General features: G+C 41.4%; 2 protein-coding genes across 2 annotated transcripts; both read left to right on the top strand.

Moving 5' to 3' along the window:
• The first annotated feature begins 53 nt into the window (after window positions 1–53).
• LOC124261740 (nephrin-like) lies at window positions 54–54,151 on the top strand. The gene is made up of 4 exons (XM_046696091.1): window positions 54–291; window positions 51,496–51,783; window positions 52,825–53,115; window positions 53,693–54,151. Exons 1-4 carry the CDS (start codon window positions 54–56, stop codon window positions 54,067–54,069), a joined length of 1,194 nt encoding a protein of 397 aa, XP_046552047.1. The 3' UTR covers window positions 54,070–54,151.
• Window positions 54,152–69,473: 15,322 nt separating this feature from the next.
• On the top strand, window positions 69,474–123,136 carry LOC124261739 (multidrug resistance-associated protein 1-like). The gene is made up of 30 exons (XM_046696090.1): window positions 69,474–69,518; window positions 71,316–71,495; window positions 72,019–72,141; window positions 73,197–73,325; window positions 81,530–81,655; window positions 82,718–82,779; window positions 84,194–84,340; window positions 85,440–85,661; window positions 85,943–86,123; window positions 87,887–88,207; window positions 89,505–89,642; window positions 89,991–90,137; window positions 93,091–93,175; window positions 93,854–93,923; window positions 94,407–94,533; window positions 95,368–95,544; window positions 96,021–96,188; window positions 96,505–96,694; window positions 97,443–97,521; window positions 98,662–98,776; window positions 99,921–100,152; window positions 112,577–112,887; window positions 113,201–113,400; window positions 115,021–115,144; window positions 116,295–116,396; window positions 120,748–120,894; window positions 121,016–121,174; window positions 121,332–121,498; window positions 121,807–122,001; window positions 122,434–123,136. The coding sequence occupies exons 1-30, from the start codon at window positions 69,474–69,476 to the stop codon at window positions 122,543–122,545; spliced, it is 4,581 nt and encodes a 1,526-aa protein (XP_046552046.1). The 3' UTR covers window positions 122,546–123,136.
• Window positions 123,137–134,204: the final 11,068 nt, after the last annotated feature.

The following is a 134,204-nucleotide window of genomic DNA, read 5'->3' as shown; positions in this document are numbered from 1 at the left end:
CCACGACCAAGCCAAGCCCGGAACGCCACAGACAGGAAGGAACACAGGAAGGAATGGAAGGCACACGCCAGCACACCGGAAGAACACAAGCCTCACGTGGCCCACATCTCAAGCCGGAGCACAGAGCCAAGGAAGCCTGCCAATGTCAGCCGAATGGACCCATGGACCGAACAGGAAGACCGACCAAGGAAGAAGACATGGAACGGCTTGGAATGGAAGAAGACCATCGAGATCATCGAATCGACCAAACAGGCCAGGGCCTCGTGAGAACAAACGGCCAATGGCCCGCGGGTGGAACAGCCATTCCGAAGCCTGAAGAAGAATCGACAATCGAACCCTTTCATCGAACCGAATCGAATCCATTCATCATCGATCATCATCATCATCATCATCGTCATCATCGTCATCATCATCATTGATGATTCAGCCATACTGCGCATAATCATCGTCGCATCATCTGTTCCACCCATTGCCAATACCCATATCCGTTACCGCCGCAGTACCGCGGTTATCGACCATACCGTCGCGCGCCATCGTTGTCAATACCGCCGTACTCATCACCCGATAACCGTCATCCATCGCCGTAATGCGCAGCCTGGTCACCATAACCGCCGCCACCTACTATTCATATCCGTCACGTCGCGTACCGACCATCAACGTTGCCACCGCGTCAATTCGATGTTCAGCCATAATCGTCGCGTTACCCGGTCATCGTCGCGCGCTACCGCGCTGTCACCATCACCTCAAACCGCCATCGTCGTACACACCATCCGTCACGCACATCGTTACCGACCATATCCGCCATCATACCATCAATTGTTGTTCGTCATCATCGTGCCACCGCGTTCCGTCACCCGTCGTCGGCATCACCAAACCGCCATCACCCACTGCCGCAATCGCCGACCATGACCGCCAATCGCCGCGCGCATCGCGCACCACCACCGTCAATCGCCGCATCGCGCATCATCGCCCATCGTTGTTCACGTCGCGCACCACCCGGTTGCCGTCGCGTTACCGCGCCACCACCACGTCACGTCGCACCACCGGCAATCGTCGTCAGCCACCCGTCCGTTTCATCATCAACTACGTCGTCGCGCGTTACCGCATTTCACCACCCGATGGGTCCGCCGTTCATCGTTTACCGGCGCAACTGGCGACTGTCATTCGTCGTCGCGCAACGCGGCTTCACCAACCCATCGCTACCGGTCGCGTATCGTCACCGATGAACCGTTCAACGTCGTCAGCACCGCGTACCGGTCATCGATAATCCGCCGTCATCAATCTCGTCATCACATCCGGTTAACCCGTCATCATCGTCGGTATCGCTGCTCATTCACCACCGCCGATTCGTCGTCGCGTATTACCGTACATCACACCATTATCCTGCCGGCCCGTCGCGGCACACCACACCGTCAAGACCGTCATGACATCGCTCAATCTCAACCCATCGCCGCGTACCGCGCACCATCAACCTCAACCGCCAACCATCGTCGCGGTAATACCGGCGTTCACCACCACACCGTCGATCGTCGCGCAGCGGCATCACCGCGTTCTTCACCACCGTCATCGTCGTCATCACATCATCTCGAACTGTCATCCGTCGCGAACATCGCGCACCGCACCGTCAATCCGTCGTCGTGCAGCGATCGACTTCAACCCGTTCATCGTCGCGCGTTACCGCACCATCAACTACACCGCCGTCGCGCAGCGTACACGCGCCCGGCTCCACTATCCTGTCGGCACGACTATCCGAACCGTCATTCACCCAACTGACCGTCGTTACCGCGCTGACCGCGCCACCCATCCTCACGACACGTCGCGAAACGCGCCGAATCCTCACGTCAACGACCGCAAAATACCACCACTACGACCGTCAACCATCGTCAAAATCGCTACTCACCATACATCCTGTTCATCGTCGCGCCACCAACCGGTTACCACCTCATCCGTCAATCAGCCGTGCGGGCGATATCAGGCCCATCATCTTCATGGTCCGCCAAACAGCCAGCAGCCACGTAATTCATACCGCCGTTCATCGTTGTACAGTACTATCAATTCATAACCGTTATCATCGTCATCGTTTCGGTCGACCATATCCGCCATCATCGTCGTACAGTTGTCGCTGATCTGATACGTCACCCGACAAGCGACGCATCATCGCCATTGAGCGACCGTACCGGCACCGGGTCATCTGATAACCAGCCATCATTGCGTAGTTATCAGCCATAACCGGCCATCGTTGTCAGTGCGGGCAACACCGTCTGTTATTCATCGTTGCGTGAAGACGTATTCATATGTTACCGGTGTTTCACCATATCCATCATTGCCGCGCCATCAATCTGTTTATCCGTTACGATCGTTGTACATCGGTGCAATACCACCTTTAACCGCCACCGTTACCATCACCAACCGTCAATACGTATAAGCATCGCGCATTCATCATCTGAGCGACCCGTCATCACAAACGTGGAAGAAAACCGCGCCCATCGCATCTGGTTATCGCCGTCATCAGCCGTAATGGTCGCGATTTATCAATTCGGTTATCCGTCAACAGCCGTAAGGGTTATCGTACCGTCTGCGCTGAAGTCATCATTGGCATATTCACCTGTTGAACACTGCGTACTACCACCTGTTGTTCCGTTATCACCGTTCGTTACCGTTATCACGTCATCTGGTTATCCGCATCATCGCGCCTGGTCACCTTGTTCATTGCCGTATTACTGCGTTTGTCATCTTACCCGTGCCATAATCGCGTATATCAGCCTGACCGGCCTTTCGAGAACCGTTACCGTTGCGTAAGAAGCATTGCGCATTACCGGCCTGAACAGCCATCAATGTCAAAAACAGCCTACCGATTCATACATAAACACCGTTGCGTGGAAGGGCAATTGCGTACTATACCATCTTTACAGCCGTCATTGTGTACACTGCGTAATACCCATTCGGCATCGACAAAAGGTTGAGTACTATTTCATCTTCGGTTCGTTGGCGATCGTTGCTCGGTGCAGTCTGATTCGTGTCATCATTGTTGTAGCATTGCGTACTACCACCATATTCGGTCATAATCGCGCGTTATCACCTGAGCATTCGCCGTCGAGCCATTGCGTATCAACGCCAGCCGTAGCATGTCGTTTGTCGGCTCATCCAGTCATCACAGCCGTAAAGCATTGGTGTTTCGTCAATTCGTTGCCTGTTGTGAAGCATTGCGCCTACCACCTGATGACCGTTAACTGTTGCGTAAGGGGCATTGCGCATTATTCACCCGGTTACCCGCCATAATTGTTGCGTGGAAGTGTTATCAGGTAGCCTACCGGTCTGAGCACCCAGCCATACCGTTGCGTGTTGCGTATTTCATCTATAGCCCGTTAACAGCCAGCCAGGTGGCATTGCACCGTTGCCATCGTTGCGTAAGGAATTGCGAGCTTCACTGGCCTGAGCGACCGCCAATATTGCGCCGTACATTGCGTATTAATATGTAATCGTTATCTATCGCAGCGGTTATCGTTTACCGCCATAACCGTTGAACACAGCCGTAAAGGATATCAGCAGCTTTATTCATCTTCATATTCAGCCATTCATTGTTGCAGTCACTCCATAACCGTTGCTCCATCGTGCCGTTACTGCGCATTACCTGTTAATCAAAGCCGGTCTGAGCCGTTGCGTAGGTACATCGCGTATTTGTCGGCCTTTGAAGCGTAACCCGCCGCTTCCACAGCCAGCCTGCGCCATCGGCCTTGAGCGCCGGTCATTGCCGCAAGGTTACCGCGCATTCGTCATCTTCGACAGTCATAACGTTGCGTATGCTACTGCGCATTAATATTCATCTTCAGCCGATCGTTGCGGGTATGTTACTGGTTTCAATCTGATATCCGGCCATCGACAGTCAGTAAGGAAGTACGTGCATTGTCATTCACAAATATGACTGCCGTAAAGGGGTTATCAGCCATACCGGCCCGGCTGATCCGGCCATAATCGGTTGTGTGTTATCGCGTACTCACCACCAGTTGTCGTCGTCGCGTATATCGCGCAATTTCATCATCTGGAGATCTCGCCGGTCTGTCGTCGTTACTTCATCGGTCTGGAGCGAATCGTCATCGTTGCGTACCGGTCGAAAATCGTTACGATCGCGCTACCGCGCACACGACCGGTCGATTCGTCATGTAACCGTGTCAGCGTTATCGCGCTCGATCAATCTCGATGAGTCTCGTTCGTCGTCGGCATTGTTCATGCCGTCATGATCGCCGCAAAGCGTGCCACTCATCACCGCCGATCCGTCAGCGACCGTCGCGTAAAGTCGCGCAGCCATCGATCTCGGTCGCTTCCACAGCAAGCAATTGCGCCTACTGGATCTTGTTGATCCGCCATCATTGCCGTACCGGTGCATTTACCGCTGAAATATACGTACCACTGCGGGTATCGCGTGCTGACCGTTCAATATCCGCCGCGTAACTGTTGCGCTGATTGCGCATTTCCATCATTCCATACCGCCGGTCGTCAGTGTAAATGCGTACACCCGAGCGACCGTTCATCACGTAGTTACTGCGTATTTGGTCACCTGATAACCGTTGTTCACGCCGTAAATAATAATTCATCAATTGGTATCAGCCAGGCGTGCAGGCACTACAGAATACCGGGCAATAGTCGATCCAGCCGGTTCACGCTAACGTTAATTCGAAATACCACCCACTTCACAACATACGATGCGCGCGTTAACTAACATCGTCACCGTTATCGCCACAAAGAAAGTCGCACCATACTAAAGCATCAAATCATCGCCCGTTATCGCGCAGCCATCACCTTGTCGAGTCAGTTATCGCGTATCGCCTTTCAACACGCCAGTAAGCAATTGCGTCTGAGGCGATCCGTTGTTCAAATAGTGCAGTAAGTTACTGCGTACTATGTTCACGTTGAAGCGTAGCCCGGCCAGCGGTTACCGAGCACTTCATTTCACCATATATCCGGCCGGTCATCGTCGTACATCGTTACGTAACCGGTGCCGATAATCTCCGTGACGCCAATTCGAAATATAATCGTTGCGTAGTTACTGCGCAGCTTCACCACTCCGTTGATTCAAATAATTGCGCTATCATTGATCGCAGGCGGTTATCGCGCATTGTTCACATTCAATATTGCGTAAGGATATTCAAGGCGGGTCAATGTGTAAAGGCTGACTGCGCAGCTCATCTTCATATCCGTTTATTCACGTTGTACGGTGCTTCATCGGCCTTCATAACCGTTATCGACAGCCGTAGTCATAATATCAATCTGAATCGAAGTCAAGTTCGTCGTCAGGCAAGCACGCTTCATCACCCGATATCCCGTTATCGTCGGGTAAGTATCATCACTAAAACTGTTGCGCACTGGAGTCAGGCGCTATCGCTCATCGCTATACGTTGGCGACTGCGCCGTATATTGCGCTTATCACTATACCGTTATCGAGTCAGGCGTAGTTATCGCGTACACTGTGATCGTTGAAGTCAGGCAATCTCGATCCGGCCGCGACCGTTGCGGGCAATTGCGTCGATCATCTTCGACCAGCCATCATCGTTTCAGTAAAGGATTGCGTACAACACCATAACCGTCATCATCGTTAGTTATCGCGCTCGTCATCATAATGTCGCAAGCATCAAAACATCAACCATACGTCATGATCGGGCTACTGCGCAATTACCACAATAACCGTCATAATCGTCGCGCAGCGTTACTCACCGGACCATATCGTCAGATCTCGTTACCGTTCATCGTCGCGAGCGCCATCGCGTTTCACCGTCTCGTTAACCGTCATCCATCGTTTACGCAGCGCCATCGAAGTGAATATCACTACATCATCGTCAGGTTATCGGGTACGATCGTTCGATCGACGTCATCGTTATCGGTGCCATCGACCATGACCGTTACTGACGCATCTGAACGCCAAACACCGCGTAGCATCATGGCCTACCGCCCGCGATCCGCCGTATGGACCGTCGTTCATCTCGACATCCAACATCATCGTTAATCTCGGATATTCCGTCATCATCAGCGATCGCGTACCACCGTTCAGGTCCCGTTCATCGTCGAATATCAATTGTCACCTGCAATATCCTCATCACCGTCATCCGTCAACGTCGAGCACGTAACTCGGCCGGATCTCGTCGTCGGCTACCGCAGCTCACCGAATCGTCGCGACGGCGTCATCATCATCCCAAAGTCAAAGGTGATACCACCGCACCATTAAATGTCATCATCGCCGCGTATTACCGTTACCGATCCGCCAGCCGCCATCGTTTCAATGCGTAGCGTATAATTATCAACTATACGTTCGCCCATCGTCGTACCGCGCACCAACAACCGATCCGTCGCCCATCGTCGCGTGAAATATCGCGCGACCGGTCAACCACGACCGTCGTCGTCGTCGCAACAAAACGTCCCACCATCGTCGCGCTGGCATCGCGCACTACCACGTCGGTTACCCGTCACGATCGTCGCGTTTGATCGCGTTCGGTCAACCAGCGCGCGCAAAATACCGTCAGTCGCAACTTCCATCAAATAATCGCTCACCATCCGCGATCCGTCATTCATCGTCGCGGATACCGCGCATATTCCACCGGTCATTCAGCCATCAATACGCTAATTCATAACCGTCATCAGCCAGTCGTTATCGTAATCTCGATATCCGTCATCATCGTCACATCGATACTGGACACCATCCGTTACGACCGGGTATCGTGGTTAACAGCACCACCGGCCTGTCATCGCAGCGTTATCGTTAATGCCTGTTATCCGGCCATCGACTGGCAGATCATATCTGTCGTCATAGTTATCGCGTATTGTCGTCTTTATGCCAGCCAGGGTACGCGAGCTGGTATCCTCGACGTAACCGCCATCATCGTGGGCGGGCAATGGTTTGCTCATCTGAAATTCAGCCATCATCGTTGCGTACAGTTGACCGGCCTTACACGGTATTGCGCATCCATAGCCGTTACGCGGAGTTACCGAGCCTGGTCATCGTTTCGTAAGCACTGGCTTCGAGACGTCTGACCGCCGGTTCATCGTTGCGTAGGGCTTCACCTGACAGCCATCATTAAAACAGGCGATTGCGTAACACGCCAGCCCATCGTCGTAATAAAACAGCCATCAATCTTTGTTCAGCCATAATAGCCGTGGAAGGGCCAAGTCGACAGCCAGGTAATACATTGAGCAGTCATCTTTGAGAAGTCAGCCAGCCAGTAGCGAGGTTATTGCGTATATCGTCTTACGGTCCAAAGTCATAATCAAGTCAGAAGGGTTATGTTATCGCGCATTTGGTCACCCTGATCAAGTCATTCGTTGCGATTGCGCTTATCGCCCGAGCGATCCAAAGTCATTGCCGTAGATACCGTATTCAGCAGTCCGGTATCATTGCAGGTGAAGATACCGCCTGATGTTACAAAAGGGCATACGCGCAGCTTGCTCATCTATAATCGCTGGTTCATTGCCGCGTAGTTTGCGTATCATGTTCTCCGTTGATTCGTTATCGACAAAGTCAGTTATCATTTACCACCCATATCTCGCCATATCACCGTAGAACTGCGCCTGGCCTGCAAGCACTTCACCAATCTTCATAATCAGCATTGCGTATCTTTATATCCGTTGGTTCAGCCGCCGTGATCACTACCGGCTGAATATCCGGGCTGGCGACCGTTGAAGATTGCGTATTTTGTCACCCACAGCCATCAGCGTATCAGGCCATTCATATCCGTTATCGACAGCCAGGGTTATCAGTACTACTGGCCCGAGCACAGCCATCACGATTGCGTACTACCGAATATGTTCGTTGCGCGGTGTTGATTGCGGCCTGGTCATCTGAGCGTTCAAAGCCACCAGCCGTATAAGCATTTATCGCTTCCGCGACAAACATCATTGCGCCGCGTATATCGAGTACGCACCATGTGTTTGGTCGTTCCTGATCATCAGCCGGTCAGGGTATACTGCGCATTCGGTCGTATCTGCAGCCGGTGGTCAGCAGTGGTCGCCTGTTAATCAGCCGTCATTGGTACAAAGGGGTTACCGCGCATTGCCAATCTGGTTATTGCAGGTATGTTGCGTAGACACGTCTGGTTGCCGATCATCAGCCAGTGCAGTATCGCGCAGCTTCATTACCATACTCGGTACCGTAAGGCATTGCGTTTGTCGTTCGATCACCGCCGTCTATTGCGTATTTTACCGTCTGTTATCCGTTGTTAATTCAGCCAGTTAATGCGCATTACCGGTCTGGCGAGCGTTGGTCGACAGCCAGGCATGTATACCGAGCATCGGTCTTCAGCAATTTCGTTGGTCAATGATGGTTATCACCTGGCGGTCCAGCCGAGTAATCAGCCAGAAGGGTTACCGCTATCGAATTCATTGTTGCGTGTTAATAATATCTCATCGTCGTAAACAAAATTATCGCATTAACATATCCGTCATAACTGCCGTACTGCGTAACACGTCTGGCGTAAATCGTTGGTCAGTATGTTATCATCATCTTTTCGAGCAACCGTTAACACGTCGCGTAAATAGTCGCGCCATCGCATCTCGAAAGAACCAGCCGGTTCGTCAGCCGTATGGTATCGCGCAGCCATCGTATCGAGCATCTGCCGGCGACCGTCAGCGATCGCGCATTATCATCTATCGAAACATTCATTGCGTTGTGCGGGGAATATCGAGCAGTCAATTCGATAACCGCCATCAATAGCCAGCGGTCGTCTGTCATCGCGTCGAACGTCAAGTCAGTACAACATCGAAAACATCAATCTGAGTCATTCATCGTTAAAGAATCGCGCATACCACCATAATCCGCCGCCACGCCATCGTCTGGAAGTAACCCAAAGCCGTTCATCGTTGCGCATGCGTCGGTCGTCATTCATCGTCGTGCACACAGCCACCACCTTTGAATTCAGCCATCATCAGTGCAAGGAAGTTACCGGCGAGCGCATCCGTTCATGTACCAGCCAGCTGATTGCGCATTGTTGTTCAGTCATCATCGTCAGTAATATCGAGCATATCGCCCACATGGTCCCGTCAGCCGTGCGGGTGTCATGGTCGCCCGTGCCAATTGTCGCGTACATTATCGTCTGGCGATTCAACATCGAGCCGTAAAGACCGGTGTTTCGATCGCCTTTGATTCATCGCCGTTCACTGCGTACATCGCGCATTGGTCGGACGTTCGCGGGCGGCATTGCATACTGACCATATGCCGTCATCGTTGCGTAATGGTTATCAATTCATACGCCGGTCACGTTGCAGCGTATTATCACTAATGCCCGAGCGGGTCCCGCCATAACTGTTATAAGTTATCGCATTGTCGATCTGAAAGGAACAGCCATCAATAAGTCAGGGTAGTTAATGAGCCATTATTCTCGTTACCGTTGCGGGCGCATTGCGCATTTCGCCATTCGCGGTCTATCGGCGATTGCGTACTACCCGATGTAATCGCCATGCGGCACATGTCAATACCATCCGCCGAACACGTTTATTGCGTACAGCCATCGTTGCCGCGATACCGAGCAGCCACACCCGATAGCCACCGTTGCGTACGTATTTTACCGTAATCTGAACCGTTATAAAGAATATCATTGCTAACCTAATCGTCGTCAGTGGGCATATCGACCATTCCATCGCGTATCATCACAACATGAAACCAGTCAAATGCGTAAATATCGCGCATTGACCACCCGATATCCGGTTGGTTCAGCCAGCGAAGACTAATGTCTGGCGTCCCGCATCGTCAGTAGGTTATTGCCATCCGTTATCACGTGTTACTGCGTACTACCGATTGGCGATTCGTGCTGGCGGCCCTCAGCCAAGTATCGGCAGCTGGTCGATCTGGTTGATTCGTTGCGTAAAGAGCACCATAACCGTTATCGTTACTGCGTAGCCCATCGTTCGGTTCATCGTAGTGTCGGCCTGAGCAGTTCAGCCATCACCGCGTAATGACGTCTGACCGTCATCATCGCTGGCTACTGCAGCCAGTCGCATCTGTTACGTTGCGGTTCGTTGCGTAGCGACACCGTGCCGGCGACAGCCGTGTAACACCTTCATCAGCCGGTCACTGTTGCGTTACCATCGCCCAGCGAATCATCTGGTCGTCGTATGGGTGAGCGATTGCGCATTATCAATCTCGATGTCTCGGTCTCCGCGTGGGCAGTTATCGTCTCGGTTAAATGGCGACCGTACTGCGTAAATACCGGTCTTTGCCAGCCATTATCGCCGTGGCGCAATATACCGCCGCCGATTCATTCGTCGTTACTGTGCAATTATCGTCGCAACCGGCATCGTCGCGTAAAATACCGCGTACCATCACATTGGTACACCGGCTGGTCATCGTGCCGTACCACCGCATTCGAGTTGTTCGGTCATTCATCGGTTATCGCGCATACCGGCCTCGATGTCGTCATCATCGTGCGGCGGCATTGCGCCACCGCATCTCAGATTCGTCGCATCATCGCGTAGCGGTTAACATCCAGTCATCGTCAGCGTTGATTGCGCCCGTTCATTCGACATCTCGAAGTCATCGTTGCGTGGTGCAACGTACCGTTATCGTCGCGGCTACCGCGTACACGGTTATCGAAAGGAACCGTCATGATCGTTTGCGGCAGCGCATCGCGCATTTGTCACCAGCGTTCATCGTTGTATAACCGCCCATCATCGTCAGCTACCGCGTGCGTCATCCGTTGTCGTTCATCACGTACCGGTCCGTCGGTCTATCGTCGCGTACGTTACCGCGCATCTACCGTCCATATCGTCGTCGCGTACCGCGCGCCTGGTCATCTCGTCGTCGGTCGTCGCCATCGGTTGCTCGGTCATCTCGGTTAACCGTCGTAATCAAATGCGCATAATCGCGCATTGTCCGCGTATCGTCCACGTCGCGTCGCGCGCTCATCCGGCAACCGTCGTATCGTCGTATCGCGGCAATGGTTATCGCGCCTGGCTCCGTCCAGCGCAACCCGTCAATTCATCGTCGCGCACGCTACCACCACCGACGAACCCGTCGTCATCGTCGCGTACATACCGCGCACAGTTGCGTTTCATCCATCGCTCGCGCATCGAGCAGCCTGGTCGCAGCTAACCGTCGCTGACCGTCAGTACATCGCGCGCTCAACGTCTCGTCCGTCGTCGTAATGAGCCCGCACCAACCCAAAGTCATCCATCGTCGCGTATGCCGTCACGCCCGACCAACGTTACGATCGTCGCGTATTACCACCGACCATAACCGTCAATTCGTCGCAATACCGCGTAATTGTCGCCCGGTCCGGTCGCGTCGTCCATCGTCGCGTAACAGTACCAACTATAATCCGGGTCAATCGTCGGGTGGCCACTGCGCACCATCAACTATTGTTGCCGTCATTCATCGGGCAGCATCGGCGACACCGTTCAAAACATCATCGTCACCGCGTACCACCATAACCCAGCCATAATCAATTTATAGAGGCATTGTTATCCGTCATCGTCGCGTACGCAGCATCAACGCCCGAGCATCCATCGAGTCAGCAGATCGCGTATCATCGGCCCGTCATGTTAATCGGTACTAATCGCCCGCCATCAGTACTACCACCATAACCGTCATCCATCGTCGGTAGATGCGCTCATCATCTGATATCAGCCGGCGATTGCCGTATACATTGAGCATCTGAATCGTTGGCATCAGCGGGGAACCGCGCCGGCGGGTCTGTTGCGCTACCGCGGTCAATACCCAGCACCGTAATCATCGTTGCGGTACATTGCGTATTGTCACCTTTACAGCACCGTTATCATCGATTGCGTACTGGTCGGCCAGCATCTGCCGCGACCGCCGTAATGTCATCACCATAGCCGTCTATTGTTGCGTACATTGCGGCTTCGGTTTGATGGTCCGTCATCACGTAGTTAATATCAAACAGGCCTGGCCATCATTGTTACAAGAATTGCGTACTAATTGAATACACCGTTGGTACCGCTACCTGAGCGATTCAGTTATCACAGCTGTGTATTGCGATATAACCTTAACCGTTATCATTGTTGCCATTGTGTAATTGGTCATCTTTATACCAGCTGGTCACAGTATAATGAGTACTGACCATATCCGTTATAATTGTTGTTGATTGCGTATTTTACCGGCCTGAAGCTGAAGCCGTCATTGTGTGGTTATCGTTTTGAACACTGGTCATTGCATCTATATTCGTTACCGTTGCGTATCGCGCCTACCGCATCTACAAGCCGGTTGCGTAGTCGAGCAGCTTTCTACCACCATGTTCGCCGCACTGAAGCCGGCCTTCACCCATACCCAGCCATAACGTTGCGTAAAGCAAGGTTGCGCCTGTCGGCCCAGCAGCCCGCCAAGCCCATCAGCCGTAAGAACATCGTTCATCAATGTTATCATCGTTGTACATTCAGCCATAATTGTTGCGTAAGGAGTACATTGCGTACCACCGTCTGGTTATCGTTGGCTCCATTGCGTAGTTATCGAGTTTCACATTCGTTGTTCGTTGTACATTGCGTATTCTCCTTACCCATTTCATTGTCATTGTTGGCATTGCGCATTTTATCAATTCACCCGCCATCATCGTATACATCGCTATCACCATAATGTCACGTTGCGTATAAGACAATATCACCCATATCCGTTCGTTGCGCAGTTACTGCGTACTGGTCATTCATGTTCATCATCGTCGCGTTACCGTTGGCTTCACCGTCTGTTCAGCGTATACCGCGCGCCATCAGCCCGAGCACCGTCGTCATCGTTGCGTACTACCGACCAGCACCGTCATACCGTCGCGTAAAGCGTTACCGCGCCTACCTCATATTCGCCCATTGTCGCGCGAAGCGCTTCGTCACCGCCATCCGTCAGCGATCGTCGCGCATAATGCTTCGTCACCAACCGTCGTCAATGTTGCGTTACCGCGCATTGCTCATCTTCAACCGTCATCGTCGTATCGCGTACTAATGCCCATAATTCACAAAATGTATCGTCAAAGGTCGCGCTTCGTCACCAAACGTCGGTTTTCCATCGTAAGATTGCGCGTTATCGTTCATAACCGTCAATTCACGCCGTACATCGCGCATTGTCACCCGGTCATCCGTCATGGTCGTCAGTATACTGCGTTGTTATCCGTCATGGAATCGTCGCGTACGTTATCGCGCCGGTCACTACACCGTCAATTCACGTCAGTATCGCGCAGCTCATCACAACGCAACCGCCATCATCAGTAAAATAGTAATATCGCGTACTACCGGGCTGTCATATCCGTCATCATCGTCGTGTACTGCGCATTCATAACCGCCATTCATCGTCGTAGCGTTACCGCGCAGCTTCATCAACACGTCAGTGCGTTGTTTCACCATAACCGTTACCGTCGTGCGGGCAGTTATCGTTTCCATCAACAGTTCGCGTATATCGTACCACCGCGAAGACCGTACTACTGGCTCGATATCCGCCGCGACCGTCATACCGTCATGATCGTCGGGGCAATAAAATCAATCGGTCCGCCATCCGAAAGTCAACCGTCGCGTAAAGCGTTATCGCCATCACATATCATACCGTCATCGTCGCGTACATCAGCACACCAATCTTCATAACCGTCATCACTGCGTTCACTGACCGCCGCGCATCGTCGCAGCGTTACCGTGCCATCATCTGGTTGTTCCGTCATGATCGTCGCGTACCGAATCTTCATCGTCAGTACATCAGCTCAACGCCGAATCATCAGTCGCGGGCAAATATCGCGTACTACCACCCGATTCAAGTCAATGTAGTTACCGAAAGAATATCGATCTGACGCCGTTGCGTAATATCGTGCATTACCGCCCATCGATCGTCATCGTCGTTCAGCGTACTATCGTAATTGAGCGATCCGTCATCGTTGCGTGTTAATTGCGTATTTGAACGTCTTCGAATCGCCCATCGTTGCGGTTGCGCAATATCTGTTATCCGCCGCGACCGTCAGTATACTGCGTACTAACACCAGCCACCGTTGTATTAATGTATCTGATCATCTGCCGATATCATCGTCACTGCGTACCACGTCTGAGCAACCGTCAATAGCCGTATAGGTTGATCGTGCGTTATCAATTCATATCCGTTGGTATCCCGTGTAAATTGTCGCCGGACCGTTGGTGGTTACTGTGCAATACCGGTTCATTGGCAACCGGCCGTGCGGGCACGTTCATCGATCCGTCGACGTCAGTACAATACGTTCAAAACCGTCATCTATCACGGTATGGACGCTGGATCATCATACCAGCCATCGTTGCACAGCGTCATCTCGAGCACCAAACATCATCGTCGTACATCGCGTACTATCGTCGTCGCGCAATACCGCGTACTGGTCATCCATTCATCGTTATCGCGCATTATCCGCCGAAATATCGCCGTATAAATTGCGTACCACCGGCCTTATTGACCGTCATCCATCGTCGTACATCGCGTACCATACAAACGAACGTCATCAGTAGCGAAGGTCAAACAACATCCCATGTCGCGATATTCCGCAGCGACATCGCGTACCGATATCCGTTCATCGTCGCGTAATATCAGTATTCGTCTCGATAACCGCCCGTTCATCGTCAGTACCGTATCATCTCGACATCCGTCGTTCATGTCGTTCATCGTCAAAGGAATCGTAAGTACCACCATAACCCGTCATCGTCGCGCAGGTTACCGCGCATTCATTCCATCGTCGGGTACCGAAGTTACCATCAATCCGTATCCGTCATAACCGCGGCTACCGTATACCACCGCATCTCGGCGATCCGTGTCGATCGTCGTCGCGCGCATCGCGCATCATCGGTCGTCGTGGCATCATCGCGCACCGACCATCCATCGTCGTGCGGCGATAATTGCGCATCATTCGATCGTCGTCAGCGCGTTATCATGCGCACACCGGTCCATAACCGCTCGATTCATCGTCAAATAAAAGTACCACGACCAGGACCAAATGATCGTCGTCGTGTTGCTACCAATCTGAAGCGCGACCGTTAAATGCTGACGACCACAACCGTGCCGGTTCATCGTCGCGTAAGCACGAGCATTCATCTTCAACCCAGCCAACGTCGTCGTGATCGTCGTGCAGTTACTGACACCCCGTTCGTCGTCGTACATCGAGCAGCTCCGCCAGCGTCGTTGCGGCAGTACATCGCGTACACGTTCGATCGTGAAATACCGTGTCAGGTCGCGCATTACTATGTCCGCCGACCGGTTGTCAGTACCGCATTGACGCCCATCCACCGTCATCTATCGTCGTAGCCATTGGTTCCGTCGTGTTACCGCGCATTTCACCGCCCATACCGTCATCGTCGTCGCGTATTACCGGTACACCGAATTCGAGCTGAATCCGCTCGGTTCATCGTCGCGTAAACTGGTTAACCGTTAATTCATCGTCGAAGGGTGCATACTTTATCAATCTCGTCAGCGCAATCTTCATTGTCATCCGTCATAACGCATATCACTAAAATGCATGTTACCGGGCGTTCGACCGTCTCGGTCGTCCGCGTATTACCGGTGCAATACCGATCAAAGTCCCGTCATAGCATTACCGGCCATCATATCCGAAGCCGTCAATAATGCGCATTCACCGACCATATCCGTTATCAATGCGTACATCGCGTACACCACATCCGCCAACAGCAAGCGTACATCGTGCATTCACCGCCCATACCGTTCATCATCGTAGCTGCATTATCATCCGCATGTCATCGCCAGCCAGTGCGGAAGGAATAAGTTCCACCGGTCTCGTTACCCGTCAATCGACAAACAGTATACGATTGCGCAGCTCACAACGTGCGTCCCAGCCAACGAGTCGTTTGCGCGTAATATCGCAGCATTCATCGTTCGCCGGTTGATCAATGTACAGACTGCGTACTACCACCTTGCCGTCATTATCGTGCACTGTCAACCATAACCCGTTCATCAGTCAGTCGGTCGCATCTCACACCGGGCCATGCGGTACGACCGTAACTGCCGACCAAACAACACAGCCGCGTAGTTGCGCCCGGTTCTCGATAACCGAAACACCGAAATGTGCGGCGGGTTACCGCGCCATTCACCGTCGGTCGACAGTCAGTACGTTACCGAGTACTCACCGCATCCGGAGCACCAACATGAATCATGCGCGAATGCGGTTACCACCATATCCGTCATCCACGTCAAGACAGCAACACGTCTCGACATCCAAAGTCATCACCGTCGACGCTCGGTTCACCCAACTGCGGTCGTCGTCGCGTACATCGCGCTCACCGCCCAACCGTTCATCGCCGCGGTCATGCTTCATCAATTCATAACCGCCAGTTCATCGTCGCGGCAGCCACCGCGCATTCGTCATCTTCATATCCAGTCATCTGTCGTCGCGTATCGAAAGGCCACCGTCGCGTACCACCATCATACCGTCATCAAAATCGAAGCATCACCATAATGTTTATCATAAGCATTGCGTATTGTCGTCTTTGTTCATCGTCATCGTCGTAATATCGTCATCAATTCATACCGTCATCATCGTTGCGTATACACGTTCATCGTTCATTGTCGCATTATCACCATATCCACCGTAAGCATTGCGCATTATCACCCATATCCGTCAATATATCGATTGATCTGATCAGATTGATCGATATCATCGACCATTCATCAATTCATCCGTTACCGTTGCGTAAGCAATACCGGGTATTTCATCGTTCAATCGTCATCATCGTTAATCATCATCAAGTTATCATCTACATCATCGAGACCGTGATTATCACTATCATAATCGTTACTATCATTCATAACGTAATCATCGTCAATTCATATTCAGTCATCATCGTATCATCGTATCATCATTGAATATAGCCATAATCAGGTTATCATCCGATGATTCGCCGAAACATCGTCAGTAATATCGCGCATTGATCATTCATGATTGGTCATATTCAAACATTGCCGTAATATTGCGGGATTTATCGAGACCAGCCGTTAATCAGTACTGCGGTATTTGTTCGGTCTGGCCATCATTGCGTATGAAGAACAGGCATTATCGATCTGTAATCAAAGTTGTCATTGCTTCATTGTTGTCATCGTTGTTAATTGTCGTTGCGGAAGACGCGCATTCATCATCTGATATCCGGCCGTCATCATCAGCCACGTTCATCATCGCCGTAAGGTCGTCATGGCCACCGGTCTGAAAAGATCGCCGGCGCGGACCAGCCAGGTATACTGGTGTTGAGGCACAGCCGGTCCTTGATGAAGTACGCAGCTTGGTCGGTCTACATCCAGCCATAATCGCCGTGGCACTTCGGCCTGATATCTGCCGCGACCGCCGTAATAATACCTGATATCGACAGCCGTACCAATTGATCGCCATCATCGTTGCGGTATGATCATTGCGCAATTAGCATCCGGTTCACGCATCAGCCAGTTGCGTTTGTCATCTTTGAATAACCGGTCAATAAGCGCCAGATCGTCGGCGTAATTGGTGTAAAGACGCGGTCCGGTTACCCGGTTGATAAATATCGTCGTGTAATGGCATTGCGCCAACGAATAAAACCGTTATCGTTACATTGCGTACTACCGCTGATTGGTATCGTGATTGCAATGGCCTCGATTCGCCATCATTGCCGTGATTGCAGCCGTTAACCGTCATCATCGTTGCATAATATGGACCGGTCGCCGATATCAGCCGGTTACACCACCTGCCATCCAGCCGTCATTGTTGCGTATTACTGCGCTAATATCTGAGGTGCCTGCGCCAGTATTTACGTCTGAAGCATTCAAACATCACGGTGTAAAGCGATTGAGCAGTTTATCATCTACATCAAAGCCGTGACCAACACTTGAATAAGCTGATCATTGCCAGGTGATAATTGCGGCCTGCGCGTCATCATTGCCGTGTAAAATGTATTCGTATCTGTCGTGTATTGGTTTCGCTCATAACCGGCCATCACAGTTGTATAAAGGGCCGCGCATTGGTAATGCCACCAGTCAGCAGCATCAGCCAGTAATTGTTAGCCGTATCACCATCAGCCATCATCGTTGCGTAGCGTATACTGAAAGCCATCATTCAGCACCGTTGAAACAGCCAGCCGCATATTATCATCTGATCACGCCATCATTGTGTATATCAGCCATCATCTGGTGATTCGGCCCATTGTTGGGTGTTACTGCGCATTACCACCACCGGCCAAACGTACCATCGCACTATCACCGGTTGCGTAGAATGTTATCAATACCGCTATCGAGCAGCCATCACCACACCGCCGGTCACGTTGCGCGAAGGTGTCTGGATAATCGCCGGGCGCTATCACCATAGTACACTGCGCATCATTGCCAGATTGGTCACCATAACCGGCATCATTGAAGACGCATTATCTGGTAACCGCCATCATGCCAAAGGTACGTTTATTACCCAGCACCGTGCCATCACGTTGCGTAGCAGCTGGTCATCTGATACTCAGCCATCATTGCCGGAATATTTGGCGAGCCATCCAGCGTAATCGCATTATCACCATATCCGCCATCACTACCGACCAGCAATCAAAATCATCGTCGCGCTAACAGCCACCACCCAGCGCTGTTCGTTAACACAATAAAGGTGATCATCGCGTACTAATAAATATCATCCGCCATGTAAAATACTGCGCATTATCACCTTCACATTCAGCCGCCGTGTACAGTCATCATCAGCCGCGTGCGGTCACTGTCACCCAGCATCCGTCATCATCGTTGCGTATGCTATCGTCATCATCTCGTCATAATCGTACCGCGTATGCTACCGGTACCATCATCTCATACCGTTATCGTCGTTGCAGGTTATCGCGCATTTCCACGTAATTCATAATCGTCATCATCAGCCGCGTACAGCACTGCGCAATACCATGGTTCCGTCAATGCGTGAAGGTTTCACGACCATGGTCGCCGCGCAAGCATATCGTTACCGGCCCATAACCGTCATCGCCGTGAATATCGCACGCTCATAACCGCCAAAAAGGGCTACCATCACCATAACCGTCAACACGTCGCGTTACCGTTCGTCACCATATCAGCCATACCGAGTATCACATATTCGTTACACCGCATGGGAATCGTACATTACCAGCCCGTGCCGTACATCGCGTATTTCATCACCTGATGCACCGCAATCGTCGTTGCAAATGTTTCATCAATCTTGGTTGTTGCGCGGGTACTTCCGTCACGCCGGTGGTCAATAGTATATCGCGCACATCATCTTCATACCGTCATTGCCGTAGCTCATTCATAACAACAGCCGTAAGATTGTGCAGCTTCATTCCGTTGTTCGTTGTTGCGTATAAGATCGTCGACATCCGCCGGCGGACCGCCGTAAGCGGCTGGACTGCGCATATCAATTGAGCATCAGCCATCATCGTTGCAATACCCACGTAATCGTTGCCCACTGTTACATCACTGATCATCTTCGATAATTCAAAGTCATCGTCAGCCAGTACCGAGCACACCACCGTCATAATCGTCGCATGCGTTACCGTGCCGTCACCATACCGTTCATCGTCGCGTAAAGAGTCATCAATGCCCGTTCACGCCGAACATCGTTGCGTAAAGTCGCGGCCTGGTCATCTGATGTTCAAATATATCAGCCGTTACTGCGTATCGCTCATCTGCGCCATCCGTTACCAGGCCTTCACCCAGCGACCAGCCATCAGCCGCAAGCATCAGGCATCTCGGTTGATCTCTGACGCCAGTGTAGCAACAGGCACCACCATATTCGTCATCACAAACAGCAATATCGGTGTACCACACCACATCCTCCATCATCGAGTCAGCATTGCGCAGCCTGATCACCCATAATCGTTGATCATTGCCGCATCATGCGCTTCATCACCCGATACATGTCATAATCAGCCGCAAGCACAGGTACCATCTGCGCCGTTGTCAGAAATGTCGTAGGCGCTACTGATCAATTCGTTACCGTCATGGACCGCCGCGTAAAGCGCTGAACCGTCGTCCATCGTGCATTTACCGGACCATATCCGTCAGTCAATGCGTAGGCATCGCGCATTGTTCCACTTTCGATATCGTCATTCAGCCGCGGCATCGCATTACCGCCGACCGTCAGCGTAAGCCTGGTCGGTCTGAGCGGTCCGCCGTCACGTCGTGCAGCGGTTACCTGGTCGCCCATCACCGTCAGCAAAATCGCGCATCAATCTGTTATCCGGCCATCGTCGTCGTGCAATAACATTTCCGTCAATCTCAAACGTCGAAACATCGTCGTGCACATCGTTAATCACTACGACCACCAAATGCGCAGCTCATCCGTCAACTGTCAGCACCGTGTCGCGAAGCTGCGCCGGTCACCACGTCCGCTCAATCGTCGCGCGTGTCGCGCTGGGTCCCAACTCATCCGGTTCGTCGCGTTGACAACGTCCCGTTCATCCACGAAGTTACCGCGCATCAACCACGTTCCGAACATCGTCGTGCAAGAACATCGCGCACTGGTCAATCTGTTAATGTCGCGGTACCGTCGACCACAACTGCCGGTTCATCGTTCGCGTAGTTGATCGCGTCACCAACCCAAAGTCATCCACGTCGACACCGCGCCCATCAATCTCGAGAGCCGCCCATCGTCGCAATACCGTTACCGTCAATCCGACCGTCATGACTGCTGCGCAGTTACCGCGCAATATGCTCGGTCTTTAAATCGTTATCACAAAACAGGGCATTTTCACTTTACAGCCCAGCCATTGTTGTGGGTGAAATACTGTGGTTTGTCGCCAGGTCTGTTGGAGCCAGGGCGGCATTACCTTGGGGTCCAGCGACATGTCAGGCACCATAGCCCAAAGGACATGCCAAAATGGAAGATTGCGGGCTTATGCCTTCCATGATAACAGATATAAGGTTAGTAAATACGCAATGCCCCCTTACACAACAATGATAACAGATATAAGGGTAGCAAATACACAATGCCCCCTTACACAACAATGATAGCAGATATAAGGTAGTAAATACACAATGTCCCCTTACACAACAATGATAACAGATATAAGGTAGTAAATACACAATGCCCCCTTACACAACAATGATAACAGTTTAAAGGTAGTAAATACACAATGCCCCCTTACACAACAATGATAACAGATATAAGGCAGTAAATACACAATGCCCCCTTACACAACAATGATAACAGATGTAAGGTAGTAAATACACAATGTCCCCTTACACAACAATGATAACAGATATAAGGTAGTAAATACACAATGCCCCCTTACACAACAATGATAACAGATATAAGGTAGTAAATACACAATGCCCCCTTACACAACAATGATAACAGATATAAGGCAGTAAATACACAATGTCCCCTTACACAACAATGATAACAGTTTAAAGGTAGTAAATACACAATGCCCCCTTACACAACAATGATAACAGATATAAGGCAGTAAATACACAATGTCCCCTTACACAACAATGATAACAGATATAAGGTAGTAAATACACAATGCCCCCTTACACAACAATGATAACAGTTTAAAGGTAGTAAATACACAATGCCCCCTTACACAACAATCATAACAGTTATAAGGTAGCAAATGCACAATGCCCCCTTACACAACAATGATAGCAGATATAAGGTAGTAAATACACAATGTCCCCTTACACAACAATGATAACAGTTTAAAGGTAGTAAATACACAATGCCCCCTTACACAACAATGATAACAGATATAAGGTAGCAAATACACAATGCCCCCTTACACAACAATGATAACAGATATAAGGTAGTAAATACACAATGTCCCCTTACACAACAATGATAACAGATATAAGGTAGTAAATACACAATGCCCACTAACACAACAATGATAACAGTTTTGATGTAGTAAATACACAATGCCCCCTTACACAACAATGATAACAGATGTAAGGTAGTAAGTACACAATGCCCCCTTACACAACAATTATAACAGATATAAGTTAGTAAATACACAATGCCCCCTTACACAACAATTATAACAGATGTAAGGTAGTAAATACACAATGCCCCTTACACAACAATGATAACAGATATAAGGTAGTAAATACACAATGCCCCCTTACACAACAATGATAACAGTTTAAAGGTAGTAAATACACAATGCCCCCTTACACAACAATGATAACAGATATAAGGTAGTAAATACACAATGCCCCCTTACACAACAATGATAACAGTGATAAGGCAGTAAATACACAATGCCCCCTTACACAACAATGATAACAGTTATAAGGTAGTAAATACACAATGCCCCCTTACACAACAATTATAACAGATGTAAGGTAGTAAATACACAATGCCCACTTACACAACAATGATAACAGATATAAGGTAGTAAATACACAATGCCCCCTTACACAACAATTATAACAGATATAAGGTAGTAAATACACAAATGCCCCCTTACACAACAATGATAACAGATATAAGGTAGTAAATACACAATGCCCCCTTACACAACAATTATAACAGATATAAGGTAGTAAATACTCAATGCCCCCTTACACAACAATGATAACAGATATAAGGTAGTAAATACACAATGCCCCCTTATACAAACAATTATAACATATATAAGGTGAGTAAATACACAATGCCCCCTTACACAACAATGATAACAGTTATAAGGTGAGTAAATACACAATGCCCCTTACACAACAATGATAAGAGATGTAAGGTAGTAAATACACAATGCCCCCTTACACAACAATGATAACAGATATAAGGTAGGAAATACACAATGCCCCCTTACACAACAATGATAAGAGATGTAAGGTAGTAAATACACAATGCCCCCTTACACAACAATGATAACAGATATAAGGTAGGAAATACACAATGCCCCCTTACACAATAAGGATAACAGATATAAGGTAGTAAATACACAATGCCCACTTACACAACAATTATAACAGATATAAGGTAGTAAATACACAATGACCCCTTACACAACAATGATAACAGTGATAAGGCAGTAAATACACAATGGCCCCTTACACAACAATGATAACAGATATAAGGTAGTAAATACACAATGCCCCCTTACACAACAATTATAACAGATATGAGGTAGTAAATACTCAATGCCCCCTTACACAACAATGATAACAGATATAAGGTAGTAAATACACAATGCCCCCTTACACAACAATGATAACAGTTATAAGGTAGTAAATACACAATGCCCCCTTACACAACAATGATAACAGATATAAGGTAGTAAATACACAATGCCCCTTACACAACAATTATAACAGATATAATGTAGTAAATACACAATGCCCCTTACACAACAATGATAACAGATATAAGGTGAGTAAATACACAATGCCCCCTTACACAACAATGATAACAGTTATAAGGTAGTAAATACACAATGCCCCCTTACACAACAATGATAACAGATATAAGGTAGTAAATACACAATGCCCCCTTACACAACAATTATAACAGATATAAGGTAGTAAATACACAATGCCCCCTTACACAACAATGATAACAGATATAAGGTAGTAAATACACAATGCCCCCTTACACAACAATGATTACAGTTATAAGGTAGTAAATACACAATGCCCCTTACACAACAATTATAACAGATATAAGGTAGTAAATACACAATTCCCCCTTACACAACAATTATAACAGATATAAGGTAGTAAATACTCAATGCCCCCTTACACAACAATGATAACAGATATAAGGTAGTAAATACACAATGCCCCCTTACACAACAATGATAACAGTTATAAGGTAGTAAATACACAATGCCCCTTACACAACAATGATAACAGTTATAAGGCAGTAAATACACAATGGCCCCTTACACAACAATGATAACAGATATAAGGTAGTAAATACACAATGCCCCCTTACACAACAATGATAACAGATATAAGGTAGTAAATACACAATGCCCCTTACACAACAATGATAACAGATATAAGGTAGTAAATACACAATGCCCCCTTACACAACAATGATAACAGTTATAAGGTAGTAAATACACAATGCCCCCTTACACAACAATGATAACAGATATAAGGTAGTAAATACACAATGCCCCCTTACACAACAATTATAACAGATATAATGTAGTAAATACACAATGCCCCCTTACACAACAATGATAACAGATATAAGGTAGTAAATACACAATGCCCCCTTACACAACAATGATAACAGTTATAAGGTAGTAAATACACAATGCCCCTTACACAACAATGATAACAGATATAAGGTAGTAAATACACAATGGCCCCTTACACAACAATGATAACAGATATAAGGTAGTAAATACACAATGTCCCCTTACACAACAATGATAACAGATATAAGGTAGTAAATACACAATGCCCCCTTACACAACAATGATTACAGTTATAAGGTAGTAAATACACAATGCCCCTTACACAACAATGATAACAGATATAAGGTAGTAAATACACAATGCCCCTTACACAACAATTATAACACAGATATAAAGGTAGTAAATACTCAATGCCCCCTACACAACAATGATAACAGATATAAGGTAGTAAATACACAATGCCCCCTTACACAACAATGATAACAGTTATAAGGTAGTAAATACGCAATACCCCTTACACAACAATGATAACAGTTATAAGGCAGTAAATACACAATGCCCCCTTACACAACAATGATAACAGATATAAGGTAGTAAATACACAATGTCCCCTTACACAACAATGATAACAGATATAAGACAGTAAATACACAATGCCCCCTTACACAACAATGATAACAGATATAAGGTAGTAAATACACAATGCCCTCTTACACAACAATGATAACAGTTATAAGGCAGTAAATACACAATGCCCCCTTACACAACAATGATAACAGATATAAGGTAGTAAATACACAATGCCCCCTTACACAACAATGATAACAGATATAAGGTAGTAAATACACAATGCCCCCTTACACAACAATTATAACAGATATAAGGTAGTAAATACACAATGCCCCCTTACACAACAATGATAACAGTGATAAGGCAGTAAATACACAATGCCCCCTTACACAACAATGATAACAGATATAAGGTAGTAAATACACAATGCCCCCTTACACAACAATGATAACAGTGATAAGGCAGTAAATACACAATGCCCCCTTACACAACAATGATAACAGTTATAAGGTAGTAAATACTCAATGCCCCCTTACACAACAATGATAACAGATATAAGGTAGTAAATACACAATGCCCCCTTACACAACAATTATAACAGATATAAGGTAGTAAATACTCAATGCCCCCTTACACAACAATGATAACAGATATAAGGTAGTAAATACACAATGCCCCCTTACACAACAATGATAACAGTTATAAGGTAGTAAATACGCAATACCCCTTACACAACAATGATAACAGTTATAAGGCAGTAAATACACAATGCCCCCTTACACAACAATGATACCAGATATAAGGTAGTAAATACACAATGTCCCCTTACACAACAATGATAACAGATATAAGGTAGTAAATACACAATGCCCCCTTACACAACAATGATAACAGATATAAGGTAGTAAATACACAATGCCCCCTTACACAACAATTATAACAGATATAAGGTAGTAAATACTCAATGCCCCCTTACACAACAATGATAACAGATATAAGGTAGTAAATACACAATGCCCCCTTACACAACAATGATAACAGTTATAAGGTAGTAAATACACAATGCCCCCTTACACAACAATGATAACAGATGTAAGGTAGTATGTACACAATGCCCCCTTACACAACAATGATAACAGATATAAGGTAGTAATTACGCAATGCCCCCTTACACAACAATGATGACAGTTATAAGGTAGCAAATACACAATGCCCCCTTACACAACAATGATAGCAGATATAAGGTAGTAAATACACAATGTCCCCTTACACAACAATCATAACAGATATAATGTAGTAAATACACAATGCCCACTTACACAACAATGATAACAGTTTTGATGTTGTAAATACACAATGCCCCCTTACACAACAATGATAACAGATGTAAGGTAGTAAGTACACAATGCCCCCTTACACAACAATTATAACAGATATAAGGTAGTAATTACACAATGCCCCCTTACACAACAATGATGACAGTTATAAGGTAGTAAATACACAATGCCCCCTTACACAACAATTATGACAGATATAAGGTAGTAAATACACAATGACCCCTTACACAACAATGATAACAGTGATAAGGCAGTAAATACACAATGGCCCCTTACACAACAATGATAACAGATATAAGGTAGTAAATACACAATGCCCCCTTACACAACAATTATAACAGATATAAGGTAGGAAATACACAATGCCCCCTTACACAACAATTATAACAGATATAAGGTAGTAAATACTCAATGCCCCCTTACACAATAAGGATAACAGATATAAGGTAGTAAATACACAATGCCCACTTACACAACAATTATAACAGATATAAGGTAGTAAATACACAATGACCCCTTACACAACAATGATAACAGTGATAAGGCAGTAAATACACAATGGCCCCTTACACAACAATGATAACAGATATAAGGTAGTAAATACACAATGCCCCTTACACAACAATTATAACAGATATGAGGGGTAGTAAATACTCAATGCCCCTTACACAACAATGATAACAGATATAAGGTAGTAAATACACAATGCCCCTTACACAACAATGATAACAGTTATAAGGTAGTAAATACACAATGCCCCTTACACAACAATGATAACAGATATAAGGTAGTAAATACACAATGCCCCCTTACACAACAATTATAACAGATATAATGTAGTAAATACACAATGCCCCCTTACACAACAATGATAACAGATATAAGGTAGTAAATACACAATGCCCCCTTACACAACAATGATAACAGTTATAAGGTAGTAAATACACAATGCCCCCTTACACAACAATGATAACAGATATAAGGTAGTAAATACACAATGCCCCCTTACACAACAATTATAACAGATATAATGTAGTAAATACACAATGTCCCCTTACACAACAATGATAACAGATATAAGGTAGTAAATACACAATGCCCCCTTACACAACAATGATTACAGTTATAAGGTAGTAAATACACAATGCCCCTTACACAACAATTATAACAGATATAAGGTAGTAAATACACAATTCCCCCTTACACAACAATTATAACAGATATAAGGTAGTAAATACTCAATGCCCCCTTACACAACAATGATAACAGATATAAGGTAGTAAATACACAATGCCCCCTTACACAACAATGATAACAGTTATAAGGTAGTAAATACGCAATACCCCTTACACAACAATGATAACAGTTATAAGGCAGTAAATACACAATGCCCCCTTACACAACAATGATACCAGATATAAGGTAGTAAATACACAATGTCCCCTTACACAACAATGATAACAGATATAAGACAGTAAATACACAATGCCCCCTTACACAACAATGATAACAGATATAAGGTAGTAAATACACAATGCCCTCTTATACAACAATTATAACAGTTATAAGGCAGTAAATACACAATGCCCCCTTACACAACAATGATAACAGATATAAGGTAGTAAATACTCAATGCCCCCTTACACAACAATGATAACAGATATAAGGTAGTAAATACACAATGCCCCCTTACACAACAATTATAACAGATATAAGGTAGTAAATACACAATGCCCCCTTACACAACAATGATAACAGTGATAAGGCAGTAAATACACAATGCCCCCTTACACAACAATGATAACAGATATAAGGTAGTAAATACACAATGCCCCCTTACACAACAATGATAACAGTGATAAGGCAGTAAATACACAATGCCCCCTTACACAACAATGATAACAGTTATAAGGTAGTAAATACACAATGCCCCCTTACACAACAATGATAACAGATATAAGGTAGTAAATACACAATGCCCCCTTACACAACAATTATAACAGATATAAGGTAGTAAATACACAATGCCCCCTTACACAACAATGATAACAGATATAAGGTAGTAAATACACAATGCCCCTTACACAACAATGATAACAGTTATAAGGTAGTAAATACACAATGCCCCTTACACAACAATGATAACAGTTATAAGGCAGTAAATACACAATGCCCCTTACACAACAATGATAACAGATATAAGGTAGTAAAATACACAATGTCCCCTTACACAACAATGATAACAGATATAAGGCAGTAAATACACAATGCCCCCTTACACAACAATGATAACAGATATAAGGTAGTAAATACACAATGCCCCCTTACACAACAATTATAACAGATATAAGGTAGTAAATACACAATGCCCCCTTACACAACAATGATAACAGATATAAGGTAGTAAATACACAATGCCCCTTACACAACAATGATAACAGTTATAAGGTAGTAAATACACAATGCCCCCTTACACAACAATGATAACAGATGTAAGGTAGTAAATACACAATGCCCCCTTACACAACAATGATAACAGATATAAGGTAGTAAATACACAATGCCCCCTTACACAACAATGATGACAGTTATAAGGTAGCAAATACACAATGCCCCCTTACACAACAATGATAGCAGATATAAGGTAGTAAATACACAATGTCCCCTTACACAACAATCATAACAGATATAATGTAGTAAATACACAATGCCCACTTACACAACAATGATAACAGTTTTGATGTTGTAAATACACAATGCCCCCTTACACAACAATGATAACAGATGTAAGGTAGTAAATACACAATGCCCCCTTACACAACAATGATAACAGATGTAAGGTAGTAAATACACAATGCCCCCTTACACAACAATGATGACAGATATAAGGTAGTAAATACACAATGCCCCCTTACACAACAATGATAACAGATATAAGGTAGTAAATACACAATGCCCCCTTACACAACAATGATAACAGATATAAGGTAGTAAATACACAATGCCCCCTTACACAACAATGATAACAGATATAATGTAGTAAATACACAATGCCCACTTACACAACAATGATAACAGTTTTGATGTAGTAAATACACAATGCCCCCTTACACAACAATGATAACAGATGTAAGGTAGTAAGTACACAATGCCCCCTTACACAACAGTTATAACAGATATAAGGTAGTAAATACACAATGCCCCCTTACACAACAATTATAACAGATATAAGGTAGTAAATACACAATGCCCCCTTACAAAAGAATTATAACAGATATAAGGTAGTAAATACACAATGCCCTCTTATACAACAATGATAACAGTTATAAGGCAGTAAATACACAATGCCCCCTTACACAACAATGATAACAGATATAAGGTAGTAAATACTCAATGCCCCCTTACACAACAATGATAACAGATATAAGGTAGTAAATACACAATGCCCCCTTACACAACAATTATAACAGATATAAGGTAGTAAATACACAATGCCCCCTTACACAACAATGATAACAGTGATAAGGCAGTAAATACACAATGCCCCTTACACAACAATGATAACAGATATAAGGTAGTAAATACACAATGCCCCTACACAACAATGATAACAGTGATAAGGCAGTAAATACACAATGCCCCCTTACACAACAATGATAACAGATATAAGGTAGTAAATACACAATGCCCCCTTACACAACAATGATAACAGATATAAGGTAGTAAATACACAATGCCCCCTTACACAACAATGATAACAGTGATAAGGCAGTAAATACACAATGCCCCCTTACACAACAATGATAACAGTTATAAGGTAGTAAATACTCAATGCCCCTTACACAACAATGATAACAGATATAAGGTAGTAAATACACAATGCCCCTTACACAACAATTATAACAGATATAAGGTAGTAAATACTCAATGCCCCTTACACAACAATGATAACAGATATAAGGTAGTAAATACACAATGCCCCCTTACACAACAATGATAACAGTTATAAGGTAGTAAATACGCAATACCCCTTACACAACAATGATAACAGTTATAAGGCAGTAAATACACAATGCCCCCTTACACAACAATGATACCAGATATAAGGTAGTAAATACACAATGTCCCCTTACACAACAATGATAACAGATATAAGGCAGTAAATACACAATGCCCCCTTACACAACAATGATAACAGATATAAGGTAGTAAATATACAATGCCCCCTTACACAACAATTATAACAGATATAAGGTAGTAAATACTCAATGCCCCCTTACACAACAATGATAACAGATATAAGGTAGTAAATACACAATGCCCCCTTACACAACAATGATAACAGTTATAAGGTAGTAAATACACAATGCCCCCTTACACAACAATGATAACAGATGTAAGGTGGTAAATACACAATGCCCCCTTACACACAACAATGATAACAGATATAAGGTAGTAAATACGCAATGCCCCCTTACACAACAATGATGACAGTTATAAGGTAGTAAATACACAATGCCCCCTTACACAACAATGATAGCAGATATAAGGTAGTAAATACACAATGTCCCCTTACACAAGAATCATAACAGATATAATGTAGTGTATACACAATGCCCACTTACACAACAATGATAACAGTTTTGATGTTGTAAATACACAATGCCCCCTTACACAACAATGATAACAGATGTAAGGTAGTAAGTACACAATGCCCCCTTACACAACAATGATAACAGATGTAAGGTAGTAAATACACAATGCCCCCTTACACAACAATGATAACAGATATAAGGTAGTAAATACACAATGCCCCCTTACACAACAATGATAACAGATATAAGGTAGTAAATACACAATGCCCCCTTACACAACAATGATAACAGATATAAGGTAGTAAATACACAATGCCCCCTTACACAACAATGATAACAGATATAATGTAGTAAATACACAATGCCCACTTACACAACAATGATAACAGTTTTGATGTAGTAAATACACAATGCCCCCTTACACAACAATGATAACAGATGTAAGGTAGTAAGTACACAATGCCCCCTTACACAACAGTTATAACAGATATAAGGTAGTAAATACACAATGCCCCCTTACACAACAATTATAACAGATGTAAGGTAGTAAGTACACAATGCCCCCTTACACAAGAATTATAACAGATATAAGGTAGTAAATACACAATGCCCTCTTACACAACAATGATAACAGTTATAAGGCAGTAAATACACAATGCCCCCTTACACAACAATGATAACAGATATAAGGTAGTAAATACTCAATGCCCCCTTACACAACAATGATAACAGATATAAGGTAGTAAATACACAATGCCCCCTTACACAACAATTATAACAGATATAAGGTAGTAAATACACAATGCCCCCTTACACAACAATGATAACAGTGATAAGGCAGTAAATACACAATGCCCCCTTACACAACAATGATAACAGATATAAGGTAGTAAATACACAATGCCCCCTTACACAACAATGATAACAGTGATAAGGCAGTAAATACACAATGCCCCCTTACACAACAATGATAACAGTGATAAGGTAGTAAATACTCAATGCCCCCTTACACAACAATGATAACAGATATAAGGTAGTAAATACACAATGCCCCCTTACACAACAATGATAACAGTGATAAGGCAGTAAATACACAATGCCCCCTTACACAACAATGATAACAGTTATAAGGTAGTAAATACTCAATGCCCCCTTACACAACAATCATAACAGATATAAGGTAGTAAATACACAATGCCCCCTTACACAACAATTATAACAGATGTAAGGTAGTAAATACACAATGCCCCCTTACACAACAATGATAACAGTTATAAGGTAGTTAATACACAATGTCCCCTTACACAACAATGATAACAGATATAATGTAGTAAATACACAATGCCCCCTTACACAACAATTATAACAGATGTAAGGTAGTGAATACACAATGCCCCCTTACACAACAATCATAACAGATATAATGTAGTAAATACACAATGCCCCCTTACACAACAATTATAACAGATATAAGATAGTAAATACACAATGCCCCCTTACACAACAATTATAACAGATATAAGGTAGTAAATACACAATGCCCCCTTACACAACAATGATAACAGATATAAGGTAGTAAATACACAATGCTTATTACACAACAATGATAACAGTTATAAGGTAGTAAATACACAATGCCCCTTACACAACAATGATAACAGTGGTATAAGGTAGTAAATACACAATGCCCCCTTACACAACAATGATAACAGTTATAAGGTAGTAAATACACAATGCCCCCTACACAACAATGATAACAGATATAATGTAGTAAATACACAATGCCCACTAACACAACAATGATAACAGATAACCGGATTTGATGTAGTAAATACACAATGCCCCCTTACACAACAATGATAACAGATGTAAGGTGGTTAATACACAATGCCCCTTACACAACAATTATAACAGATATAAGGTAGTAAATACACAATGCCCCCTTACACAACAATTATAACAGATGTAAGGTGAGTAAATACACAATGCCCCTTACACAACAATGATAACAGATATAAGGTAGTAAATACACAATGCCCCTTACACAACAATGATATAACAGTTTAAAGGTAGTAAATACACAATGCCCCCTTACACAACAATTATAACAGATATAAGGTAGTAAATACACAATGCCCCCTTACACAACAATGATAACAGTTTAAAGGTAGTAAATACACAATGCCCCCTTACACAACAATGATAACAGTTATAAGGTAGTAAATACACAATGCCCCCTTACACAACAATTATAACAGATGTAAGGTAGTAAATACACAATGCCCCCTTACACAACAATGATAACAGATATAAGGTAGTAAATACACAATGCCCCTTACACAACAATGATAACAGATATAAGGTAGTAAATACACAATGCTTATACACAACAATGATAACAGATATAAGGTAGTAAATACACAATGCCCCCTTACACAACAATTATAACAGATATAAGGTAGTAAATACACAATGCCCCCTTACACAACAATGATAACAGATATAAGGTAGTAAATACACAATGCCCCCTTACACAACAATGATAACAGATATAAGGTAGTAAATACACAATGCCCCCTTACACAACAATGATAACAGTTATAAGGTAGTAAATACACAATGCCCCCTTACACAACAATGATAACAGATGTAAGGTAGTAAATACACAATGCCCCCTTACACAACAATGATAACAAATATAAGGTAGGAAATACACAATGCCCCCTTACACAACAATTATAACAGATATAAGGTAGTAAATACTCAATGCCCCCTTACACAATAAGGATAACAGATATAAGGTAGTAAGTACACAATGCCTCCTTACACAACAATTATAACAGATATAAGGTAGTAAATACACAATGACCCCTTACACACAACAATGATAACAGTGATATAAGGCAGTAAATACACAATGCCCCTTACACAACAATGATAACAGATATAAGGTAGTAAATACACAATGCCCCTTACACAACAATTATAACAGATATAAGGTAGGAAATACACAATGCCCCCTACACAACAATTATAACAGATATAAGGTAGTAAATACTCAATGCCCCCTTACACACAATGATAATGATAACAGATATAAGGTAGTAAATACACAATGCCCCCTTACACAACAATTATAACAGATATAAGGTGAGTAAATACACAATGACCCCTTACACAACAATGATAACAGTGATAAGGCAGTAAATACACAATGGCCCCCTATACACAACAATGATAACAGATATAAGATTAGTAAAATACACAATGCCCCTTACACAAACAATGATAACAGATATGAGGTAGTAAATACTCAATGCCCTTACACAACAATGATAACAGATATAAGGTAGTAAATACACAATGCCCCCTACACAACAATGATAACAGATATAAGGTTGTAAATACACAATGCCCCCTTACACAACAATGATAACAGATATAAGGTGAGTAAATACACAATGCCCCCTTACACAACAATTATAACAGATATAATGTAGTAAATGCACAATGCCCCTTACACAACAATGATAACAGATATAAGGTTAGTAAATACACATGCCCCTTACACAACAATGATAACAGTTATAAGGTAGTAAATACACAATGCCCCCTTACACAACAATGATAACAGATATAAGGTAGTAAATACACAATGCCCCCTTACACAACAATGATAACAGATATAATGTAGTAAATACACAATGTCCCCTTACACAACAATGATAACAGATATAAGGTAGTAAATACACAATGCCCCCTTACACAACAATGATAACAGTTATAAGGTAGTAAATACACAATGCCCCCACAAACAATGATAACAGATATAAGGGTAGTAAATACACAATGCCCCTATACACAACAATGATAACAGATATAAGGTAGTAAATACACAATGCCCCTTACACAACAATGATAACAGATATAAGGTAGTAAATACACAATGCCCCTTACACAACCCTTACACAACAATGATAACAGTTATAAGGTAGGTAAATACACAATGCCCCCTTACACAACAATGATAACAGATATAAGGCAGTAAATACACAATGCCCCTTACACAACAATGATAACAGATATAAGGTAGTAAATACACAATGTCCCCTTACACAACAATGATAACAGATATAAGGCAGTAAATACACAATGCCCCTTACACACAATGATAACAGATATAAGGTAGTAAATACACAATGCCCTCTTATACAACAATTATAACAGTTATAAGGCAGTAAATACACAATGCCCCTACACACAACAATGATAACAGATATAAGGTAGTAAATACACAATGCCCCTTACACAACAATGATAACAGATATAAGGTAGTAAATACACAATGCCCCTTACACAACAATTATAACAGATATAAGGTAGTAAATACACAATGTATACACAACAATGATAACAGTGATAAGGCAGTAAATACACAATGCCCCTTACACAACAATGATAACAGATATAAGGTGGTAAATACACAATGCCCCCTTACACAACAATGATAACAGTGATAAGGCAGTAAATACACAATGCCCCCCTTACACAACAATGATAACAGTTATAAGGTAGTAAATACACAATGCCCCTTACACAACAATGATAACAGATATAAGGTATTAAATACACAATGCCCCTTACACAACAATTATAACAGATATAAGGTAGTAAATACTCAATGCCCCTTACACAACAATGATAACAGATATAAGGTAAAGAGTAAATACACAATGCCCCAGTTATACACAAATGCCCTTACACAACAATGATAACAGTTATAAGGTAGTAAATACACAATGCCCCCTTACACAACAATGATAACAGTTATAAGGCAGTAAATACACAATGCCCCCTTACACAACAATGATAACAGATATAAGGTAGTAAATACACAATGCCCCTTACACAACAATGATAACAGATATAAGGCAGTAAATACACAATGCCCCCTTACACAACAATGATAACAGATATAAGGTAGTAAATACACAATGCCCCTTACACAACAATGATAACAGATATAAGGTAGTAAATACTCAATGCCCCTTACACAACAATGATAACAGATATAAGGTAGTAAATACACAATGCCCCTTACACAACAATGATAACAGTTATAAGGTAGTAAATACACAATGCCCCTTACACAACAATGATAACAGATGTAAGGTAGTAAATACACAATGCCCCTTACACAACAATGATAACAGATATAAGGTAGTAAATACACAATGCCCCCTTACACAACAATGATAACAGTTATAAGGTAGTAAATACACAATGCCCCTTACACAACAATGATAACAGATATAAGGTAGTAAATACACAATGCCCCCTTACACAACAATGATAACAGATATAATGTAGTAAATACACAATGCCCACTTACACAACAATGATAACAGTTTTGATGTAGTAAATACACAATGCCCCCTATACACAACAATGATAACAGATGTAAGGTAGTAAATACACAATGCCCCCTTACACAACAATGATAACAGATATAAGGTAGTAAATACACAATGCCCCCTTACACAACAATGATGACAGATATAAGGTAGTAAATACACAATGCCCCCTTACACAACAATGATAACAGATATAAGGTAGTAAATACACAATGCCCCTTACACAACAATGATAACAGATATAAGGTAGTAAATACACAATGCCCCCTTACACAACAATGATAACAGATATAAGGTAGTAAATACACAATGCCCACTTACACAACAATGATAACAGTTATAATGTAGTAAATACACAATGCCCCCTTACACAACAATGATAACAGATGTAAGGTAGTAAATACACAATGCCCCCTTACACAACAATGATAACAGATATAAGGTAGTAAATACACAATGCCCCTTACACAACAATGATAACAGATGTAAGGTAGTAAGTACACAATGCCCCCTACACAACAATTATAACAGATATAAGGTGAGTAAATACACAATGCCCTCTTATGCAACAATGATAACAGTTATAAGGCAGTAAATACACAATGCCCCCTTACACAACAATGATAACAGATATAAGGTAGTAAATACACAATGCCCCTTACACAACAATGATAACAGATATAAGGTAGTAAATACACAATGCCCCCTTACACAACAATGATGATAAACAGATATAAGGTAGTAAATACACAATGCCCCTTACACAACAATGATAACAGTGATAAGGCAGTAAATACACAATGCCCCTTACACAACAATGATAACAGATATAAGGTAGTAAATACACAATGCCCCTTACACAACAATGATAACAGATATAAGGCAGTAAATACACAATGCCCCCTACACAACAATGATAACAGTTATAAGGTGAGTAAATACACAATGCCCCTACACAACAATGATAACAGATATAAGGTAGTAAATACACAATGCCCCTTACACACAACAATGATAACAGATATAAGGTAGTAAATACACAATGCCCCCTTACACAACAATGATAACAGATATAAGGTAGTAAATACACAATGCCCCTTACACAACAATGATAACAGTTATAAGGTAGTAAATACACAATGCCCCTTACACAACAATGATAACAGATATAAGGTAGTAAATACACAATGCCCCCTTACACAACAATGATAACAGATATAATGTAGTAAATACACAATGCCCCCTTACACAACAATGATAACAGATATAAGGTAGTAAATACACAATGCCCCTTACACAACAATGATTAGAGTTAACAGATATAAGGTGGTAAATGCACATGCCCCTTACACAACAATGATAACAGATATAAGGTAGTAAATACACAATGCCCCCTTACACAACAATGATAACAGATATAAGGTAGTAAATACACAATGCCCCCTTACACAACAATGATAACAGATATAAGGTAGTAAATACACAATGCCCCCTTACACAACAATGATAACAGTTATAAGGTAGTAAATACACAATGCCCCTTACACAACAATGATAACAGTTATAAGGCAGTAAATACACAATGCCCCCTTACACAACAATGATAACAGATATAAGGTAGTAAATACACAATGTCCCCTTACACAACAATGATAACAGATATAAGGCAGTAAATACACAATGCCCCCTTACACAACAATGATAACAGATATAAGGTAGTAAATACACAATGCCCTCTTACACAACAATGATAACAGTTATAAGGCAGTAAATACACAATGCCCCCTTACACAACAATGATAACAGATATAAGGTAGTAAATACTCAATGCCCCCTTACACAACAATGATAACAGATATAAGGTAGTAAATACACAATGCCCCCTTACACAACAATTATAACAGATATAAGGTAGTAAATACACAATGCCCCCTTACACAACAATGATAACAGATATAAGGCAGTAAATACACAATGCCCCCTTACACAACAATGATAACAGATATAAGGTAGTAAATACACAATGCCCCTTATACACAACAATGATAACAGATATAAGGCAGTAAATACACAATGCCCCTTACACAAACAATGATAACAGATATAAGGTAGTAAATACACAATGCCCCTTACACAACAATGATAACAGATATAAGGTAGTAAATACACAATGCCCCCTTACACAACAATGATAACAGATATAAGGGGTAGTAAATACACAATGCCCCTTACACAACAATGATAACAGATATAAGGTAGTAAATACACAATGCCCCCTTACACAACAATGATAACAGATATAAGGTAGTAAATACACAATGCCCCTTACACAACAATGATAACAGTTATAAGGCAGTAAATACACAATGCCCCCTTACACAACAATGATAACAGATATAAGGTAGTAAATACACAATGCCCCTTTACACAACAATGATAACAGATATAAGGTAGTAAATACACAATGCCCCTTACACAACAATGATAACAGATATAAGGTAGTAAATACACAATGCCCCTTACACAACAATGATAACAGTTATAAGGTAGTAAATACACAATGCCCCTTACACAACAATGATAACAGATATAAGGTAGTAAATACACAATGCCCCCTTACACAACAATGATAACAGATATAAGGTAGTAAATACACAATGCCCCTTACACAACAATGATAACAGATATAAGGTAGTAAATACACAATGCCCCCTACACAACAATGATAACAGTTATAAGGTAGTAAATACACAATGCCCCCTTACACAACAATGATAACAGTTATAAGGCAGTAAATACACAATGCCCCTTACACAACAATGATAACAGATATAAGGCAGTAAATACACAATGCCCCTTACACAACAATGATAACAGATATAAGGCAGTAAATACACAATGCCCCTTACACAACAATGATAACAGTTATAAGGTAGTAAATACACAATGCCCCTTACACAACAATGATAACAGATATAAGGTGGTAAATACACAATGCCCCCTACACAACAATGATAACAGATATAAGGTAGTAAATACACAATGCCCCCTTACACAACAATGATAACAGATATAAGGTAGTAAATACACAATGCCCCCTTACACAACAATGATAACAGATATAAGGTGAGTAAATACACAATGCCCCCTTACACAACAATGATAACAGTGATAAAGGCAGTAAATACACAATGCCCCTTACACAACAATGATAACAGATATAAGGTAGTAAATACACAATGTCCCCCTTACACAACAATGATAACAGATATAAGGTAGTAAATACACAATGCCCCTTACACAACAATGATAACAGATATAAGGGTAGTAAATACACAATGCCCCTTACACAACAATGATAACAGTTATAAGGCAGTAAATACACAATGCCCCTTACACAACAATGATAACAGATATAAGGTAGTAAATACACAATGCCCCCTTACACAACAATGATAACAGATATAAGGCAGTAAATACACAATGCCCCCTTACACAACAATGATAACAGATATAAGGATAAGGCAGTAAATACACAATGCCCCCTTACACAACAATGATAACAGATATAAGGTAGTAAATACACAATGCCCCCTTACACAACAATGATAACAGATATAAGGTAGTAAATACACAATGCCCCCTTACACAACAATGATAACAGATATAAGGTAGTAAATACACAATGTCCCCTTACACAACAATGATAACAGATATAAGGTAGTAAATACACAATGCCCCCTTACACAACAATGATAACAGATATAAGGTAGTAAATACACAATGCCCCTTACACAACAATGATAACAGATATAAGGTAGTAAATACACAATGCCCCCTTACACAACAATGATAACAGATATAAGGTAGTAAATACACAATGTCCCCTTACACAACAATGATAACAGATATAAGGTAGTAAATACACAATGCCCCCTTACACAACAATGATAACAGTTATAAGGTAGTAAATACACAATGCCCCCTTACACAACAATGATAACAGATATAAGGTAGTAAATACACAATGCCCCCTTACACAACAATGATAACAGATATAAGGTAGTAAATACACAATGCCCCCTTACACAACAATGATAACAGATATAAGGTAGTAAATACACAATGCCCCCTTACACAACAATGATAACAGTTATAAGGTAGTAAATACACAATGCCCCTTACACAACAATGATAACAGATATAAGGCAGTAAATACACAATGCCCCCTTACACAACAATGATAACAGATATAAGGTAGTAAATACACAATGTCCCCTTACACAACAATGATAACAGATATAAGGCAGTAAATACACAATGCCCCCTTACACAACAATGATAACAGATATAAGGTAGTAAATACACAATGCCCTCTTACACAACAATGATAACAGTTATAAGGCAGTAAATACACAATGCCCCCTTACACAACAATGATAACAGATATAAGGTAGTAAATACACAATGCCCCCTTACACAACAATGATAACAGATATAAGGTAGTAAATACACAATGCCCCTTACACACAACAATGATAACAGATATAAGGTAGTAAATACACAATGCCCCTTACACAACAATGATAACAGTGATAAGGCAGTAAATACACAATGCCCCCTTACACAACAATGATAACAGATATAAGGTAGTAAATACACAATGCCCCCTTACACAACAATGATAACAGTGATAAGGCAGTAAATACACAATGCCCCTTACACAACAATGATAACAGTTATAAGGTAGTAAATACACAATGCCCCTTACACAACAATGATAACAGATATAAGGTAGTAAATACACAATGCCCCTTACACAACAATGATAACAGATATAAGGTAGTAAATACACAATGCCCCTTACACAACAATGATAACAGATATAAGGTAGTAAATACACAATGCCCCTTACACAACAATGATAACAGTTATAAGGTAGTAAATACACAATGCCCCCTTACACAACAATGATAACAGTTATAAGGCAGTAAATACACAATGCCCCTTACACAACAATGATAACAGATATAAGGTAGTAAATACACAATGCCCCCTTACACAACAATGATAACAGATATAAGGCAGTAAATACACAATGCCCCCTTACACAACAATGATAACAGATATAAGGTAGTAAATACACAATGCCCCTTACACAACAATGATAACAGATATAAGGTAGTAAATACACAATGCCCCTTACACAACAATGATAACAGATATAAGGCAGTAAATACACAATGCCCCCTTACACAACAATGATAACAGATATAAGGTAGTAAATACACAATGCCCCCTTACACAACAATGATAACAGATATAAGGTAGTAAATACACAATGCCCCTTACACAACAATGATAACAGATATAAGGTAGTAAATACACAATGCCCCTTACACAACAATGATAACAGTTATAAGGTAGTAAATACACAATGCCCCTTACACAACAATGATAACAGATATAAGGTAGTAAATACACAATGCCCCCTTACACAACAATGATAACAGATATAAGGTAGTAAATACACAATGCCCACTTACACAACAATGATAACAGTTATAAGGTTGTAAATACACAATGCCCCCTTACACAACAATGATAACAGATATAAGGTAGTAAATACACAATGCCCCCTTACACAACAATGATAACAGATATAAGGTAGTAAATACACAATGCCCCCTTACACAACAATGATAACAGATATAAGGTAGTAAATACACAATGCCCCCTTACACAACAATGATAACAGATATAAGGTAGTAAATACACAATGCCCCTTACACAACAATGATAACAGATATAAGGTAGTAAATACACAATGCCCCCTTACACAACAATGATAACAGATATAAGGTAGTAAATACACAATGCCCCTTACACAACAATGATAACAGAACAGATATAAGGTAGTAAATACACAATGCCCCTTACACAACAATGATAACAGATATAAGGTAGTAAATACACAATGCCCCCTTACACAACAATGATAACAGATATAAGGTAGTAAATACACAATGCCCCCTTACACAACAATGATAACAGATGTAAGGTAGTAAATACACAATGCCCCCTTACACAACAATGATAACAGATATAAGGTAGTAAATACACAATGCCCCCTTACACAACAATGATAACAGTTATAAGGCAGTAAATACACAATGCCCCCTTACACAACAATGATAACAGATATAAGGTAGTAAATACACAATGCCCCCTTACACAACAATGATAACAGATATAAGGTAGTAAATACACAATGCCCCTTACACAACAATGATAACAGATATAAGGTAGTAAATACACAATGCCCCTTACACAACAATGATAACAGTGATAAGGCAGTAAATACACAATGCCCCCTTACACAACAATGATAACAGATATAAGGTAGTAAATACACAATGCCCCCTTACACAACAATGATAACAGTGATAAGGCAGTAAATACACAATGCCCCCTTACACAACAATGATAACAGTTATAAGGTAGTAAATACACAATGCCCCTTACACAACAATGATAACAGATATAAGGTAGTAAATACACAATGCCCCCTTACACAACAATGATAACAGATATAAGGTAGTAAATACACAATGCCCCTTACACAACAATGATAACAGATATAAGGTAGTAAATACACAATGCCCCTTACACAACAACAATGATAACAGATGTAAGGTAGTAAATACACAATGCCCCCTTACACAACAATGATAACAGATATAAGGTAGTAAATACACAATGCCCCTTACACAACAATGATAACAGATATAAGGCAGTAAAATACACAATGCCCCCTTACACAACAATGATAACAGTTATAAGGTAGTAAATACACAATGCCCCTTACACAACAATGATAACAGATATAAGGTAGTAAATACACAATGCCCCCTTACACAACAATGATAACAGATATAAGGTAGTAAATACACAATGCCCCCTTACACAACAATGATAACAGATATAAGGTAGTAAATACACAATGCCCCTTACACAACAATGATAACAGATATAAGGTAGTAAATACACAATGCCCCTTACACACAACAATGATAACAGATATAAGGTAGTAAATACACAATGCCCCTTACACAACAATGATAACAGATATAAGGTAGTAAATACACAATGCCCCCTTACACAACAATGATAACAGTTATAAGGTAGTAAATACACAATGCCCCCTTACACAACAATGATAACAGTTATAAGGTAGTAAATACACAATGCCCCTTACACAACAATGATAACAGATATAAGGTAGTAAATACACAATGCCCCTTACACAACAATGATAACAGATATAAGGTAGTAAATACACAATGCCCCCTACACAACAATGATAACAGATATAGGGTAGTAGTAAATACACAATGCCCCCTTACACAACAATGATAACAGATATAAGGTAGTAAATACACAATGCCCCCTTACACAACAATGATAACAGATATAAGGATGGTAGTAAATACACAATGCCCCCTTACACAACAATGATAACAGATATAAGGTAGTAAATACACAATGCCCCTTACACAACAATGATAACAGATATAAGGTGAAGTAAATACACAATGCCCCCTTACACAACAATGATAACAGATATAAGGTAGTAAATACACAATGCCCCCTTACACAACAATGATAACAGATATAAGGTAGTAAATACACAATGCCCCTTACACAACAATGATAACAGATATAAGGTAGTAAATACACAATGCCCCCTTACACAACAATGATAACAGATATAAGGTAGTAAATACACAATGCCCCTTACACAACAATGATAACAGATATAAGGTGGTAAATACACAATGCCCCCTTACACAACAATGATAACAGATATAAGGTAGTAAATACACAATGCCCCTATACACAACAATGATAACAGATATAAGGTGGTAAATACACAATGCCCCTTACACAACAATGATAACAGATATAAGGCAGTAAATACACAATGCCCCTTACACAACAATGATAACAGTTATAAGGTAGTAAATACACAATGCCCCTTACACAACAATGATAACAGATATAAGGTAGTAAATACACAATGCCCCTTACACAACAATGATAACAGATATATAAGGTGGTAAAATACACAATGCCCCCTTACACAACAATGATAACAGATATAAGGTAGTAAATACACAATGCCCCTTACACAACAATGATAACAGATATAAGGTAGTAAATACACAATGCCCCCTTACACAACAATGATAACAGATATAAGGCAGTAAATACACAATGCCCCCTTACACAACAATGATAACAGATATAAGGTAGTAAATACACAATGCCCCTACACAACAATGATAACAGATATAAGGTAGTAAATACACAATGCCCCTTACACAACAATGATAACAGATATAAGGTAGTAAATACACAATGCCCCTTACACAACAATGATAACAGATATAAGGTAGTAAATACACAATGCCCCTTACACAACAATGATAACAGATATAAGGTAGTAAATACACAATGCCCCTTACACAACAATGATAACAGATATAAGGTAGTAAATACACACAATGCCCCTTACACAACAATGATAACAGATATAAGGTAGTAAATACACAATGCCCCTTACACAACAATGATAACAGATATAAGGTAGTAAATACACAATGCCCCTTACACAACAATGATAACAGATATAAGGTAGTAAATACACAATGCCCCTTACACAACAATGATAACAGATATAAGGTAGTAAATACACAATGCCCCTTACACAACAATGATAACAGATATAAGGTAATGCCCCTTACACAACAATGATAACAGATATAAGGTAGTAAATACACAATGCCCCTTACACAACAATGATAACAGATATAAGGTAGTAAATACACAATGCCCCTTACACAACAATGATAACAGATATAAGGTAGTAAATACACAATGCCCCCTTACACAACAATGATAACAGATATAAGGTAGTAAATACACAATGCCCCCTTACACAACAATGATAACAGATATAAGGTAGTAAATACACAATGCCCCCTTACACAACAATGATAACAGATATAAGGTAGTAAATACACAATGCCCCTTACACAACAACAATGATAACAGATATAAGGTAGTAAATACACAATGCCCCCTTACACAACAATGATAACAGATATAAGGTAGTAAATACACAATGCCCCCTTACACAACAATGATAACAGATATAAGGTAGTAAATACACAATGCCCCCTTACACAACAATGATAACAGATATAAGGTAGTAAATACACAATGCCCCCTTACACAACAATGATGATAACAGATATAAGGTAGTAAATACACAATGCCCCTTACACAACAATGATAACAGATATAAGGTAGTAAATACACAATGCCCCCTTACACAACAATGATAACAGATATAAGGTAGTAAATACACAATGCCCCTTACACAACAATGATAACAGATATAAGGTAGTAAATACACAATGCCCCTTACACAACAATGATAACAGATATAAGGTAGTAAATACACAATGCCCCTTACACAACAATGATAACAGATATAAGGTAGTAAATACACAATGCCCCTTACACAACAATGATAACAGATATAAGGTAGTAAATACACAATGCCCCCTTACACAACAATGATAACAGATATAAGGCAGTAAATACACAATGCCCCTTACACAACAATGATAACAGATATAAGGTAGTAAATACACAATGCCCCTTACACAACAATGATAACAGATATAAGGTAGTAAATACACAATGCCCCTTACACAACAATGATAACAGATATAAGGTAGTAAATACACAATGCCCCCTTACACAACAATGATAACAGATATAAGGTAGTAAATACACAATGCCCCTTACACAACAATGATAACAGATATAAGGTAGTAAATACACAATGCCCCCTTACACAACAATGATAACAGATATAAGGTAGTAAATACACAATGCCCCCTTACACAACAATGATAACAGATATAAGGTAGTAAATACACAATGCCCCCTTACACAACAATGATAACAGATATAAGGTAGTAAATACACAATGCCCCTTACACAACAATGATAACAGATATAAGGTAGTAAATACACAATGCCCCTTACACAACAATGATAACAGATATAAGGTAGTAAATACACAATGCCCCTTACACAACAATGATAACAGATATAAGGTAGTAAATACACAATGCCCCTTACACAACAACAATGATAACAGATATAAGGTAGTAAATACACAATGCCCCCTTACACAACAATGATAACAGATATAAGGTAGTAAATACACAATGCCCCCTTACACAACAATGATAACAGATATAAGGTAGTAAATACACAATGCCCCCTTACACAACAATGATAACAGATATAAGGTAGTAAATACACAATGCCCCCTTACACAACAATGATAACAGATATAAGGTAGTAAATACACAATGCCCCCTTACACAACAATGATAACAGATATAAGGTAGTAAATACACAATGCCCCCTTACACAACAATGATAACAGATATAAGGTAGTAAAATACACAATGCCCCTTACACAACAATGATAACAGATATAAGGTAGTAAATACACAATGCCCCCTTACACAACAATGATAACAGATATAAGGCAGTAAATACACAATGCCCCCTTACACAACAATGATAACAGATATAAGGTAGTAAATACACAATGCCCCTTACACAACAATGATAACAGATATAAGGTAGTAAATACACAATGCCCCCTACACAACAATGATAACAGATATAAGGTAGTAAATACACAATGCCCCCTTACACAACAATGATAACAGATATAAGGTAGTAAATACACAATGCCCCCTACACAACAATGATAACAGATATAAGGTAGTAAATACACAATGCCCCCTTACACAACAATGATAACAGATATAAGGTAGTAAATACACAATGCCCCCTTACACAACAATGATGAAACAGATATAAGGGTTAGTAAATACACAATGCCCCTTACACACAACAATGATAACAGATATAAGGTAGTAAATACACAATGCCCCCTTACACAACAATGATAACAGATATAAGGTAGTAAATACACAATGCCCCTTACACAACAATGATAACAGATATAAGGTAGTAAATACACAATGCCCCTTACACAACAATGATAACAGATATAAGGTAGTAAATACACAATGCCCCCTTACACAACAATGATAACAGATATAAGGTAGTAAATACACAATGCCCCCTTACACAACAATGATAACAGATATAAGGTAGTAAATACACAATGCCCCCTTACACAACAATGATAACAGATATAAGGTAGTAAATACACAATGCCCCTTACACAACAATGATAACAGATATAAGGTAGTAAATACACAATGCCCCCTTACACAACAATGATAACAGATATAAGGTAGTAAATACACAATGCCCCCTTACACAACAATGATAACAGATATAAGGTAGTAAATACACAATGCCCCTTACACAACAATGATAACAGATATAAGGTAGTAAATACACAATGCCCCCTTACACAACAATGATAACAGATATAAGGTAGTAAATACACAATGCCCCCTTACACAACAATGATAACAGATATAAGGTAGTAAATACACAATGCCCCCTTACACAACAATGATAACAGATATAAGGTAGTAAATACACAATGCCCCCTTACACAACAATGATAACAGATATAAGGTAGTAAATACACAATGCCCCCTTACACAACAATGATAACAGATATAAGGTAGTAAATACACAATGCCCCTTACACAACAATGATAACAGATATAAGGTAGTAAATACACAATGCCCCCTTACACAACAATGATAACAGATATAAGGTAGTAAATACACAATGCCCCTTACACACAACAATGATAACAGTTATAAGGTAGTAAATACACAATGCCCCCTTACACAACAATGATAACAGATATAAGGTAGTAAATACACAATGCCCCCTTACACAACAATGATAACAGTTATAAGGTAGTAAATACACAATGCCCCCTTACACAACAATGATAACAGATATAAGGTAGTAAATACACAATGCCCCCTTACACAACAATGATAACAGATATAAGGTAGTAAATACACAATGCCCCTTACACAACAATGATAACAGATATAAAGGTAGTAAATACACAATGCCCCTTACACAACAATGATAACAGATATAAGGTAGTAAATACAATGATAACAGATATAAGGCAGTAAATACACAATGCCCCCTTACACAACAATGATAACAGATATAAGGTAGTAAATACACAATGCCCCCTTACACAACAATGATAACAGATATAAGGTAGTAAATACACAATGCCCCCTTACACAACAATGATAACAGATATAAGGTAGTAAATACACAATGCCCCCACAATACACAACAATGATAACAGATATAAGGTAGTAAATACACAATGCCCCCTTACACAACAATGATAACAGATATAAGGCAGTAAATACACAATGCCCCCTTACACAACAATGATAACAGATATAAGGTAGTAAATACACAATGCCCCCTTACACAATGATAACAGATATAAGGTGGTAAATACACAATGCCCCTTACACAACAATGATAACAGATATAAGGTAGTAAATACACAATGCCCCTTACACAACAATGATAACAGATATAAGGTAGTAAATACACAATGCCCCCTTACACAACAATGATAACAGATATAAGGTGTAAATACACAATGCCCCCTTACACAACAATGATAACAGATATAAGGTAGTAAATACACAATGCCCCTTACACAACAATGATAACAGATATAAGGTAGTAAATACACAATAGTAAATACACAACAATGATAACAGCCCCTAGTAAACACACAATGATAACAGATATAAGGTAGTAAATACACAATGCCCCCTTACACAACAATGATAACAGATATAAGGTGAAGTAAATACACAATGCCCCACACAACAATGATAACAGATATAAGGTAGTAAATACACAATGCCCCCTTACACAACAATGATAACAGATATAAGGTAGTAAATATACACAATGCCCCTTACACAACAATGATAACAGATATAAGGTAGTAAATACACAATGCACACAAACAATGATAACAGTTATAAGGTAGTAAATACAAATGATAACACAACAATGATAACAGATATAAGGTAGTAAATACACAATGCCCCCTTACACAACAATGATAACAGATATAAGGTAGTAAATACACAATGCCCCCTTACACAACAATGATAACAGATATAAGGTAGTAAATACACAATGCCCCCTTACACAACAATGATAACAGATATAAGGTAGTAAATACACAATGCCCCTTACACAACAATGATAACAGATATAAGGTAGTAAATACACAATGCCCCCCTTACACAACAATGATAACAGATATAAGGTAGTAAATACACAATGCCCCTTACACAACAATGATAACAGATATAAGGTAGTAAATACACAATGCCCCCTTACACAACAATGATAACAGATATAAGGTAGTAAATACACAATGCCCCCTTACACAACAATGATAACAGATATAAGGTAGTAAATACACAATGCCCCCTTACACAACAATGATAACATATATAAGGTAGTAAATACACAATGCCCCCTTACACAACAATGATAACAGATATAAGGTAGTAAATACACAATGCCCCCTTACACAACAATGATAACAGATATAAGGTAGTAAATACACAATGCCCCCTTACACAACAATGATAACAGATATAAGGTAGTAAATACACAATGCCCCCTTACACAACAATGATAACAGATATAAGGTAGTAAATACACAATGCCCCTTACACAACAATGATAACAGATATAAGGTAGTAAATACACAATGCCCCCTTACACAACAATGATAACAGATATAAGGTAGTAAATACACAATGCCCCCTTACACAACAATGATAACAGATATAAGGTAGTAAATACACAATGCCCCCTTACACAACAATGATAACAGATATAAGGTAGTAAATACACAATGCCCCCTTACACAACAATGATAACAGATATAAGGTAGTAAATACACAATGCCCCCTTACACAACAATGATAACAGATATAAGGTAGTAAATACACAATGCCCCTTACACAACAATGATAACAGATTATAAGGTGAGTAAATACACAATGCCCCCTACACAACAATGATAACAGATATAAGGTAGTAAATACACAATGCCCCCTTACACAACAATGATAACAGATATAAGGTAGTAAATACACAATGCCCCCTTACACAACAATGATAACAGATATAAGGTAGTAAATACACAATGCCCCTTACACAACAATGATAACAGATATAAGGTAGTAAATACACAATGCCCCCTTACACAACAATGATAACAGATATAAGGTAGTAAATACACAATGCCCCCTACACAACAATGATAACAGATATAAGGTAGTAAATACACAATGCCCCTACACAACAATGATAACAGATGTAAGGTAGTAAATACACAATGCCCCTACACAACAATGATAACAGATATAAGGTAGTAAATACACAATGCCCCTTACACAACAATGATAACAGATATAAGGTAGTAAATACACAATGCCCCTTACACAACAATGATAACAGATATAAGGTAGTAAATACACAATGCCCCTTACACAACAATGATAACAGATTATAAGGTAGTAAATACAATGCCCCCTTACACAACAATGATAACAGTTATAAGGTAGTAAATACACAATGCCCCTTACACAACAATGATAACAGATATAAGGTAGTAAATACACAATGCCCCTTACACAACAATGATAACAGATATAAGGTAGTAAATACACAATGCCCCTTACACAACAATGATAACAGATATAAGGTAGTAAATACACAATGCCCCTTACACAACAATGATAACAGATATAAGGTAGTAAATACACAATGCCCCCTTACACAACAATGATAACAGTTATAAGGGTAGTAAATACACAATGCCCCTTACACAACAATGATAACAGATATAAGGTAGTAAATACACAATGCCCCCTTACACAACAATGATAACAGATATAAGGTAGTAAATACACAATGCCCCCTTACACAACAATGATAACAGATATAAGGTAGTAAATACACAATGTCCCCTTACACAACAATGATAACAGTTATAAGGTAGTAAATACACAATGCCCCCTTACACAACAATGATAACAGTTATAAGGTAGTAAATACACAATGCCCCCTTACACAACAATGATAACAGATATAAGGTAGTAAATACGCAATGCCCCCTTTCAGACCTGTAAGTTCGACACGACATTGCTTAGCGCTGTCTATTGTTATATACACCATATGAAGGGGAACAGGGCGTGAGAAAAGCGGATCCATATGTGAAAAAGTAAGGTTATAGCTTCTGATTTATGTAAAACATAATTCTGCTAGGTTTTCCACAATCGTTTTCTTCAAACAAACTAGTATTTGAGTACTGTACATCAATGATAATCAATGACGACGTTACCCATAATTATACGGTGGTGTTTTAGATGCGCCTCGAGTAGAACGTTTTGGTTTCACATCTGGGGCCGGAAACGCGACGGTCAGGGAACACGACAACGTGACACTGCAGTGTGACGTCACAAGTAACCCGGGTTCATCCATTGAGATCAACAACACGACGTCCAGTATAGGAAGTAGCAGGACCAGCAACCCTGACCGTCAGACTCTCACCACGATGCTGCTACATGTGTCCTGCCTGGAAGGGGGAAATTACATCTGCGCTGCTAGGAACTTGATCGGAGAAGCTTCACAGACTGTCCCGTTACAAGTCAGGTGTAAGTAACATCCAAGAAGGGTTCTGTCTCCACTGTTCTTTTTGTATTGTACATCAAATACATGGGTCAAATGAACTGAACACAGTATAGGTACATATGAATGTTATAGTATAGATACACAGAGTCCTTTTCAAACACAACGACTCAAGCCTGTTGTTGTAAAATAAAACCCTCTAATTTTGAATTACTGAAACCAAAATCTGAATACCCCATGCTCAACACAACCAGTGAGAGATGTGGTCATTTCACAGTAGGGGAACCCGTGACAATTCACAGGTTACAAATAACGACCACACGAAGTGTCGCCCTGGCTGTGGCCAAGATTCAATACCCCGACCACTACTGACTAGTTTTAGGGGTGGTTATTCTTGCCAGTCTGATGTTTCGTAAGTTTTACGTGACCTTCTCAGTTGCGACACCATCTGTAGGCCAGGTTCAATAATACTGTTCCTGTCTGATTTTTTCACCTTGGGGCATGGGCTCAGACGGATGGCTGGTTAATTCAAAATATATAATCGTTTTTACTTTAAACTAATCCAGTAAATGTTTATGGCGACATTAGATTGCCTGGTCCTCCACTCGGGGGGGGAGGGATAACACTAACAATGTCATTGACTATGTTCAACCATCCTACAGAAGCCGGTATGTGTCAACGTATTTTACTGGTATATTGTTTCTGTTTCTGAGGCGGCAGAGTAGCCCAGTGGTTGAGTGGTTGACCCGGGTTCTATTCCCCACATACCTTGTGTGGACATGTCTCTGGTGTCCATGATAAAAACGGCGTTAAACCATACTTAATCACTCACTTCTGTTACAATAATTTGTTTGTATCTATGTAACTATGGGAATGAATAAAAAATAATCTTTAAAAAATGTTTAGAGACTACTTTGCCGATGGTATTTTTTCGTGAATTTAGAAAGATGTTTTCAACGATAACGTTTTGTTTGTTTTCATAACTGTGGAAAGCAAATACTGGTCCTGTTGGATTAGGTCCATTGTTCCATGTATATATTTTATGTCAGTCTGTATTGTTTATTCAGGTGTTCCAAGACGATATTCATTTTCATCTGAAACACTGGTGTTCACGTCGGGTCTGCACGAAAATGTCACTCTTAGTTTGACAGTCATAGCCTTCCCGCAGCCAACCTTCACATGGCGGAGAAGGTCAAATACAAGACCAATCAGTACTACTGCGGTCACCACTGAGGGTGTCCTTGTAACAGGAAGTGTGACCATATTTGATGTCAAAGAAGAGGACTATATTAATTACACTGTCAGCGTGACCAATACAGAAGGCTACCTGGATCTGGAGATACCTCTGGTTTCTAAATGTTAGTGATTTTTCTTAAAACATCACTTTTTCCTATGTCAGAGTGAAACGTGCCTATAACTGAGTATTTGATTGGAACATGTTCGTGAAACGTGTGTAGTACAAAATGGAGAAAAGTCTCAATGTAGCTGATATTTGGTTGAAAATGGAACATTGCTTGACAGCAAAGCATCATGCGGCAGACGGTGCCGTAGCCTAGAGGTGAAAGCGTTCGCTTGTCACGCCGAAGACCTGGTTCGATTTCCATTTCTGGTGTCTCTCCTTCGTGATTTTTGCACGAATATTGCTAGAAGCGGTGTAAAGACAAACTCACTATCTTACATCATCATGCAGCTTGAGATTAATCAAATGTGACGATAGTTAGATAGGTAATAGGTCACAAGTGATTAGCTTCAATTTTAACAGTCTACCACACCACGTCGATATTTCGTTAGAAAATGCATTTTCATCCAAAAGTGGATATAAGCATACACTTGTCATCATATAGAGAAGGGGATATATCAGTATTTAATCAAGTGTGATGACTCTGTTCAGACATACAGTAAAGCATTATCCATCATATCCCCCGTGTTTCACAGCCCGGCCGCACCTACCAAGCAATCTGAAGGCAGTAAACATCAGTCCCCGTTCAGTCACCCTGACATGGGAGAAAGGTTTCAACGGTGGCGCCAAACAAATGTTCAACATACAATACAGACAACCTGGCGGACAGTGGACCACCCATCCAACAAGGCCAACCGAGGACGATACCCTCCAGCTGGACATTGATGACCTCGAACCCGGAACATTCTACGAAATTCGGATTAATGCAAAGAATGAATATGGCACCAGCATCTACACCTCCGCCATTGTAACCACGGATACAGGTACATTCCTTCATATAGACATTATGTTTAGCATACAGATGTTTTGGTTTGGGAATTTTTGTTTTTGGGGGTGGGCTAAAGAGTATTAAACGCCAGCGGTTAATATACTATTCTCTATGATTTCTGACAGACACATGCATGTACGGGCGTGTGCGCGTGTATGTGTGTGTAACGTGTTGAATATATTTGGTTTGCAACAGAGAGACCGTTGCAAACACAACGATTCATACCTGCTTTGTAAAACCATCTAATTTTGAATTACCAAGACCAATATCTGAATACCCCATGCTCAACACAACCCGTGAGGGTGTGGTCGTGTTCACAGTGGAGGAACCTGTGACAACCCACAGGTTACAAATAACGACCACACAAAGTATCGCCCTGGCTGTGGCCTGCCAAGACTCAACACCCCGTACAACAACTCACTAGTGTTAGAGGATTGTTATTCTTGCTGTTTCCCTCCTTAGTTTCGTGTGACCTTCTGTGTGGCGACACCATCTGTAAGTCAACTTCAATGATGCTGTTCCTGGGTGCCTGTCTCTGCACATATATATTTACGATGTTGTGTGTTTAGTCTTCACTACAAAGATAACTCAAACATTTTATTGACCATGAACGTTTTACCTCAGTGTGTATCGTGTTCGTATTTGGCCCTCATCTACCAATAACTCGTTTCTCTGTTTGAAGAATTATATTTTTTTCTCTTTTCTCACATATCTTCATTGATCACTCATGTTTTCATTTTGTGTGAAACAACCATAGAATCGGAGTTCAAATATTTTTATGTTGTACATGTGTTTAATTTTTATCAGCGTCACAGAAACTCGTTTGTTTTGTTATTTAACGTCGAACCCAGCAATATTCCAGCTATATAACGGCGATCTGTAAATATTCGCGTCTGGGCCAGACAATCCGGTTATTGGCATCGTGCGCATCAATTTATACTGACATGCGTCAACCAGGTCAGCGAGCCTGACCATCTGATCCCGTTAGCGGACTTAGCCTGGCAACTCGGGACAAATTCCTACCCGGATCTTTACGGCAGGGATATCAGCATGCGAACAAGAGCAGTGAGACGTAGGGTTTCAATGGCTGTTGATCGTCCAATAACGACCCATGGCAGGGTGGATAATGCTTATTGTATTCACAGCGAACCCTTCTTGCGTGCCTGTCTATGTTGTGATCATCGCGTGTGTAACGTCAGTGCTCCTCACAGCGGCATTGTACAAGGCAGTGGTGGTTGGATGTAAGTATTTCACAAACTTGTTTCACATAGCTTGTTTTCTCGTTAGTTTAATTAGATTCTTCGACTTAGAAGATAAAGCTACTCTGTTTTCACTTTTGCGGTCCTTTATCGTAACGGTTGATTCTAGCACGACATTGTGTGATACTCGATTCTGATAGGCTGAGAGCTCATCAAAACCGTACTTAAATCGCAGTTTAAGACCGCTAATGAAAGTGACTGATTCACCGCGTATGAATACAATGAACGCGTTGACTCTTTTGTTTGTAAACAAACATGTCGGACATCGGCAATTTCTACATCGGCAGTTTCTACATCGGCAGCATCTTTGATGTTTTTGAAGTAAAAAGCGAATGGTTTGAACAATAATTTCTTGTCCCTAATCCCAGTGAAGAAACAACGAAGCTGGAAAATTCGTCATCAGCGCAAATGCAACAGTATTCAAACCGGGTCTAGATCTAGCTGGCATGACGTCGACAACACAAGGCGGCGCACAGGTCCTAACCTGACCGCTTCCGTCCCGGCCGTAATGCCCAGTCCTCTCACTCCCACTGTCCATATATCGCACATAAAACGTGGCATGTCAGGTCTTTTCCAAATTGGGAATAGTAGGGTGGTTATCAACAATTATTAGTTTCTGGGATTAGAGTCAAGACATTCTTCTTCGAAACCTTTCGCGTTTTACTTCAAAAACATCAAAGATGCTGCCAAGGTAAAAATCGCCGTTGTTGGAAATGTTTGTTTACAAACAATAGGGTCAACGAGCTCAATGTCTTCATACGCGGTGAATCGGTCACTTTACAGTCCGTTTGGCTCAAAAGCGGACCGATGAATTGCAATCTAACTCGAAAACTAATAAACATAACATACTTAATGAAACGCTGATCATAATCAAAACATCATACCCACTCTGTGAGGTTTTTGCAGAATTGTTTGTCCTAAAAATAAAAAAGTTGTTTAAAAAACTATCAGTAAAATATTGACACAGTTCACTGTCTGTTACGAGGAAGGAGTGCAGAGACAGGGACAGCCAGGTGTTCGAGAAGCACGTTCACAGACAAAGTTATTTATTCATTAACCTGTGCTGTGCCGTCTCCATCCGTTCTGGAACACAATATTCAACATTCAAAAGTGACTTAATTACACTAAGTACATACATGTCCGTTTCAGGGGCCAAACGAAAGTCTTCCACCCAGCCCGCGACCACCACAGAAGCCGAGGGCAACTACGAGACTACCACAAGAGGTATGGAAGTGACAAGTCTATTTAAACACTATCAATTGAAATGAATATAAGATATATCCTCTCCCAATGTTGTATGTAACAGTCAGTGAGTTTAGTTTTACGCCGCACTCAGAAATATTTGTATGTAACAAATCACAACAACAGGTTACAATATGCTCAATCATTGATATCACATTTTTTTACGGCACATTTAGATAATCATTGTTTTGTGACAGAATGTCAATGTTTGAGGGATTCCGGTGAGAATATACACGAACAAAGATTAAGTCTGAGATTAAGAGGACCGTGTGTCCCCGGCGGTATGCGACGTTTAAAGGGTCAATCGCACTTGTTATTCATAGAGTGTGTCATACAGTTGTGTACGGAAGCCTTTTAGGGCCATGCGTTTTCACATATTTATTCTTGCAATTTCAATATACTAAGTTGAAATTTCAAGATAAAATAAAGCTGAAATTTCTAGAAAATGACCTTCAAATTTTAAGATAAGAAGTTGAAAATTCAAGATCATTATCTTGATATTTCTAAATAGTATGTTGAAATTTTGAGTTACTATCTTGAAATTTCAACTTAACATCTTGAAAATTCCGCTCCACGAGACGAGAAAGCGATAGGGCATCGCTTTCTCGCCTTAAAATTCGGACGAGAAAGCGATATCACGAGACGAAAAGCGATAACAGCGAGAAAGCGATGGCGCGAGACGAAAGCGATAACGCGAGCGAGAAAGCGATACGAGACGAGCGATAGCACGAGAAAGCGATAAAGCGATATCACGAGAAAGCGATAGAGAGAAGAAGCGATAAAGCGATAAAGCGATAGAGAAGAGCGAGAAAGCGATAGCGCGAGACGAGAAAGCGATAGAGAAATCGAGAAAGCGATAGAGCGAGACAAGAAAGCGATAAAGCGCGAGAAAGCGATAGCGATAAAGCGATAGAGATAGAAGCGATAAAGCGATAGAGCGAGAGAGCGAGAAAGCGAGAAAGCGATAGAGCGAGAAAGCGATAGAGCGAGAAAGCGAGAAAGCGATAGAGCGAGAAAGCGATAGAGCGAGAAAGCGATAGAGCGAGAAAGCGATATTTCACATAATTCTGCCCTGTCTGCACATGACGTCTAACCTGCGTATGATTTAATCCAACAGGAGGCTTTATTGTCATTTGGTTTAATCGTATAGAAACAAAATGAACATGCTTTCGAATTCTGTGGCATTTTTGTAATTAATCCTTTGACTTGTCCAAACAATAATCCAACAATAACACCAGAAACCGAGTGTGTTTTCGTTGAAATAAATGAGCGCTCTTAAAAAGTCTGTAAAAAGGATAACAATCATTTAATTTATCACTAATCACTAATTAGGCTTGGATTAATTCCTGGCTTGCATTTCTTTATTGTCATTTCCCTTGTTAAATGCTACCATTGTTATCTCATTATTCATGCCGGGATTAACAATCCCTGGCTTCCATTTGTCCATCCACCCTACCAATTTAGCGTTAATTAAGTACTGGCTTCCCTTGTTATCTTAGCACTGTTGTTTCAAATGTACGTCTTTAGCTTTCTCTTCCTAGTTTCTAGTCTCTTCATTTACCTGATGAAGGATAAGAATATACTCCGTAACATCGTGTTTCAGTCCGGTGTTAAACAACAAACCAACCAAACGAACTCCCCGTCGGGCTTTATTGTATCAGTGATGGAATTTCATACACCCTGTGCCTTTCATCTGGTCTTTTTTATGTGTGCCTATTTCACACATATATATTTCCACTATTATGTGAAAAAGGTATTGTTCTAAATGTATGTGCCATCGTCTCCCATACTTCTACAAGAATGGCTTGTCTACATACTTATATGTCTGTCTGTCCCCATATCCCAACTATCTACTTGAGACAGTGCCACAAGTCATCGACCGACGTGATAGGTGTGTTTAACAAAAACGTAATATAATTATCACTTGGGGAATAAAGCACTATATCATAAAACACCTGCATATTGAAGATAATTTAGTTTAGATGGGGAGTTGAGAAGTTGGACGTAAGAGGGTTGGGAACTTGATTGCGTATAAGTTCAACTAAGTAAGTAGTGTAAAGTATATTGTGACTTATTGTGCAGAACAGTTCAACTGTTGCTGATAAGCTAATAAGGAGTCTACTAAATAGATGAAAAGGGGTTAAATGTTAAAAAGTAGGGCTGGGGAGGCAGGGTACGGTGTTTATGTTTTGGTTGTAAAACGTGCGGTGTGTGGCCTTGACATTGTGAGTTAGTCTGGATAATCGAGTTTACACTGTAATGTGTGGCTGGATAGGGATGTTTTAAAGGGTTTATTCTGAATTTAAGGGTGCCTATTTTTGTTTGGTGTTTTGATATTTTGTTTTCAGACCCAGTCTGGTAGTTATTGAGTAATTTGGTTTCTTCTAGTAACTGCTATCTAGTAGGTACTAGTCTTTGCACCTATGGCATTTTTTATATATTGTAAGGAGTTTAGTTGGGGATAGAGAAGGACGGGAACCACTCACTCCAGTGTGTACATGATAAATGTTTTGTAGATGTGTAGGAGGGTTTATTTGGCTGCAGTGACCTCAATGCTCACAAATATGAAAGATACATTTTAGAAAGTCCGATATGCTCATGTGGACTAGCAAAATGAGGATAGTTTTCACTTTTTCTTTACTTGTCCAATATATACTGTAACTCGAAATAACATGTACTTTTACCAAAAAGGATATACATTAGACTCAGTACTATTCGGAAATGCCCATGCAACTGCACCTGTAAATATGCAGATTCTTGAATCTGTTCATTTATATATCGTAAAATCAGGCAGATTTGACGCCCTTTTCTCATTTGTCTGCATCCCAGTGAATGTCACCTATTGCTCTCATTCGATTTGAATCGTTTTGACATGAGTTGACCAAATTATAAACAAGATGATACAGGTAGATAGTTCCATGTATTGAACGAGTTTCAAGTCCTCCTCTGGAAACGAAAATGTTACGAAAGGTTAATTGGATACACGCGTAACCAATCACTTTTTCAAAACCTATGCGACCACGTCCAGCTGTAGCCTTTACTTTACTTTTATTTTTATTCTCAATAGACCACCAATGGTGGTATAAGAGTACATATCACACACATCAATTATTACATACAGTCAAAATGGCGGCGGAGGGTAACAATATATTGTAGAAAACCAGTTGTTGGTATAACATGTCTATTATCTAACTTTTGTCAGAAGAAAACATGGCGGAAAAGATGGGTTTTGATAGATATTTTGATGGCAGAACAGGTTTGAAATTGGCGGACCAAAATGTCGCTTACATTATAATAAAGGAGTTGTATATCCATATAACTTTCCCCGTTGTTAAGCACACCAACTTCTAAATGCCATCCAAAGAAGTTCACTATATATGGCTAGACCAGCGTTTAACTGCGTACTATTTTCAGCTTTGATTAGACGAACGTTTGACTGCATCCTTTATTTGCTTTGATTACACCATTGACTGTGGAATGGTTCTGTTACTACATTGAGGTACCAAGGTGCTTTACTGTCACGTGCGTCTCCTCTATCTTTGGGTAGGAGCGAATTGGGTTCATGTAGGTGAAGTTCTTCAGTTAATAAATTTCATCGTCTTTATTAATTCAAAGAAACTACAGCTGTATTTTGATCACCCTGAAATACAATAAAGTGACATAAACATAAACGGTTAAGTTCCCATGCCTCATTTCTAATTCCTCCACCTATAACCAAACAGCGAGAACTGATAATTATTTTTGAATTGTCTACATACGGCTCATTTATAGTGTCACATACTTCAAAACTCTCTGAATGTGATGTATATGTAATAAACTGAGCTGCAAAAGAAACGCAAGCTCCAATTTGTTTGAAATGTAAGTGTAACTCACCATTCCATTAAGTTGGAATTGAACTGATGGCGTACAATATGGCGTCACAAAACCATCAACAATGAACCTAAAACATGAATATTGCTCTTAGGCGACATATATTTCAATTCACACACTCACTCAGTGATTTTATTTTAGGATGATGGTTTGGATGTGGTTGATTGTCTTAGTGCTGGCCACTCATGGTGGAAATCGCCATGAAAATATACTCGTCACAATGCCTTATTTGTCATAGGTCCCTCCCGTTCATCTGGCACTTCCGACACATTTCTCACACAACATCATAATTCAAAGAAAACCATAGAAAAGAACCAGTCAGACTAGAAAATTCGGAAACTTTTGGAAGCAGTACACATCAAGAAGATACGATCCGCTCTCAACAGAGATGAAGGATAGTACATTCCCAATGCCTACCATCACTTGATAAAGTAATCAATAATATTTCTTGTGTACATTATCTGTTTCAATTCAACTATGTACATCAAACCCATCTTTTGTATATACATCCACCTGGCCTCCTATAAATTCTAATTCAGTCCTTGTATATCACCCTTCTGGCTTCCAATCAACTTACTCAATCTCTTCTACAAGCGTTGTACATCAACCTCATTTAATGTATAAACAACTCATTCCCTATCTACTGTAATAACAACTCATGTATATATTCTCTCAATTTGTTACTCATGTATCACTTGCTTGACAACGACATTAGAATCTATGTCGAAACGTCGCCTCCACAGAATAAAAGAAGTTGTATATCCAATATAATTGTCATTATTCTTCATCAACTCAACATCTAAAATGCCCATCAAAGAAACAATTCAATTGGTTGGTGTGATTAAGTTGGTTAAGACAATTCGAATCCAGTTATGTCAAAAAATATGTAATTCCTTAAGTCACATCACAAAATGAACGTTTCCGTTATTTCACGATATGACTATTGCATACGTGCAAATTGCATGTCAAAGGAAAGTCTACATCTCTATTAGATATTTTCTAAACGTCAAGTCATACACCGCCATTCGTGGGCAAGAACATTACTGAAAACCATTTAATACTATCCAGAAATTACGATGGCGACTGAGCTCCCGTTTGTAGTCGATCATGCGCAGACAGCACTGAATTGTGGGTAATATCGCTTTCGCTTTCGCTTTCTCGCTTTCTATCGCTTTCTCGCTTTATCGCTTTCGCTTTCTCGCTCGCGTTATCGCTGCTATCGCTTTCTCGTGTTATCGCTTTCGTGCTATCGCTTTCTCGTCTCGTGTTATCGCTTTCGCTCGTCTCGTGTTATCGCTTTCTCGTCTCGCGTTATCGCTTTCTCGTCTCGTGCTATCGCTTTCTCGTCTCGTGCTATCGCTTTCTCGTCTCGTGATATCGCTTTCTCGTCATCGTCCGATATTCCCACATTTTTGCTCAGTTTTTCTCGCCTCCGAATTTTAAGGCGAGAAGTGCTATATTTAGACTGGGAGTGAAGACTGGTTTGAAGTTTCTAGAGCAACCGGACAATTCCAGCCAGTTAGAGAAAACTAGTGAGTGAATGAGCCAGTTTAGTTTTACGCCGTACAGCAATATTCCAGCTATATGGCGGCGGTCTGTAAATAATCGAGTCCGGACCAGACAATCCAGTGATCAACATCATGAGCATCGATCTATGCAGTTGGGATACGATGACATGTGTCAACCAAGTCAGCAAGCCTGACCACCCGATCCCGTTAGTCGCCTCTTACGACAAGCATGGGTTGTCAAAGATCAATTCTGACCAGATCTTCACTGTTGAGAGAAATCAAACTGAAACTTCAGGAAACCTCGCCTGCACGCGTTGATGCATCACTGTTCTCTGTATTCAAAATCACGGCTTTTATGTTGTATTGTTGCTGTATTGTACTGTTATTTTTAACTGACATTGTACTTGTTTGTATTTACTTGTAACCCCAGTTTATTGTTGATCCTATCACATTTCACTGTTTGTTAGCTTCACACCAATTTCATTAGGCACAGATTTCGATATTAAAATCGTCACATATTAACTGAATAAAATAAACAAGCTTTTAGAATCTCTGCCTTCCTTATCCTCATCATTGATCTGGCATTCCTCAATGCCAGGCTGTTCTCTGAGATTGAATCACAAACAAGCAATATTTTACTGACTGACTGACAGAGTTTGGTTTTACGCCGCTTTTAGCAATATTCCAACATCACGGCGGGGGACACCAGAAATGGGCTTCACACATTGTACCCATGTGGGGATTCGAACCCGGGTCTTCGGCGTGACGAGCCAACGCTTTAACCATTAGGCTAGCCCACCGCCCCAGCAATATTTTACTTGAAGCATGAGTGAGAGAGTGAGTGAGTGTAGAAATATTTCAGTAATATCACAGCAGAGGACACCCGAATGGGCTTGACACATTATGCTCATGTGAGGAATCGAGTCTTTGGCGTGACGAGCGAACGCTTTAACCACCGGGCTACCTCGCCGCCCCTCGTGAAGCAGGAAGCTGAATCCGTCAGCGTACAGAGAAGTTAATCAGCTGACTTGGGGAAGCACATTGTGAGGCAGATATCATGTATATCCGTCCGTGTGTCACGGACGTGTCTAGTTACCTGTCATGTGCTGCAAGAGTTTCCCACCTACCTCCAGGGGATCGTTGTCTTACAACAAAAGTAGATAAACACTTAGAAGATGAGCTTATTTTAGTAATATATGCTGAAATACAACAGAAGTTGCAATCAGTTGTGTGTACAGTTTAGGATGACAAATCACCGAACACCAGTCATGAACATGGTTTAGTGAGTGAGTGAGTTTAGTTTTACGCCGCACTATATGATTCACACCATATGGACACACCCATCCTGGACATGCGTCATGCAAAGATATTCAGGCCTGCTGGCAAGCATCCACCGAGTCTTCAGTTCGACCTATATTATAATGAAGCTGAGATCAAGTGTGTGAAGTGGAGGCGAGATGTTGGGCGAGAGAATCATTGTTAATGTGCGTGAGCGTGTGTGTGTGTGTGTGTGTGTGTGTGTGTGTGTGTGTGTGTGTGTGTGTGTGTGTGTGTGTGTGTGTGTGTGTGTGTGTGTGTGTGTGTGTGTGTTTTGTGTGTGTTTTGTGTGTGTGTGTGTTTGTGAGTGTCAATGTGAGTTAGCGTGTATGAATGGGGAGGGGTGGTCAGGTGACCCCGGTCAGTCTGGTGAATCATCAGTTTGATACGTGGTCAGGTGACCCAGGTAAGTCTAGTGAATCATCAGTTTGATAGATGGTCAGGTGACCCAGGTAAGTCTAGTGAATCATCTGTTTGATACGTGGTCAGGTGACCCAGGTAAGTCTAGTGAATCATCAGTTTGATAGATGGTCAGGTGACCCAGGTCAGTCTAGTGAATCATCAGTTTGATACGTGGTCAGGTGACCCAGGTCAGTCTAGTGAATCATCAGTTTGATAGATGGTCAGGTGACCCAGGTCAGTCTAGTGAGTCATCAGTTTGATAGATGGTCAGGTGACCCAGGTACGTCTAGTGAATCATCAGTTTGATACGTGGTCAGGTGACCCAGGTAAGTCTAGTGAATCATCAGTTTGATACGTGGTCAGGTGACCCAGGTCAGTCTAGTGAATCATCAGTTTGATACGTGGTCAGGTGACCCAGGTAAGTCTAGTGAATCATCAGTTTGATAGATGGTCAGGTGACCCAGGTCAGTCTAGTGAATCATCAGTTTGATAGATGGTCAGGTGACCCAGGTCAGTCTAGTGAATCATCAGTTTGATAGATGGTCAGGTGACCCAGGTAAGTCTAGTGAATCATCAGTTTGATACGTGGTCAGGTGATCCAGGTAAGTCTAGTGAATCATCAGTTTGATACGTGGTCAGGTGACCCAGGTAAGTCTAGTGAATCATCAGTTTGATACGTGGTCAGGTGACCCAGGTCAGTCTAGTGAATCATCAGTTTGATACGTGGTCAGGTGACCCAGGTAAGTCTAGTGAATCATCAGTTTGATACGTGGTCAGGTGACCCAGGTAAGTCTAGTGAATCATCAGTTTGATACGTGGTCAGGTGACCCAGGTCAGTCTAGTGAATCATCAGTTTGATACGTGGTCAGGTGACCCAGGTAAGTCTAGTGAATCATCAGTTTGATACGTGGTCAGGTGACCCAGGTCAGTCAAGTGAATCATCAGTTTGATACGTGGTCAGGTGACCCAGGTAAGTCTAGTGAATCATCAGTTTGATACGTGGTCAGCTGACCCAGGTCAGTCTAGTGAATCATCAGTCTGATACGTGGTCAGGTGACCCAGGTAAGTCTAGTGAATCATCAGTTTGATACGTGGTCAGGTGACCCAGGTAAGTCTAGTGAATCATCAGTTTCATAGATGGTCAGCTGACCCAGGTCAGTCTAGTGAATCATCAGTTTGATACATGGTCAGCTGACCCAGGTAAGTCTAGTGAATCATCAGTCTGATACGTGGTCAGCAGACCCAGGTAAGTCTAGTGAATCAACAGTCTGATACGTGGTCAGCAGACCCAGGTAAGTCTAGTGAATCATCAGTTTGATACATGATATAAGAAATACATGACTGTACATATGAAATAATACTCGTTACCGAATTCACCAAATTCACTGTATATGGTTGTACCTGTAACCTATACTACTATGTATTTGTTATATATTTTCTGCTGCTTCACATTCATGTTACTGCCTTCACGTGAAACGTATGACATATTACCTTCTATGTTTGGAAGTACTAGTGCACATGTTATAATCATTATATGTGAGGTACAGCCGTATCTCCACATAAACCACAGTACGTTTGTCTTATATTTCTATTAAAATAGAAATACCGTAAATACCAACCATCGACATGTGCAGTGGAACATAGCAATACCACTTATAACGCGGCTACCTCTCTTTAACAAGGTGTTTTGTGTGGATTGAATCATCTGACAGCTGCGATTGGATGATTATCTGTTAGATCTGTTTTTATTGTGGCTTTAAGGCATCATTGTGCATGTATATATATGTAGTGGATGTTAAAGGTCTGGTTATATTTAGATCATATAACATTACTAGACATTTTTGTGTGTGTAACCCGTAGCAAAGCTAAAAATGACACAGTAGCCTCTCCTTGCAGGAGTCCTGCCTCACAGGTTCCACTACACGAGACCGCCTCCGTGGCTAGTGGTTAGAGCGGAAGGTCGCGGGTACGATCCCCGACCGCGTCATACCAGAAGACGTTAAAATATGGTACTTGTTGGTCCCTGCCTGGCGCTCGGCATTAATGGGTACAACAAGGACTGGTCGGCTCGGAGTCAGTATACTGTGTCTGAGTGAGGTATTCATGCTTCACTGCGGCATGGTATCTCAGTGGGCTAGCACTATAAAACCAGCTTAAGTCTGGGCTAGTACAAGCAGCCGCACATACACATACACACGCATGCACGTCGTCATATGAGCGAAATATTCTCAAGCACGACGTAAAACCCAATTTCACCTCACCTCACCTCACCCCCACTACACTAAATGAGAATCGCATGCTCCCTGAGCGAGAACCGTGTGTAAACAGCTGAAGAGACAGAGACATGTGACAGATTTTTATGTATTTTTATTTATGTACAATTTTAAGTATTTAGTGCTGTCATTTTTATCACCATGACTTATGTTATTGTAGTGGGTTATTTCCAGTGGGTGAAGTTTGGTGCGGAACTGGGGTTGATGTGTTCCGCTTCCTGTCCTCGGAAAATTAGTCGGACAAGTTTGGCAGGAATTGTGCACCAAGTCCGAATTAATGAGGAGTGACAGGAGAGGGAAAAACATATCAAGCCCTGGGTCTACCAGACAATAATAAATGGATGTGGCAGATATCTTAAAAGACATTTTTTCGTTAGATACGAGAAACATCCACGGGTATGTGACTCACCTGGAAACAGACTTGGCTTGACCAGTGTTTGCCATGAAGTAGAAAACCTACGTATCTGACTCCCCAAAACATGTCCATGACTCCCCTCTCATGACACGAGGAGTCATGATGACTCGTAAAGTTTTATGCCACGGGCAAACCATGTCGGACTGCTGTCAATCACATCAGTTTAGAACCTATCAGTACTGATGGAAAGGCTGCGAGGAGAGCCTGCAGTGAAGTTCAATTTCCAACTGAGATCTAGAGAACTGCACGAAGCTCATCGAACCATGTATCATGTCTTCTGCTGATGGGGCGGCTGTTGTTAAATACATTACCGATAAATTATAATGTTTAAAATATCAGTACTTAATTACACATTAAAATATTGGAAATTTAATCTTTCTGAATTGAAGCTGATACGCGTATGCATTTTCTATTATCCAGTGGTTATTTGTTTTCAATGCTCCATGTTACTTACCATCCGATCGAGCTGGGCACGTACAACCTGGGGGAGGAGAATTGATCATTAAGGTGGAGGATATGCAGTATTTATGTTCTATATACACTTATTCTAATTGAATAGATGGATGCCCGTGATGTCAGCCACTGGATTGTCTGGCCCATACTCAGATATTTCACATCTTTTTTGTAATATCTATAGAAATGGTGGATGCTTATTCAGAGTCTATTATTAATCAACCAACCAGCCAACACCTGCGCGTAGATGTTCCCCAATTTTAACAAATTTGCAAGATGCTACCTCTGAAAGGAAAATACATAAGGTTTCTCAATACCGAATGCCATCCTTCTAGCACTTCTAGTAATGTACCGAGAAGCCCCAGATGATGAAAGCCTTAGGCAACCATTTCACAAAGAAACGTATCGAACTAACATTGAAGCTTTTCTTGAATGCTGTAAATATTTTCATATGTCATAATAACTATCTCTGTACATAGGTCTCTACCATTTCTGTACTATATTTCTTTCTATATTACATGTATGTTGTTGTATATTTATCATGTTGTAAATACTCGGGGGATGGTTACCTAAGTTGGATAACGTGTTCCTCGTCCCTTTCTTTACTGGATAAAATATGTTTAAATCAATAAATCAAAGAACAAATTGAACATGCTAGTCTTCTTGGAGGTTACGGAAATGGGAGAGTGGATGCACTGCTGCCATTCGTCACCGCTCGCCCCTTTCCGTAACCTCCAAGAAGACTCGTCCCCCACTCGATACTTGTTATGTGCGAAAATACGACAAACCAATCAGAACGCGCGTAAATGAGCGCTGTGCTTTGATAAAATTAATCCCGAGTACTTAAATCGTTTATGGCATTATGCCATTGTTTAAAAAATCGTGAAAAACACATATCGTCATATTCAAAGTACAAAGAACGTAGCTAAAAGGATTTCTCTGCCTATTATGAAGTTTTTAATAAGAATCATGCGATTGACGGTGAGAGATTCAACTACACGCACATGCGTTTGTTGACATAATTGCTCTCATGGGTCCAACTGAGTGTATTTCTGACGATCTTGCGGGCTTGTTATGCAGATTGTATGTGCGCTTCGACCAATTTTAGGAAATGTAATTATAATCGCTACCAGTTTCAAAACAATAATATCGTATTTGTACGTAACTAATCAACCTTAATCTTTAACATTGGGTTATATTTCATATCTCTGGGGATAATTTAGTCTGACTGTTTTTTGGTCATTCATTTTTTTATTTTATTTTTTTCAGTGAATTCATTTAAAATTCCACCAGGGGTGTGACAGCAAGGTTACACCAATGTTCAGTTTGAGAAATATTTTAAAGTCATTTTCGAATATCTGCTTTGGGATTTATTGTAGCTGAATTTTGTTTATTTTGTTTGTATACTCAATAAAACAATTCCCATTTGTGATGATTAACCCTATTAAGAACCCTATTAATTAACATAATCGGAAATATAAGGTGAACAGCTGGTAATAATTACATTAGAATATGTCTTTAACAAATATGTTTTTCTCCTTCTTTTAGTTGTATCAAAGAGGTTTCATTCTTTAAAATAAATAAGTGAAAAAAAACAAAAAACAACAACCTAGCAATACAATGTACATGTGCTTCGGTGATTTTTAGAAACATTGGAATCAAACAGGGATAAGGTTATCGTTCTTGTTGAAAGTAGTTCTGATGTTCATGCGCCAATATGAAATCCTTCCAGAGGGGCACGAGTCGCTATTCGGCTTGTCCCGGAATAACACGAGTTGGTCACGAATGCACTGCTGCAAGACTCGGTAAGACTCGGTAGGGAAACCCTGTTGTCTGTGTCTGTCTGTCTGTCTGTCTGTCTGTCTGTTGTTTAAAGCTGCGCTCAGCAATATAGCGGCAGTCTGCAAATAATCGAGTCTGGACCAAACAATCCAGTGATGATCAACAGCTTGGGCATCGATCTACGCCATTTTGATACGATGACATGTGTCATCCAAGTCAGTGAGCCTGACCACCCGATCCCGTCAGTCGCCTCTTACGACAAGCATGCGTTGCTGAAGACCAATTCTAACCCGTATGTTCACAGACAGAAGCTCTGTGGTAAAAGCCTTCGCTCGTCACGCTTGTTTGTTTGTTTGAACATATTTGATTCAATGTTGAAAGGAATTGGGCACAAGTTATTACCGCCCGCTTCCATCAGAAACATGAATGCTCGTCACGCTGAAGGTCTGGGTTCGATTTCCCTCATGGGTACGATCTTTGAAGCCCATTACCGGCGGCGAAAACCACCCACACCCTAGACTCTACTTCACGGAGGACCGAAACAATTACATTATAAACAAATCATTAATTTATATCAGGATATCCAGCAAACATCTTTTAAAACTTGAGAAAATTAATTTATTAGTATTTTCAGGAATTGTTTTTTCTCTCACAAGGACGGTATTAATATTACACAACATCCGGTCAACGTTGCCCCGACGTATATGGATAATAAGCATAGGTGTGGGGAAATCCCCTTGAGTTGAGGCCTTGCAAGGGTGAAGCTGTCTTTTGATAGAAATACGGATGTCTGCCAAACCACCCGATAGGGGGGATGGTTCATTAAATAGATGCATGTATTGTTTTGCATAACGTGAAAACTGAAAAAGGCAACTACAGAACAGACGCGATAAATTTTCCACCTCCTCAGAGCCTCAGTGCCCCAGGTGTAGCTCCTTCGCTGAGAAGGGTTATGACAATGCACAAAATGGCTGAGAGCTTCGAGACGTTCTGTGGACATTCTGCTATTTTCGTAAGTATAAATAGGTATCAAGTTGTAATTTATTCAAATTGTGTGAAAATAATGATTGTTACCAATCTAACACATACGAAAATAATTACATCGTTCATTTTATTAGATAAACGACGATCGGTTTTACAACCACTTACTGACCTGTGCATGGTTGTCATTCAGAAGCACGGACAAACATTTGATATGCTTCAGAGTTAGCACTCGGTTCTTTTGCCCTTTTCAGCTTTCTTTCAGTCAACGCACCATGCCAGTTATAAACCTTAAAATATTTATATAATAACATGCGGTTCAGAAGGATATTGTTGGTTGTTTGTCGTTGTTAAGTGTTCTCAAGCCACAGTGCTTTGAAAACTTGAGATGGGAGGGATCTCCCTTAATATCTTTGGTTGGTATAGCAAATTAAGAAAGATGAAAACATAATTATCAGATCATCTCACACCAAATGCAATGAAATATATGTCCGTTGTAAGAATGTTAATAGTACCAAATATAGGACATTCACAATCATGCAGGTACACACCGTACCATGACTCAGATACACATGTCGGTGAACAGACAAAAATGGCGCACTGTAGGTACGACAGAAGTGTGTGTCTCGACAGTTGCATAAGTGAGTGAGGGAGGGATTTTTGTTTTACGACGCTTTCAGCAATATTCCAGCAATATCACAGCGGGGACGACAGAAATGGTCTTCATACATTGTACCCATGTGGGGAATCGAACCCGGGTCTTCGGCGTGACGAGCGAACGCTTTAACCATTAGGCTAACCCGCTACGCTACATTGTAGCATAAGTACCGTCAAAAGAGAGACCTTGGTGTGTCACGCCACCTTTGTAGGGGGTGTGGTGGGCGAGGTGACTGAGGTGCGGGCATCGAGCTCGCCTGTGACCGGGTGTAAAAACCCTTGAGTCAACTTTGTGTGCAGACTCTTTCAGATTCCAAACTGCTCCTTGCATCAACAGACTATTCCCTACAATAGCAAGAAGTCGAATTTCTGCACCAGGGCGTCCTGAGAAGGGCGTGGCCCCGACAGCAATCCACTGGCGGCAAGGTTTGGGGCGCCTGGGCAGTGCAGGACTGGCAGTGCTCCTATGGCGTGATATAATGTGTTCCAGACGAATCAAGGCTTTGCTTCTCATTCACCAACCGAAAACCTTGTTGTCCACAAAAAGGAGCGCGGTATGCAAGGGCAACAATTATTGACCCTGATCTATACCGTGGAGGGAGTGTCATGGTGTTGTCCGATATCACACATGAAAACTGATTTCATGACCGCAATATCTCTCTGGCCAGCCATATCCGCTGGAAGTATCGGCAAAAACCGTTTTACTGAAAGATGAGAATGTCAGACCGCATCGTGTCAAGTCTAGACCTATTATCTCTGACGAGGATGCATACGGACTGACCCCCCAGGGCCCAGGGCCCCTTGACCCGTGAAGATCCGGGCTAGAATTGATCTTCAGTAACCCATGCTTGTCGTAAGAGGCGTCTAACGAAATCGGGTAGTCAGGCTCGCTGACTTGATTGACAATTAGACAATTGGACAGCTACCTGTTTTGGGCATTGTCTTTGCATTGTGCAGAGTATATACACTATGTGTGTACCCTCGAATCACTTGATACTAGAGTTTAGGCAAGCAACTATATTATAACAGGTAGCTAACCTGTTGAGATTTGTCAGAAACACCCGTAATATGGTTAACAAACTGCAAGTCTCTTTGTTGCAGCAGAGACTGAGGCACAGTTTGTATTGGATATTGCTACTGTGTTAAACTCCGAGGTTTCCCGTCATTTCAGAATGAGAGTCTACTAATAGACAACTGGTGGCCAGAATTCACGCCATGTTTCCAGAACACTCTCCTTGTCTGGGTACCCTGTGGGTGGCTGTGGTTGACCTTGCCCATCTATCTCGGCTACATGTGCAAGGACAAGGACTCCAGACCTCTTCCCGTCAACATGCTGAACACATCAAAGATGGTAGGCCACAGTGAGTGAATGAGTGTGTGAGTGAGGGAATTGGCCATTTCTGCCGATTTGAGTTCAAAGCGTTGACTGGTTTGTTAGCATTTCCTAGGAATAAAGAATTGGTGAGCATATGTGCCTGAAGTTGTCGATCGCTGCCCAAATACAAATCAGTTGCTTGTTTTCATTCAAATACTATATGGTTTAATTTATTTTTTTTTATTTTTGTTTTGTTTTGTTTATCTAAACAAACGATACAGATAGTTACTGTTGACATCCTGAGCACTAGCTAACCTAGAAACATAATGAGAGGAAATGTGGGGTTCGAACCCACGATAAAAGGTTTCTGGCACGCCCAAGAAACGCAGCGAATTGCGCCATCTTGGACGAGAGTCCGGCAGTCGCCAGTAGATCTAGGTTCATATTGGTTGATATTCCTGCTTGGTTACTGCAATTCCAGTAAGTCCCGTGACCATTGTATAACGTTGTTTATTCAACATACGTTTGTTTCCAACAATAGCTGATCGTGTAACTTTAGTTTTTCAGCATCTTTCTGAGTTTCATCTGCATCATGGATGTCATGAAGGTCGTGACTGATGGAGAGAAGGAGGATGTCGTCACGGCGTTTTACGTCGCCAAGGGCTTGCAAGCCGTTACATTTGTACGTCAAAATTACGACAACTTGTCACACTTCATCCATTTTGAGAGTAGATGTTTTTTTGTTTTTAACCATCAAGCAGTTTGGGATGATTCCAGAGAGAGTGCGATTTTACGCCGCTGTTAGCAACAATGCGGCAATACATTAGCTGGGGAGACCAGATATAGGCTCCTCACAATGAGCCCATCGCGGGAAACGAACCTGGGTCTTCCCCATGACGGGTTAATCCTTCATCCACTTGGCTACCCGACTTCACCGATACTATAAGAAAACAAGACATATAGCAATAACATTGTTCATTTTGACATATAAATATATATCTTACACCGATAAACACTGTGAGAAATAAGATCACAAAAACATATAAAAAATCCCTTGATAACCAAAACATAAATGAATGTATTATGTTTAGCACTACCCACTGCCAGTCTGAGGCACCGTTTTCCGCGATATAATTGGTTGCTTGAGAGTTATCCGGATCACTGATTTTGCGTTTACAAAAAAAAGTCGCGTAGGAGTCGTCATAGCAACCAACTGATCGCCTGTGCCGAATATGAGTGGAGTAAGTCAAAACAACGCGACAAGGTAACCTCACTTTTTTACCAATGACGTCATTAGGGGTTTTCGTTCTCTCCAACACTGGCGGTATTTCTAAATAACTCATTGCAGGTTATGAAGTCAGCCAGATTCCTGGTATAAATAAACATTATGCTGCGACAGTATAAACATTGAGTCATACTCCGGGATGGTGTATTCATTCTATCCTTTATGAAATGATCCCAAATATAAACTTACTTTTCAAACTGAAAACGTAATCACCGTAATAATTATTTTAAATCAATATCGCAGATATGTACAATATCGATAGTATGTACATTATCGACAGTATATGTAGTTTTATGGCAAGTGTGAATACGCTCTTGAGTGAAACACAGAAGCCTCTTCAAGCCTCACCCGAGGTGCCAGGTATCGAGACAGTGTTAAGGGACAGTTGAGACAGATCGGTAACTGATAAAATCAGCGACTTCTTACACACACTGCGTTGATCTTTTCTTCAGCTGCTGGCGGCCATTTTGGTTCAGCTGGAACGCAAGCGTGGTTTCATCACATCCGGAGTTCAGTTCATCTTTTGGTTGATGACATCACTGGCAGGAGTGGTGCCAGTCTACAGTAAGATAATACAACAGGTGGGTATGTGTCAGTCTACATTAGGATAATACAACAGGTAGGTATATATGTCAGTCTACAGAATAATACAACGGGTGGGTATATATGTCAGTCTACAGTAGGATAATACAGCAGGTAGGTATGTGTCAGTCTACATTAGGATAATACAACAGGTAGGTGTATATGTCAGTCTACAGTAGGATAATACAACAGGTAGGTATATATGTCAGCCTACAGAATAATACAACGAGTGGGTATATATGTCAGTCTACAGTAGGATAATACAGCAGGTGGGTATATATGTCAGTCTACAGTAGGATAATACAACAGGTGGGTATGTGTCAGTCTACATTAGGATAATACAACAGGTAGGTATATATGTCAGTCTACAGTAGGATAATACAACAGGTAGGTATATATGTCAGTCTACAGTAGGATAATACAGCAGGTAGGTATATATGTCAGCCTACAGAATAATACAACGGGTGGGTATATATGTCAGTCTACAGTAGGATAATACAGCAGGTGGGTATATATGTCAGTCTACAGTAGGATAATATAACAGGTGGGTATGTGTCAGTCTACATTAGGATAATACAACAGGTAGGTATATATGTCAGTCTGCAAAATAATACAACGGGTGGGTATATATGTCAGTCTACAGTAGGATAATACAGCAGGTGGGTATATATGTCAGTCTACATTAGGATAATACAACAGGTATGTATATATGTCAGTCTACAGTAGGATAATACAGCAGGTAGGGATATATATCAGTCTACATTATAATAATACAGCAGTTAGGTATATATGTCAGTCTACAGGGTAATACAACGGGTAGGTATATATGTCAGTCTACAGTAGGATAATAGAGCAGTTAGGTATATATGTCAGTCTACAGGGTAATACAACAGGTAGGTATATATGTCAGTCTACAGTAGGATAATACAACAGGTAGGTATATATGTCAGCCTACAGAATAATACAACGGGTGGGTATATATGTCAGTCTACAGTAGGATAATACAGCAGGTGGGTATATATGTCAGTCTACAGTAGGATAATACAACAGGTGGGTATATATGTCAGTCTACAGTAGGATAATACAACAGGTAGGTATATATGTCAGTCTACAGTAGGATAATACAACGGGTGGGTATATATGTCAGTCTACAGTAGGATAAAACAGCAGGTGGGTATATATGTCAGTCTACAGGATAATACAGCAGGTGGGTATATATGTCAGTCTACATTAGGATAATGCAACGGGTATGTATATATGTCAGTCTACAGTAGGATAATACAGCAGGTAGGTATATATGTCAGTCTACAGTATAATACAACGGGTAGGTATATATGTCAGTCTACAGGATAATACAACGGGTGGGTATATATGTCAGTCTACAGTAGGATAATACAGCAGGTGGGTATATATGTCAGTCTACAGTAGGATAATGCAGCAGGTAGGGATATATGTCAGCCTACATTAGGATAATACAGCAGGTAGGTATATATGTCAGTCTACAGGATAATACAACAGGTAGGTATATATGTCAGGCTATTGTAGGATAATACAACAGGTAGGTATATATGTCAGTCTACAAAATAATACAACGGGTGGGTATATATGTCAGTCTACAGTAGGATAATACAGCAGGTGGGTATATATGTCAGTCTACAGTAGGATAATACAACGGGTAGGTATATATGTCAGTCTACAGTAGGATAATACAACAGGTATGTATATATGTCAGTCTACAGAATAATACAACAGGTGGGTATATATGTCCGTCTACAGTAGGATAATACAGCAGGTAGGTATATATGTCAGTCTACAGTAGGATAATACAACAGGTGGGTATATATGTCAGTCTACAGTAGGATAATACAACAGGTAGGTATATATGTCAGTCTACAGATAATACAACAGGTAGGTATATATGTCAGTCTACAGTAGGATAATACAGCAGGTTGGTATATATGTCAGTCTACATGATAATACAACAGGTAGGTATATATATCAGTCTACAGTAGGATAATACAACAGGTAGGTATATATGTCAGTCTACAGTAGGATAATACAACAGGTAGGTATATATGTCAGTCTACAGTAGGATAATACAACAGGTAGGTATATATGTCAGTCTACAGTAGGATAATACAACAGGTAGGTATATATGTCAGTCTACAGTAGGATAATACAACAGGTAGGTATATATGTCAGTCTACAGTAGGATAATACAACAGGTTAGGTATATATGTCAGTCTACAGTAGGATAATACAACAGGTAGGTATATATGTCAGTCTACAGTAGGATAATACAACAGGTAGGTATATATGTCAGTCTACAGTAGGATAATACAACAGGTAGGTATATATGTCAGTCTACAGTAGGATAATACAACAGGTGGGTATATATGTCAGTCTACAGGATAATACAACAGGTGGGTATATATGTCAGTCTACAGTAGGATAATACAGCAGGTGGGTATATATGTCAGTCTACAGTAGGATAATACAGCAGGTAGGTATATATGTCAGTCTACAGTAGGATAATACAACAGGTAGGTATATATGTCAGTCTACAGGATAATACAACAGGTAGGTATATATGTCAGTCTACAGTAGGATAATACAACAGGTAGGTATATATGTCAGTCTACAGTAATAATACAACAGGTGGGTATATATGTCAGTCTACAGTAGGATAATACAGCAGGTGGGTATATATGTCAGTCTACAGTAGGATAATACAACAGGTAGGTATATATGTCAGTCTACAGTAGGATAATACAACAGGTATGTATATATGTCAGTCTACAGAATAATACAACGGGTGGGTATATATGTCAGTCTACAGTAGGATAATACAGCAGGTAGGTATATATGTCAGTCTACAGTAGGATAATACAACAGGTGGGTATATATGTCAGTCTACATTAGGATAATACAACAGGTAGGTATATATGTAAGTCTACATGATAATACAACAGGTAGGTATATATGTCAGTCTACAGTAGGATAATACAACAGGTATATATATGTCAGTCTACAGTAGGATAATACAACAGGTAGGTATATATGTCAGTCTACAGTAGGATAATACAACAGGTAGGTATATATGTCAGTCTACAGTAGGATAATACAACAGGTAGGTATATATGTCAGTCTACAGTAGGATAATACAACAGGTAGGTATATATGTCAGTCTACAGTAGGATAATACAACAGGTAGGTATATATGTCAGTCTACAGTAGGATAATACAACAGGTAGGTATATATGTCAGTCTACAGTAGGATAATACAACAGGTAGGTATATATGTCAGTCTACAGTAGGATAATACAACAGGTAGGTATATATGTCAGTCTACAGTAGGATAATACAACAGGTAGGTATATATGTCAGTCTACAGTAGGATAATACAACAGGTAGGTATATATGTCAGTCTACAGAATAATACAACAGGTGGGTATATATGTCAGTCTACAGTAGGATAATACAGCAGGTGGGTATATATGTCAGTCTACAGTAGGATAATACAACAGGTGGGTATATATGTCAGTCTACAGTAGGATAATACAACAGGTAGGTATATATGTCAGTCTACAGTAGGATAATACAACAGGTAGGTATATATGTCAGTCTACAGTAGGATAATACAACAGGTAGGTATATATGTCAGTCTACAGTAGGATAATACAGCAGGTAGGTATATATGTCAGTCCTACAGTAGGATAATACAACAGGGTGGGTATATATGTCAGTCTACAGTAGGATAATACAGCAGGTAGGGATATATGTTAGTCTACATTATAATAATACAGCAGTTAGGTATATATGTCAGTCTACAGTAGGATAATACAGCAGGTGGGTATATATGTCAGTCTACAGTAGGATAATGCAGCAGGTATGTATATATGTCAGCCTACATTAGGATAATAGAGCAGGTAGGTATATATGTCAGTCTACAGGATAATACAACAGGTAGGTATATATGTCAGGCTATTGTAGGATAATACAACAGGTAGGTATATATGTCAGTCTACAAAATAATACAACGGGTGGGTATATATGTCAGTCTACAGTAGGATAATACAGCAGGTGGGTATATATGTCAGTCTACAGTAGGATAATACAACGGGTAGGTATATATGTCAGTCTACAGTAGGATAATACAACAGATATGTATATATGTCAGTCTACAGAATAATACAACGGGTGGGTATATATGTCAGTCTACAGTAGGATAATACAGCAGTTAGGTATATATGTCCGTCTACAGTAGGATAATACAGCAGTTAGGTATATATGTCAGTCTACAGTAGGATAATACAACAGGTGGGTATGTGTCAGTCTACATTAGGATAATACAACAGGTAGGTATATATGTCAGGCTATTGTAGGATAATACAACAGGTGGGTATATATGTCAATCTACAGTAGGATAATACAACAGGTAGGTATATATGTCAGTCTACAGTAGGATAATACAACAGGTAGGTATATATGTCAGTCTACAGTAGGATAATACAACAGGTTGGTATATATGTCAGTCTACATGATAATACAACAGGTAGGTATATATATCAGTCTACAGTAGGATAATACAACAGGTAGGTATATATGTCAGTCTACAGTAGGATAATACAACAGGTAGGTATATATGTCAGTCTACAGTAGGATAATACAACAGGTAGGTATATATGTCAGTCTACAGTAGGATAATACAACAGGTAGGTATATATGTCAGTCTACAGTAGGAGGATAATACAACAGGTAGGTATATATGTCAGTCTACATTAGGATAATACAACAGGTAGGTATATATGTCAGTCTACATTAGGATAATACAACAGGTAGGTATATGTCAGTCTACAGTAATAATACAACAGGTGGGTATATATGTCAGTCTACAGTAGGATAATACAGCAGTATATATATGTCAGTCTACATAATACAACGGGTGGGTATATATGTCAGTCTACAGGGATAATACAGGGTATATATGTCAGTCTACAGTAGGATAATACAACAGGTAGGTATATATGTCAGTCTACAGTAGGATAATACAACAGGTAGGTATATGTCAGTCTACAGTAGGATAATACAACAGGTAGGTATATATGTCAGTCTACAGTAGGATAATACAACAGGTAGGTATATATGTCAGTCTACAGTAGGATAATACAACAGGTAGGTATATATGTCAGTCTACAGAATAATACAACGGGTGGGTATATATGTCAGTCTACAGTAGGATAATACAGCAGGTGGGTATATATGTCAGTCTACAGTAGGATAATACAACAGGTGGGTATATGTCAGTCTACAGTAGGATAATACAACAGGTAGGTATATATGTCAGTCTACAGGATAATACAACAGGTAGGTATATATGTCAGGCTATTGTAGGATAATACAACAGGTAGGTATATATGTCAGTCTACATTAGGATAATACAGTCTACAGTAGGATAATACAGTGGGTATATATGTCAGTCTACAGTAGAGATAATACAACAGGTAGGGATATATGTCAGTCTACAGTAGGATAATACAACAGGTAGGTATATATGTCAGTCTACAGGATAATACAACAGGTAGGTATATATGTCAGGCTATTGTAGGATAATACAACAGGTAGGTATATATGTCAGTCTACAGAAATAATACAACAGGTGGGTATATATGTCAGTCTACAGTAGGATAATACAGCAGGTGGGTATATATGTCAGTCTACAGTAGGATAATACAACAGGTGGGTATATATGTCAGTCTACAGTAGGATAATACAACAGGTAGGTATATATGTCAGTCTACAGAATAATACAACAGGTGGGTATATATGTCAGTCTACAGTAGGATAATACAGCAGGGTATATATGTCAGTCAGTCTACAGTCAGTCTACATTAGGATAATACAACAGGTGGGTATATATGTCAGTCTACAGTAGGATAATACAACAGGTGGGTATATATGTCAGTCTACAGGAGGATAATACAACAGGTAGGTATATATGTCAGTCTACATTGTAGGATAATACAACAGGTAGGTATATATGTCAGTCTACAGTAGGATAATACAACAGGTGGGTATATATGTCAGTCTACATGAGTAATACAACAGGTATATATATGTCAGTCTACAGTAGGATAATACAACAGGTAGGTATATATGTCAGTCTACAGTAGGATAATACAACAGGTAGGTATATATGTCAGTCTACAGGATAATAATACAACAGGAAGGTATATATGTCAGTCTACAGTAGGATAATACAACAGGTAGGTATATATGTCAGTCTACAGTAGGATAATACAGCAGGTAGGTATATATGTCAGTCTACAGTAGGATAATACAACAGGTAGGTATATATGTCAGTCTACAGTAGATAATACAGCAGGTAGGTATATATGTCAGTCTACATTAGGATAATACAACAGGTAGGTATATATGTCAGTCTACAGTAGGATAATACAACAGGTAGGTATATATGTCAGTCTACAGTAGGATAATACAACAGGTGGGTATATATGTCAGTCTACAGTAGGATAATACAACAGGTAGGTATATATGTCAGTCTACAGTAGGATAATACAACAGGTAGGTATATATGTCAGTCTACATTAGGATAATACAACAGGTAGGTATATATGTCAGTCTACAGTAGGATAATACAACAGGTAGGTATATATGTCAGTCTACAGTAGGATAATACAACAGGTGGTATATATGTCAGTCTACAGTAGGATAATACAGCAGGTAGGTATATATGTCAGTCTACAGAATAATACAACAGGTGGGTATATATGTCCAGTCTACAGTAGGATAATACAACAGGTAGGTATATATGGTCAGTCTACAGTAGGATAATAATAGGTAGGTAGGTATATATGTCAGTCTACAGTAGGATAATACAACAGGTAGGTATATATGTCAGTCTACAGGATAATACAACAGGTAGGTATATATGTCAGTCTACAGTAGGATAATACAACAGGTAGGTATATATGTCAGTCTACAGTAGGATAATACAACAGGTAGGTATATATGTCAGTCTACAGTAGGATAATACAACAGGTATGTATATATGTCAGTCTACAGAATAGGATAATACAACAGGTGGGTATATATGTCAGTCTACAGTAGGATAATACAGCAGGTAGGTATATATGTCCTACAGTAGGATAATACAACAGTTAGGTATATATGTCAGTCTACAGAATAATACAACAGGTGGGTATGTGTCAGTCTACATTAGGATAATACAACAGGAAGGTATATATGTCAGGCTATTGTAGGATAATACAACAGGTAGGTATATATGTCAGTCTACATAGGATAATACAACAGGTAGGATATGTACAACAGGTTGGTATATATGTAACAGCAGTCTACATGATAATACAACAGGTAGGTATATATGTCAGTCTACAGTAGGATAATACAGCAGGTTGGTATATATGTCAGTCTACATGATAATACAACAGGTAGGTATATATATCAGTCTACAGTAGGATAATACAACAGGTAGGTATATATGTCAGTCTACAGTAGGATAATACAACAGGTAGGTATATATGTCAGTCTACAGTAGGATAATACAACAGGAAGGTATATATGTCAGTCTACAGTAGGATAATACAACAGGTTGGTATATATGTCAGTCTACAGTAGGATAATACAACAGGTAGGTATATATGTCAATCTACGGTAGGATAATACAACAGGTAGGTATATATGTCAGTCTACTGTTGGATAATACAACAGGTAGGTATATATGTCAGTCTACAGTAGGATAATACAACAGGTTGGTATATATGTCAGTCTACAGTAGGATAATACAACAGGTTGGTATATATGTCAGTCTACTGTTGGATAATACAACAGGTAGGTATATATGTCAGTCTACAGTAGGATAATACAACAGGTTGGTATATATGTCAGTCTACAGTAGGATAATACAACAGGTTGGTATATATGTCAGTCTACTGTTGGATAATACAACAGGTAGGTATATATGTCAATCTACGGTAATACAATACAGATAATAAGTGTGTCTAATGACATATACAAAGTTGTCTGTAATCGTATTCGAAAAATGTCATTACGTATAAGTTGTTAAATATATCATGAATTACATTACTCCCGAAGCCCATGTACATACATCATTCTGTGAGTACTGTTAATCAGTTTAGTTTTTGTTATTGTAACATTTCAGGAGTACAGCGACCATCTGTTCCGGTTCATCCTGTTCTACGTGTTCTATGGGCTAGTTCTGGGGTCGCTGCTCCTTCACTGTTTTGCTGACAATCGTAAACGACAGGAGGGCTACAATAAAAAGAAGGTTAGCTGGTTACCACCACAAAATGAATTCAGGATGGGTATACCTCCAACGTGAAGGTAAGCTTAATGCTGCCATCTGTTGAGGGAAAGCTTGATAATTCCATTTTGGGGTGTGGCACTGACAACCACATTGACCACATTGGGAAGGTAGCCTTGACATTCCCTTATGGGGAAGGGAGGGTAGATTCTACAATCTCGGAACTATGAGCCACAGGGGCGTGTCACGCTAAGAAACAGCGTTAGAAAGACATATAGGTATATAGACCCTACCCTCGTACTATATAAAAGGAAAGGGATGTAACGACGGAACCACCCCCTCCTCAATCAAAGTAAGATTTCACCACGTAAACTATTTTTAAGGCCCCGTCGAGGACTATGGAGCAAAAGCGAGATGATTTCCCTACAAAATAAGCTATAAATGGTCACAATCGGATCATTTTTTAAAAGTTATACGCCACGACTCACCGAAAACAGCTACCTCCGCAATTCCCAAGCCAAAATCATGGATCACCCAAGACAGCGAAAACTCACCTTTTAAATTCGTTTATTAATTCCAGCCACGTTGACAGCACATATGTAGGGCTAGATTCGATCGGCATCGGCATTCTTCGGGTCTAAAAACTTATTGCAATGTCTACAAATCATTTCCTCGACAGTAAGCAGGCACTTTCTCCAAAACCATCGGCAATCATACTCACTTGTCGGCCATAGATGGCCTTGACATTCAACTGATCTGAGCAGATCCGCAGAAACTAAATTGGGCCATCCGATTGGTGGAAAATATGATATACTTTAAGCTTTTGACTGTTTGCTAATGGGCGCGAAATATGAACTTTGCAATATTCCTTCTATTTTGGATGATGTACGAACCAGTAAATTGTTAAGAATAATTTTAGAGGTTGCAAAAATGTATTCGATATTGATTCATTTTAGGAAATTATATTTATAAATATTTAACCTCTAAAAATATTCGTACCAATTTACTGCTCAGTTCACTTAAATGTAGATTCTACAATCTGGGAACTATGAGCTGGGTGCCATCACGTTTCTTTGTACATCACAGGTTGCGTCTCCTGAGACGAGGGCATCCTTCCTGAGCAGACTGAGTTTCACATGGATCAACCCGTGAGTATTCGCATCAGGCACTGACTGAAATACCCGCCTTCATATACAATAACACATCAGTGTGATAAGCCTGACTCAGATCTATTCTCCACCCGAACGTACAGCCACGTATTACCCGTCACATCTGTACAGCAAGACACTGCAGCGTTTCATTCTTTAAGGTGAAAGTCTCTTGTGTGTGTGAACTGCTGATATTTGTAATTTGCTGTTACAGTAACAAAAGTAAATGTTTTACCATCAATAATTACTCTAATGAAACAGACAACAATGTCTGGAGTTTGAAGAGTCATTGTTTACACTGAGCGTCATGTTATGGCGTCATCATCATCATCAACCAATGTGATGAAAATGTCAGACACAAGTTGTCTGTAAGCCAACATTGTTCACAAGGAACAAATGGAACAGAAACCTATGTCCCGTGGTCCTTATTCCGACCTTGTACCTTCTCCGTTAGACACTGCTTTCCTCATTGTTACTGACTGGTGTCTACTCTGTTACAGACTGGTGTCTACTCTGTTTCAAACTGGTGTCTACTCTGTTACAGACTGGTGTCTACTCTGTTACAAACTGGTGTCTACTCTGTTACAGACTGGTGTCTACTCTGTTACAGACTGGTGTCTACTCTGTTTCAGACTGGTGTCTACTCTGTTTCAGACTGGTGTGGTTGTCTACTGTTTCAGACTGGTGTCTACTCTGTTTCAGACTGGTGTCTACTCTGTTACAGACTGGTGTCTACTCTGTTACAGACTGGTGTCTACTCTGTTACAGACTGGTGTCTACTCTGTTTCAGACTGGTGTCTACTCTGTTTCAGACTGGTGTCTACTCTGTTACAGACTGGTGTCTACTCTGTTTCAGACTGGTGTCTACTCTGTTACAGACTGGTGTCTACTCTGTTACAGACTGGTGTCTACTCTGTTACAGACTGGTGTCTACTCTGTTACAGGTGTCTACTGGTGTCTACTCTGTTACTGGTGTCTGTTGTTACAGACTGGTGTCTACTCTGTTACAGACTGGTGTCTACTCTGTTACAGACTGGTGTCTACTCTGTTTCAGACTGGTGTCTACAGACTGGTACAGACTGGACTGGTGTCTACTCTGTTTCAGACTGGTGTCTACTCTGTTACAGACTGGTGTCTACTCTGTTACAGACTGGTGTCTTCTCTGTTACAGACTGGTGTCTTCTCTGTTACAGACTGGTGTCTACTCTGTTACAGACTGGTGTCTACTCTGTTGCAGACTGGTGTCTACTCTGTTACAGACTGGTGTCTACTCTGTTACAGACTGGTGTCTACTCTGTTACTGACTGGTGTCTACTCTGTTACAGACTGGTGTCTACTCTGTTACAGACTGGTGTCTTCTCTGTTACAGACTGCTGTCTGCTCTGTTTCAAACTGCTGCCTTTTCTGTATTCAGGTTGCTGTTCAAAGGGTATCGCAAGTCGCTGGAGGTGGATGATCTATTTGATCTCCACCCGAGGGACAAAAGTGAGAAGGTTCTGCCCCACTTCTGGAAGGCGTGGATGGAAGAAGTGAGCTATACACAGAGAAAGAACCTGGAAAGGTGAACACAGTCCGAAATGATAACACCCTCTGATCCATCAGTCCGACATGATAACACCCTCTGATCCATCAGTCCGAAATGATAACGCCCTCTGATCCATCAGACCGGCATGATAACCACCTCTGATCCATCAGTCCGACATGATAACACCCTCTGATCCATCAGTCCGACATGATAACACCCTCTGATCCATCAGTCCGACATGATAACACCCTCTGATCCATCAGTCCGACATGATAACACCCTCTGATCCATCAGTCCGACATGATAACACCCTCTGATCCATCAGTCCGACATGATAACACCCTCTGATCCATCAGTCCGACATGACAACACCCTCTGATCCATCAGTCCGACATGATAACACCCTCTTATCCATCAGTCCGACATGATAACACCCTCTGATCCATCAGTCCGACATGATAACACCCTCTGATCCATCAGTCCGACATGACAACACCTTCTGATCCATCAGTCCGACATGACAACACCCTCTGATCCATCAGTCCGACATGACAACAATGAGGCAATATTACCCAAAGTGCACCTTTTACGAAACCTGTTTATATTCTACATTGACAGACTTTCCAATGACCCATAAAGTCACACGACACGGCCGTGCTGTACTTTAAAGAACTATTTGTAGGGGCTTAAGAAGCTAGGCCTTCAAATCAGTTGCAAAGTATAATTGTCCCCATGGAATGAAAACAATAATACCCTCTTGATATTCTGGATATCATGACCAAAATATATTATCAGAGCAATTTTTAATGTATCTCTCCGCACGATTTAAATATGTCTTGAAGCACTGGCAGATAGAATATCCTGTATCAAGCACGAGAACATTGAATAGTCGGTTTCGAATATTGCAACAGTGTTCATTAATGACCACGTCCCAGTCCCCCATCTCGTCTCTCAATTACAGTGAGAGAATTTAGTTTTATGCCGCTTTTAGCAACATTCCAGAAATGTCACGGCAGGGGACACCAGAAATGGGATTCATACATTGTACTCATGTGGGGTATCGAACCCGGGTCTTTGATGTGACGAGCGAACGCTTTAATCATTAGACTAACTCACTGCCTCCTCTCATATACAGATCAGAGAAAACCACGTCAGCTATAACTCCCAGCATGGTGCAGTATGTCCCCACGGAGAACGGTGGCGTCTACTTCAAGAACAGTGGCATGAATACAACCCATCAGGAACAACCGTCCTTTTTCAAAGTCTTGTTGAAGACGTATGGGCCAACCCTCGCTCTTTCCCATGTGTTGAAACTAGTATTTGACCTGCTGTCATTTGTCAATCCAATGCTTACAGAGTAAGTTTGCCAGATATTACATTTCTTTCGTTGCTGCTATATAATTTGATGTCTGGCGTCCATGTTTGATACTACACATTGTGTTTGTGGAGTGTGTCTATTTGCACCAGCTCAATCTGGAAGTGAATTCCGAAATCTCTAGTTTAACCACCATAGTAAAACACAAGAACCATGACCATGACAAGTGGATTCGAAGAGACGAACATAGGTTCTTGTGTGCCGTAGAAACAACTCTAAATACAACAGAATACTAAAGTAGCATTGTGCTCCCTGTGTTTCAGTGCCTTGATTGCCTTCATCGACAACCGAGCCAACGAGCAGGAGTGGAAGGGCTACGTGTACGCCTGCTCCTTCTTCCTGGTGGCTGTCATTCAGTCCTGTTTCAATCACCAGCACTTCCACATCAGCCTGAACCTAGGGATGAGGATCAAGTCCGCCGTCATATCAACTGTCTACAAGAAGGTCAGTATGTCATATCAGCTGTCTTCAAGAAGGTCAGTATGTCATATCAAGTGTCTACAAGAAGGTCAGTATGTCATATCAGCTGTCTACAAGAAGGTCAGTATGTCATATCAGGTCTCTACAAGAAGGTCAGTATGTCATATCAGCTGTCTACAAGAAGGTCAGTATGTCATATCAAGCTGTCTACAAGAAGGTCAGTATGTCACATCAGCTGTCTACAAGAAGGTCAGTATGTCATATCAGCTGTCTACAAGAAGGTCAGTATGTCATATCAGCTGTCTACAAGAAGGTCAGTATGTCATATCAGCTGTCTACAAGAAGGTCAGTATGTCATATCAGCTGTCTACAAGAAGGTCAGTATGTCATATCAACTGTCTACAAGAAGGTCAGTATGTCACACCAGCTGTCTACAAGAAGGTCAGTATGTCATATCAGCTGTCTACAAAAAGGTCAGTATGTCATATCAGCTGTCTTCAAGAAGGTCAGTATGTCATATCAAGTGTCTACAAGAAGGTCAGTATGTCATATCAGGTGTCTACAAGAAGGTCAGTATGTCATATATGCTGTCTTCAAGAAGGTCAGTATGTCATATCAAGTGTCTACAAGAAGGTCAGTATGTCATATCAGCTGTCTACAAGAAGGTCAGTATGTCATATCAGCTGTCTACAAGAAGGTCAGTATGTCATATCAGCTGTCTACAAGAAGGTCAGTATGTCATATCAAGTGTCTACAAGAAGGTCAGTATGTCATATCAGCTGTGTACAAGAAGGTCAGTATGTCATACAGCTGTCTACAAGAAGGTCAGTATGTCATATCAGCTGTCTACAAGAAGGTCAGTATGTAATATCAGCTGTCTATAAGAAGGTCAGTATGTCATATCAGCTGTCTTCAAGACGGTCAGTATGTCAAAACCAGCTGTCTACAAGAAGGTCAGTATGTCAGATGAGCTGTCTATATAGATGAAGCATTTGGAATCCATCAGTTTGAAAGTTTGGGCAATTAATGAAATAGGTTATTTTATCATTGATAGATTTTGTTCATTCAGAAACACATACTTTTTTCCTTAATAGGAAAGTCCTGTTAGGCAGCGGGTGGTTTTCTGGGTTTGAACTCCACGAACTGGGTCTGGTGTTTGGGTAATAAAAGCTGTAGACAATCTACTACCACTAAAGGTGATCCAAAGATGATATTTTGAGGTGTTCATGTTTTCCCCTACTTTCCGGCAACTAGGGCACCTGCAAAACACTGCATTCCTAGTCTCGTTCCTGGCCACTATCGACCAGTGTGTGAACGAATTGGTGAGGTAGGTAATCTGTTGCCTAGACGGTGGCCAACCTGTACTGTCGCTGAATACACAGGTCATGTCGTTATTTAGTTTTTATATGATCGCGTTGTCAGTGGCATTCCATACGCGCATATGTGCACCTTGACCCTCCTCAGGGAATTGTATACCAATATCTTATTATCTATATAAAGTCATTCATGTTGTTACAGTTTGCCATACAATAGCTGAGAAGGTGAGTTAGCCCACTGATTAATGTTGACCTTCCAGGCCATATGTCGTTGTGAGATTCCCAGCCATGTCCATTCTTGGCATTCCCGTGATATTGCATCCGTTGTTTCCTCAATGGCGGTAGTGTGTGGGTCCAGGTTGTTCGGGAAGGTGTGGGAGGGCCTCAGAATGAGATTGAAACAAAACATCATGGACGAAATTGACACCCCCATGTGACGAGTTGTAACTGATGTTCCTTCATCGTCAACAGGCTCTGACTATCAGCAGCGATGCCCGGAAGGAATCCACGGTGGGGGAGATCGTCAACCTGATGTCCGTGGACTGCCAGCGTCTCCAGGACGTCACTGGCTTCTTGCATGTCGTCTGGTCGTCACCGCTCATAATCGGCATTGCCTTGTACATGTTATGGGGCATTCTAGGGATCTCGGTAGTGGCAGGACTTGGGGTGATGTTACTGCTCTTCCCGATCAATGGCATCTTGTCCAGTAAGCTGCGGAAGTTCCAGCTCCAGCAGATGAAGTTGAAGGATGCCAGGATTAGACTGATGAGTGAAGTCCTCAACGGCATCAAGGTCGGTGATGTATTACTGGAACTTTGGGTGTATTTCATTTATAGTTTAGAATGAAAGTTCGTGTGGTCACGAAAGGTTACTTCTTGATGGGTTAGTATTTCAATAAACATTTGTTTGTAAACCGTATGCATGTATTTATAACATGATTTGAAAACAAACCTAAGACAAGTGATAGCAATCTTATGACATTAGTAGTATGTGACATTAACACTGGTGTATATTCGTCTCACACCGATCCGTCATGGGTACAACTCTGAGATTATTTCTGATGACCTCCGCCGCGATATTCTGAAATATTGCTTAAAGCTGTGAAAAGCCATACTCACTCTTACACTGCGTCCCTTCCAGGGGGGAAAAATATCAGCGCCTTGAGCATGCACTAGTTGCCTGGATATGTGCGCTATATAAATATCCTATAATAATAATGTATTTAGTTTAGTAACAGTATCCTCCTCGGGGTGGGGGTGGGGGTGGGGGTGGGGGATTGGTGGTGTGTGTGTGTGTGTATGTATTGGATTCTCGGTGTCGAATTTTGAGAGATCTGCATGGGTGGCCAATATCACGGAGTTTTGTTTTACGCCGCTTTTAGCAATTTCCCAGCAATATCACGGCGGGGGACACCAGACATGAGCTTCACGTATTTTACCCATGTGGGGAATCGAACCCGGGCATTAGTACGAAAGGGTTACTTCTTGATGGGTTAATATTTCAATAAATAAACATGTATTGGTAAACAGTATGCATGTATTTGTTGCATGACTTGAAAACAAACCTATGACAGGTGATAGCAATCTTATGACAACAGTAGTATGTCACATTAAGTAACACTGGTGTATTTTCGTCTCACACCGATCCGTCATGGGTAAAAAGTCTGAGATTATTTCTGATGACCTCCACCGCGATATTTCTGAAATATTGCTTGAAGCTGTGGAAAGCTACACTCACTCTTACGCTGCGTTCCTCCCAGGGACCATGTATTTAGTTTAGTATCAGTATGCTGGGGAATGTTCTTGCAATACTTCCAGCTGATATTGAAGGTCAAGGGCATACACAAAAGCATAAGACCGATGGTAGCTCACGCAGTGTTTACATGAAGATGATATATCCCTCTCAGGGTGGATATATTAAATCCTCAGTGTCAAATTTTGAGAGACAGTTCAACCTTTTGTTTACTGAAGATGCCCCTTTGTTGTTTAGATGGATACTAGAGTGAGGTGTGTTAGTACTTGGTAGTAGCTGAAGCTGAGCACATCATCCCTTGTGTAGACAGCCGTTATAATCGAGACATGTTTGCCAGGTCCTGAAGCTGTACGCCTGGGAGCTGTCCTTCCAGGAGAAGGTGCTCGTCATCCGACGCCAGGAACTGGCCTTGCTCAAGAAAATCGCCTACTACAACGCTGTCATGTCTTTCTTCTGGAGATCTGCCCCATACCTGGCAAGTTGTCAAACTGTACCACCCATCAAGAATGTGCAACATCTTCGGTTTTCTTGAGATGCCAAATAATAATTTGAACTAACACATCCGTATGTTTCATTGTCTCTCACTCAAGATGTTATCTTTTATGTCGAATATTGGCCATCTGCTTGTTTTTTTAAAAAGCTTGGTCCCGAACCACAAAGTGTTCGTAACTCTACGACCTGTCGTAACTCTATGGTTCACCATAGGCTTACGGATGTCGTAGTACTACGAACGCTTTGTGGATCGAAGCCCTGTTTCTGAAGTCAGTAGAAACATTCCTTTCTATTTGACTGAGCTACCCTTCATAAACAGTTGTTGTTGCAGGTGACCCTGGCGACATTTTCTGCCTACATCTTGTCCTCCGCTGACAACGTCCTGGACGCACAGAAAGCCTTTGTGTCGCTGTCCCTCTTCAACCTTCTCCGTATGCCCATGATCACACTGCCTATGATAGTCCCATTGTTGATACAGGTAGAACTACCATTTCCATTATGTGTGATGCCTTCCACGTGGCAGGACACGCCCCCCTTTTCGCCATCACCTGTTGTCATCAGTATCTGATAGTGATTCATAAACACATGCCTATGGTGGATTAGAATCCTACAGGGGGCGGTGGGATAGCCTAGTAGCTAAAGCGTACGCTCAGCTTGCCGAGGACACCGGGTTCGATTATCCACATGGGTACAATGTATGAAACCCATTTCTGGTTTCTCTCGCTGTGATATTGCTTGAATATCACTCACTCACTAGAGTGATACAGCAGAGTTCCTTTGGCGATAGGAATTGCTCTGTCCTTACTAAAAATATACACGTAAATCGTCCATGACATTGTTATGCCTAGTAACTTTCAAATAGACCATAACATGAATATAGTCATGAAAATAAATGAATTTCAAGTGATTCGCAAGTGATTGACTACAAACACAAAAGGCATTCTTAATTAAATAATGGGTGGATCTTTGGTTATATTTCGTTGTTTACATTGGATGTTTTGCATAGTTATAATTGAGTTTATTGGACATTATTGTTTATGAAGCATAGAGACCCATACGCACACTTTTCTACGTGGATTTACCTAAAATAATCAAAACGAGACTTACGACGAAGGTATCATCAAAATGTCAGTAAGAGGTGTGGACAATCTGGTAAAAAAAAATATTTAAAACGAGTTGATATAAGTGTGTTGAAGTCGAAATGTCAGGAAAGACATGTTGATCTCCATTTTCCCCAGTAGAGCAGGTTAATGAACAGCCTGTTTTCACACCCGGTGAACTGGGGCAGGTATCACGCTTATAAACAGTATTTCTGGTACATCACGGTGTGCTAGTGTAACAGTATGAACAGTGGTTAAACACCCACCCAAAGAAACAAAGGATGTTGCCAAATGTCTGTGAGTCATACTGAGTAAAAGGGTATGGTTCCATTCCAGCAAACACACTGTTGTTGAACAACTGTAACAGCGTGAATAGTTTGTGTCATCTTCAGAATAGGGTTTGAAAATGCGTGGACGTGCTTGCACATACATGGACAGCAAGCGGGATGGTTACCGTGTCAGATGTATTTGGTATTTGAAAGCATGCGCCCAAATGCCAATAGGCTATTCTACCTCATGCGTCGAAAGCCAGGTGTCACGATCCTGTATAATGAATGTGTGACAGGTCAGTGTTATACCCATAATGACATAGTGGACCGGAAGTACACTCGAAATATCAGTGACTAAAAAATAGACACACACACGCTCGCTAACAAACACACGCTCGCGCGCGTACGCACGCACACACGAGTCATCTTCTAGGACACACGTGAAGATCCGGGTTAGAATTGTCAGTCTTGGTTCGTGCATGTTATCGTATCCAAGTTGCGTAGATCGATGCTCATGATGTCAATCACTCGATTGTCTTGTCCAGATTCGATTATTTACGGAATGGAATATTACTACTGAGACGGCGGCGTTAAACAACAAACAAACAGAACGATTCTTCTTGGAAAAGGAAGGGGAGACTGGTGCCTATCTTTAGCATTTGTCAATGCAATAATCATGTCGGTATCACGCAGTCTAAGTAAACTTAGGCTCGGTATTATTCGTTACACTGCTATACTGAGTCTCACAAAACCTAGTAGAACTGGACTGACCAATCAGAACACATGCAGCTTACCAACATTCGCACATACCGTTTGAACCTTTACCTCGAAAACACGAACAATTCCGAATGCTATTTTCCGCACGATCGCTTCCGAGTGATACACGCAGTGAGTTAACAGTCGCTGAAAATAGCGTTTTTGTCAATATTTACTGATGTCATCTTGCAAAAATATAAGCAAATAGTAACCATGTGATTACAAACCCATAAGCATATATACTGCAGGTCAAATATCTGCGTTTTATGCGGATTTTCGTTTGTTGATAGATCAGTGTCAGCGGCCAGGGAAGAGAAAATCCAAAACACGTTTTGTAAGTCCCGCCGAACCCTAACAAGTAATCGTTGTCTGATTGGTTAAATCCTTTTCGGACGTCTCGCGTTTGATTGGACGGTCATAGGTCGCTCAACGGTTAGCTGACGCGACCTTGTACTAGGGTTTGTTAGACTCAGTATTGCAGTGTAACGAATAATACTGAGCCTAAGTTTACTTAGACTGGATATCAAGATAAATTTGTAGATAAGGTTTCCTGGGAACTACGTACAAACATCATAGAGCAGTACACTATACATTGTGCTTAGATACGTGTTTCCAACAGTGTTGCCTAAACGTGGGACAAATATACTCGTAGTCACTGTACTATAATAGGGCGGTTCACTCAAACAATGTATTCATACGAGGTTTCTAAAGTTATTTCATTCAGTGAAGTTACGTCTTAAACTTCCGTGCTTTAGAATGACAATACCTGACAGAGAAATTATAAGCCCGTGTGTCTTTGCATAGCATATATGATGTATAAAGAATATAACAAGTATATCATACTTGCCAATATCGATATATTAAATGTGGTATTTGGTATAATAATCTACATTCAGCATAATAGAAGCGAGGCCTCATGAGGGTGAATATTTTTTAATAGTTATATGAAATCATCATCATCATAATCTTCATTTTCGCCACCATCATCTTCACACTCATCGTTTTAAGACCTGCATCATTTCGGGATGTCCTCTCACGCCATGCTCATACGCCCAGAGGGGCGGTGGGGTACCCTAGTGGTTAATGCGTTAGCTCGTCACGCCGAAAACCCGGGTTCGATTCCCAACATGGGCACAATGTGTGAAATCCATTTCTGGTGTCCCACTCCGTGATATTGCTGGAATATTGCTGAAAGCGGGGTAAACCTCACTCACTCACTCACTCACTCATACGCACAGGGTTACTGACATACGTTCAGCCCAACCATTCTTGCTTAACCTGCACCTTTACCACATTCCCTCCACAGGGCTGGGTGTCCGTCACCCGTGTGTCCAAGTTTCTCCGGACCAAGGATCTGGATGACTCCAACGTCCAGCAGGATCCACACAGTGGTCGGTTCCGATTAACAAAAATATTTTTGTCAGAGGTAGCATGTGTGCGGATTGGTGACCGGGACTCGTTAATTGATGAAGTACACTTAGAACTCAACACATCGTTTAAGATGATGTAACTGGATGCTTAATTGGTTATTGCAAGGGAGTATTGACACGAAAGCACTGAAAACTATCCATCTGCAGATCCCTGATGCCATAGTACAGCTACATCCTGTGATAGAAACCTCACGAAAGTTGAAAGCCCATCAGAAAGTATCTCTATAACGACGTGAGAGTAGAATGTCCCCCAGAAAGTAGGTCTAAAACGTTGTAAACATAGAAAGTCCTCAGACAGTAGCTCTTAAACGTCACGAAAGTAAAAAGTTCCTCAGAAAGTCGCTCTAAAATGTCGCAAAAGTAGAAAATCCCTCAGAAAGTAGCTCTAAAATGTCTCGAAAATTGAAAGTCCCTCAGAAAGTAACTCAAAAACGTCACAAAAGAAGAGAGACCATCAGAAAGTAGCTCTAAAACGTGGCGAACGTAGAAAGTCCCTCAGAAAGTAGCTCTAAAAAATCGCAAAGGTAGAAAGTTTCTCAGAAAGTAGCTCTAAAATGTCGCAACAAGGAATAAAAGAAATTGTTTTCCATACAAAGTGTATTTTATTCATGATTAATTCGGATGTTGTCTGTGTTTCAGACGCGGCTATAAAGATTGAGCGTGGGAATTTCACTTGGGACAAGGAGCTGCCCAAACCTACACTGAGGAAGTGAGTCAGGCTTTGACAGTATAAGCAACAGGACGCTAATTCAATTTAGTGTTTAACCTTAGATCTCACTTGCCGTGTTCTAACAAAGATGAAGAGTGAGTGAGTGAGTTTAGTTTTACGCCACACTCAGCAATATTCGTGCTATATGGCGGCAGTTTGTAAATAATCGAGTCTGGACAGTCCAGTGACAGTCTCAACAGCATAAGCATCGATCTGCGCAATTGGGAACCGATGACATGTGTCCACCAAGTAGAATACAAAGAACCCGCTAAAAAGGCCCTTAAGTTACTTTACAACCTGTCAGTCTATGTAATTCGAATACGTTTACCACCCTGATGAGGCAAAGGGGCATCATTAGTGAGAGTCTGATTTTCGCTGTCATCAACGGATCTTGTCCGGGACACATGTGAACAGCGAGTTGGTAGAGCACAGCACATTAGTACCAGTTTATAACCTACTGACGTGTGTTTCTGACTTCCCCAGAATTGACCTGAAGATCCCTGAGGGTAAGCTGGTGGCAGTGGTGGGCCAGGTGGGGGCGGGGAAGTCCTCCCTCATCTCCGCAATGCTGGGGGAGATGGAGAAACTCGCCGGCAGCGTCACAGTCAAGGTAAACACCACAACCCTTCAAGATACACTTTTCTAGCATCGCCCTTCGTACACACAGCAGGAGCATCCGTACACAGCAGCACCCTCCGTACACACACACAACAACATCCTGAGCAGCACCCTCCGCACACACAGCAACATCCCCAGTAACACCCTCCAACACACACAGCAAACATCTCCAGCAACACCCTCCGTATACACACAGCATCATCCCCAGTAACACCCTCCGTACACACAGCAACATCCCCATCTCCAACAACACCATCCGTACACACAGCAACATCCCCAGCAACACCCTCCGTACACACAGCAACATCCCCAGCAACACCCTCCTTACACACAGCAACATCCCCAACAACACCCTCCCAACAAACAGCAACATCCCCAATAACACCCTCCCCAACCCCATTCCGTACACACAGCAACATCCTGAGCAATACCCTCCGTACACTCAGCAACATCCCCAGCAACACCCTCCCAACACACAGCAACATCCCCAGCGACACCCTCCCAACCCAGCACACAGCAACATCCTGAGTAGCACCCTCACACACAAACAGCAACACCCTCCGTACACTCACACAGCAACATCCCCAGCAGCACCTCCCAACACACAGCAACATCCCCAACAGCACCCTCCCTACACACACACACAGCAACATCCCCAGCAACACCCTCCCAACACACAGTAACATCCTGGGCAGCACCCTCCCAACACACACATCCCCAGCAACATCCCAAGCAACACCCTCCCAACACACAGCAACATCCTCCCAACAATTACATTAGTAGAGCAGTTTGAAAGCAATTATTTCCTTTGAAATCCAACTTTCAGAGCTCCGTTGCATACGTGCCCCAGGAGGCATGGATCCAGAATGCCACTCTGAGAGCCAACATCACATTTGGGCAGGTTGACAGTGAGAAGAAGTACAAGCAGGTTATTGAAGCCTGTGCCTTGACCTCTGACCTGGAGATATTACCTGGGAAAGATATGACAGAAATAGGGGAGAAAGTAGGTTGAAGTTGAAAGTTTACTCTCCATACAAAATGTGATTGTTAACTAGTCTGTGTCTGAACTTGTACAAGAGTAGAGGTGGTATTGCTGATGATCTAGTAAAGCAAAAGTTTACAATGATTGGTCAGTCAGCGGTATCAAATCACAATTAAAACCTATAAAAAGGACGTGTTTCCGCGAAAATTGATGTTTACTCAAACGAACATTTTATATCGAATAGGAGCGGTGTCAGTAATGATAATGGCTTTTGTGGGTTGAAATACATTCTCCTGGTTGCCATTATATGTTTGCCCATGGAGTCCAGGTATTATATTTAGGGTTGATAAAAATAAGATATCCTTTCTTCTCATTCAACCAAGCTCATGTTGAATTATTTCCTTGCCAGGGCATCAACCTCATTGATAATATATTTCTACATCAGCTTGCATGCAGAATGGTATCTTCTCGTTCATTTTAAAATATTTCCTTGCCAGGGCATCAACCTCAGTGGGGGACAGAAGCAGCGTGTGTCTCTGGCTCGGGCCGTCTACAGTGACGCTGACATCTACCTCCTGGACGACCCGCTGAGCGCCGTAGACTCACACGTCGGGAAGCACATCTTCCAGGAAGTGGTCGGCCAGAAAGGCATTCTCAGACACAAGGTGAGATCTTGACAGTAATGGGTGGCCAGTGGTATCTTTGAGATCTCCTTGGTGTTCAGAATTTTGTAGAACTGATATTTCCGTAAAGCAAAAGAATATAGTCTAAATATCAAACATTTCAGTGTTATCTGTGAATACAGTAATGCATACAGTATATACTTAATGATAAACAGAAATGCCTAAAATACCTGTTCATTTGCTTTGGTCTCCAAAATTCCCAATGGTGCTCCTCTAGTATCTGACTGAAGGTAAGCGAGTTTGTTGTGTAGTGTTTACTGGCGCCGTTGTTATGTCTCTACGTGCTCTGTTCTTGCAGACTCGCCTGTTGGTGACCCATGGCGTCCACTGGCTGCCGATGACAGACATGATCGTGGTGCTGGTGGACGGTGAGATCACGGAGATGGGGACATACGACGAGCTCCTGAGTCACGACGGAGCCTTCGCCCAGTTCCTGAAGACCTACCTCACACAGGAGGACGACACCGAGCAGGAAGACGACCCTGAGAGTCAGTCATACGAAGTGTCTAGCAGAAAATACATGATCACCAATTGCAATGTTACTATATTTAATAGCATAATTTCAATAGAATATTGCAGAGTATGTTACAGAATGAAAATTTAGTTTCTTGAAGTTCCTCTCGTTCAGTTGATTTACGGTATTTCGAGAGTCATTCTTGCTTCGGTAAACACCGTGTTCTTCTTCAAGCGGCATTTAGAGTGAGTGAGTGAGTGAATTTAGTTTTACGCCGCTTTTAGCAATATTCCAGCAATATCACGGCGGGGGACACCAGAAATGGGCTTCACAAAGTGGCATTTAGAAGCTGGTATGACGAAGAACAATTTGTATGGATAAAGAATTTCTTCATTGCAATAGAAGCGACGTTTCGGTTCAGATGCTTACGTGGTTAATAGGCAAGGGATACTTCACATTGGACACTAGGGTATATACATGAAAGGTATGTGAGTTTATACTGTTGAAGGGGTTAATGATCAGTGTGATGACATTACTCATAGTTGTTATGATTACAGATACTGGCTATGAAGCCAGATGGACAAAGGGTAGGGAAGGGTTATTCTTGACTGGCCTTGGTGGTAAGCTATAGGTATGTAATAACCTTGATCTCTAACCGGTCAAACTACAAGAAAACTCTTAGCGGCATGAAGGTTATTCATTATAGGGAAACGTCACATCCATTGCAATACGAATTTGTGTATCCATAAAAATGGTTCCTGTTAACCCCCATGCTGTTGCAGTTCAAGAAATGAAGTCGAAGATCCTTCAGAGGCTGGAATCTGTTACGGACGGATCGATGTCAGGAGATGATATCCAAAGGTGACACAGCATTTCTAGAAAACAAAGCGCCAAAACCCTTTTCATGCCTATTAAGAAATCTCTGCTGAAAGATTGTAAGGCGCAGGCTTTATAATAATAATGATATATGTTGTTGTTTTTTCTCAGAGTAACAATTAACTTGCCTTCTCATGTACTGATGAGCCCCTGGTACATGACATGTATATACCTTTCAAAGAATACCGGGTATTCATAAATTGCCTTTCAAATGATACCGGATATTCATAAATTGACTTTCAAAGAATACCGGATATTCATAAATTGACTTTCAAATGATACCGGGTATTCATAAATTGCCTTTCAAAGAAAACTAGGCATTCATAAATTGCCTTTCAAAGAAAACTAGGCATTCATAAATTGCCTTTCAAAGAATACTGGGTATTTATAAATACATGAGAAGGCAAGTTAACAAAACAAGCGATATGGTACAGGGCAAAAGAGGCTACACTGGACAGCTATTTGTGCTTTTATTCGTCACATTTGGAAGTTAATCCACACAACAACCGTAAAACGTTGATTTTTGTTGAAGCCTTGAATGTTGTAGCCATGATCATACAACCCTTACGGATAGTCATACAACCCTTACGTATAGTCATACAACCCTTACGGATAGTCATACAACCCTCTCGGATAGTCATACAACCCCTTACGGATAGTCATACAACCCTTACGGATAGTCATACAACCCCTTACGGATAGTCATACAACCCCTTACGGATAGTCATACAACCCTTACGGATAGTCATACAACCCCTTACGGATAGTCATACAACCCTTACGGATAGTCATACAACCCTTACGGATAGTCATACAACCCTTACGGATAGTCAAGCGACCCTTACGGATAGTCATACAACCCTTACGGATAGTCAAGCGACCCTTACGGATAGTCATGCGACCCTTACGGATAGTCATGCGACCCTTACGGATAGTCATACACCATACGATAGCTCTTGTAACGCAGTCACGTCATGTCAACCAGCTTAGAAACTGTTGTTGGCAAATATCTTTTTGAGGAATGATGAAGAATCAATCAAATGTAAGAAAAGGCTATGTGTACGTTTTCTATAATAACACTTATTGGTCTCAGCGCTTTAACCTATCTCTTTTCCTCTTTACCAGCAAACGCAAGTTGAACCGGGAGATATCATTTGTGGATGACTCCAGCAAGAAGTTGGCGGTGCCGGACAAGGCAGGAGGCAAGCTCATCCAGGAGGAGAAGGCACAGAGAGGCAGGGTCAGTGTGACTGAACACATTGTCAGGGCTTTCTGGTGGAACACATTGTCAGTTCTGTCAGGGCTTTCTGGTGGAACACATTGTCAGGGCTTTGTGGTGGAACACATTGTCATTTCTGTCAGGGCTTTCTTGTGGAACACATTGTCAGTTCTGTCAGGGCTTTCTGGTGGAACACATTGTCAGGGCTTTCTGGTGATACACATCGTTAGGGCTTTCTGGTGGAACACATTGTCAGGGCTTTCTGGTGGAACACATTGTCATTTCTGTCAGGGCTTTCTTGTGGAACACATTGTCAGTTCTGTCAGGGCTTTCTGGTGGAACACATTGTCAGGGCTTTCTAGTGATACACATTGTTAGGGCTTTCTGGTGGAACACATTGTCAGGGCTTTCTTGAACACATTGACAGGGCTTTCTGGTGGAACTCTTTTTCTGGCAGAACACATTGTTAGGGCTTTCTTGAACATTGTCGGGGCTTTCTTGAACACATTGTTAGGGCTTTCTTGAACACATTGTCAGGGCTTTCTGCTTGAACACGTTGTCAGGGCTTTCTGGAACACATCGTCTGGGCTCTCTAGAACATATGTTGGGCTTTCTGGGCACATATTCAGGGCTTTCTGCTTGAACACGTTGTCAGGGCTTTTTGCCCGAACACATTGTAAGGGTTTTCTTGTGGAACACATTGTGAGGGCTTGCTGAAACACATTGTCAGGGCCTTCTGGTGGAACACATTGTCAGGACTTTCAGCTTGAACACGTTGTCAGGGCTTTGTGGCCGAACATGTGTAAGGGCTTTTTGGCAGAACACATTCTCAGGGTTTTCAGGTAGAACACACTGACAGAGCTTTTTTGGTGGAACACATTGTCAGGACGTTTTCTGGTTTAACACCTTAAGTTTGTGGGAGATGACTATGTCATCACAGCGGAAAATAACCTTGCTATATAGCTGACATGTATTTCAGCCAAACATCTTAATGTGTGCTTAACGCATGTTCCAGCCATACCTTGATGTAGAAGTGACATATATTATAGCCACATCACTTCAATGTCTGGCGCAATCATGTTTTGTCATATCGCTTCAATGTATACTTGACATTCAGTGTATACTTGACAATTCACTTTCATCATGACCTTACTTTCTGCTGCAGGTGAAGTTCTCCGTCTTTGGGGACTACGCCAAAGCCATCGGTGTCTGCAGCACATTCTTCATCTTCTTCACATTTGCCATGTACCAGGCGGCCACCATGGCGTCCAACATCTGGATCAGTGTGTGGACAGACGACGGTCTCCTGAAGAACATGAGTTTGGTCAACACTTCGGACTATCAGAACAAAAACACCATGTATCTTGGTGTCTTCGGGGGTTTCGGTTGTGTGCAGGGTAGGTTTAATAGTTTAAAAGTCGACGAGACGGGAACTGTATGAAGAAGGAATTTGTCTCAAGGAATTTGGATTCACGTAGAACAAAGAACAAAACCTTTTCCATTGCCGCAAGATATCTCTGATATAACAAGAGTGGATTCTACCTCCCATGACATAACAAGAGTCTATTCTACCTCCCTGATATAACAAGAGTGGATTCTACCTCTCTGATATAACAAGAGTGGATTCTACCTCCCTGATAAAACAAGAATCGACACTACTTCCCCGATATAACAAGAGTGCATTCTACCTCCCTGATAAAACAAGAGTGGATTCTACCTCCCTGATATAACAAGAGTCTATTCTACCTCCCTGATATAACAAGAGTGCATTCTACCTCCCCTGATAAAACAAGAGTCTATTCTACCTCCCCTGATATAACATGAGTCGATTCTACCTCCCCTGATATAACAAGAGTGCATTCTACCTCCCTGATAAAACAAGAGTGCATTCTACCTCCCCTGATAAAACAAGAGTCTATTCTACCTCCTGATATAACAAGAGTCTATTCTACCTCCCCTGATATAACAAGAGTGCATTCTACCTCCCCTGATAAAACAAGAGTCTATTCTACCTCCCCTGATATAACAAGAGTGGATTCTACCTCCCCTGATATAACAAGAGTGGATTCTACCTCCCCTGATACAACAAGTGTCTATTCTACCTCCCCTGATATAACAAGAGTGGATTCTACCTCCCTGATATAACAAGAGTGGATTCTACCTCCCCTGATACAACAAGTGTCTATTCTACCTCCCTGATATAACAAGAGTCTATTCTACCTCCCTGATATAACAAGAGTGCATTCTACCTCCCTGATAAAACAAGAGTCTATTCTACCTCCCTGATATAACAAGAGTGGATTCTACCTCCCCTGATATAACAAGAGTGGATTCTACCTCCCCTGATACAACAAGTGTCTATTCTACCTCCTGATATAACAAGAGTCTATTCTACCTCCCCTCATATAACAAGAGTGCATTCTACCTCCCTGATAAAACAAGAGTCTATTTTACCTCCCTGATATAACAAGAGTGGATTCTACCTCTCCTGATATAACAAGAGTGGATTCTACCTCCCCTCATATAACAAGAGTCTATTCTACCTCTCCTGATATAACAAGAGTGGATTCTACCTCCCCTGATATAACAAGAGTGGATTCTACCTCTCCTGATATAACAAGAGTCTATTTTACCTCCCCTGATATAACAAGAGTGGATTCTACCTCCCTGATATAACAAGAGTGGATTCTACCTCCCCTGATATAACAAGAGTCTATTCTACCTCCCCCTGATATAACAAGAGTGGATTCTACCTCCCCTGATACAACAAGAGTGGATTCTACCTCCCTGATATAACAAGAGTGGATTCTACCTCCCCTGATACAACAAGAGTGGATTCTACCTCCCCTGATACAACAAGAGTGGATTCTACCTCCCCTCATATAACAAGAGTCTATTCTACCTCCTGGTATAACAAGAGTCGATTCTACCTCCCCTGATATAACAAGAGTCTATTCTACCTCCTGATATAACAAGAGTCTATTCTACCTCCCTGATATAACAAGAGTCTATTCTACTTCCCCTGATATAACAAGAGTGGATTCTACCTCCCCTGATATAACAAGAGTCTATTCTACCTCCTGATATAACAAGGTGGATTCTACCTCCCCTGATATAACAAGAGTGGATTCTACCTCCCCTCATATAACAAGAGTCTATTCTACCTCCTGGTATAACAAGAGTCTATTCTACCTCTCCTGATATAACAGGAGTCTATTCTACCTCCTGATATAACAAGAGTCTATTCTACCTCCCCGATATAACAAGAGTCTATTCTACCTCCCTGATATAACAAGAGTGGATTCTACCTCCTGATATAACAAGAGTCTATTCTACCTCCCCTGATATAACAAGAGTCTATTCTACCTCCCCGATATAACAAGAGTGGATTCTACCTCCCCTGATATAACAAGAGTCTATTCTACCTCCCTGATATAAAAAGAGTCTATTCTACCTCCCTGATATAACAAGAGTGGATTCTACCTCCCTGATATAACAAGAGTCTATTCTACCTCTCCTGATATAACAAGAGTGGATTCTACCTCCCCCGATATAACAAGAGTGGATTCTACCTCCCCTGATATAACAAGAGTGGATTCTACCTCCCCGATATAACAAGAGTGGATTCTACCTCCCTGATATAACAAGAGGGATTCTCCCTCCTGATATAACAAGAGTCTATTCTACCTCCCCTGATATAACAAGAGTCTATTCTACCTCCCTGATATAACAAGAGTCCATTCTACCTCCCCTGATATAACAAGAGTGGATTCTACCTCCCTGATACAACAAGTGTCTATTCTACCTCCCTGATATAACAAGTGTCTATTCTACCTCTCCTGATATAACAAGAGTCTATTCTACCTCTCCTGATATAACAAGAGTGGATTCTACCTCTCCTGATATAAACAAGAGTCTATTCTACCTCCTGATATAACAAGAGTGAATTCTACCTCCCCTGATATAACAAGAGTCTATTTTACCTCCCTGATATAACAAGGGAGTCTATTCTACCTCCTGATATAACAAGAGTCTATTCTACCTCCTCCTGATATAACAAGAGTCGATTCTACCTCCCCCGATATAACAAGAGTCTATTCTACCTCCCCTGATATAACAAGAGTGGATTCTACCTCCCTGATATAACAAGAGTCTATTCTACCTCCCCTGATATAACAAGAGTCTATTTTACCTCCCCGATATAACAAGAGTGGATTCTACCTCCCTGATATAACAAGAGTCTATTCTACCTCCCTGATATAAAAGAGTCTATTCTACCTCCCCTGATATAACAAGAGTGGATTCTACCTCCCCTGATATAACAAGAGTCTATTCTACCTCCCCTGATATAACAAGAGTGGATTCTACCTCCCCTGATATAACAAGAGTGGATTCTACCTCCTGATATAACAAGAGTGGATTCTACCTCCCCCGATATAACAAGAGTGGATTCTACCTCTCCTGATATAACAAGAGGGATTCTCCCTCCCCTGATATAACAAGAGTCTATTCTACCTCCCCTGATATAACAAGAGTCTATTCTACCTCCCCTGATATAACAAGAGTCCATTCTACCTCCCCTGATATAACAAGAGTGGATTCTACCTCCCCTGATACAACAAGTGTCTATTCTACCTCTCCTGATATAACAAGTGTCTATTCTACCTCTCCTGATATAACAAGAGTCTATTCTACCTCTCCTGATATAACAAGAGTGGATTCTACCTCTCCTGATATAACAAGAGTCTATTCTACCTCCCCTGATATAACAAGAGTGAATTCTACCTCCCCTGATATAACAAGAGTCTATTTTACCTCCCCTGATATAACAAGAGTCTATTCTACCTCCCTGATATAACAAGAGTCTATTCTACCTCTCCTGATATAACAAGAGTCGATTCTACCTCCCCGATATAACAAGAGTGGATTCTACCTCCCCTGATATAACAAGCGTCTATTCTACCTCCCCTGATATAACAAGAGTCGATTCTCCCTCCCTGATATAACAAGAGTCGATTCTACCTCTCCTGATATAACAAGAGTGGATTCTACCTCCCCTCATATAACAAGAGTCTATTCTACCTCTCCTGATATAACAAGAGTGGATTCTACCTCCCCTGATATAACAAGAGTGGATTCTACCTCTCCTGATATAACAAGAGTCTATTTTACCTCCCTGATATAACAAGAGTGGATTCTACCTCTCCTGATATAACAAGAGTGGATTCTACCTCCCTCATATAACAAGAGTCTATTCTACCTCCCTGATATAACAAGAGTGGATTCTACCTCCCCTGATATAACAAGAGTGGATTCTACCTCCCCTGATATAACAAGAGTGGATTCTACCTCCCCTGATACAACAAGAGTGGATTCTACCTCCCCTGATACAACAAGAGTGGATTCTACCTCCCCTCATATAACAAGAGTCTATTCTACCTCCCCTGGTATAACAAGAGTCGATTCTACCTCCTGATATAACAAGAGTCTATTCTACCTCCCCTGATATAACAAGAGTCTATTCTACCTCCCTGATATAACAAGAGTCTATTCTACTTCCCTGATATAACAAGAGTGGATTCTACCTCCTGATATAACAAGAGTCTATTCTACCTCCTCCTGATATAACAAGAGTGGATTCTACCTCCCCTGATATAACAAGAGTGGATTCTACCTCCCCTCATATAACAAGAGTCTATTCTACCTCCCCTGGTATAACAAGAGTCTATTCTACCTCTCCTGATATAACAGGAGTCTATTCTACCTCCCCTGATATAACAAGAGTCTATTCTACCTCCCCCGATATAACAAGAGTCTATTCTACCTCCCCTGATATAACAAGAGTGGATTCTACCTCCCCTGATATAACAAGAGTCTATTCTACCTCCCTGATATAACAAGAGTCTATTTTACCTCCCCCGATATAACAAGAGTGGATTCTACCTCCCTGATATAACAAGAGTCTATTCTACCTCCCCTGATATAAAAAGAGTCTATTCTACCTCCCCTGATATAACAAGAGTGGATTCTACCTCCCCTGATATAACAAGAGTCTATTCTACCTCCCCTGATATAACAAGAGTGGATTCTACCTCCCCGATATAACAAGAGTGGATTCTACCTCCTGATATAACAAGAGTGGATTCTACCTCCCCGATATAACAAGAGTGGATTCTACCTCTCCTGATATAACAAGAGGGATTCTCCCTCCCCTGATATAACAAGAGTCTATTCTACCTCCCCTGATATAACAAGAGTCTATTCTACCTCCCCTGATATAACAAGAGTCCATTCTACCTCCCTGATATAACAAGTAAGAGTGGATTCTACCTCCCCTGATACAACAAGTGTCTATTCTACCTCTCCTGATATAACAAGTGTCTATTCTACCTCTCCTGATATAACAAGAGTCTATTCTACCTCTCCTGATATAACAAGAGTGGATTCTACCTCTCCTGATATAACAAGAGTCTATTCTACCTCCCTGATATAACAAGAGTGAATTCTACCTCCCCTGATATAACAAGAGTCTATTTTACCTCCTGATATAACAAGAGTCTATTCTACCTCCCCTGATATAACAAGAGTCTATTCTACCTCTCCTGATATAACAAGAGTCGATTCTACCTCCCCGATATAACAAGAGTCTATTCTACCTCCTGATATAACAAGAGTGTGGATTCTACCTCCCTGATATAACAAGAGTCTATTCTACCTCCTGATATAACAAGAGTCTATTTTACCTCCCCGATATAACAAGAGTGGATTCTACCTCCCCTGATATAACAAGAGTCTATTCTACCTCCCCTGATATAAAAGAGTCTATTCTACCTCCTGATATAACAAGAGTGGATTCTACCTCCCCTGATATAACAAGAGTCTATTCTACCTCCTGATATAACAAGAGTGGATTCTACCTCCCCGATATAACAAGAGTGGATTCTACCTCCCCTGATATAACAAGAGTGGATTCTACCTCCCCCGATATAACAAGAGTGGATTCTACCTCTCCCTGATATAACAAGAGGGGATTCTCCCTCCCCTGATATAACAAGAGTCTATTCTACCTCCCCTGATATAACAAGAGTCTATTCTACCTCCCCTGATATAACAAGAGTCCATTCTACCTCCCCTGATATAACAAGAGTGGATTCTACCTCCCTGATACAACAAGTGTCTATTCTACCTCCTGATATAACAAGTGTCTATTCTACCTCTCCTGATATAACAAGAGTCTATTCTACCTCTCCTGATATAACAAGAGTCTATTCTACCTCTCCTGATATAACAAGAGTCTATTCTACCTCCCCTGATATAACAAGAGTGAATTCTACCTCCCCTGATATAACAAGAGAGTCTATTTTACCTCCCTGATATAACAAGAGTCTATTCTACCTCCCCTGATATAACAAGAGTCTATTCTACCTCTCCTGATATAACAAGAGTCGATTCTACCTCCCCGATATAACAAGAGTGGATTCTACCTCCCCTGATATAACAAGCGTCTATTCTACCTCCCCTGATATAACAAGAGTCGATTCTCCCTCCCCTGATATAACAAGAGTCTATTCTACCTCCCCTGATATAACAAGAGTCGATTCTACCTCCCCGATATAAGAAGAGTGGATTCTACCTCTCCTGATATAACAAGAGTCTATTCTACCTCCCCTGATATAACAAGAGTGGATTCTACCTCCCCTGATATAACAAGAGTCTATTCTGCCTCCCTGATATAACAAGAGTCTATTCTACCTCCCTGATATAACAAGAGTCTATTCTGCCTCTCCTGATATAACAAGAGTCTATTCTACCTCCCCCTGATATAACAAGAGTCTATTCTACCTCCTGATATAACAAGAGTCCATTCTACCTCCCCTGATATAACAAGAGTGGATTCTACCTCCCTGATACAACAAGTGTCTATTCTACCTCCCTGATATAACAAGTGTCTATTCTACCTCCCTGATATAACAAGAGTCTATTCTACCTCTCCTGATATAACAAGAGTGGATTCTACCTCTCCTGATATAACAAGAGTCTATTCTACCTCCCCTGATATAACAAGAGTGAATTCTACCTCCCCTGATATAACAAGAGTCTATTTTACCTCCCCTGATATAACAAGAGTCTATTCTACTCTCCCCTGACATAACAAGAGTCTATTCTACCTCTCCTGATATAACAAGAGTCGATTCTACCTCCCCTGATATAACAAGAGTGGATTCTACCTCCCCTGATATAACAAGAGTCTATTCTACCTCTCCTGATATAACAAGAGTCGATTCTCCCTCCCCTGATATAACAAGAGTCTATTCTACCTCCCCTGAATAACAAGAGTCGATTCTGCCTCCCCTGATATAACAAGAGTCTATTCTACCTCCTGATATAACAAGAGTCTATTCTACCTCCCCTGAGATAACAAGAGTCGATTCTACCTCCTGATATAACAAGAGTCTATTCTACCTCCCCTGATACAACAAGAGTGCATTCTACCTCCCTGATATAACAAGAGGGGATTCTACCTCCCCTGATATAACAAGAGTCTATTCTACCTCTCCTGATATGACAAGAGTGGATTCTCCCTCCCCTGATATAACAAGAGCGGATTCTACCTCCCCCTGATATAACAAGAGTCTATTCTACCTCCCCTGATGTAACATGAGTCGATTCTACCTCCCCTGATATAACAAGAGTCTATTCTACCTCCCCTGATATAACAAGAGTGGATTCTACCTCCTGATATAACAAGAGTCTATTCTACCTTCCCTGATATAACAAGAGTGGATTCTACCTCTCCTGATATAACAAGAGTCTATTCTACCTCCCCTGGTATAACAAGAGTCTATTCTACCTCCCCTGGTATAACAAGAGTGGATTCTCCCTCCCTGATATAACAAGAGTCTATTCTACCTCCTGATACAACAAGAGTCTATTCTACCTCCCCTGATATAACAAGAGTGAATTCTACCTCCCCTGATATAACAAGAGTCTATTCTACCTCTCCTGATATAACAAGAGTGATTCTCCCTCCCCTGATATAACAAGAGTCTATTCTACCTCTCCTGGTATAACAAGAGTCTATTCTACCTCCCCTGATATAACAAGAGTCTATTCTACCTCCCCTGATATAACAAGAGTCTATTCTACCTCCCCTGATATAACAAGAGTCGATTCTACCTCCCCTGATATAACAAGAGTGGATTCTACCTCCTGATACAACAAGAGTCTATTCTACCTCCCCTGATATAACAAGAGTCTATTTTACCTCCCCTGATATAACAAGAGTCTATTCTACCTCCCCTGATATAACAAGAGTCGATTCTACCTCCTGATATATAACAAGAGTGGATTCTACCTCCCTGATACAACAAGAGTCTATTCTACCTCCCCTGATATAACAAGAGTCTATTTTACCTCCTGATATAACAAGAGTCGATTCTACCTCTCCCTGATATAACAAGAGTCTATTCTACCTCTCCTGATATAACAAGAGTGGATTATACCTCCCCTCATATAACAAGAGTCTATTCTACCTCCCCTGATATAACAAGAGTGGATTCTACCTCCCTGATATAACAAGAGTCTATTCTACCTCCCCAATATAAGAAGAGTCTATTCTACCTCTCCTGATATAACAAGAGTCTATTCTACCTCCCCTGATATAACAAGAGTGGATTCTACCTCCCCCTGATATAACAAGAGTGGATTCTACCTCCCCTGATATAACAAGAATCGATTCTACCTCCCCTGATATAACAAGAGTGGATTCTACCTCCCTGATATAACAAGAGTCGATTCTACCTCCCCTGATATAACAAGAGTGGATTCTACCTCCCCTGATATAACAAGAATCGATTCTACCTCCCCTGATATAACAAGAGTCGATTCTACCTCCCCTGATATAACAAGAATCGATTCTACCTCCCCTGATATAACAAGAGTCGATTCTACCTCCCCTGATATAACAAGAGTCTATTCTACCTCCCTGATATAACAAGAGTCTATTCTACCTCCCCTGATATAACAAGAGTGGATTCTACCTCCCCGATATAACAAGAGTCTATTCTACCTCCCCTGATATAACAAGAGTCGATTCTACCTCCCCTGATATAACAAGAGTGGATTCTACCTCCCCTGATATAACAAGAATCGATTCTACCTCCCCTGATATAACAAGAGTCGATTCTACCTCCCCTGATATAACAAGAGTGGATTCTACCTCCTGATATAACAAGAGTCTATTCTACCTCCCCTGATATAACAAGAGTCTATTCTACCTCCCCTGATATAACAAGAGTGGATTCTACCTCCTGATATAACAAGAGTCTATTCTACCTCCCTGATATAACAAGAGTCGATTCTACCTCCCCTGATATAACAAGAGTCTATTCTACCTCCCTGATATAACAAGAGTCTATTCTACCTCCCCTGATATAACAAGAGTGGATTCTACCTCCTGATATAACAAGAGTCTATTCTACCTCCCCTGATATAACATGAGTGGATTCTACCTCCCCTGATATAACAAGAGTCTATTTTACCTCCCCTGATATAACAAGAGTCTATTCTACCTCCCCTGATATAACAAGAGTCTATTCTACCTCCCCTGATATAACAAGAGTCTATTCTACCTCCCCTGATATAACAAGAGTGGATTCTACCTCCCCTGATATAACAAGAGTCGATTCTACCTCCTGATATAACAAGAGTCTATTCTACCTCTCCTGATATAACAAGAGTCGATTCTACCTCTCCTGATATAACAAGAGTCTATTCTACCTCCTGATATAACAAGAGTCTATTCTACCTCCCCTGATATAACAAGAGTCTATTCTACCTCCCCTGATATAACAAGAGTGGATTCTACCTCCTGATATAACAAGAGTCTATTCTACCTCCCTGGTATAACAAGAGTCTATTCTACCTCCCCTGATATAACAAGAGTGGATTCTACCTCCTGATATAACAAGAGTCTATTCTACCTCTCTCCTGATATAACAAGAGTCGATTCTACCTCCCCTGATATAACAAGAGTGGATTCTACCTCCCCTGATATAACAAGAGTCTATTCTACCTCCTGATATAACAAGAGTCGATTCTACCTCCTGATATAACAAGAGTCTATTCTACCTCCCCTGATATAACAAGAGTCTATTTTACCTCTCCTGATATAACAAGGGTCGATTCTACCTCCCCTGATATAACAAGAGTCTATTCTACCTCCTGATATAACAAGAGTCTATTCTACCTCCCCTGATATAACAAGAGTGGATTCTACCTCCCTGATATAACAAGAGTCTATTCTACCTCCCCTGATATAACAAGAGTGGATTCTACCTCCCTGATATAACAAGAGTCTATTTTACCTCCTCCCTGATATAACAAGAGTCTATTCTACCTCCCCTGATATAACAAGAGTGGATTCTACCTCCCCTGATATAACAAGAGTCTATTCTACCCCCTGATATAACAAGAGTGGATTCTACCTCCCCTGATATAACAAGAGTCTATTTTACCTCCTGATATAACAAGAGTCTATTCTACCTCCCCTGATATAACAAGAGTCTATTCTACCTCCCCTGATATAACAAGAGTGGATTCTACCTCCCCTGATATAACAAGAGTCTATTCTACCTCCCTGATATAACAAGAGTCGATTCTACCTCCCCGATATAACAAGAGTGGATTCTACCTCCCCTGATATAACAAGAGTCTATTCTACCTCCCCTGATATAACAAAAGTCGATTCTCCCTCCCCTGATATAACAAGAGTCTATTCTACCTCCCCTGATATAACAAGAGTCGATTCTACCTCCCCGATATAAGAAGAGTGGATTCTACCTCTCCTGATATAACAAGAGTCTATTCTACCTCCCCTGATATAACAAGAGTGGATTCTACCTCCCCTGATATAACAAGAGTCTATTCTGCCTCCTGATATAACAAGAGTCTATTCTACCTCCTGATATAACAAGAGTCTATTCTACCTCCCCTGATACAACAAGAGTGCATTCTACCTCCCCGATATAACAAGAGTGGATTCTACCTCCCCTGATATAACAAGAGTCTATTCTACCTCTCCTGATATAACAAGAGCGGATTCTCCCTCCCCTGATATAACAAGAGCGGATTCTACCTCCCCTGATATAACAAGAGTCTATTCTACCTCCCTGATAAAACATGAGTCCATTCTACCTCCCCTGATATAACAAGAGTCGATTCTACCTCCCCTGATATAACAAGAGTGGATTCTACCTCCCCTGATATAACAAGAGTCTATTCTACCTGATGATATAACAAGAGTCTATTCTACCTCCCTGATATAACAAGAGTGCATTCTACCTCCCCGATATAACAAGAGTGGATTCTACCTCCCCTGATATAACAAGAGTCTATTCTACCTCCTGATATAACAAGAGCGGATTCTCCCTCCCCTGATATAACAAGAGCGGATTCTACCTCCCCTGATATAACAAGAGTCTATTCTACCTCCCCTGATATAACAAGAGTCTATTCTACCTCTCCTGATATAACAAGAGCGGATTCTCCCTCCCCTGATATAACAAGAGCGGATTCTACCTCCCCTGATATAACAAGAGTCTATTCTACCTCCCCTGATATAACAAGAGTCGATTCTACCTCCCCTGATATAACAAGAGTCTATTCTACCTCCTGATATAACAAGAGCGGATTCTACCTCCCTGATATAACAAGAGTCGATTCTACCTCCCTGATATAACAAGAGTCTATTCTACCTCCCCTGATATAACAAGAGTCTATTCTACCTCCCTGATATAACAAGAGTCTATTCTACCTCCCCTGATATAACAAGAGTGGATTCTACCTCTCCTGATATAACAAGAGTCTATTCTACCTCCCTGATATAACAAGAGTCTATTCTACCTCCCCTGATATAACAAGAGTCTATTCTACCTCCCCTGATATAACAAGAGTCTATTCTACCTCCCTGATATAACAAGAGTCTATTCTACCTCCCTGATATAACAAGAGTCGATTCTACCTCCCCTGATATAACAAGAGTGGATTCTACCTCCCCTGATACAACAAGAGTCTATTCTACCTCCCCGATATAACAAGAGTCTATTCTACCTCTCCTGATATAACAAGAGTCTATTTTACCTCCTGATATAACAAGAGTGGATTCTACCTCCCCTGATATAACAAGAGTCTATTCTACCTCTCCTGATATAACAAGAGTCTATTCTACCTCTCCTGATATAACAAGAGTGGATTATACCTCCCCTCATATAACAAGAGTCGATTTTACCTCCCATGATATAACATGAGTCGATTCTACCTCCCTGATATAACAAGAGTCTACTCTACCTCCCCGATATAACAAGAGTGGATTCTCCTCCTGATATAACAAGAGTGGATTCTCCTCCCTGATATAACCTGATACAACAAGAGTGGATTCTACCTCCCCTGATATAACAAGAATGGATTCTACCTCCCCTGATATAACAAGAATCGATTCTACCTCCCCTGATATAACAAGAATCGATTCTACCTCCCCTGATATAACAAGAATCGATTCTACCTCCCCTGATATATAGTCCGTTATATATAGTCACCAGGTTTTCGCGAAAAGATGAGGGTATCTAGGCCCAGAGATAGCATCCTTCACAAAAAACTGTATCAGTAACTTTTGATGGATTTACTAAATCATTCAGTTCGTATATTAAGTTGGCTGGTGCAGTCCGATTGTTCACTCTTCATTGTTCCCTTTGTGAACCATATAAGACAAAGGACAATATTAAAAGGACAATGTCCAGTCAATCACTGCTGTCCTGGTTTCAGCTGTTATGATTCTATTCTACTCCATCCTGGCCGCCGTGAAAATGGTTCGGGCAGCTGGAAGGATGCACGCCAACATGCTGTCCAGGATTCTCAGATCTCCGATGTCCTTCTACGACACCACCCCTATCGGCCGGATCGTGAACCGCTTCTCTCGGGACGTGGAAACTGTGGACAACACCCTGCCCGCTCTTATCAGGATTTGGATCAACTGTGTGTTCAATGTCATGGGCACGCTCATCGTCATCAGCTACAGCACCCCCATTTTCTTGTCCGTGATCATCCCTCTCGCGATATTCTACTTTCTGGTGCAGGTACAGTACCACTATCTTCGTGTCTATTATCGTTCCCCTTGCGATACTCTACTTGGAAAGGCAGTGCCCTTTTCCCTGTCAGTCATTGTAAAGTTTTGCCATGGGTTGTACTCTCATATATCAGATGACACACTCACAGTGTCGCTCGAGCGTCGTCAAGTGTTAAATCGCAGACACTGGTAGGTGACACTGTGGCTGTTCTCTTAGCTTATCTAGGATAACAGGATGACCATCAATTGATGCGAGAACACTAGGTGAGACTTTGATGATATTATTTTCTCATTATTGCTTTTAATCGCACTTGTTTCTTCAGAGATTTTACATACAGACATCTCGTCAACTGAAGCGTCTGGAATCTACTACAAGGTCTCCCATCTATTCTCATTTTGGAGAGACAATCACGGGCGCCCCATCTATCCGGGCGTACAAGGTCAACGACAGATTCATCAGGGAATCCTCCGAAAGAGTGGACAAGAACTTGACCTTCTTCTCTGCTGGACTGGCATCTAACAGGTGACTTGATGCACGCATATTTAGTATGCTGTCCTTTTCCCGGCTAACCATGACACTCTGTAGGACTGACCACTACGTCCTGTCTATGTACAATTAAACCTGTCGGATTGTGTCGGATTAGACAGGTGTCGGTGTTGGCAGGTTTCACTGTAGTTCATATTAAGAGACACTCAAGAAGTACTTTTGGACCTACGACTAGCAGGGTTTGGCTGGACTGTAGTTATGGAGCAGTGTAACAATATTTGTCAGAGATACCTAAACAAATTGTTAAGCGGTCTTAGCACGGCAAACTAAAGTATGGCATAACGCGAGCTTCAACACTAATTTCAGAGTTGTCGAGGCATAGAATCGGTTTATTCTCACCAACTTTTCCATCATACTTACGGTGTTGTCAAAATCGAATTTGACGCATGAAGTGTTGTCAAACTCGTGTTGTTCAGAAACAACCAATCGCCAATCGCAGTCAGCGAATTTGTCATGTGACCGCACCGATAGAGACAAGGCGCGAAAGTTTGATAACATGTGTTTGACATGTGAAAATACGAGTTTGACAACTTTTGAATTTTTTAACAAGATGAGTTGACGTGTGAAGGCGGCTTTAGTCGCCCATCTGCCTTTAAAAGCAGACATGATAGGCAAGCAAAGGGGAACTGGAAGACAGCGGGAAGAGCGCGGACAGACCAGCGGATGGCAAGCCAGAGGCTAGGAGGGACGGACACTGACCAGCCTATCCAGCCATCTGCTGGCCAGTGTCAACCTGACTTCGCTGCCTCCCCCTGGTAGTGTTTGTCAGACTCGGCGTAAACTGCTAGCCCTACCTCACATAGATGCACACTCATCCTTTGTACGCCACTACGACTTGAAGACTGACAGATGTGTTCCAGCAGCACCAATTATGATTATGTCTGCATGATACCTATTCACAATTAAGTGGACAATTTTAGACTGATTGTGCTCCCTTCATTCAGGATCTAGTGTGTCTTTTTCTGAAAGTCTAGCGTCAGGTATGGATCTCCTCACATGGTTGTGAGCCGATGACAAGAGAGCTGCTGGGCGGCGTCAGAATTTTTATATTTTTTTGAAAGCGGGACAGCCTGGTGCTACATATTTGCCCTCTCGTGAACACCCGGTGTCATTGATTTTCAGTGGATCCTTCATATACTTTCCTAAACTATTTTGTCTTTTACGAAATCTGTGGTGGTTGTTTTCTGTTATTATGCTTGTATTCATATGTGTGGTGCTGTGCGTAGAGCTCAGATCTCGAATCAGTTAAAGTTAAGCAACATCGAGCTCGGACAGTCCTTGGATGGGTGACCGTGTTTGGCAGCTTGACTCCTGAAAGTTTCTAGGACTTCAGTCCTGCCCCACAACGAAACACATGCGATACATGTGGTCTCACCTTAGGCAAGTGAGTTTGTTCAAAGTTGTCTCTGTTCACACAGCAGAAAATGGGTGACTGTAACCTTCTAGCGCCAAACAGGCAGCTTGGGTTATCCGGGGTAATGATAATATTTTCAGATTCTGATTACAGCGTCCAGTGAGCAGCTAGTCAGATGGGGACTAGGCGCAATATAAATAAATTATTGTTATTTATTATGTTTTATTTTGTAACATTTTCAGGTGGCTTGCAGTGCGCCTGGAGTTACTTGGCAACTCAATAGTTCTGTTTGCAGCTCTTTTCTCCGTTATTACAACAGATCTACCCAGTGGAATTGTAGGTCTGTCTGTCTCGTACGCTCTGCAGGTAAATATTCCGTGGACTGTGCTGTTACAACATTACAACATAGGAAAACTAACGCTAAACTCCGTTACACTAACCATTGCTTGCTATCTTTGAGTGTCAACAAATACACTGTAATTTTAGATTCCTATTGCAAATAATGTACTATTCAATCTGTGTTATCTGATATTTCAGATTCGTGTTGCATTCGTTCAGTCATAACTAGAAAATAAACAAACGTTAGCTAGGATTCATATTTTTCAGATGCAGTGACACTGAACGTAATACGTTGCTTACAGTCTAGTATTATTTGTGAGTGAGTGAGTTTAGTTTTATGCACCACCCAGCAATGTTTTATTTGTGAGATGTGGAGGTCGTTTTTAACCCAGTTGTCCCATGTCCCGCAATCTGCCGTGCAGAGCTCTGTCCCTTGGGTCAGACATCTCTGATCGTGGGTGAAGCCCATTTCTGGTGTCCCCCGCGGTGATATTCCTGGAATATTGCTAAAAGCTGCGTAAAACTCACCTCACTCACTCACTGATCGTAGGTTCATTCCTTGCTCGTTGTGTGACCTGCTCTGTCACGAATGCGCAGGTAGGAAGTCGGACGGTGATTCTTCGTACCGAAATTGACGACAATCCGTCGGCTTCTGTCGATGATCTGGGCCCGTCTCCTTGACTGGGGACCGTCTCTCTGACTGAGTCAGTCAGGTTTTATGGGTGGAGACATTACGCCATGTGGTGCAAGGTCACTGACCCAAGCACATGTACATACGTAAGATCCGCCGACGTGAAGATGTGTTTCCTGACCTTTATAGATAAACCCTGCGGATGTGTATAATAACAGGGCGGTGGGGTATCGAAGTGGTTAAAGAGTTCGCTCGTCGCTCCGAAGGCTTCGATTTCCCACATGGGTACAATGTGTGAACAATATTTCCGGTGTCCCCCGCCGTGATATTGCTGGAATATTGCTTAAAGCGGCGTAAAACCACACTAACTCACTATAATTAGAGGGAATACACCGAATGTTTGCTGAATTCATTAAAGGAAGGAGATCAAATGTTGGTGCACTGTGGACACACATGGAAACAACAGCGTCTTTGGAATAAATGGTTCAGAGAAACCTTTAGAAATGGTTTGCACCATTACGATCGATAAATGATTTTGTCCTCCAGATTACCCAGTCTCTAAGCTGGATGGTTCGGATGACCTCTGACATCGAGGCCAACATCGTGTCTGTGGAGAGGATGAAGGAATATTCAGAGATATCAACAGAGGTGATGCCAATATGGCTGCTCAGTAACGTATATGCCACAAGACTTTCATAACTCCCGCAAATTAAAATGACCGACACTAAAATATGTTATTATAGCACCAGCTGCTGTCTCAGTAATTGCTTCCTGTGCTTCTTAAGTCCAGTACGTGCTAACACATGGAGAAACCCAGTTTCGTGCATAATAATAATTATAATAATACTAAATTTGTATAGCACCTATTTTCCAACTTTGAGCTGCTCAATGACTCTCATCATTGGAGAGAATTTACATATCACATGCTTGTTGAAACAAGAACGTTTTGAGACAGGTCTGGAAGATGTGTGATAGCTTCCTGTTTTGAGTTCAAATGGTAGATTGTTCCACAAGGTGGGGGCAATTTTGGAGAAGTCACGATCAGCAAGTTTAGTGGATGTTGAGGGAACTGAGAGATTGTACATATATCATCCAGGGTGCCGTTGTACAAAACAACCTTAGCGCTAAAATTACCTTAAGTCTATGTTAAGGTATGGGAGTTACGGTCACCTTAGTGCTAAAATTACCTAAGTCTATGTTAAGGTATGGGAGTTACGGTCACCTTAGCGCTAAAATTACCTTAAGTCTATGTTAAGGTATGGGAGTTACGGTCACCTTAGCGCTAAAATTACCTTAAGTCTATGTTAAGGTATGGGAGTTACGGTCACCTTAGTGCTAAAATTACCTTAAGTCTATGTTAAGGTATTGGAGTTACAGTCAACTTAGCGCTACAATTACCTGAAGTCTATGTTAAGGTATGGGAGTTACGGTCACCTTAGCGCTAAAATTACCTTAAGTCTATGTTAAGGTATGGGAGTTACGGTCACCTTAGCACTAAAATTACCTTAGCACTAAAATTACCTTAAGTCTATGTTAAGGTATGGGAGTTATGGTCACCTTAGCGCTAAAATTACCTTAAGTCTATGTTAAGGTATGGGAGTTACGGTCACCTTAGTGCTAAAATTACCCAAGTCTATGTTAAGGTATGTTAAGGTATTGGAGTTACGGTCACCTTAGCGCCAAAATTACCTTAAATCTATGTTAAGGTATGGGAGTTATGGTCACCTTAGCGCTAAAATTACCTTAAGTCTATGTTAAGGTATGGGAGTTATGGTCACCTTAGCGCTAAAATTACCCACGTCTATGTTAAGGTATTGGAGTTACAGTCACCTTAGCGCTACAATTACCTTAAGTCTATGTTAAGGTATGGGAGTTACGGTCACCTTAGCGCTCAAATTACCTTAAGTCTATGTTAAGGTATGGGAGTTACGGTTCAAAGATCGCGTTGAACAACGGCACTCTGGTGTATACATCTGCATCTGCATATCTGTATACATAGTATCGCAACTGCACAGATATCCCGCCATGTCGATAGTCGAACTGTCTGTTCAACAGTCCATTATTTACAGAACGCCATCATAGAGTGAAATATTACCATAGCGCTCCCATATGTCCTTCTCTAAACAACGTGAGAGAGCAAGGTTGCTTTGAGCATTATTGAAGGTATATCACGGCGTGGCTGGTTAAAAGGGGAGTAACGCCCGAAGTGATGACAGTTTCAGACGTTTACACTTTGTAGGTAATAGATGTGTAAGTAGAGAGTTGTCCCCCCTAGCAACCAGGGATTCGAACCCACAATCATAGGTATCAGGAGTGCTTTAGAATTTATAACAGTGACTAAACAGGAAATTACAGGTATAATTAAATGTTTGCCACTGAATAAAGCTGCGGGTCCCGACAGAATAAGTCATAAGCTTTTAAAAGAAACTGCTAATTCAATAAGTGCGCCATTATGTTTGCTTTTTGAATTGTCATTACGAAAAGGTGTGTATCCATCAGAATGGAAATTAGCACATGTAATGCCTGTATTCAAGAAAGGTGACAAAACTAAAGGATCAAACTACAGACCGATATCTTTCATAAGTTGTGTCGGTAAACTGTTTGAGAGAGCTGTATTCAAGCAGATATCTAACTATTTCAACGAGAACAAGTTATTGTACAAATACCAAGCTGGTTTTCAAGCTGGGAGTTCACCTGTCCATCAATTAATTGAAATATATCATCAAATATATGCCAAGTTCTAGATGATAAGGACCATAATTGTATGGTCTTTTGTGATGTTTCGAAGGCTTTTGATCGTGTTTGGCACAGAGGGCTTATACATAAATTGGAAATGTATGGTATTAAAGGTGATTGTTAGAGTGGTTATGTAATTACATATGTAATCGCCATCAAAAGGTCTTTGTTAATGGAGCGCTGTCTAAACCAAGGTTACTCCAAGCTGGCGTCCCACAGGGATCAGTGTTGGGTCCGTTTTTATTCATTGTTTATGTAAATGATATTGCTGATGACTTAGATTGCATAACGCGACTATTTGCAGATGACACATCATTAGGCAAGGCTTCTGGAAATCTTAACAGAATAGAAACCTCATTAAACGTAAATCTCAGAAGGTTCAACGACTGGGCAAACAAGTGGTTGATATCATACAACCCAGATAAGACAGAATCAGTACTTTTCTCACTTAAAGATGATATTTGCTCGATTAACTTATTATTTGACGATAAGATTGTAAAAACGGTAGAAGATCATAAACATTTGGGGATAATACTTTCATCGAAAGGCAAATGGTCCTCCCATGTATCTAATATTGTTTCCAAAACCTCTAAAAGGATTTACTCAATGAGAAAACTTAAATATATTCTTAACCGAAATACACTTCTAAAGATTTACACAGTTTTTATAAGACCTCGCTTTGAGTACGCATAGGAAGTCTGGGATGGCTGCGGAAAAGAACTAAGTTTAAAATTGGAAAGGCTCCGGATGGAAGCTGCAAGAATTATTACAAGACTTCCCAAATATTCTTCTTTTAATTCACTATATTATGAAACAGGCTTGGAAGCACTATCAGAGCGTAGAAGAATAAGAAAATTGTCTTTGTTCAATAATATTCAAAACAACAAAAGTCCAATCTACCTAAAATAAATAATTCCTCAGTTCGTGAGCTCCAGGAGTCAGTATAATCTAAGAAATTCAGGCAATATCTGCTTGCCAAGAACAAGAATGAAACATTCTCATGAGTCGTTCTTCCCATCGACTATAAGATGTAAGAAATTGTACTTCACTATCAAAGTTTAAATCGAGCATAATAACATCATATAACTCAGCTCCACCGTACTTTTCTTACGGTTTTAGAAAATTTAACATATTACATACTCAACTACGTCATGAAGCTAGTGGATTAAGTTACGATCTGTACAGAGTAGGGCTAATCATTGATCAATCCTGCGCATGTGGAAACCCATGCGAAATTGCTCATCACTATTTCTTAGAATGTTCTTTATACAATCAACATAGAAAGATCATGCTTATAGCTATTCAAGATGTATGTGGTAGTAATTCTGTGATTACATTATCTGTTATTTTAAACGGCATTGCAGATCTGACAAATCATAAAAATGAAATTATATTAAAAAATGTACATCAATATATATGCAAATCTAAACGATTCCAGTAGTCTTCTCTCTATACACCTTTTGTATTATAACATTTCCCCCTGTCATCTCTCAGTCTTTCTCTGTCTCTGTTTCTAATAATTGCTTGTGATGTAATTAGTTATTTTTAATATCTTGGAGAGGGGTTTAATAACTTGAAAAAACTTGTCCCCGATCCTTTTCACATTGTGAATAAAATATGTTTAAAGTAAACTATCTGGAATGTCCAAGGGAACACAACGACCTGTTGACTGAGCCATTTGTGACCCACTGATATCCGTTGATGTAGAAGGTAGACACAGGCTTGACATACGAGAGGAGAGCAAAACGTTTTGAGAACTCACTACCTAAAAAAAGTTGTGAAACAGCTAGTAGTATTGCATACATTGATCATTCATTTGAAACCTGTGAAAGTTTCTACACCTCGCAACACACGGTATCAATATTGTGATAACTGGAAGAGTGAGTGAGATATTGTGGTGACATCATGACTGTGTTCCTTTATACCCCGAAAGTCTGGATTGTTCCTGACAGTGCCGATCACTGGATTGTCTGGTCCAGACTTGACACGCAGCCTTCACATGGTTACTGCTGAACAAAGAAGCACGCATTTTGCCAAACGTTTATTTGCAATGAATAATGGACGTGAAATGATATCAATGATTTTGGGTTCGAATCCCGAGCTGACACGCCAAAATACAATAATCTTCAAGCTCATTAAACTCACTCACCCGCCGAGGAAGAAGCTCCAAGTCGTACAACTTAGTTGCATCAACTACCAGGGACTTTTCTGTGACGATGTGACGACATCTGCAGCTACAACACACCTTCATCACGTATTTCAGGCTGAGTGGAGCGACCTCTCGCGGCAACCCTCAGCGTCATGGCCAGAAGAGGGCAAGGTGAAGTTTGATGACTACATGACCCGATACAGACCTGGCCTTGACCTTGTGTTGAAGGGCATCTCGTGTGACATCAGAGGAGGGGAGAAGGTAATTCATTTGAAGATTTGTTTTATATCGTATGTGTAATTAAATGTTGCTATTCAAACGCTTGGTCTGGTTGTTATATAACATCAGTCATACACTGTGCATTCACTGCCTCTCCCTGCAGATCGGTATCGTGGGCAGAACCGGTGCTGGGAAGTCGTCTCTCACTGTGGCGCTGTTCCGGCTGATTGAAGCTGCTGGTGGTCGGATCGTTGTCGACGGTAGAGCTATTGATGATATGGGTCTGCATGACCTAAGGTCAAAGCTCACTATACTGCCCCAGGTAAATATCCGAGACATCACTTCCTTGTTTGAAGACATTACATTCAGTGATGACAACTTTTTTATGTTGGAAATTTTCTTAACCGTTTTAAGTTTATGGTGCGTCAGTGAAATAAGCACTGAGGTGTCATCTCCAGCTGATCTGTTCCTCCCTCCAGGACCCAGTCATCTTCTCTGGTACCCTGAGGATGAACCTTGACCCCTTCAACAGCCACAGCGATGAGGATCTGTGGCATGCGCTGGAGCACGCTCACCTGAAGACGTTTGTGACGGAGCTCCCTAGTCAGCTGGAGTACGAGTGTGGAGAAGGTGGATTGAACCTCAGGTAGGTTACGTGTAAGCATCTGTGGCAAGTATTTCAGCATGCTCACCTGAAGACGTTTGTGACGGAGCACCCCAGTCAGCAGGAGTATGGATGTGGAGAAGGTGGACAGAACTTAAGGTAGGTTACGTGTAAGGATCTGGGACAGGTGTTTGAGCACGATCATCGCAAACAACTTTGTGACGAATCTCTCAGATTCAGTACAACTGTCTCAGCCTCGGGTAAGTGTTACACACTTGTTGGTCGGAGGTGTATGATATGGGATCTTTAGAAACTGAGCTGCTTTATCCAATGAACGTGGCGTGTTTCAGTGTTGGGCAGAGGCAGCTGGTGTGTCTAGCTCGGACGCTGCTCAGGAAAACCAAGATCCTGGTCCTGGACGAAGCTACAGCAGCGGTTGACATGGAAACCGATGATCTGATCCAGAATACCATCAAGACGGAGTTCAGGGACTCGACTGTGATCACAATAGCTCATCGACTCAACACCATTATGGACTACGACAGGTGAGTTATGCATGTGGTCAGCTGTGTTCATTGTAGCTCACAGCCTCAACAACTTCGTGGACTACGACAGGTGAGTTATGCATGTGGTCAGCTTTGTTCATTGTAGCTCACAGCCTCAACAATCTCATGGACTACGACAGAAGAACTCATATTCTTGGGAAGGCCTACACTTTACATGTTTCTTAAGACCATTTAACATCATGAATAGGTGCTCATTGTCTCAAACACTTTCAAGTTATATTTTGTGAAGTAACATTTCTGCATTTATAGGTTTGAAATTCTGTTTTTCGTTAACGATCGAATTCGGTCGTTAACGGTTTCTGATAACCCCAATTATATAGAACATTACGTCATACCAATGGCATGAGCTTAATCCGGATCCGTCCGTGGCGGGATGGTTACCTGATGGAACCCTTGTGTTGCTGTTTCCAGGATCCTGGTGCTGGACCAAGGTCTCATCAAGGAGTTCGACTCCCCGGCGTCCCTCCTGGCAGATAAACACAGCGTCTTCTATGGAATGGCCAAGGATGCAAACCTGGTCTAGATGTCGCCCTTGTGGAACAGATGTCATTATCGTTCACATCAGCCTCATGATATCTCTGGTCCATCTGTGGATCTGGATCTGACATCTTTAGGCGTCTATGGACATGGGTTTTTTTTGTTTAGATCCTGTAATACAGTTTTGTTTCGTCTACGGATATCTTTGACCCGTCTTTGGGCAGCGATGATCCATCTGTTAATATCTTCGACCTAGTATGGACCACATTGTCATCTTTATGAATATTTAATCAGTATCTGGAAATCTTTGAATAACCCGTGGGAGTCAATAAATCACATGCACATATTTATGCCATCACTCATGATTGCAAAATCACTTCTGGTTATTGTAGGTCCACAGCCTAAGTATTCTTCGTTTAAATGTTTGGCAAAGATATGGAGATTTATTCAGATAATTAGCCCGTTTGCCACATCTGTGGCAATATTACAAATCTATCATTGTTGTTATTGGAACAGTAGTTGTAGGCGTGGCGACCGTCACTCGCCATGCAATGTATGTGGCAGTATGGAATATGTAAGTAGAGCGGAAAACACCTACACCTTAAAGTTTTAGTATTTTAATAGAAAGTGAAAAGTCTTCGTGATGACTTCCTGTATTTACTCAGGATCATAACACACACATTCAAATCAGGACTCAGCTGTGTCCTGAAGACGGATATATCTGTCATACTTGTCCCCGGCATTTTGTACATTCCTCGCCTGAGTGGGTTAGGTGGCTGACTTTGTGAGCTGGCGATTAGGTGGCTGAGTGGGTTAGAATGCTGACTTTGTGTGCTGGCCATTAGGTGGCTGGGTGGGTTAGGTGGCTGACTTTGTGAGCTGGCCATTAGGTGGCTGAGTGGGTTAGGTGGCTGACTTTGTGAGCTGGCGATTAGGTGGCTGGGTGGGTTAGGTGGCTGACTTTGTGTGCTGGCCATTAGGTGGCTGGGTGGGATAGGTGGCTGACTTTGTGAGCTGGCGATTAGGTGGCTGGGTGGGTTAGGTGGCTGACTCTGAAAGAGTGGTTCAGATGGGACCTCAGCCCAACAAGTGTACTAGAATCTGTACCCTACTCTGAAAGTGTAATTCCAAATATAACATGTTACACTTGACCACTTTCTGAATGGGATTGTTTTATTCTGAAAGGTCATGTCTCAAACAAGTTTGTCTCCACGCCTTGTCTCTGTGACCATGTTGTACAGGTATCAGGTGTCTGACAAGGCATTTTCTGATACATGGAGGCTGGAGAATTCTTGGTAAATATGAAGATATTGCAGGTGTAGTTGTGTGGTGTAACAAAGACAATCTATACTGGACAAAATAAGTTAGGGATATTGGAATTTTTATTATTGATATTTCGTCAGTGTGTCAATGAATAAATAGATTATTATTCATAACTTCAAAATTTACATATATCCCAAACTATTTTTGTCCAGTATACGTTTAGTTTGCTGATATTATTATTCTCAGATTGTAACAGTCTCTTCCTGAAAATGTGGATAGATAAATGATATAGTAGATACAGACATAACGAATGTTCGACTGAAGCGAAATTAATCAGGGTGTTGTTGACCAGCGTTATCTAGTCGTACATGGCAGGACTACTTCTGCTTGTTGTTATTTTAATCCAGATTAACGTGATGAGGTTGAAAAGATGCAGACTTTGTATTTGTACAAACAGATTCCCTTAAAACATCTCATGTTGCCATTAGTGCATTTGGCCTCATGCTGTTGGTGACTGTTTGTTCAAGATTCAAGATTTCTATTACAGTATTAGAGGCCTCCAGCCCAAAGGACATGTTTTGTCTGAGAAACCTCCTTTCACAGAAGGTTTAAATAAAAGTGAATGAATGCAAACAAATGATACAAATGCAATATAAATAGTGAAACAGAATGCAAAGAGAACATTTGAAACAGCTTTTACCCACATGTGGAATATTGTATATTGTATGAACGCTTTAGTCACTTTTGATATTAAAGTTTACCTCCCTTGATAAGACTGTCAGCCAGACTGACTGACTGACTATGGTTTTACGCCGTTTTTAGCAACATTCCAGCAATATCAAGGCGGGGGACACCAGAAATGGGCTTCACAAATTGTACCCATGTGGGGAATCGAACACGGGGTTTCGGCGTGACGAGCGAACGCTTTAACCACTAGGCTACCCCACCGCCCCTCTGTCAGCCAGAGGTTTTGTTTTGCTTGGATAAATAGTTATTTCTCTTTCTTTTGGCAGACACATTGAAGTTTTAGGTTTCCAGATGGAAATTTATTCATATCTTTGGTGATGTTTTGGTGACTGTATTCATGTGAGACTGCTGACGCTGAAAGCTAATCATTGCACTGTTGCAGTTTATGTAGATGTTTGTGAAAGTCTGCTTTTCGGTGCAAACACATGTTCCACTTTAAATTAGTATACTCGTAGAAACGAATATGGGAACACATGAAAGTACAAGTGTTCCTTTATTTATTTCCAGAATTTCACTCACAGTGCAATACATACCTTGTGAAGAAACCAGGAAAAGAATAAAGGAACACCTGTACTTTCATGTGTTCCCTTATTTGTTTCAATGAGTATATAGAATTTTAAATATGTCATGATTTAGTATACACCGCCGGTAATAACATAATTTTACTTGAGGAAAAGGTGTTGTGTTGTTTTTCAATTGGTTAATTATACAACGTATGTGTTGATTTCTACTATTATTTGAGACTAACAAGCAAAACGTTATCAAATATTCCGCTTTTATGTCAATCGCTTGTAAATGGTCTTCACGCATTAGAAAAAGAACACTCATGAGAAGGGGCGGTGGGGTAGCCTAATGGTTAAAGCGTTGACTCGTCACGCCGAAGACCCGGGTTCGAATCCCCCCATGGGTACAATGTGTGAAGCCAATTTCTGGTGTCCCCCGCCTTGATATTGCTGGAATATTAAAGCGGCGTAAAACCAAACTCAGTCAGTCAGTCACTCATGAGAAAATATAAACTGATAAGTTATTGTTCTACCCTTTGATCGCTAAGAATGGTGGACCTGAAAGGAGACTGAAGTCCCGGCTACAAAGTATCTAATTCTTTTCTCACATAGTTTAGTTATAAACCGTGTTCTTGTACTATAAGGGGCCTCGGTGGGGTAGCCTCATGGTTAAGGCGCACGCTCATCACGCCGAGGACCCGGGTTCAATTCATCACATGGGCACAATGTGTGAAGCCATATCTGGTGTGTTTCTAGTGATCCTGATGGAAAAATGATAGATATGATGTGAGAGTCAATGTTTTGCATACGAGTGCCCTCCTAAGTACCAAGTTCCAATGATACTACAGGGTGATCATGCAGTATGAGCCAATGTAACCTATACCTTGTGTTGAGTAACTGTATACGAGACAGGTTGTTAGGTTGGTTTGCACATTATTGTTTGTTGTCATGATGGGTGGTAATAGTAAGTGAATGAAGCTCTCGTAAAATACCAAGAGACATTGTTCCTGAGTTATTTTAGTGACATACCTTCACCCAAGCCGGATGGCATCCTGTACCCCTCTCGTGGCCGTGTTTACAACTGGGCCTGTCTAAGCGCAAACGGTCATGGGGATGAAAATAGTCTAGTACTATTACAAAGAAAAGATAACTCTGAAATTACAAACATGACTCATATAATATCATATATCCCGTGGCTAAAAGAGCAATACAGTCATTCTCTTTGTAAACATGTTTCAGTGTTTAAAGTTTCTGATCCTTTAGCTCAACGTTTATGCTTAGATTTTGCTTTGCTTAGTTTAGCGAAGTTCAACGGTGCCGCCATTTTCCTGCTTCGAAATGCGTTTTACTACGCGCGATTTGATTGGTTTGCCACGATTCTTGGCAATAATGGCGTACGATTACGAGTCTTCTTGTAGGTCACGGAAAAAGGCGAGTAGTTACGAATGAATGGCATCAAGAAGCAAAATGCTTCCATAGTAGATTACAAAACAAATTAAAAGATCACAAACCCCCCTCAACAGCTATTGCATCCACATGAAGGTACACTTTCACCTTCATATAGCAATAAAATCAAAATAAATGACTTGCTCAACCAGCTCCTTTTCATGGTACAGGAAACTAAACAGACCAGGTCCGCACTAAATGTAGCCCGCGTGAAAGCATAAGACATCGTGTTAGAAATAACAACACTAGATATTGAAAGACATGGCCAGTTTTAATTTCCGGATGGATGCAAATTATAAAACATAAACATCTTACAAATCTTACAAACATCTTACATAAAATCATCCAATCACAGCTGCCACATGATTCATTCAGTCACCAGTGACGGCTGTACATTCTCGGTCTACATTCTGGTGTAGTTTTGTATCCCCAAATTACATGACACGTGTGATGGGAATGTTCCTGGTATAAGAAAAGCAACACTCTTTTAAAAATAATTAAGTAAGCCTCTGCTGAAGGTAGGCTCGATTTGTACTATCCATACACCGCGATACAATGACATGACTCGTACATTTAGGAATCAGTCTGAGTACGTGACTGATTTTGATTTTATGTCGCAGTTAGCAATATTCCAGCAATATCACTGCGGGGAACATCAGGAATTGTCTTCACACATTGTACCCACGAGGGGAAACGGACCCACTTCTTCGACGTGACAAGCAAACACTTTAACCATGACGCTACCGCACCGCCCCGGAATCAGTAGCAAGTAGTGATAACACCTAGATAACTACCTGGATAACACCAGGATAACTACCTGGATAACACCTGGATAACTACCTGGATAACACCTGGATAACTACCTGGATAACACCTGGATAACTACCTGGATAACACCTGGATAACTACCTGGATAACACCTGGATAACTACCTGGATAACACCTGGATAATTACCTGGATAAAACCTTGATAACTACCTGGATAGCACCTGGATAACTACCTGGATAACACCTGGATAACTACCTGGATAACACCTGGATAACTACCTGGATAACACCTGGATAACACCTGGATAACTACCTGGATAACACCTGGATAACTACCTGGATAACACCTGGATAACTACCGCCAAGACCGAATCGATTCTAACCTGACTTGCTACTTAACACCTTGTCTCATGTCGACGGGATACCTTTCTGAAAACAATGACTTGAAGCCAGCTCTCAAAACCATTCCTGATACAAAACTCGAGCACGTGGCCAGTTCAGTACTTTCAGCAGTAACGTAATATTATTGACATTTGTGATTGCAGTGTCGTTCAATATGGGTATTCGTAGATGCAGTGTCGTTCAATAAGGGTATTCGTAGATGCAGTGTCGTTCAATATTGGTATTCGTAGATGCAGTGTCGTTCAATATGGGAATTTGTAGATTCAGTGTCGTTCAATATTGGTATTCGTACATACAGTGTCGTTCAATATTGGTATTCGTAGATGTAGTGTCGTTCAATATGGGTATTCGTAGATGCAGTGTCGTTCAATATTGGTATTCGTAGATGCAGTGTCGTTCAATATGGGAATTTGTAGATGCAGTGTCGTTCAATATTGGTATACGTAGATGCAGTGTCGTTCAATATTGGTATTCGTAGATGCAGTGTCGTTCAATATGGGAATTTGTAGATGCAATGCCGTTCAATATTGGTATTCGTAGATGCAGTGTCGTTCAATATTTGTATTCGTAGATGCAGTGTCGTTCAATATGGGTATTCGTAGATGCAGTGTCGTTCAATATGGGTATTCGTAGATGCAGTGTCGTTCAATTTGGGTATACGTACATGCAGTGTCGTTCAATATTGGTATTCGTGGATGCAGTGTCGTTCAATATGGGTATTCGTTGATGCAGTGTCGTTCAATATGGGAATTTGTAGATGCAGTGTCGTTCAATATTGGTATTCGTAGATGCAGTGTCGTTCAATATTGGTATACGTAGATGCATTGTCGTTCAATATTGGTATTCGTAGATGCAGTGTCGTTCAATATGGGTATTCGTAGATGCAGTGTCGTTCAATATTGGTATACGTAGATGCAGTGTCGTTCAATTTGGGTATACGTACATGCAGTGTCGTTCAATTTGGGTATTCGTAGATGCAGTGTCGTTCAGTATGGGTATACGTAGATGCAGTGTCGTTCAATTTTGGTATAGGTAGATACAGCATCGTTCAGTATGGGTATACGTAGATGCAGTGTCGTTCAGTATGGGTATACGTAGATGCAGTGTCGTTCAGTATGGGTATTCGTAGATGCAGTGTCGTTCAATATGGGTATACGTACATGCAGCCACATACTTAACCCATTGAATCGCCTCTTGCGATGATACGCCCGCGAAGATCCGGGTTCGGATTGGTATTCATCAACCCATGCTTGTCGTTAGAGGTTACTCATGGGATAGGCTGAGTATCCATGGTAACAATGATCTCAACGAAGTTACCGGTCTTCTTGTAACTGAAGTAGCAGTGGGGTAGCCTAGCGGTTAAAGCGTTCGCCCGTCGAGCCAAAGACCGGGGTTCGATTCCCCACATGGGTACAATGTGTGAAGCCCATTTCTGGTGTCCCCCGCCTTGATATTGCTGGAATATTGCTAAAAGCGGCGTAAAACCGAACTCACTCACTCACTCACTCTTGTAACTTGAGACGTATTGTGAGATGAGATGCAAGTGTTAGCTCCGCCTATGTACCTAAGATCTAAGATTCTCCAAGTCTCGGGGCAGAACATTGTTGAAGGCCGTTAGGGCTATAGTAGTCTGTACTACCTTCCACAACACTGTCTAACTATAGTACTACTCTGAATATAGCTCACAACTGCTCCTCAATGAACAGGCGAATCGTTAGTTATTTATTTGTCAGCTCTTGCAGGGTGATTTGTAGTAACTGAGTCATTCTTTGACAAAACAGTATGTTGGAATATCATGTCAAGATTCAAGATTTCAGTTGAATATTGTTTAAAGCCCCTTTTAACAATATTAAGGTAAAACCACGGCATGTTAGCTAATTTGTATGGTTCACTTGTAAAAACATTTTATCTTTTCCAGTACCTTCCAACCATGTTTGTTTTTTTCCGGAAGCATGCACGTTATATTCTTGCTGAGTGGAGACCACATATCTACCTCAGAATATTACGAACACTCGAGAATTTTTTCTGCAAAAAAAAAAAAAAAATGCCACAAAATAGAAAGAATGTTTTCAGGAATGGTGTGGAAATTGTATTGAAATCTCTGAGGAAAGCCAACTGAAAATTCCAGAGAATAGTCCCGAGTTTCTATAGAAACTGATTCCACGGGGCGTAACATATTCCTTTGGAATTGTCCTCCGGAAGCGGATATGGCGACATTCCAGACCCAGCGTCGGCAATAACTACAGGTATCCATAACAACACGTTGTATGACATAAGGAATGCTCCGTAACTGACGCATGTTTCTAAAATATCACGACATAAAGTGGGGTCTTATACGTTTCGCTGGAACAAACCCTTTGTTGTATCTTTACTGGATAATGACATGAGTTAATCCTAATGAAAGCTTTTTAGCGGTAATGCGTCAGGATTGTGTCGGTAATGAACACTATATTTCAAATTAGTGCAAAAATAAATGATTCCCCCCAAAAAAGTCTGTCAATGAGCATCATGGCCGGTCGTATATTACACACCATGGCCTCCACAGCCAATAATCATCCAGGCTTTAATGCGTTGTAAGGTCGGAAGCTATCTACACAGGATACCCAATCAGAGCAGATCAGTCGACGTTTTATGTCGAGCTCCAGGATGCCTGATTCAGACACAGCAGACCCAATCAGAGCAGACCAGTCGATGTTTTATGTCGAGCTCCAGGATGCCTGATTCAGACACAGCAGACCCAATCAGAGCAGACCAGTCGATGTTTTATGTCGAGCTCCAGGATTGCCTCAGAGCAGACCAGTTGTTTTATGTCGAGACCAGGATGCCTGATTCAGACAGACCCAATCAGAGCAGACCAGTCGATGTTTTATGTCGAGCTCCAGGATGCCTGATTCAGACACAACAGACCCAATCAATCGATGTTTTATGTCGAGCTCCAGGTTGCCTGATCAGACCCGATGTTTTATGTGGAGCTCCATGTGGGTGCCATTTTCAGACACAGTATACGATCAGACCAGGTGATCGCATTATGTTTTGGTATTATGTGATCGGAATCGAACCAACGACCTTCCGCTCTCCTGTCAGACGCCCTATCCACTCAGCTAAAGACTCAATTTAACCCTTTCACTTCTCCCGTCATCGGCCTAAATATAATTTGATTCTGATGTGAACATGTATCTGTATCTCAGGTATGCAACTCCCGCGGGCAATATCTTAAACAGTTTCTTAAATATCACGTGTAAAATCGTAAACTAGTTCCTCCTTCAGTTACCAGACCGAATCCCCGCAAGGATCTGATCCACATACACAGCGAATTCTTCTGAAAGGAAAGTCAACACACCAAAGTTAGAGGTGTCATGTTTCAACGAAGCAGTACGTTTTTGAGAAGTTCTTATATAAATACTGTTTCAAAAATGTCAAAAGTGTTAGTTTTTTTTCAATTTCGTTTGATTTTTTTCTGAAAGTAAGAAGCTATATCTGCTCCACAGAAGTTTCAAGGATTAAGAATGGTTTGGGCACGGAAACCCTGGAGTGTATAAAGTCTACCGACTGCGGGTATCCACACACAAAACGTGAACAAGGAACATGTTCTTGCTGGAGTTGATGTTCTTGGTCTTGATGTTGACTGTGAACAGTGGACAGATTCCAGTCTTCCGACACTCTGTACACGCTACACAGTATAGACAAATGAGACAAACCAAAAACTCCGCACACACTCCAAACTTCGGAATACCAACAAACACCCCAAACACTTCAAACTTCGGAATACCAAACGATACCTCAAACTCTCGACAGATACAAAACTCCGGGCAGACACCAAACTCTGGACACTCTCCACTCTCTCGTCACAAGTCACACCCTGGACACACACCACGCCCTGAAAACACACCGCCCTCAGAAGACATGGAATCTTATGTGAAGGAAAGCTTTAGCCCCATTGGTATCGTGCTGTGCAGGATGAAGTGTTCAGCTAGAGGATGGTGCGTTACCTGTGGCTTTGATAAGGTTACACTGTCATGTGTCATGTTGACGCTGGCCGTCGCTGTGCCAGAAGTTCGGGGGACTCTAACATTGATGCCCAAACATCTAATACAGGCAGGTTTCTGGTGGCATATCTAGTCTATGTTGTTTGTACCCGTGAAGATCCGGGTTAGAATATTGATCTTCAGTAACCCATACTTGTCGTAACAGGCGACTAACGGGATCGGGTAGTCAGGCTCGCTGACTGGGTTGACACATATCATCGTATCCCAATTGCGCAGATCGATGTTCATGTTGTTGATCATTGGATTGTCTGATCCAGACTCGATTATGTACAGACCGCCGCCATATAGCGAGAATATTGCTGAGTCCGGCGTAAAACTAAACTCACTCACTCACTTTGTTGTTTGTACATTTCGTATGTCATTGACAATGCTACTCGTTGTAAATGCATTATTGGATGACGTATCACATCCAACTATACAATATCTGTTGACAGAAAGGAATCTGTAAGTGGTCCGTGTAACAAACCCTAACGTTAGTACCTTGCATTTGAATTGCTTTTTTGAATTGATATTAACGAAGTCAAAGCTTTTGAACTTGTTTTACCATATCAAACAACCAACTAACTTCAACATTTCCTTGAATATTAGCACACATTTTCGCAAATTTGCAGGATTCTTCATTCTCCTGTTCCCAGAAGATGTGCGGAGCGGATTTCAATTGTTTGACGGGTTATGGTGGCATCAGCAGATGTGTTCGTGGTAAGATGTAACAGTTTCCTGCACTAAACCTTGTTTAGGTTGTGTGTAAATATTCAGTCGGTGTACCGGTGTTGTTTAGTTATGTGGGCAGTCTAGTGGGTAAAGCGTTCGCTCGTCACGCCGAAGACCCGGGTTCGATTACCTACATGGGTACAATGTGTGAAGCCCTTTTCTTGTGTCCCCCGCTGTGATTGTTAGAATATTGCTCAAAGCAGCGTGAAACTATACTCACTCACTATTGACCGAGTTTGATTCAAATCTGTGAGCAATAGTGTTCCAGAAATCCGTTGGTCCCGTATGTTTGACTTTGTATGTCGACATGATCCATGATCATGTCAACCGGTATCAAAGAGATCACTAAATGGTTCACAATTTACAGTGGTGTATTTGTCATAATAGAGTTTGGGGCTTGTTTATCAACAAGGATATTTTTTAAATGTATTGTTTCAAGTCAAAACATCGATTACGCAACAGTCTCGTTTCCTGCTGACTGGGTTCCGTCCTATTGCGCAACTTAGTACAATAACCAGTCCAGAATTTTGAGACCAACTCATTCAACTGGATATATAAATATTAATCAGTATTATTTGATACATCTAATCACTTGTATATTGGAACACTACGCTCCTTCTAATCCTTGCAAACACGTCGTGCAGCGTGCTCTGTCGTACGGCGTGATCTGACGAACAGAAATCTACAAATCGTGGAAATCTCAAAACAAGGCTCTGCCGCTAGAAAAGTTTGGCGGTCTTGTACGGCCTTGATATTCTATCAATCACATTGTACGTTACAAAAATGCACGTAATGTGCGCAAAAAATATATAACAGGTGTAACCAGTGAGCCATATGAATCGTGAATCATTTAACGACCTCATCAAATAGGGAAGTCTTTGACGGTAGTCTGTCTTAGTAAACGTCGTGCTGCCTAAACCCAACATTCAAAAGGTTTTCACTCATAACATTTTTGGAAACATGGGTGAATCATTATGGACACATTTTTATGTGTTTTGTTTATTCAAACCTTGCTTTTCTACCAGAAAATATATTTTCCTGAATGTTTAGGCATTCTTGGTTCAAGACGCTTTTCTTCTGACCAAGATCAGGTTCCAGTGTTTGGATTAGAGGACGCTTGCGACCCGTAAAGATCCGGGTTAGAATCGGTCTTCAGCAGCCGATGCTTGTGGTAAGAGACGACTAACGGGATCGGGTGGTCAGGCTCGCTGACTTGGTTGACACATGTCATCGTATCCCAGTTGCGTAGATCGATTCTCTTGCTGTTGATCACTGGATCGTCTGGCCCATACTCGATTATTTTCAAACCGCGCTCTATAGTTGGAATATGGTTTTTCATAAACAAAGACACAGTTTTCACAACTGAGTGAGGGGGTTTGGCTTTACGCCGCCTTTAGCAATATTTCTGCAATATGACGGCTGGGGAAACCAGAAATGGGCTTCACACAATGTGCCCATGTGGGGAATCGAACCCGGGTCTTCGGCATGACGAGCCGACGCTTGAGCCACTAGGTTACTCCACCGCCCTATTGACAAATGAAGGTTTTGCTGATGACATAAACTGTTTCCCGATAAGCCATATATTTGGTGTCGATGTTCTCAATCCAGTTGCAAATCTAAGAAATGTTTTAAAATACGTCCTCAGTAAAACAGGTTTATTTATCTATGGATGGTTCACTTTGTTGTTTAACGTCGCACTCAGCAATATTCGAGCTATATGGCAGCGGTCTGTAAATAATCAAGTCTGGACCAGACAATCCAGTGATCAGCATCATGAGAATCGACTTTCGCAATCGGGATACGAAAACATGTGTCAACC

Source organism: Haliotis rubra, unplaced genomic scaffold (genome assembly GCF_003918875.1).
Source record: "Haliotis rubra isolate DU_JTF1 unplaced genomic scaffold, ASM391887v1 Scf806, whole genome shotgun sequence".
Lineage (NCBI taxonomy): Eukaryota > Metazoa > Mollusca > Gastropoda > Lepetellida > Haliotidae > Haliotis > Haliotis rubra.
Note: the sequence above shows the minus strand (reverse complement) of the source record. Positions and strands in the feature narration are given on the sequence as shown.

Excerpts from the sequence above, each read along its gene's own strand:
- LOC124261740 (XM_046696091.1), top strand. The coding sequence starts at position 54 with ATGGAAGGCACACGCCAGCACACCGGAAGAACACAAGCCTCACGTGGC. Across the intron at positions 292-51,495 it reads AAACGGCCAATGGCCCGCGG|ATGCGCCTCGAGTAGAACGT; the intron begins GTGGAACAGCCA and ends GTGGTGTTTTAG. Across the intron at positions 51,784-52,824 it reads TGTCCCGTTACAAGTCAGGT|GTGTTCCAAGACGATATTCA; the intron begins GTAAGTAACATC and ends TTGTTTATTCAG.
- LOC124261739 (XM_046696090.1), top strand. The coding sequence starts at position 69,474 with ATGGCTGAGAGCTTCGAGACGTTCTGTGGACATTCTGCTATTTTC. Across the intron at positions 90,138-93,090 it reads TAGTCCCATTGTTGATACAG|GGCTGGGTGTCCGTCACCCG; the intron begins GTAGAACTACCA and ends TTCCCTCCACAG. Across the intron at positions 120,895-121,015 it reads ACATCAGAGGAGGGGAGAAG|ATCGGTATCGTGGGCAGAAC; the intron begins GTAATTCATTTG and ends CTCTCCCTGCAG.